Source organism: Rosa rugosa, chromosome 6 (assembly GCF_958449725.1).
Source record: "Rosa rugosa chromosome 6, drRosRugo1.1, whole genome shotgun sequence".
NCBI lineage: Eukaryota > Viridiplantae > Streptophyta > Magnoliopsida > Rosales > Rosaceae > Rosa > Rosa rugosa.
Window position 1 is genome coordinate 1,809,262 of NC_084825.1, and position 142,536 is coordinate 1,951,797.

Consider the following 142,536-nt stretch of genomic DNA (forward strand, 5'->3'; position numbering starts at 1 on the left):
CTCATGCACCATTTCGTCTTTGACTTAGCACAAGGGGGAGTGTTAAAGGAAAAACACATTTTGTGCCTTCGTCAAAGTGACTGACGAAGAGGGAATCAAGAAATTGCAATTACAGCTCAATCAGCATTGAGTATCATTATTGTAATTGATATTTCCGTTGTAATTCTATCCCTATATAAATGGACTATGAAATGAAATGAGTAGACCAATTCCCATTTACTTTTACAACAGAATATATATATATATATATATATATATATATACAGTCCGGCTACGGTGCGGACGGTACGGATTTCCCGTTTTCCCCCACTTTCCGATCACATTTTCACATATTAACCGTTCAGTTTTTAGGTCCTAATGTATAGATCACCTTTGCAAAATTTTAGCTAATTTAGTGATCGTTAAGGCATCCAAAACTGCAAATTACAACAATGTACACGAACGGTTCCGGTTCGACAAATTTGTTTTGTTCGTGTAAATTGCAGTTTTGGATGCCTTAACCATCACCAAATTGGCTGAAATTTTGCAGAGATGATCTATACATTAGGACCTAAAAATTGAACGGTTAAGATCAAAATATGTGATCGGAAAGTGGGTGAAAACCGGAAATCCGTACAAAAATTTTGGTAAGGACGTCCGCACCTGAGAAAAATCATATATATATATACATGTAGTTTTTTTTTAAGCCCAAAAACTTGGAATGGGCTTGAGTCCTCCCCATGGACTACCTAGATCCGCCCCTGATTGAAGGCGATTCATGGTGGAGGGCTAATTGGAGTTCTTGAGATTGGTGACTCAGCCATACTTCATTTGAGTGGTGCTTACGAGGTTGTTTTGGAGCATTGTTGTGAGGTTGGATTGGCGAGTGGTGACTAGTCATCGTCAACATTGCAAGTGATGTCATAGTAGTTATTTGCTGCTAAGGGCATGTAAGGCTTGGGCATAGATTTCGACCTAGGTTTGGATCTCGAGTCACCTTTGGTAAGTTGTTTTGGAGGTTGGGCTTGAGGATGACGGGTTTGGCTCTTTTTATTTCAATAAAAAGGTTCCTCCTACCAAAAAAAATAAAAAATTTCTCTAAACTAATACCCCAGCAATTGCTGTTTTCGGCTATAGGCATTTTGATACTTTTCGTCTATAACGTCGGTGAGACCTTTGTTCGCTCTTCACCTTTCTCTCATTTCTCTTTTCCCTTCCTCTTCACATTCGTTTGGTTTTGGTGGCGGATTTTTTCTTTATTTCAATGGCTAGGAACCTTGGGCCTTGGCCATACTTTCTTCTTCTTCTTCCCATTTGTTTGGTTTTGGTGGAAGAGTTCTCTTTGTCCTAATGGCTGGAACCTTTGGCCATGGCCATACTTTCTCCTTAGTTCCTGATTCTCACATATCTGATCCTTTTTGTCAATGCTTCTAGCTCTTCTTCCTTCCATGACTTGCTTCTTTATATCGAGAATGAATCTAATGGTCCTATTGGTTGCGTTGTTAGAGCAAGTTCACCGGCGCCCTCTTGACCGGCCTCCAGTTGGGCAAGGTGAGGTGGTGACAGGCATGGGAGAAAAAATGGCTTCCACCGGTGGAGAAGTGACCGGCTTCTTCATGAATTTCGGTGACCCAGGCGAAGAAAAAGGCGAGCAAGCTGACATTTTTCTTGACCCAAGCAGGCCGGCTGCCAACTCAGCCCACTTGCTTACGTGGTTGACGTCAGCAACTTCGGTGGGCAAGTGTCCTACTGTTAGCTTCTTTTGCAATTTGAAACCAATGCTGACCATTGGTTTTAATTATGCTTTCAATTCAATGGCATTCAATTAACATGTTTGCAGAGGTAATGTTGGCTTCTTTTGCAATTTGAAACCAATGCTGACCGTTGGTTATAATTATGCTTTCAATCCAGTGACACTCAATTAACATGTTTGCAGAGGTAATAAAACACACGGGCTATAAATAGTAAGAAAAATTAATATAAAAATTTCTAAAATTTGTAATAAATTCTGTATAAATACACACAATTTTTTATTCACCTAAAATAATTAAAAATTTTGTTGGTAGGTTATCCATAATGTCCATCATTATTTACATCAAATATATTTCAATTTTACAATAAATAAATTAATAAAAAATTCAATGAATAGTAACTGACCGGTCAAGAAACAGAACGAGTGGAAACATATGTCCAGTGAACAGTGTTTTGACCCAGTGACCCTGACCTATTAACCCAAGGGGTGAACTTGCTCTTAAGGTTGATACTCTTGAACTGCGGTGTTGTGGGCTGACGACATCAATTTTCAATGGTGATAGGGTCCCGACAGACATCTCTTGTTGTAAGTTGGTTAAGGGTAGCGGTGCACGTCCTCTCTGGCAACAAGAGTTTAATGGTTCTAAGATTGTCGGTGAGCGTGGAGGTGAGGAAGGCGGCGTTGGAAGCGAGGGAGTGAGCCCGGAAGAAGGAAGAAGAAAGAGATAAAAACGAAGGAAAAAAAAATAACAGGAAAAAAAAATTATTAAAAAAAAAGAATTGAGGGCATAATGGACATTTTGGTGTCAAAAATTGACGTCGTGTACTGATAGTGGGTCGAGTTTCAGATTTCGTGTACCGAAATGTTTGGTTTGAAACTTTGTGTATAAGAATTATTAGTGGCCTTTACTTGGTGTACTGTTTGCGAAATTTTCCCTTTTAGGGATGGTGGCTACAATTTCTAGATGATAATGGTGGCTATGGTTCCTTTTTGGGCTCGAGTCAGCTTTAGGTTGTAGAATGGCTTTTGGCCTAGCCTGGTACTTAACACATTCATTAGATAGTTGTATAACTTGGTCACACAAGGGGTCAAAATTGAGTAAATTTTGAATGTTGATAAAGCTATATGGTCGTTTTTATCTTCAAGCATTAGTAATGTATCAAGTACTTTTACGAAATTTGTTATATATTAAATGCATTTATATTACGTAAATGGGTCTACCACCTAAAAATAAATTACAAAAATATATTGTTTAAATGTTGCAACAAAAATTGCAATGTTGGGTAAAAGGTTAAAGGTAATGAGGCAAAAAATATTTTGTGCAATTCGTACATTTAGTGATAGGACTCGTTCCATATTTCACCTTGAAATTTGAAATGGCCTTGTGGGGTGTAACGTTCTAAAAGGGTTGACGTCACAGCTTCGCGAATCCTACGAAGCTTAATTATTGACAAATCAATACTCATCAAACTCCTTTAGATGCGCAGGGCTTTCAAAATTAGGATGAGAAAAGTAACCAAATGAACTCTGGAGATCAAATATAGATAATAGCTGATTCTCATTATCTGAAATTGATGTAAAGTAGAGAGGAAGTCAGCGGTTTGAAAGCTCATAATTCCCTAATTGTTCTGTCATGGCGAAATCAGTGATTCAATAGAGGTTTATAAGACATGCAAAACGAGAAAAGACTTGGAGGTGAGAAAATTGAGAAAGTGCAAAATAAGATTTGATCAATCCATGGCTTCATACCTCCTAACATGATGAAAAGCGAAGCGTAGGGATAAAGTAGCTACTGGTTTTCAACCTAGATGAAAGCAAAGTAAGTAGGCATTTCTGAACGTAATAGAAGAGTTGGAGTGAAAGGAGAAAGAGAACAGAAGCACATAGTTTTTCTTTCTGAGTGTTTGGTTGGGAAAGAGGTCTAAGTAATGAATATAAAGAGATGACATTTTTAAATAAACAAAATAAATATAAAATAAATATAAGCTAAAAAGCTTTGGTTAATAAAAGAAGCTAAAAAAGTAAGAAATAGATTAAGAAGTCGAAAATCATTTCATTTCCAAGTTGGAGTAAAAGAAATATAATGAAGTGGAAAAAACATAACTATGAATACTTATAAAATGGGATAGGTACTCCTTAAAGTTAAGAGAATGTTCACTTTTGACTTAAGAGGCAACTCGCTAAGTTAATCCCTAGAATTTATGGGGCTACCTTAGGAGAAATTTTACCAAAATTGCAGAATTACCCGAATGTGGACCACTAAGAAACATGTCATTTTCCAAAAAAAAAAAAACTAAAACTTTTAAAATACCAACACCATCACAACACCAAGGGTTTTTTACTTCAACAGTGTCTGAACTCTTCGAAGACTTTTGAAATGATACCTGAACTTTCAAAGTTATCAATGTGATACCTGGACTCATTTTTTCGTATCAACGTCATACCTGAACTCTTCTTCCCTCTAATTTGTCCCCTCCGATTGGAAGCCATGGCCGCAAATCAGATCTCACCTTCTCTCTCAACCACCCAACCCTTTCCAAGCACTACCTGACTACAACCACATCGAACTCAGCTAGATCGATATGGCTACCTTGCAAAAATTCAAGCTCCTCGCCACTCAATGCTCCGTCGTCGCCTGAAGCCCCACGCGCAGCAATCCGCCAGCCCTGTCATCCACCTCCGCCGCCGTAAAACCCTCAGATTGTTCCTCACCCGCCCCAACCACCGCCAATTGCCTCGCCGGAGTACCTCGTCCGATGCTCCCACTAAGTACTGATATTACAGCCGCAAATAACAAAAGGCCGGTTCTTTTTTGGACAAATTGATTAGAAGCTGGAATCAGTGAAATGATCATTGCCCCATTGATCGATAAATCATATACAGATAGATATAGTTATACACACACACAGAGACACGCAGTCGTTGAAAAATCAGTTTTGGGTTTTCTCCCATCATCACCATCCTTCGCCTTTTCGTCGCTGTTGCAGAGAGAGAAAGAAAGTTGCAGAGAGAAAGAGAAAGACTCTCAATCTCCTTCACTTTTGCTGCAGATTTTGATTCAATTACAAAGACACGGACTATTTTTGAAATTCATGAACTTATGTTGTGGTGTTAGTTGCGGTGAGGAAGCCGAGTGCCACGACGGCGTGGCCCGCCTTTGTCATATCTCCGGCAAGCTGCACAAGAAGGTCTGGATTGCCACGGGCCATATTCTCTCTCTTTGTCTCTCTCTCTCTCTCTCTGATCCCTCTGTCTGAAATCTCAGGTAAATTCCAAGTCTCAGATCTCGATCTCTGTTCTCTTTTGCGCTTCCAGAATTCTCTGAATTCTCTCGGATCAATTTCCCGGTTCGATCTCAATATTTGTTCGTTTGGTTTAGACTCAACTTTTCTCTGTTCAGTTTAGTACAATTGAAGAATTAACTTCTGCAAATACAAACAAGTTTGGATCTTAAAGAGGACTGCTCCGAGTACGAACAACTCTGAATTTGGGGATGAATTGCTACAGGAATGAATTGGTAATTGTATGAACTTTGATTCTCTTAACTCTTTTCTCAGGAATGAATTGGTAATTGTATGAACATTGATTCTATTAACTCATAATTGTACAAATCAAGTTTTTAATTTTACTTTTTTGTTTTAAGGGCATGAAGGCTTGTGAAAATGTCATTTTTACCCTCATTAAGTGCCTCACGTGCTGGGCACGTGGTCAAAGTTAACGGTTCCATGACAGAAATCGACCGCATGTATGATGTTGATACGAAAAAATGAGTCCAGGTATTACATTGATAACTTTGAATTTTGCCTGTCCTCGAAGAGTTCAGACACTGTTGAAGTAAAAAACCCCAACACCAAATAGTCTAAACTCTAAAGTAGGTTAAAAAGAGAATTGAAGACATCTCACTTACAATTTTCTTTCAAACGAAACCCTAGCCGTCTTCTTCTCTCTGCTAGGATTTTGTAGCACCAAACGCAGAGATGGCCTCCACTGCCTCCATGACTGCGAGACTAGCATCAAACTTATCGTTGAAGGACGGAGATGAATCTGTTGATCTCGGAAACTTAAGAAAGCAAGGCAAGAACTTTGTGGCTAACTATTTTTACTTGATTGGAAGATTGAATGCTTGTATGGTTTTCAACCATCACTCATTCGTGGGAGCCTTTTACCTGATATAGCGTCCGAGTGCAACTCTTAATGTTCAGGAAATAATGATGGGGAAGTTTCTTTTTACTTTTTCTGAGGCCGGCGACGTTGACATGATTAAGAAGGGAGGGCCATCAATTGGATTCATGATCGTGCTCAATGACTACGAAAACTTTTCTCTAATTGAGGTGGCCTCGCCGAATCATATATGGAATTGGGTGCGCATTCATGGATTGCTGGCAGCATATGTGACTCTTCAACTATTTTCCTTATTAGAAAGACGCTAGGGAGGGTGATGGTGGTTGACAAGAGAGGACTTTAAGAAGGTCCGGTTCATGTTCGGGTGGAACTATGTTTGCTTGATCTAGTGCAGCTGGCAAGGAGGTTTTAAGGTTTCTCCTGATGAAATCCTAACCCTAACTTTTCAGTATGAAAATATGGTAGGTAGGTGCAAGGCCTGTGCTTCCTTGAACCAAGTCGAGGCATCATGTTCACAACAACCCCAATAAGACGTTATGGTAGCCCGGAAGTTCAGGCGATGGTGGTGATCGAGGCTTACTCTTGGGTTGCCATTGATGGTGTTTTGGGCCAATGTTTCTAGATCTCTCTTTACCCTGTTCATCCAAGTTATTTGATGCCTGCCTTTGGGCTAAAGGCTAAAGAAATTTATGGTGATCAAGTCAATAAAGGAGCGGTAAACGTTAGCGGTAGAGCGACCGTAGATTGTGGGTGTGCGGTGGAGAAAGGAGGAGGACATAGAGGTCGATCCCAAATGAAGTAGGTTACTTTGAATCTAGTTCCATCGACCTTGACTACTTAGGATCCTTAGTTGACTTGGAATGATGATGGACTGGTAGAGGTGCAGCCACTGATGGTCGGGGAAGATAAGAAAGCTCGTAGCAAGACGCGGGAAAGGCAGAACAAGCTGAAACATGTGGAGTAGTGAGCCACCTACTCCTTCCTCATCTACTTCCACATCTGTCTCATTCTCTTCGGGGAAGGGGAAAAAGAAGGTGTAGGTTTGGTATGGTTAACTTAGGGGTCATCATTTGGCCCGCGGGCCTAAAAGCCCATGGGCGCCCACCCGGCCCAGTGGGCAAAAGCCCGGCCCGGCCCGCAGCAAAGCCTATCTCGGCCCTGCCCATTGGGCACGAGGCAGGGCTAGGGCGGAGGGTTCAAAGCCCAGGCCTGGCCCGCGGCCCGGCCCGTTATATGCCCATTAAAGCCCGCCCGGCCCGGCCTTATAAGCCCACCCGAAAGCCCATTCAATTCTTGTATTAATATCTTTTTATGTAGTTATATTGAACTAATTATTGCATTAGGTCATATGTTTTTTTAATTTTGTATTTTATTTTGGTCAATCATTAACATATCATAATTTTTTCATAGCTTTTTGTATTTTTTTTAACAAAATATTATGACATATAAATATAATGGGCTCGGCCCTGCCCACCCAAAAAAGCCCGGCCCGGCCCGGCCCTAAAAAGCCCTTAAGGCCTTGGGCCCATGGGCGGCCCTGGGCCTTGATTTTTAAGAGAAGCCCGGCCCGGCCCGAAAAATAAAAAAAATATGTTTTGGCCCTGCCCGGCCCGGCCCGAGCCCATTAATTTTGGGCAGGGCCGGCCCTGCCCTACCCATTGACGACCCCTAGGTTAACTACTTTGACTGCTATATTGCGTGATAGATTTTTGGTGGTACAGATGATGCTTAATACTACAATTGTGTACATTGACAGGTACCGTTTTATCTTCCTTGGAGCTGTGTAGTTAGTCAAAACAAAATTTTCATTTTAGGAGTTTTGTTTTATGTTATACTTGACTAAGTGAGTAGTGAGTTCTATAATAATGTTTACTTGCTAGAGTTTTATTTCCCCATTTAGGCTGAATATGCATAGCATTGTATTGCTGTCGGGGCTTAGGCTGTATGTATTTTCCTTGTGGTGGCTTAGTGAAGCCGTGCAAATATAAGAATATTTTTCATCTCCAAAGAAAAGGAAAAAAGTAGGTTAAGAAGAAAATTGGTTGTATTTAAAAAGTGAATTATGTAAGTTGTGTCATATTACTCGTTTAAGGAAAATAGTTAGATCCAAATTGGTTGAACATGTGTGTCCAAATTTTCTCTTATTTGCATATAGTTGGCAATCTAAATCTATGATGAAAAATACTTATATTTAAACCGGTTTGGACCTGTATATCCAAACTCTCCCTTATTTGCATATATTCGGCAATCTAAATCCATGATTTAACCGTTCAAAAGTTAAATTGATCAACCTTTAAAAATCATATATATAAAAGATTAATATAAATAAAAGTCGTTTACTCATTCAATTACATGAAACAAATAAATGGTTGATCATAGGACTGTTAACTTTCATCAAAATTGCTTATTAGTCTATCACGTCGAGTACTATGTGTCTTGATTAAAATCCAAAAAATACTTACATGTAAACTGATTTGGAACTGTGTGTCCAAACTCTCTCTTATTTGCATACGCTCAGCTACCTAAATTCTTGATTTAACCGTTCAAATATTAAAATAATCTCTAATTATCATTTATGCAAAAAATAAATGATAGTTTGCCATGTAATTACAGAACTGTCCTTGATTTGAAATTGAGCGGAGAGGATGCTGCCACGTCTCCCGGTCCCACTTCGGCGTAAGTTACGCCGGCGTAGCCCAAACGCGCGCACCGTGTATACAAATAAGAGATAATTTGAACACGCAAATCCAAACCGATTTGCATTGCAAATATTTTCCGCCTGCCCCGTAGTGCAGCGCAGCCGTATTTGGGAAGGGTTAATGAAATTTCCGGTCAACAAATGTGGGGTCAAAATTACAATTACACCCACCAAAAAAAGAAGCGCACTTTTTTCCCTCTAAAAATTCGAAGAGCCATTCTCTCAAGTCCACCACAGTCCAAAAGAGTGGAAAAGACCCTCTCCGAGTTCGTCGCCGGTCTCCGAGAAAATGATGAAGAAACGCCGCGTTCCGCAGGTCCTCTGGCGCCTCTTCCACCACCGCGCCCGCACTCTGGCCCACACTCTCACCTCCTTACTCCCTCCTCATTCCTCCTCTCCAAACGCCCAATGTCGTTTCTGCAAGGGCCGCCGTTGCCTCAGCTGCTGCACCGGCCCCGACGCCGTTTCGTTTCTCCTCCGACCCGACGATCCCTCCGATTACCGCTCTCTCCTCGACAAGTGCTTCGTCGTCGTCTCCGAAAACGCGCCCGCCATCACTCGCTTCTCCCCTGAATCTCACTGGTCCCAAATTGAGGTACCTCCTAACCCATGCTTGCTTCACTTGAGTTTTCTTGTATATAATTGGATGTTAATTTGGTTCAGATCGTTAGAGCAGTCGTCGAAACGACGATGCTGGAGCAATCTATGTCTTCCAATGTGTTATGCAATGGTTATGATAAGGTAAAGTACCCTTTTTTTTTTTTTTTTTTTGAGAATCTTGGAATTTCAATGTGAATAATATTTGGTGGTTGTATATGACAGCGTGACAAGTCAAGTGCCATTGTGGAACTTCTGACTTCTTCGGCATGGTGTCGTCTCTTAGAAAGGGTATGTAACAGATAGATTGATTTGTTTCATAATGTGCATGAATTACTAGTAGGGATTTTGAATTACTGGATGAAGTTTTTATATGGCAGGTTGGCGATGGCATCATGGTTTATTTACTAAAGAATGCGTCGATATTTTTGCGAATTCCGGATAAGAAACACCAGCAGGTGACAGGTCCTCCCATTAGTGACTTATGTCGTAAGAGGTTCTATTGCACACCGAATTCACAACGGCAACCGTCATCCCTTGCTCCATGTGGTAATGTGCTGAATTTTTAATATAAAAAAAATTATCTTCAGTAGTCATCTAATTCTAATATGTAGCACAAATAAGGAAAACAGGATACATTTTCTTTTCTCTGAGATGTGAATTATAGCTACAACATTAATAATGAGATAATTGTCTGAGTTCACCAATTGATCATAGGATCTTTCATCATATTCCTCAGTCATCATTTCATGATTTATGGAATTCAAAATGCCAGATTCTTTTTTGATCTGCTCTTACTCAATGTGTGTTTATAATCTATATGTTTTTATTCATAATGCTCTCTTGCTATCTTTCTTGTTATTATATCTACTCAAACATCAACAGTGTGTTTTTTAGGAGTCACTTCTTTTCTTTTGATCTCTTTGATTCCTTATAGCCTTTTTGATATTCTGTTTATTTTTGCTTGCTCATACCCCTTAAAGGATGTAAAAAAGCACCAGTGCATGATTGAATTCACTTTGTCTCAGGACCACGGAAAAAGAGGAAAAGAGATGATAATGTTCACCCAATGTTAAAGAAAAAGCAGTTCATGAGTTCAGTCAGCATTGGAGAAAGCTCGAGTTCTGGTACCTGCAATGGCTGCTGTAACCATAGTGAAAATTATAGGCTTACGCATAGTCATATAAGTTTCTCTGAAGCATCTACATCAGCAACCAGCATGCTTACCAATGATTATGAAGGGAATTTAAATCAGGAACTTACAGAGAGTTTGGAAAATCTAAGAAAGCGTTCAAGACCATTTCGTTGGCAGCGCTGCAGGAAACGCAGACAGTTATCTTTGCAAGAAACTGGTGTTAAGGGTCTTTCCAGAACAACTGTCGGTGATAAACAATGGTTACCTGGCAGGCTTTCGTCTTCCTTGAAACCGAGCTTAGGTCGACATTATGAACAGGTGCTTTGGCAAACTTCTCAATTTTTGTATTTAAATTTGGTCTAAAGTGTTGTAGGCTGAAGGTCTTTACTCAAGTTTCTGTTCTGTAATATGTATGTACTTATTCTCAAGTTCTATTTTATGGCAGTGCAATTGTTTGGGGTTCCAAGTTGCCCAAAAGGTTTCCAATGGTGCTCAAATAGACAGGAAATCCTTGTTCTTCAATTTGGAATCTTCTTCATCAGTCTTTCCTAAAAAGCGTATCCTTTTGTCCATGATTTGGTACACACAACTACACACACATGTATATATATAGAGTTTTTTTATATGGCAGCTGCATTTTGTTGTCTATGTTTTAATATGTGCCTTTCCATCTTTGTGAATGTTATCTCTACAAGTAGACATAAATCGTAACGTAATCATTCATGCTTGATTGCCATGACAAATGCTGATTCTGAATGGCATTGTCCTATTCTATTCCAGGAAAGTTTACAGTGAATTAACGCATCCATGAATGTAGATCTGCTCCATGTAGTGGCAGACTAGTTCCATGCAATGGTAGATGAGTTCACCACTACATGGAGTTGGTCTACCATTACATGGAGTTGGTCTACATTAATGTATTGATGCATTTATGCACCGAAGAGTACTCCTTTTTTCCTATGATAACATTTATCCAAGAAAAATAGTTTTTACTTTGTTTCTTTCCATAGACTTATGAGTTACTGCAGCTTCCTCATTTTTGATTTATTGTTTATTTTTTTACGATAATAAATGTATTGTCCTTAATGATTTTAGATGTGCTGAATTCTGTAAAGCCTGATTCTGTTGGTTCAGAGTTTCTTGTTCAGAGTATTTTTGGCATATATGACATAGAAAGTGCACTGTCAAAGACATGTCCCAATGGCAGTGGTCTTTGTCTCATGGGATCTGCATGCCTGTAAGCAGCTTGTGATACTTAAATAACACTTTGGTGTTGCAAAATACTTCTGCATTTTATGGTGTTATTTGTGAACTGTGATTTGTTTTGTAATTTGGTTGCTGCTTTCTGTGCTTTAGCTAGCAAATTCGAATTGTTACCCTTCGCATTATAATCTGTACTTTTAACGAAATTCAAGTATTGAAAATTTTCGTGGTACCTTTCAGTAACTAGCTAGTAATCAGTCTTGGGACTTATTTTTATCCATCTATTAGTTCTCTTGAGCAGAGGGTGCAGTAATCATGGTGTGAGTTAAAGAAAAACAGATATGCCTCAAGTACTGTCCTCTTTTTTTTTTCCTGTTTAATTGAAAAGCCTTGTCCCAAGTAAATGACAGCAGTGGAGCAAAGGAAAGAGTATTTGCTATCTTTCTGTGATGCCCTTTGTTTTGCGTCTGTAAGCTGGATGGGACTTGAGTTTGGATAGAGATGCTGATGACATGTACTTGAGGTTCTTTTAATGATTTCCTATTATGCCGAATTATATACGTGGTAGTAATTATTTTGGTGGTTAATGTCATCATAGGCCTGGAACCTTCTTTTCAACTGTTTTTTCATATATGTTGTCACAATGCTTGAATCTGTTGTGTGTGTGCTTGCCGGAGTCTTTTTATTAGATCATTATGGTCGTCTTAGGTCTGGAATCTTTGTTTTAAGCCATGTTTATTTCTTTTAGAATTTCTTGTCTGTTTGTATCTTCCTGTTCGCTAACTTTAGTTGTTTGTTTATGGTTTCCAGATATCACTCGCTTGTTAAGTTGCTTAAAATTCTTATACGTAGAGCACAGTATGGCCATCATGTGAGATTACTGGAAAAGCATTGTGTTGTTAGAACTGTAAATCCTAATACAATCAAAAGCGGTGGTTGCATCTCTGAGGTCAGTATTATATATGGGAAACTGTGACTTATGATGGTCTAAGAGGCATGCCATTGACTAAGGCATGTCTCTTCAGGACCATGCTTTATATTTTCAGGCAATGTGGTGTTGTATTTAAAATTTAGCTTATACATGTTGCTAACTTTTCTAGTATCCAGATATTCTATAATTCCTGATTTATCCCCTTCCCCATGTTTACTTTCACATTCAGGGAGAAAAGTGGGAGTACAATGTACTCAAGAAATCTCAGTGTTGTACTGCGGACCATTGCAATAAATCTCCAGAAGTTAGTGAATCTTTCTCTGAGGAAATTAAGTCTTACTGCTTGAACAGTCAGGTGGAGTCATTTATATGGGCTGTTTGTAGGAGTATTGTTCCTCCTGAGTTGCTAGGAACTCCTTCTAACTGGAGAATTTTGAGGAGAACTATTTCAAAGTTCATTCGACTTAGAAGATTTGAAAGGTTTTCCTTAAAACAATGTATGCATAAATTGAAAACGTCTAGGTTCCCGTTTCTATCAAATAAACATTATTTCTGCTGCATGAATAATGAGGCACCGAAACATGCGGATGGAAAAGGTGTAGACATTCAAAAGGGATCCAGTACATTGAATGATGCTGTACATATTGTTAAAGTAAAACTCTTAGAAAGTTGGATTTATTGGTTCTTTTCATCTGTAGTTGTGCCATTGTTGCAAGCCAATTTCTATGTCACTGAAAGTGAGCATGGGAAGCAAGATGTATATTACTACCGGAAGTCAGTTTGGGAGAAGGTGAAGAATAAGACCATTGTCACTTGCATGGATCAGAGCTATCAATATTTGGATGATGCGACAACTAGAAGAATTATAAGGAAACGATCATTTGGGTTTTCAAAGCTCCGGATTTGTCCAAAAGAATATGGAGTGAGGTTGCTAGCAAATTTAAAAGCACCATCAAAATTGCCAGGGAAAGAGTCCTGTTTGGCAGATCAGTCTAGTGGAATATTTAGAGGAAAGAAACTGCATAGGAGAAAGGTTAGATTTGAGCATTTCAAGTCAGTGAATCGTGTTCTTCGTGATACACATGTTGTTCTAAAAGCTATGCAGCTGAAAGAGACAGGGAAATTAGGATCATCGGTGTTTGATTACAATGATGTATACAGAAAGTTGTGCCCATTTCTAATTGGCATGAAGAGTGGATTCACTATGATACCTGATGTGTTTATCATTGTCTCTGATGTATCAAAAGCCTTTGATTCTGTTGACCAGGATAAGCTGCTTGGTGTGCTGAAAGATGTTATAAGAGCAGATGAATATTTTCTCCAGCAGTCTCATCATGTCATTTTCAACAAGGGTTCATTAAGGATTCATGAGAACCGTGCATTTCTAGATCAAAATACTGGCTCAAGATTTAAGTCTAAATTACGTAGTGTCCTTGTTAATCAGGTTTGTTTGCTTCTTTAATCTTTTTCTTTTTTTTTTTGGTTGTTTTGGAAAAGTGCCTGACCATATTTTATACACTAATTTGTTTCTGTTGAATATGGTACAATTACTTTGCCAAAAAAAAAAAAGAAGAAGAAAAGAATACCGTACAATTACTGTGCCGTTTTGTGTATATATGTATTAACTAATCCAAGCCATCTGTATAGCTTATCTTGAAGCAAAATAAATTGCTCAGTTTTACTTTTATATCACTTGAAATAATATTAAACACAAGATTGTGTTTCAGGAAACACAAATTTTCTACAGAAACATTTGAAATTTAGTATACATCTCATGGGAAAGGGATGAAATTTGTGTACTTGCTCAAACTTTCTTCAGCATTTAATGGATTTGCAACCCTTGTTCTGTTTTGATCAAGGGAAACTTAGCTTTAGCTTATACTTTTGCTTTCTAATGCTTAGGAGTGCAGCAGGTCTGTGAAGAAGAAGGAGCTATTTTTTAATCTAAATGAGCATGTGAAGCGCAATGTGCTGCAGTTGGATAAAAAGTTTTATCTGCAACGTATCGGTATTCCTCAAGGAAGCGTTTTGTCAACTTTGCTTTGCTCATTATACTATGGACATCTTGATCAGAATGTGATCTTTCCATTTCTTGACAGAACTTGGGAACCTTCTATTCCAGATTTATCAAGAGGACATGATTTTCAAGTTGCTTCTGCTGCAGAGAGTAGCAGCGAGGATAAAATGTCCTCATCTTCTAGATATACTCTACTTAGATTTATTGATGATTTTCTTTTCATTTCAACCTCAAAGGCGCAGGCTGCCAGCTTCTTCTCCAGGTTGCAAAGAGGATTTCGGGATTACAACTGCTACATGAACGAGAAAAAGTTCTGTGTAAATTTTGATATTGGAAACCTGCCATCAAACAGGGTCTACAGTGGTGATGATGGCATTTTATTTATTCGATGGAGTGGCTTGCTTATCAATTCTCGCACACTTGAAGTTCAGGCAGACTATACGAAGTAAAATTCCATCTATGTTGAATTTTATTTTTGATTTTATTGGGCCTAATAATAACTTCCAAAAATGTTGAAAACTATGTGCATAAATCATTCATGTCTAAAATGTTTGTTTTGAATACCTGTTGGTGAGGTGTTAAAATTCTGCTGGATGTTTGTTATACTTGAGTAACTTATGACACATATTATCAAGATATTTAATCCTTCATGATTTGAATTGCTTTTGTTTCTTCAAGTAACTTGTTTCATCTCATTTATCAGGTACTTGAAAAACCATCTAAGTTCGACTGTTACTGTCCACTACCAAGGCAAACCTGGTCGCCATTTTAAGGGAAAGTTGCGTGACTACATGAGACCTAAGTGTCATCCCTTATTCTTTGATTCCCACATTAATTCAGCATCTGTTGTGAGATTAAATATCTACCAAGCATTCTTGCTATGTGCAATGAAGTTCCATTGTTATGTTCGTGACTTATCATATATCTGCAAATTTCACTTTGGATTTTACGCTTACAGTATCCAAAAATCTTTGAGGTATGCTCCAATTCCTGTGTCTTTTATCTCTTGCAAACAGTCTTTCTGCATGTCTGTTATTTGAACTTTTAAGTCTCTCTTTTTGGCCATTGGTTGAACTTTAATCATTGAGAGACCCCTTGAATTTCCTTATAAAGCTGTCTACTTTTCTTTCTCATTGTTGGAAGAGTTATGTTCTTTTTGTTGTATTTTATTTAGGTACATGCACCGGCTCATAAAGAAAAGGATGTGTTCATTGCATACTGTCTCTAACTTCAGCCCAATTCTTCATTTGGAAAAGGGAGAAGTTGAATGGCTTGGTTTATATGCTTATATCCAAGTATTGAAGAGAAAACAATCACGGTATAAGGAGTTGCTCTCCTTATTGAAGTCCAAGTTGTTAAATCATAAGATAACGGGCTGCGTGTCTTCTGAGCTAAGTTATGCAGTTGATAGATCACATTCTTCTGTAATTTGGAAGATCAAGTATTAGAAGATTCTGAGAGGTGCTGAAATAGGCCATCCCTCTGTCTTCTCATCTCCCTTTTATGCATTATCAACGATCCTTATACTCTTAGATATGTTATGTTATACTGCAATGCTATAAAATTTTGCGTTTTTGCACAGATTTACGGACTAAATTGTGGATCATGTTTCATGACAAAGTGTGAGATCCATCACTACAGATACAAGTCAGGTTTCACCTCTGTGACAATGTAATAGAGTTCGTGTGTCTTGTAGACGGAAACATCACATACCTCCATTGTAAATTGTTTTTAGCCTTGGCTTGCCTGGTTGTGGATTGAATACAGAGCTGGAGAATTTACTGCGAATTGAATTAGGTTTGATAGATGTCTTGGTACAAATCTCTACTACTATAATTGGAGGCGTTTTTTTGGTGTCAAAGGCTTCACCAATTTTTTAAAATTCCTAAATTGCCCACTACAGATATAAAGTTCAGAAAAATAAAAGATATGAAGAGGGTTATTACTGTAAAAGACCAGAAAGATGAAAGAAGATATAAATACGGAACTACAGAATTGTGCCGCAGAGAAAAGAAAAAGAAAAAAGAAAAAACGGATCGCTCGCAGGCGCACACGATCTGCAGACGAGAGAGAACTGTCATGGCGCACGATCTCAACACAAACGAAGATTCAGACGACGTGATGATAGTTGATTTGAGTACATATGGCTACATTAGTACTCACCCCTCACTCAATTTACGGTTCATATATACAGAAAGAGGAGCAGAGCAAAATCAAACAGGAGGAGAAAATTATAATCAAGTTCGCTGAGAATCTTGCATATTCACTTGAGGTCAGACATAATAATTGTCATTGGATAATTTTCAGATTTTGATTTTCATATTCACTTTTGGAGTTTTGATGGGTTTGTGTTTAATTTTTGGGGTTTGGGTTTTCTTGGGGTAATGGTTTTCTGGCAGGAAGTGGCTCACTTTTTGAGAACAGAGGTATCCCTAAATCTATTATCCGGGTTTCATTTACCTTAAGATCAATTCTAGGTTTTAACTATTCTTTTCATTTGTATCTATTCAGATGTGTTTGATGCTCAGTTTTTCCTTTTCTTTTGTTTCAAACAACCAGGAGTGATTAACACCGTGTTCATTTTGAATCCTTCGATTTTTTTCCTTACCCATCTGTTCTATAAATGAACCTGTTTAGGAATCACCTGTTCAACTGTATTAACTGCAGTATTATACATCTCTATAATGTTGTATTTCTTTTGTACTTAAGTTTGGCAGTAGACGTCTAATAGGCTTATTGTTATTGATTTCAATTTTGGATTTCTGAATTTGCTTTCTATTGTATCACTCTACAATCAAATAGACGTATAGTATGATTATGAGCACTTCTGAAACATCAATTCTTTAGTTTAGAATTTTAGTTCAAATGGGTTTCAACTTAGCATGATTTGTTTGGTTAACCACAATGCTTGAATTTTCAATATTTTCAGGGATACTGGTGGATTGCAACAAGGCTCTTTCAAACTTCAGTTTGTAGAGTCCACTCTTTTTGTTGAGGTAAATTGACGTACTAGGATTAAGTGATTCCATGAGTTTGTAGTTAATTTAGATTTTTGCCATGCAAGAGCTTGAAATTAAGTTTACTTCTCTTTTTAGACTGAATTTACTCATCTAAATTTAGCCGGATGAGATCATAAGCTTGAGAAAAAGTAAGGAAAAGTAGTGTGGAAGTTTTAAGTAACTATGCTAATTGCAATTTTGCAAATTTTCAATACGTTCAATTTGTTTTGCTTTTTGTTGTTTATTTTCTGATGCCCTATAATACTCTTTTGCATTTAGTTTTGGCTTTTGAGAACAGAAACTAAATGTTCATAATGGCTTCAGTGATAATAAATGTTCTGGGAACAGAAACTAAATGTACAGGAGTGGTTTTCTTATTTTTTGCTCTTTTTTTTTTTATTCTCCATCTATTAGGCGGTTCATGTATTTTATAAGATTGTGATTCAAAGAGCATGTATAGCACTGCACCTAGCTAGCAACCTTGCTTAAGTAAAGCTCTATTTAGAATTCCATATATATGTTATAATCAGGTATCTCTGTGTTCAAGTTTTTTTTTGGTTTGGTTGACCTTATATGGACCTCATTGAATCCTATATCTTATATTCCTATTAATGCAATTTCTACAAAGTAGTTAACAGTCTCCTTTTTTTTTTTTTCCTTTTTCTTTTTGTTAGGTTCAGGTCTGAAATGCAATTTTAGGGGTGCACAGAGGTAAGTCTATTGGTTTTTTGTTTAATTTTCCTTATAGTTTGTACTTTTGGTTCAACAATTTATGGCTATACCGATTTCTACAATTTTAGAGTATCCCTAAACTCTATAGCTTATACTTCTGTCATTTTGGTAATCGGTACAGACTTTGAAAGATCAACATTCAGGGTGAAAGAAATTGTTAATTGGGTGATTATAGTATTTCGTTTATTGATTTTGGGATTTCCTATCTAATTGTTTTGTTTCGTCTATGCTTTTCAGGAATATTGAATATTTGAGGAATTACTGTATAACGTCAAATTTCTTATATTCCAGGTATGGTTTGGCTTTTTTTTAATTTGAAAAAGAGTAGCTAGCCAAAATGAGGTATTGTTCTAATCGTCTTAGTTCTGATCGTCTTACTTCTTATTCCTGCCCTAGCTTAAGCTTAAAAACAAAAAATTTAATTTTGAGATAGAGAGCTGGAAGAGAACAAACTTTTCAATTAGCCAATTAAGAACAAATGAAATAATAAACTTATATGGACCAACACTATTAGCCATAATTTAGTCATAGTTTATAAGTTTATTATTGGTCCACACACTAATAATAAGTTCATACTTAAGTTTATTATTGGTCCATATAAGCTAAATTAAACATATGCTCATAGTTTATTATTTCTTGAATTAAGCTAAGTTCATAAACTAAATGCTAAGCTCATACTTAATCTATTTTGTACATCAGCAAGGGAGATATATGTTCTCTATCAGCATTTGTACTATTTTTATTGCATTCAATTTGTGCATTGTAATCATGTATCTCTGGATTCAAGTTTGTTTTGGTTTGGTTGAACTTATATGGACCTCATTGAAGAAAAACGCTCACAAGATGTTTTTTTTTATTTTTTATTTTTTATAGAAATACACCCCCAACGACTAATGGACAAAATGGAGCAGCCACGTGCCCGAGATCGACAACGGCGACAGCCAATGAGTTCTTCACAACAACAAACATATTTGGCACGGCGACGTGCAATAGCTCAAGGAAAGCGTCCAATGGTGGAAACTAGCTCAAGCAACATAACAAAACAAGCTGCAGGTACTTTATCATCGAATAAATAAGAAGAAAAACTTACATATATTTTGATATATTGCATTTTTTTTTTAAGTTTATTACAATCTTTGATTTTGTGTAATTCTTTTTATTTGTAGGAAAGGTACGAAATAGGTGCCCTCAACAAAAGAAAAAATTCCAAAGAGACGAGGGCTTTAGGAGACGTGTTTCCGTGTTTTCATCTGGTTGGCGGATGGGACAATCAGTAAAAATGAACACCGCTTATCTTAGTGAGCTAATTTTGAAAGAGTGGAAGAAAAAGAAGCATGCACAGTATGTAATCTTAAAAGTTGTATTTTTTTTTCCTTTTAGGTATAATAATTTACTTAATTGTCACCATTTGAAATTCTTACAGTTGGCGATACAAAAACGCACGTAGAGATTTGATGACACAAGATATTTATCAAATTAAACGAACTTGGAGAAAAGTTTTGCGCATTAGGTATTCATTATGATCTATAATTTGATCATTTTATTGCATTCAATAGTCCTAACAAATTATTTGTGTTTTTTTCAAAAAAAAAAAAATTGAATATGGATGAGCAGGAGGCGAAAGCATCGTGAACAGAACAACTTTTTAGCTAAGGTATTTAAATTTCAATTCTGATGCTTAAGAGCAAGTTGCATGATATTGGACCATTATGAGGCCTCCTCACAATAATTATGTGTTCATTCTAACAGTTCTACATCAAGCGTTTTGAGGAGTTCAAGCATAATATAAAGGTGATTATACAATAAGTTGATTCATATGCTATACTTGGACAAATCATAGAATTAAGAACTTAATATTTTTTTTTCACTACAGAACTCTTCCAATAATTGGAGCATGGGTGTTGCAATAAGGAAATTATCTAATTTCATGGTACGTACTTAACTTAATAGATACCTTCAATTGAATCATAGACACTATCTTATGTTTTGTTATTTTTCCTACTCTAAATTTGTAGTTTGAGCAACGACGGTTGACAAATGGATGGCTGAGATGGAGTTGATTGGAGCATGTGGACTTTATTGAACAAATATGTATATAGCCATGTATAGAAGTTTCTTTTTAAATAAGTATGTTTTTATTTTGTGGTAGTTAACCAATTCCAATAATAAGTACACTTAAATGTGCGACGCCCTGGCCTCCCATTACGTTTTGGCTATTAAAATTATACATATTTGTATATATCAATGCATATTTTTGTATACGGTTTTATGTTTTTTACTAATGAATTGCTAAATGCATATACACTATAGTATAATATTTGCATATGAAAGAGTTAGGTAATTAATGTGCAACACGGAAATTAAATTGCACTCTTGAGCTAAATTTGGCACACGCATAGTAAGAGAGCGACAGTGTGCTTATGTTAAATGTATTTTTTAAAAACAAAATTTGCACGCGCGAGCGCGGCCCTCCCGCACGCGCATGGCGCGTGCAGGAAGGCTAGTATAGATAAATGGGGAAGCCATGTAAACAGATCATGCAATATACTAGACTTTATATGAGACAGTTTAACTAGATATACATATGCATTTCATTATGCGCCTCAACAGAAACGGACGGCTATGGTGAAAACTAAAATTGATTGCCGGTTTCCTATTTGTTAGGTTTAACTTCCAACTGCACAATCTGTTGGCTTTGAGTTCTTTGTTTATGAATCCACTTATCTAAATGAGAACTTCACACCGTATATAATAGTCAAATTTTTGTTGCTAAAGATGAAGATGGAAGGATTTAACTTTAATTCATCTAATTTTGTACAGATAACGAGACCAACTCACGAAAGTGTTGGAGTTATGTTTCATAAAGTTATTTATTTATTATTTATTTTTATTAATTTTCAATTTTTAATTATTATCTTTTTAAATGAGGCCTGGAGTCCAATTAAATTGGAAAACTCGACCTCACACCCATGTTATTACCAGGATGCAAAGCATGATATATGACTATATGAGGGACATAGCCAAACCTCTAAGAATTAGTATGAGAAATCATCTTGAATATAATTCATTAGCTTTTTCAACCAAATAACTAAACTCAATCTATGTATAACAAAATGACCAATTTTGTGAGCCATCATGTTACACTCATGTCCAGTATGACTTTTAAATGAGATGAAAGCTCATGCATATCTCGATCAAGATTCAAGACAGTAATATGTTTTAGAGAGAGAGAGAGAGAGATGCCCTATGAAAGTATGTGAGGGATTAATTTGGAGGGACTAATGTGATAGTTTTAGAATATTGAGAAGTTGAATGACCCAAATTTTGGGTGAATGTTGAAAACTTCTTCTTGGTAACACATGGCAGGTTTCTATTGGTTCTCCAGTCTTCCTGCTTTCGTCTGAGTAACACACCGGATCAGCACCTTTCGACTATTACCATTTCTCACTGCTCTCACTTTGTTGTACTATCTTCTTTTCTTAGGGTCACATTTGGAAGCTCCCCACTCCCCAGCTGTTTTAGGGTTTCTCCTGAAAATGGCATTCGCTAATCGAATCCGATCGAGCCTCCCTCTCCTCTCCAAGATTCTCAAATCCGATTCAATCTCCGCCGCCAATGCCTCCGCCGCCCCCCGCGCTCTACTTTGCCCTACTTTCTCCGATTCCGAGGTACAAGGAGCTCCGATCTAGTTTGCTTGCTATCTCCGATTTCGCTTTACTTTACTGTGCTTTAATTTGCATTTCGTTATCTGATTATGAGAGAATCCGTGGATGTTTTGAAGGAGAAAGATTTTCGATTATGAATTTATGAATTATTTTCTTTGGAGTCCTTTAGTTTAAGTATGGTTGAATTGATGAATTGCTGGTTGTGTTTGCAGTTGTCGAGGAACTTTTCCACTGCTCCCGGTAATAAGGATGTGAAGGTCAAGGTAATTGAAATCTCTGGCTTCAACGGCTTATCGGTTTACATGCCCTCACATTTTTAGTTGAAAAGAAAAGAATTTTTATCTTGGATTTTTGTACATAGAAAAGCCACAGCTGCTTGTTATCCTGCATCAATTACCGAATTGCTTTTAACTTGATGTATCGGGTCTTGTTTTAGCTTTAGTGAAACTAGATACGTGATATTTTAATCTTGGAGTTTAATCATATTTGTTGTAATTTACTGCACTGATGAAATTCACTGTTTTGCCTGTATCGTAAGTATTGTTAGGTTTCTATATTCTTTATTAAAAAAAAAAAAAAGCCTGTTATTTATTCAGTACATCCTTGCTAAGGAAAAGGAAAAATGTTTGTCAGAGTTTATACATTAAAGATTTTTTGTTTCATTATCAATGATAGAGATTGATGTTGATTAAATCTACCATGATTTGCTAGGTGCCTTTGGCTTTGTTTGGGGGCTCTGGGAACTATGCCTCTGCTTTGTACATTGCTGCAGTGAAAACTAATTCCTTGGACAAGGTTGAGTCTGAGATTCTTGACTTTGTTGGGGCAATGACGAAAAGTCCTACGTTTTCTCAGTTCGCAAAGGATTTGTCAGTGCGTGCAGATACTAGAAAGAAGGCAATTGAAGATATTTCTGCTCAAGCTAAATTTTCAGAAATTACAAAGAACTTCTTGCGTATGATTACTGCCTTTTTTTCATTGACATTTATATATTCTGTGATTTCAATGCTTTTGTTTTGGGGTGCTTTCATCTTCTTGTTTTTATTTCAGTAATTACCCCAAATTATCTGTTATTTTCTTTGAAATTTTTTTCCTTATTTGAAGGATTTGGGAGAACAATTAGTAATCATCAATTGGGATATCTCAAGGCTTGAACAAATAGATTAATGTACTTTCATTTAGCCTCACTCCGAGGTTCCTTTGTGGGGACTAAATGCCCTGCATAACGCCTTCACTTTTGAAATCCTTTGTTATTATTATCATCTGTAGCTAGACAGAATATGTCTGCATGTATTTGAAATTGGGTGGATATGATCATCTGCAATATATGGAAAGACTTGATTGTGCTTTAGCATGTCTTGGAATCCCCACATGAGTCGGGTCAAATCCATATTCTGGCACCCCAGTGCAACATCAAGTGTCTAACAGGGAGGAATGGCACTTGGGAGACTTGGTCTAAAATAGGTCTCACATGGGAGACTTGGTCTGACATGAGCTAAAATTAGCAGTCCCATGGGAGGAGATGCTGATGAGGCCACATACGAGGGAGACGTTGGCGTCTAGCGCTTCCTCTGGCTAAGATCTCCTTCCAGACCTTTCCACCATCTTCCTCTGCCCTGCTCCGGCGTGATCCGTTTGAGTGTTTGTGTTGTTTTAGATGTTCTTGAGGGGTTATTATGCTCGTGTTCTGATGATGAGAGTGGAGAGGGATACGGAGAGGGATCTGGTGGCAGATCCGAATTCATTCCTGAGACTAATATTGGGGCATTGCCCTGGAAATGGAGCCTCTGATGTTTGCAGATTTAGGGCATTTCAATAAAACAAACTCTATGGTGGAGTGTTGCCCTTACTGTTACAAGAAGTTGTAGCAGGAATCAAGAGTCTGGTTTACTGGGATGGGGAATCCAAGGGCTCTACAATGCAAAGAGTTATGAGACCCTCAATTTGGATGAATAGTGACTTAGGGATCTTGTTTGATATGAGATCCCATTGTTAGACATGCTCTTATGGCTTTAATAACTAACTTCACCAACAAAATTTATCATGTTCGAGTTTATGTTCTTAAAACTATGTTTCTTTACGTTATCTCTGCACTCAGTGTGTAATTCACAAGGTTTCTTTAACCATACGATTATTTATTTATTTATTTTCCAGTTAAAAGTCTATATTTATAGATCAAATTTCTTTTTGTAGTCGTCTTGGCTGAGAATGGAAGGCTAAGGAACATTGATACCATAGCGAAGAGATTTGTGGAATTGACCATGGCACATAAGGGAGTAGTGAAAGTTATTGTGACATCTGTCATTGTAAGTTGTAGTTCTTTAGAAGTAAACTTCATTTTCTAATGGTTATAACTTATACTGCCTACATGCCTAACCCAAAAGAGGATGGAAAAAACATTTTTATTTGGGCAAGTGTTCTGATCTCTTCAGTTGATGTTCTGTCATATTTCTAATGGTAGTCGTCAGTAATGCAATCACTAGATGCAAATGATAAATATTTATAATATCTAGTTGGCATTTACTTTGATAATTTAAAGAGTGCATTATTTGGCTTTTCTTTTATTTGATGCAACTTTTTTTCTTTGGGAATTGTACCCCAGTATAAGTTTATTTTGAGAAGTAGAAATGTTATCTTGCAATTTTGGTCGGATTTGTCTTTGAAATGGTAGGACTTGGCGGCATAGGAGGCAAGCGCTAAAATTATCTATACAGTTTTTTATTTTTATTTTTTTATATTTTTTATTTATATTTTATAGCCTTGTGCTGATGGTGTTATTTTTGTGTGTGTGGCAGTTTTTTTCTTCTTATTTTCCCATACCATCGAGTTTTTGACAATCAAATCTTGGTTCAAATGACACTGTGTCACTTGATACTAGCCTTAAGTTCAGTAAGCTGTTCGCTTCTAACAGTATACCTTTTTCGTGTCTTGTTTTGTCTTTTTTTTTTTTTCTGTTGATTTGAAAATCAGTATTGTGTATATACACAAGTTAGATGTGTCTCTCAATAATAATGTTTTCTCCTCACTTAGTCTGGTATGTTAAGTTTGAAAGGTTATTAGGAGTTTAGGAACAAGATTGACAATCTGGCATCAAAAAGTGTTAAAACTTTTGGGTCAACAAAATATTGATGTAAATAATATGGAAGTACGAATGTCATATATGTAGAATTCTTACCAAGATCAGACTGTGTATTGTGTTGTGTAGAAATGTATGTCGACCCTTATATCATGTACCATGTATATCTGAATTGGTTCAGTAGATTTATGAAATTACTATCTAATTGTTGCTCTTTTGATTAGCCCCTCCCTGCTGAAGAGGAGAAAGAATTGAAGGAGACACTGCAGGACTTAATTGGAAAAGGGAAGACAGTCAAGCTTGAACAGAAGGTATGCATTTCAGTGGTCTTTTTATCTGCTCTTAAATGCACAAGTTTTGTATAATGGATGGAAATTTGATTCTCTGTTTGACATGACAGATCGATACCAGTATCATGGGTGGGCTTGTGGTAGAGTTTCAGCAGAAGGTGTTTGACATGTCCATCAAGACTAGGGCACGCCAGTTTGAGAGGTACTTGCGGGATCCCATTCACTGGGACAACCTCTAAATGGTGTTTGCCAACAAAGAATCCTTTTTCCTGATACATAACTGTCAAAGCTCTATGAAGGAAAGAAATATTGTTTAATTTTGGTGCTTGAATCCAGTTGTTTAAAAAGATGGAAAGCCACATGATTGGTATGACATCAATCTGCAAATAAAAGAACGTTTTTAGGAAATTGTTCTCGGCAGTTTAAGAGACTTGCCAGTTTTTGTTTGTCTTCCTATTTTGGTGCTTTGAAGTTATGACAAGTTCTGATCTCAATAAGATTCATTCAATGAGAGAAGTACATTGTCTTGTTCAAGTGATGTGGTTATTGGTGCATATGGCGGTGATTCCGGCAATGTGTAAACGCCGCCTCCAAGTGCCTTTTTTTTTTTTTTTTTTCGCCATACATGCTAGTGCCTCCTTAATTATGGAGGCTTTTAAAGATATAAAAAATAATTAGTGCAACTAGAAAAACATTTCATTTGTTTCAAAAAGACATGGAGATTTAATAGTTTTTGAGGAAGAGTAGCAAATTGGCTATATTAAAACTTGGGGTCGTAAATTGAATAATATTAAAAGCTTAAAATAGCAAATTAGTTAAAATAAATTTTAAGATAAAAGAATTGACACTAAAATGAAATTTTTGGTAACAAATGGACTTTACTTCGCTAACCAGGGCTGGTTAGCGAGTGCTGACTTCAGCCACAAACTGATCGACACGTGTCCATTCTAGAAAAAAAAAAAAACAGATCGACATAGCCACAAACAGATCAACACAGTTCCAGTTAACGTCAAAAATATCCCAACCCAGAAACTCCTTTTCCTTCCAAATTGGGTTTCCTTCTGCATTCTTCAGTAAAATTCATAGGGATTTGAAGCGATGGGTATTGGTTTCGAATATGAGTACTGGATTTCTTCAGTACCCAAATGAATTCGACGATGGGTACTAGATTTCAATCAGTTTTGTTCGGTTTACGGGGTTTACGGTACGATTCGACTCTAAACCCGACGAAGATGGAACAAGAAGCAGCGGCTCAATGATTCAGGTGGGGCGCTCAGAATGGTCGAATTCGAATAGCTCATACGGGTCAGACCCAACTTACTTGGATGTCGTGACTCGCGTCAAGAAGCTTCTTTGCCGGTGAATGCTGGTTGGGATCAAAGACGGGCCCTTTTTCTTGGGGTCTACATTGACAAAAGGGGTAACATCATTCTTCAAGACTCGATGGAGTATCGGAGCACTCGCTAAGGAATTCGCCTTTTGATGGACCAGCGATGCCGTGGTCTGATTCTGATGATTGGCTCTTGTCGTATTTGTTGCTGGGTTGCTCCATTGAAGAACAAATTAGTCTACTTTCAGTGTAGAATTCTATTTTTGTTTTGTGATTGTTCGAATTTGTCTTTGCAATTTGGGTAACAATGCTGAGTTGAAATTTGACTTCTTGTTTATCTTGGGGTTTTGGTTGTTATACTCAGTAGGAATGTTGCTGTAATCTGCATAGTTTTTCAAGTGTGTGGATGTTCAATTTTACTGAGCAATTGAATTGGCATGCTCTTGTTCGAACTTGTTTAATTGTGATGGTTCAATTTTGTTTTGCAATATCTGTATCACTGCATGAATTACTGGCAGCAAGTTCATGATTTGAGTGATATAAGCAAAATTATATACCACCTATGTTGCTCTGTGGAACATTAATATGGTCATGATGTGATATATGCAATGGTACCGTTTTATATACTACCATTCACCTAGTAGAGTTCTTTCCAACCATGAAAAGAGCTAAGATATAGATACAAGCACCATAAGCTCAGGTTTGCAGATATCAGATGAAAAACATAAGTACCACAGCAGACTTTTACAAGCCAAAAGGTTAAATATAAATGTCTAGATTTATATAGCATTGATCATAAGCTTTGTGGCCTCTTTCTTTGTAAAGTCTGCTGCAGTTCCTCTTTCTTTGCTCCCACCACTTTGTCCACAATCTTCCCTTCTTTCAAAAACATGAAGGTCGGCCATACACCAACGACCATATATATGGGTAGCAAGATTAGGAATAACAATGAAAATCTGTCAAAAAAAAAAAAAAAAAACAGAGCAGGACATTGAGATTAACCAAGTACAACAACAATTTGCAGAGCCTTTGACTAGTACTGGTAGTGCTTACACAATCAGCTAAATTTTACAACTTTAAATTCTTGAGCAACTACTCCAGGCATAAGTTTCAAAATACACATTTCTATGAAAAATAATAAGAATATCATATGAACTGGGTATTAAGCCACAACTTTGAACAAAAAATATGGCCATAAGTTACAAACCTCTATAAGTTCCTGTTATGTTCCACGTAGAAAAGGGTCCCAACTCACTTTCATCTTTTCTTACAAATAGCCATTGCAACGAAAGTAAAATGAGGAGTTTAGTAGGTTTATTCAGATTTCATTCAATTCCAACAATCTTATTTTGGTAGTTAACAGACAAGACATATCTACAAAAACCTCAGAGACATATAACACAAGACACAAGCCTCACTTTGCAATAGCAACATATTCATCATAATGTAAGGGATTAATCCCTAAAAGCACCGGTAACCAATGTCAAAAGAAACAGAGCAGGACATGAGATTAATCAATTGGTTTGTTTCAAAATAGACTACTAAGCTCTTTATCAAAACAAGATATGAGATACTTCCACTAACCTTCATCAAAACATGCCCCTTGTCAACTTGAGGTTCCATCCAAATCCCCCTGGGTCATATCACCCTGAACATGCATGCTTATTATCAGTATAGTAATACTCATAACATCAGCAGATCAAATAAGTTACTTGCATGAACTCCTCAATCAAGATAATCACTTACTTGAGTCAAAACATCAGCAAATTGAACATCATGTTCACTATTCGGTTGTGTTTCTGAACTGGCACCTATGCTTTCAAATTCCTATAAATGTATTGAAAACAGATGTAGTTCATCAAAATTATAAAGTAAACTCACTTATTCAATTTAGAAGGATTAGAACTGTACCTGCATGGGTATTTTTCTTCTTGTGGGAGCTTTTGTGCTTTTCTTTGGTACTTTACTCTTTTTTTGTTCAGCCGGGTCTTTGAATCTGGTACGTGGACGACCAATTGTAGCTTTTTCTTTTAACTCCACGCACAATTGTTGTTTCACAAGCATTAGATTGAACTATTCCCTCAACCTCTTCACTTTCACCAAAAGTAGTTTTATCTTGTGAACTATGACCAGAACTTCTCCCCTCTTTCTCATTGTGATTTTTCTTTATTAGCTTTAAGCCTTTGAGCATCTCAACCAAACATTCATGTGCATATCTTGTTAACTCTTCATCATCTGCTGCAACAGTTAAAATATCACGAGAAGTGCGGCACAAGTAGCCATACCGTTTGCCAATCGATTCCTTAGGATTACCGTGAACCTCATTTCCATGATAACTAGTAATACTCATAATTTTTGCTTCTCTTGTCCATCGCTTTAAAATGTATTGCGGTGGAATCATCTTCACATTCTTCTTGTCAAGCACTTTTAGTGCATGAGCACACAGAATCCCAACAAAAGTAAACTTTTTACAACTACAATGCACATTTTGTGCTGAATCTTCATATCTGACCAAGTGCTCATTATGTTCAGAACTATATGATAATATATACTCTGATGTCGACCCAGACTTACCAACCTTGTAAGTACTATAATTATGAATTCTCACAAATTCTTTTTGAAACAGCAAGAAAACCTTTGGAGTATATACCTCTGCTGCATGTTGCAGCATATGTGCACTTACTGCTAAGATAGGAGTTGTTTGTATCATCTTGTATTCAGCAATCAACTCTTCATATCTTCGATCAGCCAAAACTCTTTCATAATGTTCAAAAAACCGCAAAAGATTATGCTCCGGCCTCAAATATTTCTTAAGCACATTATTCATGCATTCACTACGTTGTGTGCTTTTCATATCCGCGGTGAAAGTATGTCTCCCATACACCAACGCCCATTTTTCTCGCAATTCAAATAAATTATTCAGCCACTTGTTTTCCTGGAGGCTATATTTCTCAAGCATATCATTCCATGCTAATAGCCACTCATGCTCAAACTCATAGTCATACATACAATTGCTAAAATCATCAATAAATTCTGAAGATCCATGAAAGACATGACTTAGATTCTTAGCAGCATTTTGATAAAGATGCCAAACACATAAGCGATGAGTAGCTTGTGGAAAAACATCTTTTATTGCTTTAGCCATGGCAGCAGACTGATCAGTAAGAATGGTTATTGGTTGCTTACCAGACATAGCAGAGAGAAATGTCTCAAATAACCACCTAAAAGACTATGTTGTTTCATCATATAACAAAGCTGCACCAAATAGTGTTGTTTGCTTATGATGATTAACCCCAACAAATGGTGCAAATGGTCGACCATATTCATTTGTTCTGTACGTCGTATCAAAACAAAGCACATCTCCAAAAAGACTATAATCACTTACCGATCGAGCATCAGCCCCAAATATATTGGTGATCATATCATCCTCATCAAGTTGGATTGAATAAAAATATGACGAATTCTCAGATTGCATCTTCTGAAAGTACTGTAATATAGCACCTGCATCTCCCTTTTCCATTTTAGACATTCGCTTTCTATGTATGTAATTCATGTAATCCTTGTGTGAAAATCCAAGATTCTCTGGCCCTCCTACTTCTCTACTCATCAGCTCCACAGTTGCTTTTATGGAGAAACCAGAGCATTCAGCATCATCTGCATGTGCTTTTTGTGCCTCAGATATATTTCTATTGACCTTAAGCAAATGCTTCAGTGGAGTACTAATCAAAGGATGATTATGATTTTTCTGAAATGAGACAACCTTGAAATTTCCATTCTTCTGCAGTTGGATGGTTAGATGAGCTTGACAACCACATCTTGTAACTGGTTGAGAATAAGATGCATTTGTACGACGCTTGTCCTTTATCCTGAAACCTTCTTTTGAACAACAATAAGGTACCCATGTCACAAAATTCTCAATGTTTTTCCTACTGTTTCTTATCCTCACATTGAATCCATGTTTGCCACCATAATTGTTATAAAACTTAGATGCACTCTCAACATCCATAAACTCTTTTCCAAGAATGACCTCTTCAGTTGCTTCTTCATTATTTTCATTCACTACATGCAAATCATCAGTAGGTTCACAATGAGAATGATCACACTGCTCTTTACCTTGTAAGTCTTTGATATTACTTGTTGGCTGATTGCCCAAGCTTGGACAGTTTGCATTATCCATTAACCTGTAACAGAATAACAAATTATAAGCAAGTAACCAGCTTTTGTCATCGAAAGAGTTGCAAGAAGCTCTAGATACTTGACGGTTTATTCAAAGCTTTGAACACATACCAGAAAGAGGACAAACCCATGATTGGGGATTTAGTATGATTGAACAACTAAACAAGAACATAATCGAAATCTAATTACCCAGAATTGATTATTGAACTCTTTGGATTAGACCACCTAAATCAGAGATTAAATAAAAATTAGATCAAATCTCAATACTTACCAACTATCATACTATTCTGATTTCAAATTGAAATTGGATGGAGAAACTATAAATCACGATCACTTTTTGTTGCTCATCCTCATAGCTTGCTGAAGAAATTTTTATTGAATAATGCAGAAGGGTTTACAATCGGAAAGGAAAAGGGATTTCTGGGTTGGGATATTTTTGACGTTAACTGAAATTGTGTTGATTTTTTTTTTTTTTTTTTTTTTTTTCTGGAATGGACACGTGTCGATCATTTTATGGCTGAAGTCAGCACTCGCTAACCAGCCCTGGTTAGCGAAGTAAAGTCCGTAACAAATTAACAATTACACCTTATAGAAACCATGCAATAATAAACCTGAAGTGAATTTAATAATTTAAATATCACATGAGATTCTCTCAACAGGATTACACTCCATTTAGAATGTCACTTCCCTTTCTTGTTTGCTTTCTATATTCACATTTTATGTAGATCTTAATTTTTTTATACTTCTCTTTTGATTGCAACTTATGTACAAAAAATATAACAATCGGACCTTTTCAATTGCGTGCGTAACGTCACAAGAAAGAGGGGCGGACGCACATAGGGACGAGTGGGGGCTACTGCCCCCAGTGGATTCTTTTCATTTGCTCAGCAGCTTCATATATATGTTATGTTCATCGGTTTTTGCCCCCAGTGGAAGAGGAATATGCTGCTACTGCCCCATAACTATTGAGTAATCTGCTGCCTCACAAGTCACAACAATTAAACTGAGGAAACTAGCTTACACGTGTAAATGTATGCAAGCGTTTGGCTTTGTATGCATACATTCCCTTGGTGGGTCTCAAAAGTCGGGATGAAATCTGCTGTCCCCAAAAATGCTGTGCCAAACCAGTCCCCATGCATTCATTGGTCCACAAAGAATAAAATATGGAACAAAAGATTAAGAAATTTTTTTTTTAATCTGTATGGACCAATGAATGCATGGGAACAGGTTTGGCACAGGGGATTAGGGACAGCAGATTTCTTCTCCTCAAAAGTCTGCAGCTGCAGGACTACAATAAAAAACTCATGCATTTGAGTTTTCTTTGTGGGACATTATTGTGGGACTATGAGACATGTGGAGGCACGAGGCTGATGTTCTATCTTCTATTACTGGGAAATATAGCAGATGCCTCTTCTAATAATTCAAGTTGCTTTTAGCTTATTTTGAGCTGTGAATTAGCCTTTACTCGAGTTATTTTTAACATAGTGTTTAGCTCTCTACTTTGTATTTTATTTGTGAGAAAGATTTTGGCCTTGTGCCTCTTTCTCTATTGTTCTTTTTTTTTTTCGTTTATTTTCAATAAAATTTCAAGTTAAGGGGTAGTTTTTCCCTTAACTCGCTTACCAAAAAAAAAAAGGTCTGCAAGTCTTTCTCTTTTTAATTTTATATTTCTAATTTATAAGAGTTTCACAGGTGCATGATTTCATAATTAATCAATTTTGATTTTTTTTTTTTAAGAACTACATGATGATTACTAACATTAAATTGTAATAAGGTTTTGAAACATCTTTTATATTGCTTGGTTTTTATACAAGAAGATTGGATCGCTCTTGCCTGGTGGTTTTTAAAGTCATTTTATCTGTTAGGACTTAGGAAGTTAGAATATGCATTCATTGAAACTATTATCAATATCGAAAGATTGAAAAATTATGTTTCATTCATTGTAGTATTTTATATTTGTTTGTTCAACTTTTTTTTTTTGCCTCCACTGCGTCCGCCACTGCAAGAAACCACGAGGTCATATAATTTTTTTTAATTTGTATTGTACAATAAGATTGATCCATGCATGTATAAATAAATGAAATCAAAACCCTACATCCTCGTGGCTCCAAAAAGTCGATCCAGGACGGCAGATCAACAAACTTGGGGTAGCACAATGGCCACTGCAAGCGGGTGGGTTATAGACCCAATAGCCTTCAATTTCACTAGTGGCCATAGCCTCATTTTCTAGTAGTGAATGTTAGAATAGCAATGGCGCCAAAAACTTCATACGACTCTTCCAAGTGCACCAAATAAGAAAAGAAAAAAGATGAGTACTCTCAAGTTTTCTTAGCAAACAAGAAAAGCAGAACACAAACCACTCACTTAAAAGGGGAGTTAGCGTGGTGGTTACCTTAAGAACCCAACTAAATCAATCTGAACTAAGAAAACAGAAACAAATATCTAAAAGACAATTTTTCTAGATTGAACTACACGTAACCCATACTCAAGTCTCGAACTTCCAAGCAAACCAACCCTGCTCCATAGCCGTACCACACATCAACACGGCTATAATGCCAAATAAAGGCAGAACCCAGATCAGCCACCTGGAGGAGTCGACCACACTAGAGCTTAAGCTGGGGTGGCGGCGGCGGCGGCGGCCAGTAGCACATGGCCGGAATTCATCAGGGGTCATATCAGAAAATTGATTGATTCCTACCGTAAAAGAGTGATTCCCTTGCTTGTTGAAGTTCTTGACCCACTCCAACTTGTTCTTGAAGATTGCGAAACGCCTCTCCTTCTCTTCGTCGTTCGGGTAATGTTTGTCGAAGGCTACCATCCATCGCTCAAATTCTAGGAAAAGAGTAGAATTTGGATTCTCTTTGAATCTGCGGGATGTGGCTTGTGATGTTCTCAAAATCTCCAGCCACATGATGAATAATAATGTGGAGGTGATCGCGAGGCTTTTTGCATAAGCCATTGCTTTGTCAAAAGAAAGAGTGACAGATATATGTAAGAGCTGCGAAACTCTGGGATATTAAGGGTAAATGTTAAGGGTTAAGAATGCATGCATTTATATAAATGAGCCCATGTACAACCCTAGCATAGCGCAGATATATGGTAATAGCTATAGATTCTTATTGAAAAATGAAAGCTGAAACTGATCAAACCTTTATAGTGAATTTAATAATTTCAAGGAGGATATATCATATGGGATTTATTACTCATATTTAATCGGATCATTCCTCATTTACATTTTCACTTCCCTTTTTCGTTTGCTTTTTTCATATTTTTTTGGTTCTTTCTATATTTTTCTTTTAATGAATTTTGTCTAAGAAATAATATAGGTAATGGCCAACATAATTGCAAAATGTAATCAATTTGTTTGTTTAAGACGATAATATATATATATATATATTTTTTTTTTTTGAAAGGTGGATTTCATTAACGCATGCCAAGATGGCCATTACATATCCTTCTGCTGCCTTCAACTAGATTGATCAAGAAGTTGTAGTAAGGGAACTACTTTGATACATAGAGACAGACCATCTATATTCGAACTAATCGCTCACTTATTAAAAGTGAGCCTATAAACTATGGAAAATAGAGAGACATAGTAAATAGGCTCCTACCACAACCAACTATATCTTGTCTTTGCCCTTCAAGCTAGGGCTTGGGGGTATACCCGAGTACAGAACTGTTAGGACCTCATCAGCAGAGACCTTCTTTGTCTTTGGGGTTTTATTTTTGGACCCCAAAGGCCTTCCTCTCTTCTTCTGTGTCCCTGGTAGCGCAAGAACTGGCTTTGGCACCATGCCCTCAGCCGGCACCAACATTCCGCCAGGAGTTTCCACAAGGCCCAGTGACTTGGCATTGAATTTAGAGGAGAATTCAGGCAACTTTATCTTTTTTGCAGAAGCAACCGGACTAGTTTTACCTTCAAGTAAGTCAGACATCAAAAATTTCAATTTTTTTGGGGAAGGAAAAGGTCTATCTCGCTTAGCTTGGCCCCCAGCTTCAACCGGCACAATAGCAAGGGAGTCTTCAGCACTTGTCACCCTTGATTCAGCATTCCTGATGATCACTGGCCTACGAGGCTTGCTAGACTCAGCACCACTAAACAGGGAACGCCCCACCGATGGCAGAATGGGAGTAGTGATGCCTTGAAACCGGAATGCACCCTCCTTGAACTGAGGACCATGGAATCCCAGAAACTGCTGAGTGAGTTCGAGCTTACGAGCTACAGGTTGTCCAACAGGCTTGATACTATTTGGCAAAGTATCCGGATTGCATGGACCATTCTCATGGAAGATACGAGCACATATATCACACTTGCCTACTAGATTTTCAAACAGAAAGTGTACCTCTTGCTCAATCCCTGGACCAAACTTTAGGGTTTTTTAAACTTTAGGAAATTTCCAGAAAAAAAAGGCTTGAAGATTGAGTGGGAGACACGAACCCGAATCTCCCCCAGAGCATCAAACAACTTTCCATCGAGTTCCAAGTACTTTCCGGCAACCGAGGCTACATTGGCAATAGTTTTCAGTTGTTCATATGCCGGTGGCATATTGGTTATGCGAACCCAGAAGAATAGGTCGTGCATTTGTATCGATTGCAGCGGAGCAATACCATCATATGGCTGCATCACGACCAGAGCCCGGTTAAAACTCCACGGCCCTCCCATCATCACTTTCCGGCTATCACGGCGGAGGTCGAACGAGAACAAGAACCGATCTGGGGCTCTTTGCTGCACGGTAAAACCTTGGTTCAGTACCCAAACAAGCCTGAAATGGCGCCTCAAGTCCATGGCTGTAGTCGGTTTCGGAGTGAGCGGCCTTGCAAGGAGATAAGACTGAGAGGTTCGCAGCGCGCCTCCCTCTGACATGGCAGAGATGTCAACCACATCATTGCTCGCAATGGCAAGCGACGTAGCAAAGCTTCTGGTGACAGAGTCAATATTAGACATTGTAGGCAGTGAGGTCGACTGAATTCCAGTAGCCTTGGTTGCAAAGAAGCCGACACAGAGGTCGGAGATAGGTGCTAGGGTTTCTAGGTTGTGCGGCGTGAGAGCCTTTAGGGTTTTTAAGACGATAATATATTAAGACTGAAGAAGTGAAGATTATATATGATATACACCCCTTTTTGGGAGAAGACAATAAAAGACATCACTTAAGTAATTTCAACAATTTTCTAAATTTCAACTACGTACAAAAAGAACATAACTTAGAACCGATAATTAAAAACCACGACTCAGGGCCCAGAGTTTTCCGTGTCAAGAGGAGTCGGGAATTGTGGCCTGGTGGTTAACTTGTTGTTAGTAGAGGTGAACTCAGTGTACTCGGCCAAGATCATTATGTCTCTGGCCATGAAGCTGTATATGAACGATTCCTGACTCATTGGCCTGTACTGAGTTACCTCGGAACTGGAAGAGAGAAGATAAAGAGTTTTTTTTTTTTTTTTAATTTAAAAAGGGTAAAGAATAGAAATTAAGAAAATAAAATTTCAATGAGCTTTTGTGCTAAATTGTTTGTAACTGTCCTCTATAAGCGGCTAGCCTACTTGATACTACAGTGACCATGCAGGTCCAAAGGCTGATCTTTGTCATTGTTTTTCTTGAGACCCTTAATGATGAAGATGGCAATTTGTGCAGTGCTTGGCTTGATGGCAAGTGTAATGATGGGGGATCTGGTAATTATTATCTAGCTACGAGGATGAATCTATTCCCTCGGAATGTGCTAATCTCAAATGAAAAGAAAAGACTCTTGCGCGTATTTTTCCTTGTTTTTTGTTTCTCTTATTTAATTGTTCGAAAAGAACAATTCTTAGGTTCACCCCTTGGGTGAATGAGCATATTCACCCTCTCTTGCGATTAAAACATAATAACTTTATAATTTTCTAATCCGACCATTCATGTTGTATAACGTAATACAAAGATTAGCTCGGTTAAAAAACAATCAAATTGAAGACCTTTTAGTCATTTATTTCTATGAAATAGATGGACGGTTCATCATAATAGTAGTTAGTGTTGTTAGAACCATCCATTTGTTTGATTCAATTAGATAATTAAACGATTTCTGATTCGATTGATTTTTTACAGAGATGATCTTTAAAGGCTTATTTAAGATATGTACCGTTGGATTATAAATTTATTAAAATATGTTAATCGACAATGGGGTGAATATGCTCGTTCACCCTAGGGGTGAATCTAAGAATTGTTCTTTTGAAAATGAACAAAACATTATCGTTCCAAGTTATTTATATTCCCTTGCAATATTTTTGTGGCATATGCAATTGTCGATCAGTTTGGTTAATGATTTTCAAATTTATGTAGCCTTTTCCTTCCCTACTATTGATATCTCAGTGGATGCGCTTTTTGTCCCATTGGTTGCTCGATCATTCCCTTCCTCACTTTTTTTTTTTCCACCTTGAAAAGTTTGACGAAGAAATCCCATCATACATCAGCTGCTACAAGGAATAAAAGGTGAAACCAGTTGTGGGGATCAAAGCGGATTAATTTGTCCACCTTTTCTTTCACAAGTTTTCTGACTAGTGCTTTTTCAGCTCATGATTTGTTGCTCTGCAGGAAAGAATTTGGCAATTCACTGCACTCACCCAGATTTAAAGACAGATTCGATTCCCTCAACAATGATACCATATTTTCAGTTTGTAGTAGTAGTACAAGGTGTAAGACTGAATGGATTCAGGTGAGTTGGTCTTTCTTGTCTTTGTAACCAAGTAGGCATGTTGCTTGGGACAGCCTCAAAAGCATAAGTTTTTCGATTCTATCTTGGACAGCTGTAGAAAAACAGAAAGAGCTTTTACAAACATTTGAGTAGCTTGAGAGTTTTCCACTCGCTACTTTTTCCCTGAAAAAAAAATGTGATAGTGTCATCTTTTGGTAAACAAACATAAGTAACTGATAATTACCTCGAGGGATTGAATATGACTGCCTTGTAATCTGATTTGCCATTTGGATTGGAAAATGACTAGCTAGGCAGTCTTAGATTTTAACATGCAGGGACGGCAGGATTTGGTAAGAGAGAAAATGCTCTAGAAAAGCTAACTGTACTGGCAATACAAGGCTGTGTTTTATATATTATGAAGAATGTGGAACTTGTATGCTTGTTTCCAAAGGCTGTGCAAATGGTGCATAGTTTATGGAATAAAATTCAAATTGTGTTGGCTTAATTAGATCCGATTCTGGTACATATGTCAATTAATTAACAGAATTACGTGATGAGATGTTAAGATATACCAAGGCTTTTGGATAAGAATATATGGATCAGCTTGTCTAGTAAGTAATGCCAACAGAACTCTCATAATTCAGTTAATATAGATTGGCTCTTAAGTTTTGTACCTGTGTTAGGCATTTAACCTCGGGCCAGGCAAGCTTTTGTAGGTAATCTGTTGCTATCCATATTCTTTAGTAAATATTGAACTTCACGTTAGACATTTTTAATTTTGCATAACAACATATAATTTCTGAAGTTGTTTCTTTGCCCTTTTTTACCGATATATTGGTCGGGCTGGATGGTGTTTGAAGTTTGAATCTGCTAGGCGGCAGTTGATCGAGTTTTGTTTCTCAAAAATGAGGAACTGGCGACTCTTTGGATATCGAACTTTGACCAGTGTACGTATAAGTAGGGATGACGGATAGGCTCGGGTCTAGACTTGGAATTGCTCCAAAGCAACTAGGAAGCATTTGGGTTTATCTTGGGCCTAGGAAGCCTTTAGGTTCCCCTTGACAAAGTAAAAAAAAAAACTAGCTTCGACTTGTAGTTCTCTGGTGATTTTGAGGAGGCTTTTAGCGTAATGGTTGGCTTCGGCTGAGGCTTGGATTCAGTGCATGGAGTCGATGACGTACTCGCCATTGTGACATTAATTCCTAATCTCTGAGACTCTGACGCAGATTGACTAATCTCATATCCTCATGGACTTCGGTCCAACTTATATCTTTGACTTTCTTGATGGGTTAAATAATTATAATCATAAATGAGCCAGGAATAGGAGGGTACAAAATCTATTCTTTTGTTATTTTTAATTAATAGGATTAGATAAAATTAGCTTCTTGGAGAGTATATGAAACCTACCCTCAGTTCTGAAGGAGGAGCAGGATTCAATACTCCAAAAAAAACTTGTATAAATAGAAAATTTTAACCCTTTGTTACCTACATTTTAAATGCCTTAATTTAACAATTCTCCCACAAGTTATAAACTATATATCAATTTCATTTATCGTGAGTTGGCAACTAGTTAAGCACTTATTCTATTGCATGCCAGTACTTGGTCGACATGTTTAATTCTGCTAGCTGCGCAATCTTAACTTCTAATTTGAGATTGAGAATGCATTTATTTGACCAAAAGAGGACCAATAATAGGGTACTCTAGATCCGAAAGTGAAAGAAACAAAATTTGCTTGAGAAGCATGTTTGGTAATTCAATAAGTTTCATTCATGCAACGAACTAAACAATCCAAACTAATTATTAGTACAAACAAGTGTCAAAACTGCAAGACTTTGCCTAGTGTAGATCAAGAGTACTTCTGTACTATATCTCCCTCCTTCCCCCTCTCTCTCTCTGGGATTAGGGCCTTAGGCTTATACTTCAAATTCACGTGTATATTGAGAAAGAGAGAGAGGGAGTTGGTGTTCTTGTGTTTGACTCTTTCGTGTCTTTTTTGATGCATTTTTCTTCACTCACAAGGTAATGATCATATTTCATTCATCTATCTGCTCTTTGTGTATAAACATTTTTTGCTTCCACTTCACATAATCAATTCTCTCTTTCTCTCTCTAGGCATCTCATATGGAGGTCCCCCTCCAATCCGTTTTCCACTCCACCCATATTTCGACCAACAAACACAATCTCTCTTTCTCTCTGCATATAATTTTAAGCAAACCCCACAAACCATCAACATCATCATCACCATTACCACCGCATGAAGCCATCGATCTCATCGGTCATCTTATATACTCATTCTTTCAGATCTCCATCACTTAAACAAGACAAAGCCTGAAACTCTATATTTCCCTCCATACCCCATATCTGATCGATATATACCATATTTGAAACCAAACTAGCGAAAAACTCTAATCATGAGAAAGCCAGAGTTGTCCGTGGGAAAAGACGTAAAAGCAAACAGTAACAGCAAGAATAAGATGATGAATAATAAGCTCAGGAAGGGATTGTGGTCGCCGGAGGAAGACGAAAAGTTGATGAGGTACATGTTGAGCAATGGACAAGGGTGTTGGAGTGACATTGCTAGAAACTCTGGTCTCCAAAGGTGTGGAAAGAGTTGTCGTCTTCGTTGGATTAACTACTTGAGACCTGATCTCAAGCGTGGTGCATTTTCGCCTCAGGAAGAACACCTTATCATCCATTTTCATTCCATTCTTGGCAACAAGTACGTGTACTCTAGATCTCTATATATACACTTCGATCTCTTACTCTCTTCACTAATTGTTATATATAATGGATGATGTTGGATATGAATTTAGGATGCCTGTGCACACACACGTATTATAGACGTGATATGTTCTACATACATTCTGATTCAGATGGTATAGGCATTAAAATAGGTTTGTGTTTGATATGGAGCTAGGTTCAGATGACGGCAATGCGGATTTTGTAAATTTTTACCTCACCGTTCAAATGGTCAAAACCACAGAGTGGTTGCCGGTCGGCACGGTGGACATCCCACCCTAGAACACACCCACACGCATACATAGAAATCTTGTCTAATAACATTTCTGTTTTTGGTTTCAAAAATTTCATCAGTTAATTGAGAAGAAGAAAAAAAGGAAGGAAAAGTACATTTACAATATTGATATATAAAACAAAACTACAGATTGTTTCACATTTCATTATTTGAAATTTTTTTGTTTCATACATTCTCCATCATATATAACTCATTTCTCATTCTTTTCTCGGGGGAGGATTCAGTGCACCGACGTGCACTTGCATCGACATAAATGGATGGTTAGATTATATTAAATACACTCTTAGGTTATTAATAAAAATATTAATTATAAATATCAAGGGTTGAGATCATCTTATAAGTGTTGGGTCATTTGCACTGTTAGCGCATAGAATAATTTCCATCTTTTCTCCCTTAGTTTTCCTCTTAATTCTTCCTGTCATCTTTAACTTCAAAAAAAAAAAAAAAAAACTAAATAATTACTGGACTCACTTTAAATTTTGCACCAAAAAACGAAAAAAAATAATTTGGGCTTATTAGAGGGAGGATTCCAACTTGGGACCTCTTCCATTAAAGGGAGGAGAAATACTACTAGTGTACAAGTTAGTTGGTATAACTCTAACGTATACGTCATGTATATGGTTATCACATGTATATGATTTATACTTACCACTTGTTCATGCGTGAAGCTCATCTGCTTGTTTGAGCTCGGCCTGTACGTACTTGCTATAACTCAACTAACTATGCATCCATTTAAAGACGCACATTACGAATTAATTACATTCATTAAGTCTGCATGATAGGTACCTAAGAGATATACATAGCTGATATTATTCATGTATGTATACGTATAATTAATCAGTTATCGGTTTCTTTTTTGTTGGGGTTTTAATGAATTCAGGTGGTCACAGATTGCTGCACGTCTTCCAGGACGAACAGACAATGAAATCAAGAATTTTTGGAACTCTGCTTTGAAAAAAAGGTTGAAAAATAACAACATTTCCACATCGACATCTTCACCGAACGAGAGTGATCATTCGTCGGAGCCGAATGTCAATATTGGGGGAGCAACGCCATTTATCCCCATGCACAATGAACATGACATGTTGCTGAGCATGATGTACATGGACTCATCATCGTCCTCATCCTCAGCATCCATGCAAGTCATCAACAGCAACACATTCGCTCCTAACTTCTCTGTGCTTGACAGTTCCTCTTTACTGAACTACGTGAATCACACAGGCGCCTTGACACAGCTACCAGAAGGGCAGTATGGGGATTACGGAAATTACTTGGAGGCTGGTCATAAAATGGGGATAGAAGGTGATCTTTGTCTTCCTCATCTTGAGACTAGTAGAAGAAGTTTAATAGAGAATAATAATGGTCAAGTAGTTGACAATATAAGCAATAACAATATCAACCACTTCCATAATGATAACAATAATAATTGCTTTACTAACACGGCGAGTAATATGAGCATTAAAGTAGATGACGGGGACATATTTGGGCAAGCTGAAGCTGGAGGAAGCTTAAGAGTTGGAGAAGAATGGGATTTTGAGGGTTTCATGCAAGATATATCCTGCTTTCTTTCTTAGCTTTGCCATTATTTGCAAAGAAAATTTTGGCAACTAAAACCCATTTCTTTGCCTATCCAAACAAAACCCTAGCCGTTTTTGTGCATGCATGCAATCATATCTCGTTGTTGCTTTGAAGAGATTCAAGTGTAAGTATATCAATAATAGTGATACAGAACTGTAGAGATTAATAGACTATATTCGAGGATGTAATAATTTTCGTCAAATAATTTGTGTACAAAAGATCAATAAGAATGTCAGTGGAGTTGTAAGTTGTCAATTAGTGCGAGAGAAGATGAGAAAGATGTAGCACACATTATGTTAATAAAATAATAAGCAGCTTATGAGGCACTATCTCTGATATGTGTGTGTGTGTTTTTTTTCTAAATTTATTTAATGATTATTTAATATTCTCCAAGTAGTTCCCGTAATTTTATTCTTCTCAGGTTAATATTTTAGGTCCTTGCGGTTAGCTCAAGTGGTGAGATGTAATTGGAAATTGAGTTATGACTAGGTTAGATAAGGAGTTTGATTTTCTTCCAATGTAATTTTTCACCACTTGAGCTAAACCCAAACACATATACTATCTCTCATTTTAATTTTATGATGAACTCAATTATCTTTTTTACTTTCTTTAAAGTAACCCTATAAGAAGGCCGATAAAGACCATTTTCAGAACAACTTGGACAAGACATGCAATGCCTAATCACTAAGGGACGTTTGTTATATGGGATTGGACTGGCTTATCTCATATAAACAGACTTATTCCGTGCTTGGCATCACCCAGGATTCCATTAAATGAAACTATGGAGTCCCAAAAACAGACTCAACACCTTCTTCCATAGTGAGCCTAAAAATCATCGGACTATGGAAACTGCGTTCTTCGCTTCAGCCTCACCTTCTCTCCACAATCTTCACCCGTTTTGAAATTAAGCACAAAGACCTCATTCCTAGCCCCAACATTCATAATTGAATCAAAATTAGCCTAAAGAAACCTGAAACCACCACCACAGACGGTGTACCCGACGGTGGCTGAAACACCCAGAAACCAATTCTTCCACAACATTATCAAATTCGAAAATCATGTAAACTAGCATGTAGAACACAAAGAGTAGATCAACTTTCATACCTCATGCACCTCAATATATCGTCGGAGCCGCGGGAATTTGTAGAGGTTTTGCTGGAGACTTTGGCGTTCGATTCTCTCTCCACACCCACCAATCAGACCAACTGAGGCTAGAGGCACGTTGGAGACTACAAGACGGATCAAATCAGACCAGTGCGCCGGCCGAAGGTGGCCTGACGGCGGAGTTCTGATCAGGTCACCGTTTGGAGCTTCGCTGGTTTTGCAGGTTGGTGGTGTTGATGGTTTTAGTTCTATAATTAATCTTGCTGGCACCAAACGTGGGTCAAGGCATTCTATAGCATAAGCCAGGCTTGAGGAGTGCAGGACTCTTAAAGAAATTAAGACGGGGTAACATAATCCCCCCTAACAAACGCGCCCTAAGGGTCTAACCAAAACCTCAGTGGGCCATTCTAGGTCCAACCTTAGTAGATGATCCACATAAGTTGGGTCAATCTTTTGAAAGTTGAAACCCAAACACAACCACACTCCACGACCCAAATAGCTAAGCAGATGAAGTCCACATACGCCAACAACAAACTTTAGCAGCCAATAACCTGTTGCCACCAAAAGCACTATCAAAGCTACCAACTCGATTGGAACAACCTAACCAATATGTAACATCTTATAGACCACTGGTACTGAAAACTGTCACAAGCACTTGAGCCACCAAGCGCCACCATGAAGGTGGAAGAGCAAAAACGCCACAACCCCAGATAAAAGCTTCATTCCTCAGATAGAGGCTAGGGCTAAGAGACCAACAAATTAACCACCACTGGGACAACCGCCAATGCCACAACTAATATTCCGCCCCCAATCAAAGCCCTTGGCCACTCAACAAAACCCCTACACCACCAAGAAACAAAATAGGGGTCAATCCCATATCCTTAACGAAACCAATGATAGCCAACACCACAAAATAGGCTTGAATGGAAGTTATGCTTAACTCAAAACTGCAGCCAGGTGATTTTGGTGCCTATCAATCATTAAGCCCCAAATTTCGTATTTCAAAAAAAAAAAAAAAAAAAAAAAACTCTTAGCTAGCCCACCCCACCATTACTATGCCACTGAAAATCAAATCCATAATGTTAAAATTATAACTAACAGTCACAGCTCACCAGTACGTATTTTCAAAATAAATTGTGAAGCGAGCAACATACATTTAACAACACAGCAAAAATAAAAAGACACAAGCATAAGAGGTTTGTTGACGCAGTGAAACCCTTGAATCTAGGTAAACAACTATCAACCTTAACTTCTAAAAGCCAAGTCAAAGCAATGCATTAAGTGAATACGAACAAGCACATATGGACTTACAACCAACGTGAATAGCTCTGATCTCGGCTATTTTTGACTAGACTTCTTTGTCTAGTTGCACAATTACCACCTTGTTATTCTTCACCTTTTGAATTGCCCCCCTTCGTCTCCTTGAATAAATATTGTTGCCCTCGTCTATTATGTGTGCTTCATATGCCACTAACACCTAACTGACCTCATGGGATACTCGGACATGCACAATGGCATGAATGAGATGAAAGTATATGTGTGACTCGTTAATTTACTTCAACATTGAACAAGTAAATTAACAATTCTCAATTTAAGCTCTAGGTTATCTTTGCAATAAAAAACTTTCTCAAACAAAAGATGTGTTCAAATGTTCTATGGAAGCACAATAATAAAAATGTTTCTTTCCTTCTATATATATGTGTTAATGTCTAAGATTTAGCGGTGGCTAAAGCTTGGTTAACGCTGGTCCGATGGGCGGACTGCTACTTGTGATGTAATCAATACTTCTGCTACCTGTCAAGTAAAATACAAATGGCGTCAAAGGGAGACCGCGCTAGGCGGTCTTCTCTTCTCCGATGCCTAAGTTAGTCAATATATTTATGTTGACAGAATAATAGTAGGTAAGTAGTAAATGCGTAATTAATGAGGAGAGAGGAGAGAACCTTTTATAGGTGAGGAAGAGGCTGACCTCTTCCATGTTTTCGATGTGGGATTGATATGCTTCAGTTCCCAGCTTCTGGAGCTTCTGATGCTATCCTGGCGCGGCGCGTTAGCGGTGATATGGGGGTGAGCCGGGGCTCAGGCGGTAGCCTGCTTGGCAGTGTTTCCATAGGTCACTCCGTTGGTGGGAGTTGGTACCGCTGGCGGTAGCATGAGCGTGGCTCATTATAGCTAATTATGCTTGGCAAATGTCCATGTAAGTACAAGTCCCCCAAGTCCCCAGTCAAGGAGGGCAATCTTGGTTGGGGAGTTGCCTAGAGGTTTGAAGCGTTACTTCCGCTAGACTTGCAAAAGCATAATTAGCGTCAGTGCGTTGTCAACAATGGACTTACTGAGCACAAGCTTTATACCCTTTCGGGCGGGGCCCTGCTAGGCCCCCCAGGGAGTCCCCCACTCCCCGGCTAAGATAGACCTCCGTTTGGTCGGTGTATTTTTTGTTGAGGGGAGCTGCGCTGAGCAGAGGGTGTTAGGTAGCGAGCCCAATCTTTGATACCCAAGTGTCCGGGGTCAACGTGCCTGATCAAGGCTGTTGACGACTTGATATGTCCCCTTACTTAGCCCTAAGGGACGTAGCTTGACTGCTACGCCGTGTAGTGGCCGTGGTCAGAAGAGGCGTTGCCTCAGGAATCTCCGTTGGAGGAAGTTCCTCCGCTAACAAAAAGGGGTACGAAGCGTCCCACGGACCTTCTGGCTTGAAGCTTAGCGAGCGGTGCTAGGCACAGTGGAGACTGCTGCAAGCTGAGGTGAGACATTCCGCTAGCGGTGTTGCGTTTGGCGGATGCTGTCACCTGCAAGATGAAAGGGAGAAGTCCCGCTAGCGGTGTTGCGCTTAGCAGAGACTGTCTCGCTTGCAAGATGAAAAGGAGAAGTCCCGCTAGCGGTGTTGCGCTTAGGGGAGACTCTTGCTTGCAAGATAAAAGGGAGAAGTCCCGCTAGCGGTGTTGCGCTTAGCGGAGACTCTCGCTTGCAAGAGGGAGAAGTCCCGCTAGCGGAGTTGCGCTTAGTGGAGATTGTCTCACTTGACGATTGGTATACCTGCTTTATAGACGGTTACTTCGGATAGATGTTTCGCCTGACGGCGCCCGACACGTGGCCCTCATGCATTGGGTTATCGTGTGGGATAACGTCTCCTCGGCACGCCCGTATCCTCGCCATTAATGCAGGTAATTATGGATTTTCTAACCGCGATGCCTCGGTTAATCCGGAGAGTACGTGCGATCGTGGGGCACGTGTACGGCTGTCGTGTGATGTCATTTTTCAGCGGACGGCTTAGATATGCTTGATGTTGACATAAAAGAGAGCGAAACCGAGTGGTTCAACACTCTGCACTTTGAACTAATATCGTCGCCTTCAAGCTTTGCTCTGACATCTGAGAAGAAGGTTTTGCGATTCGTGTGAGGTTATTGATCTTTGGAGGACGGAGACCCCTTGAAGCGAAGACGAGCAACATCAAGGGGCCCAGAGTTCCCATCTTTCAGGTTGGTAGTTTGAACCTTGTCCCTGTTTCATTGTTTCTGTCAGTTTCTGCTTTTGCTATTTTGAAGTGATTTCTGTCATTCCCCGGTGTGTTCTGAGGGTCTAGAATGATTTTTGGGGATGGGTTTAGGTGTTTTGGCAGAGAGTTGGGGTTTATGTATTGTCTAGATGGTCGAATCTGGGTTTTGGATGCATATGGGCATGTGTTCTTGTTTTGGTTATTTCTGGGTTTTCTAGGTAACTGTTCTTGATGTTCTTGGATGAAAACTGATAGGGATAGCTTAGATCTTGTTGGAACTGACTGGTTTGGGTTTTAGGGTTTGTGATGGCTAGCGTTGTAGAAATCTCGAGCAGTGAGGATTCCGGGTCTGACGTGTCGTTCAGCGTGGCGGATAGGATATTTATTGACTCGTTGCGTGTCAGTCTGCCCCTGCAGGAACCTCACTGTCAGAACCGCTAGACATCGAACCTTTACAAACCATACCCTGGGACGTAGCAATGGCTCGAGGTGGGCGACCAGAGAGTTTTAGGACAAGGGAGGACGCTGCCGCCCGCAATCGGAGCGAGGAGAAGCTAGCGAGCAATAGCGCCGCTAGCGGTTCCGCTAATGGGGGAGAGGCTGGCGGGGAAGAAATAGAGTCAGCCTGGGTCTTTCGTGACGGTACCGCAGTTGACAAGGCGGGCGGTCCGATGACTGCGTCGGTGGTAAATCGTCTGAAGAGGGTATTCCGCCTCCCTGGCGTAGTGAAGATGCGTCCACCGACGGGAGACGAGAGAGCGTCGATTTTGCCACCGGGGCATGCCGCCGTGCACGAGGCCATCTTCCGCCAGGGAGTGACGTTTCCGCTGCTGCCCAACCTTCAAATCCTAGTATGCGAGTTCGATCTTGCCTTTGGGCAAATTTGCCCTAATATGTGGCGGTTACTAATGGCGCTGAACTCGCTCTAGGGTCTGTCTGGCTGTGACGGGCCAACCGTAGTGGAGGTACTTCACCTCTATGAGCTGGTCTATGTGAGGAGCCAAGGATGCAGCGGACAGGTGAATCTTACTAACCGCCAGGGGGCGCCTAAGTTGATTGAAAATCTGAAAGATTCCATGTCCCCCTGGCGGGCCACCTTCTGTGTTGCGACTACTGGATGGGAGTATGACGCGGGAGTAAATGAAGGGGCTCCGACATTTAAGATTAAGTCGGAGTTCCAACCAATCCGAGGTTGTCACTAGCCTCCGCTGACCGAAGTTGCCGAATTTGTTGGTGATTTGTATTTTTTCTAATCATTGCTTCGTTTTTGTGCAGTGGGGTTGCGCTTTAACTTGACGCGCGAGGACCAGTGCCGTGTGGCAAGGATAAAAGGGTGTTGGCAGAATCGCGACCTTCTCGACCTTCGCTTGCTCACCGGTTGGGAGTTGCTGGTCGTTGATCCGCAGACTCTGGCGGTGAGTGAGTCGGAGACTCCGGTGGTGATGCCAATGCCGCATCACTCCCATCTTGGTGCCTCCGGTACGACTGTGGTGCAGGCGGAGACTCGCGCCGAGTGCGGAGCTGCTGGCGGGAGCCAGGCACCGACCGCGCCTGAGAAGGTGAAGGAGAGAGCGCCCGCCAATCGGCGTGGGTCCCAGAGGGTAGTGACGGGGAGGGAAACCGTTACCATTGCGGGGTTGGAGCCGCAGGCGACTTCGAGGCCTGTCGCTGCTGGAGCTAAACGGGTGGTTCTTCAAAGGAAGCGGCGACAGAACGACGCCGATGAGGCAGACTATGCGGAGACCATCGGGGCCCCCCAACAAAAGAAGGCTAAGCATGCCTTGCAGCCGGTGACTGTGGCTGTCGTTGGGGAGGTGCCGCAGGGTGGACTGGACTCGTTCTCTGCCTATGCTGAATTTCTGACCGATCCCGAGTGGGAGTTCTTGTTCCACCTCTGTGAGCGGCTCGGGTTCGGCGGGCTGGATGGGACCGTTCGCTCGACTACCATTCAGCAATCGTCGTTCAGTTCGGCATTCGGGCATCTGTCCGTCGGGCTGCATGAGCTGTTCCTGGCAGAGTCGACCCAGCCTCGGGTTGTGCGGCAGCTGAGGGAGGAGATCAAAGGTCTCCAGAGGGAGTTGGTATAGGCCAAGGACAGGCTGGCGGAGGTCGAGAGGGGGATGACCAAGGCAGAATGCGACGCGCTGGATGCCCGAGGAAAGCTGAACGTCGCCATTGAGCGGGACCTTGAGAGAAACGACCACGTATCGCAAGACATAGCTCTGCTGCAGGAGAAGCTGGCGGCCAAGGTGAAGCGGGCGGATATCCTCCAGCGGGAGTCTGCCTCTCTGTATGTGGAGGTGAAGAGGTTAGAGGGCGAGGTTGCCCGGCTGGAGGCTGAGGGGAGCCGCGCAGAGGCCGCCGCCGTGGAGTTGTTCAAGCAGTCCCCAGAGTACAAGAAAGCTCTGACGGAGGCGGCGAAGGCTGGCGCCGCTGCTAACTTGGACCTGTTGAACAAGAAGGGCGCCATTGACTGGGTCAAGGCGTCTCAGTCTGCCAGTACGTCGAGCCAGCCGCCTGTGCCAGTGGGTGGATCTGCCGCTGATTAGACTTGAGGCTCGCGCTCTGGCAGTGGTGAGAGTGACCATGGTCCGGCGGATGATTCCCAGCGGACTCCCCTGCCTACTTAGTCCAAAGTGTCCGTGCTGAGTTCATGGCGGCCAATACTCGGGAGGATGGCACCACGGTGACGTCGAGCCCCACCGCTTGTGGCTCAGATCAGACAAGTCGCCTGGTTAATCCACAACCGCCGGTGGGCGAAGAAAATGTTGCTACTGCTCCCGTCAACCCATGAAGATTGCCAGCCTCGTTGCTTTTTGTAATGCCGCTGAGGCTTTGTTTTTTTTTTTGTAACTTGACAATGTATTTTTGGGAGGGGAGTCCCGACCCTAGATATATAAAGTACTGTTATTTTCTTATGAAATTTTTGCCAAGTGTGGGATTGTGTTGTTTGAATTTTAATATACCGCTAGAGTTTTGACTTAGGCTTTTGTTAATCACTGAAACATTAAAGGAATTAAAATTGTTCCCAGTGCACGATGTAGCGGACGTGATCCGCCGAATGTTGTTGGCGTTGCCAGTTAACTTTTGTGCTGGACTTGGTGACAATGGTTTGAATAATTCCTCGTTTCATTGATAGCTGACAGATCATCGTTTACAAAAGCGGGGTTGTACCCGTTGGGTAGCTTCCCTTAGCTAAATATTGAACAAAAATTTAGCTAAGTCAAGATGCTCTTGGGTAGCGGCATGACTATTTGTAATAATACTGAAGGTGTTCGGTATTCCAAGGGTGGGTCGTTGTGACGCCGTCCTTGTCCATTAAGTAGAAGGTGCCGGGGCTAACGACTTCCACTATTTTGTATGGTCCTTACCAAGTTGGGCGGAGTGCCGTTGGCGGTGGGATAACTTCCTTCATTACCTAGTCCCCTAGTTGGAGGTTCCGGGCTTTGACTCTGGCGTTGTAGAAACGCGATACCCGTTGCTTGTTTTGCAAGTTGTGCAAATGGGCCTTGTGGCGGTTTCTCTTCGAGGAGATCCTTGTCGAGGTTGACGCCCTCGCCGTTGGTCTTGGAGCAGTAGCCCTCGACCCTAGCGGTAGGTTGGGTGACCTCAATGGGTAGGACGGCCTCAGTTCCGAACATCATACAAAATGGTGTTTCACCGGTGGCGGAAGTTGGGGTAGTCCTGATGGCCCACAGAACTTCCGGGAGCTTCTCCGCCCATAAACCCTTGGCGTCGTCGAGTTTCTTTTTTAGCAGCTTCTTGATTATCTTGTTTGCTGCTTCGACTTGGCCGTTGGTTTGGGGGTGAGCGACAGATGCAAAACTCATCTTGGTGCCCAAGTTAGCGGTGAAAGATATGAGTTCTTTGTTGTTGAACTTTGTGCCGTTGTCTGTGATGATTGTGTGGGGGACGCCGTAGTGGCAATAGATGTTCTTCCAGAGGAAGTGTAACGCCCCAAGCTGCACCTCACCAGCTTAAGCACGTCACAGTGCCGCGAGCCTCTAAAACATAAACCGAATGCTCAATTTACATTCTAGAGAACCGCTAGGCATTTTGTTTGAAAACTTTTCGTATAAACACAGCAGAAGCTACAAATATTTTTGAGGTGAAAAATCCTTGAGTTGCTAAAAGTTATTTCATTAGTCTAGAACTTGAAATGAATTCCCACACACGAGGTACGAACTTCAAGGAAATGAGAACTCAATAAAAATTGACACAAGGCTAACTATCAACAAGTCTCGGAATACGAAGTTCGAGAAATAGAATTTAGAACAAGGTCTAAACGATAAAATTTACCGAACTTGTTCCGCACACCCAGCTCCGTCTGCTATTGTCCTGTCACCAGTGCACAGTACCTGCATCCACACTGTTGTAGGGGTGAGCTTTCGTCCTCGCTGCTCTTACAGGAACTCTACCACGACTAGGGTTGAAACCACTAAATATATATTTGGGATCCCAGTATGAAAACATGCTTAAACCAAATATTTTAAAAGAACGACAAACTTTAATGTTTTTCAACTTGAAAACTGATGCATGATGCTTAAATAAATAACGCGCCAAATCCAAATATTACCTGATGGCCGGTCCCATAGACCCACTACACGACCTTACCTCAAATTAATTTATCACCAGGTAAGCGTAGCGAGAGCATCCGCTACCAAGCTACACACACGGATCGGGTCGTCATTGCGATCGCGCACCGTCCGACTGGTGTAGCTAACCCTCCGGAGGTTTTGGGGATCGAACCCAAGGAAGTTAGAGCCACCCTTCGCTCTCAAGCCATCACACATTTTCTCACGGATTGGTTAGTATGCATTGCATTTTAACTTAACCAAACCGTACCACTTAACATGCATTCATTTTAATAACAATAGATAAGAAAACTACTAACGTAGGAGAGTCCCGAATCCCCTACCTGGATTCCAATGCTTTTCCTCACGTACTCCGAGAGTTGCAAACCTTCCATTCCTCGGGTAACTGGAGTCCTAGATTCCGACATTTCGACCGTTAATAACTTTTGAACAATTATACGAAATCTCTACGATTAATAAATCATCCAAACCAACTTCTCCTGGTTTGACCAATTACGACTACGTCGAAGTAAATCAAGTAACGACTTAAATTCAAACATACCCAACTTTTCCTGGTTTGACCAGGAGTTGACCAATTTGACCACGTTTGACCAATCGATACTGGTTCGATAATTAACCCAAATTACCGAACATTTACTTGAAATGACCAATTATGACTAATCTCATAAAGTCTCAATTACTAGACTTCTTATACCAGTACTTCCACTTCCAACTCTTATAACAATTCAAATTTCCTTAATAATCTCATCACATGATGATTCCGTCGAATTAAGGAATTACTATGGACACCCATTACTTGACTTAAACAACCTTCCACTTCACCATCATTTTTAACACATCCAATTCATTATCAGCATACACAAAACAGATGAGAACCTATCTCTGATTCCACAATCTCACACAGAATTAACTTGCTCATCAACAAAACCAAATTCACATTCAACTCGTGTAAGAGCAATATCCCTTTCAATTCTAAGTCAAACTCTAGGACAGAATTAAATCAAAGAACAATTCCACCCAGAACCTCAAATTTACCTTTGACGCTTGTCAAAACCCAATTGAGTCTACAACATCTTCGACATCAAATTAACTCAATCTGGGCTAACAGAGATCTTGAACAAGCATAACTTGCAGCCACTATGCTCTGTGATCGCCGAGCAGAGAGCATAGCACATCCCAGTCCTCTCCTTCAGTCCAAGATCATCACTTCTTGACTCTAGGACGAGAACCAACATAAAAAACAAGCCTAGACATTCCAGAATCGCCGCCGTGCAAGGCAACTCTGACGAAGCCGACGGTACCCAGAATCGAAAAGCATTAAAAATGGATCAATTCCAACAAATAAGTATACCCAGATGTAGAGCTCGACGAGAGGATTATGTTTCATACCTCAGGTAACCCAAACGATGGCCGGAGTCGCAGGAAAAGTAGGAAATCCCCGGAAAAGCTTCAAGTTTCCGAGCTCGAATCTCTCTCCACGGTCCGTGCATGGACGATCCGTGGCTAGAGGTGCGCCGGCATCGTCTAGACGAAGCGAACGCCGGTGGTCCGCCGCCGTGATATGGCTGGAAGCGAAAGTTCCGGCCGAGTCTTCCATACGGGTCCCCAGTTCTCTCTCTCTCGGGTTGAGAGAGCTCGATGCTTCTGGAACGATCTTGATCGTTGAACTGTGCGGAGGAATATTTATACCCAAAACTCAGTTTAATCCGAGGGCTGAGATTAAGCGGTGGGGATTTGAATGGCCCTGGTCACTCCAAATTAATTTCTTTTCTTTAAGCAATTTCCTTAATCCCAAAACTTCTGAAATGCTTAAAAATTAGCTCGGGTATCCGGAAAATTCTCCGAAAATTCCCACGAACTCTCGTGACGTATACTTTATTATCCAACTTCTAAATCGAGGATTTCACCTTATGAAAATTGTCGAAAATATTCTCAAGCACTTGGATGATTATCGAGATCATTGAATAATTTATCGCACGATCTTCGTTAAGCTCAACACATTTTTTCGGGGCTCACAGGAAGTGAGTTACTTTGGCTGTAGTTATTGTCGTCAGCGGTTCTGCCTCTATCCATTTGCTGTTATAGTCGATGGCGACAATGATGTATTTGAACTGGCCCTTGGCGGTTGGAAATTTACCAAGCAAATCCAATCCCCATGTGGAGTGGATCCATGGGCCAATGATGATTGACAGGGGTTCCGCCGGGGCATGGGGGAGGTCAGCGTATTGTTGACATTTGTGGCAAGACCTTGACACCCTTCTGGCGTCGTCGCCGAGCGTGGGCCAGAAGTAGCCTTGTCGCATTGTGAGATTGGCCAGAGATCTGGGGCCCGAGTGGTTTCCACATTCCCCGGCGTGTATCATTGCAAGAACGACTTTTCCCTCCTCTGGGGTCAGACTCCGGAGGTTGGGGTGGGTGAACCCCTGGCGGTAAAGCTTGCCATTCTGGATGTTATAGCGGGTTGCTCTCCGCTTAAGTTGCCGCGCCTCAACCTTGTCCGCTGGTAACGTTCCATTGCGCTTGTAATCGATTATTTCATCCATCCAACTGGGGTTCACCTCAATGTTGAATATTTCCGCTAGGGTTTTTGTGATGCTTGGCTTTTCCAGGCACTCCACCCTTGTGTCCGCTGGACTTTGGTGTGGTTAGGCGGTTGTTAGTCTTGCCAGTGAATCAGCCTTGGCGTTCTTTTCCCTGGTGATCTGTGTGATGGTGTGAAATTTGAATTTTTTGAGAAGCGTCTTGACGTACCCTGAGTACGCCGCTAACTGCTGGTCTTTGGCCTGGAAGCTGTCGTTGACCTGGTTAACGACTAGCTGAGAGTCGCTGAAAATGTTGACGCTGTCAGCCCCTGAGTCGATGGCGAGGAGTAAGCCTGCAATGAGCGCTTCATACTCCGCCATGTTGTTTGAGGCTGTGAAATTGAACTTTAACGAGTATTCAACGTTTAGTCCCCCTGGTCCCGTCAGGATGACTCCGGCGCCGCAGGCCTTAGCGCAAGCGGAGCCGTCCACATGGAGGTTTCAGTGTGACTGTTGTTGGGGGGCTGGTTCCTCAGCGGTTACCATTTCTACGCTGGCCTCTGTCCTTAGGTCGGGTTCATCCTAACGCTCGGTGAGCTCAGCGATGAAATCTGCCACCGCCTGGCTTTCATGGCAATCCTTGGCTTGTAGTCAATGTCAAACTCGCTGAGCTCGATGACCCATTTGCTGAGGCACCCTGAGTGCTCAGGGTTCTGCATTACCTACCTCAGCGGCTGATTTGTTAAGACATGAATTGTGTGGGCCTGGAAGTATTGGCGGAGGCGTCTAGCGGCGACAATGAGTGCGAGGGCGAGCTGCTCCAGAGGGTTGAGTGGACTTTGCCGGCATTGGCGGTGATGGTGGGGTTTCTCTATATGTGATGAATTCTGCTTGTGCATGGATGACAGCCTCGTTCATGACATGGTCATACGGGGCGTTTGGATGATTGTAATTGAGATGATAGAGAAATGGTCCATTTAGGAGTCCTTTCTTGAAGTCTGCTAATGCCATTGTTTTATCCAGATCTCGGCACTGAGACGCCGCCGCTCGCCATCTGGTGACAAATGCCTTCAATGTTTCCTCTGCGCCCTGCTTGAAGTTGAACAACTGAGTTGTGTTGTGATGTCCGGCGGCCAACAGGATAAACCGAGAAAGGAAAGCGTTTGATAGTGCATGGAATGAGTCGATGGATCCTGGTGGGCATTCAAAGAACCAGCTCATTGCCTCACTATCTAGCGTTTTGCTGAACAAGTGGCAAAGGGTGGCGTCATCAAATCCCTTGTTGTTAGTGACTTTTTTGAAGGTGTCCATATGGACGAAGGGGTCAGTCATGCCGCTGTAATGTGACATCTTTGGTGTCTTTGCATGTGCTGGTCTGACGGCTTGCAGGATCCTGGCAGTGAATGGCCCTGACCTGGACGCAAAGAGCAGATTTGGAATTGGCGCTGGGGCACCCGTCTCTGCCCAGATTAGCCTTTGCTCTAATTGTTGCATCCTTTCCAGGATTAGGGCGGTTGCGTCACCAGCGGGTCCCGCCTGGAGGTTCCGTTTCACCGGCTCCCGCCTGGGGTTAGGCGGATTACCTTCAGTTCTAGCCTTGGTCGCGGAGCGGTTGGTGTGCGGTTGTGACTCCGCTTCCTGCTCCAACATTAGTCGGGGCAGAGGAGGTGGGCCCATTCCCAATAGTTCTGGTGGGTTCAGCGGTACCTGCATATGTATGATTGGTGCGGGTACCAATCCGCCGGTATTGGGTTGACTGCGCCTGGTGCTCCGTGATTGCTCGCTCTGCATTGGGTTAACGTTTGCCTCCAGCGCTTTCTTTAGTTCGTCGAATCTTGACATCAGTGTGGCCACTTGCTTTTGGGCCTCGGCCTTTTCTCTGCGCTCCTATTCGCTCTCCCTGTTTGCCTTGTGGAGGTCCGCCAATGCCAGCTCATACAAAGCGGCGAGGTCTTGGCCTGGTGGGCGACTGCTGCCTGGTCGGGCCTCCGCTGTAGTTTGAGTCAGCGGAACCTGGGGAGTAACCTGAGGTTCCACACTAGGGTTGACAGGTGTGCTGAATAGTGCACGGTTAACGTTAGTTGCGGGGTTGATGGGATGGGGGTTGGTGGATTGGTCCGCCTGCTCCTCGGCGTTTCCCCCGCTACCGTTAGTCATGGTGATTGTTGTGGTGGGATGGCCTTTTGTTCAAGGGTTCCCACAGACGGCGCCAATGTTAACGTCTAAGATTTAGTGGTGGCTAAACCTTGGTTAACGCTGGTCCGATGGGCGGACCGCTACTTGTGATGTAATCAATACTTCCGCTACCTGTCAAGTAAAATACAAAGGGCGTCAAAGGGAGACCGCGCTGGGCGGTCTTCTCTTCTCCGATGCCTAAGTTAGTCAATGTATTTATGTTGACAGAATAACAGTAGGTAAGTAGTAAATACATAATTAATTAGGAGAGAGGAGATAACCTTTTATAGGTGAGGAAGAGGTTGACCTCTTCCATGTTTTCGATGTGGGATTGATATGCTTCAGTTCCCAGCTTCTGGAGCTTCTGATGTTATCCTGGCGCGGCGCGTCAGCGGTGATTTGGGGGTGAGCCGGGGCTCAGGCGGTAGCCTTCTTGGCAGTGTTTCCGTAGGTCACTCCGTTGGTGGGAGTTGGTACTGCTGGCGGTAGCATGAGCGTGGCTCATTATGCTCATTATAGCTAATTATGCTTGGCAAATGTCCATGTAAGTACAATATGCGCACTACAGGCCTTAGAAAATCTTGGATGATAAAATCTAATGGGATTCTATTCGGAAAGTATCATCCCTGAAAGATATTATGGAAGAAAAACTGATTTTTTTTCAAATGAAAAAGATATGCATACTTAATAGACAATTTTTAAGAGGTTGTGAGGGATAAATGCATCTCAACCACATGTATATCAAAAGCTGAAATTATAACAACTTAAAATTGTGCATTTGTTTCCAGCAGTCAGATTCACTTGTTCCTCATAGTCTCTTAAAATCTGTCTCTTAAGTGAGCAAACCTTTACATACTCATTCAATTAAAACAACTAATTAATATGCAACCCTACAAATCAGAGAGTGGTAACATTGACTACCAAGACATCTTTCCTAGAAAATTGAAAATAAATATGCATTGACACCACTAAGATATATTCGAGTTTGAAACAGGGTTATCATTCTCGACAGTGGCGGAGCCAGAAATTGATCTCTATTGGGGCACTCGAAAGTTAAAAAAAAAAAAAAAATTTAACTTATAATATATTAAAATTTTAATAAAAAAAAATTAGAAAGATCAATATATATATATATTTTTAAATTACATATTTTCTTGATCAAACATTCAACTACATTCAAGGATAGTGTTAATATCACTACTAGAAATCTGTTCATAGACATCGCATGTTTTAAATCGGTCAGACTTGCACACGATGTAAAAACGTAATCTAACATCGTTTTACGAAAATACCGATTTAAATGTATATCATTAACATCGGGTCTTAAAATGACCGGTGTTAAAAGTTTTGTTTGAAAATTTGCGGGAACCTATTTTTGCAAAACGCGCTAAGTGTTTTAAGTGAATTGAAGAAGCGGGTACTAAATCTAAAAACTTTTACACTTAGAAAAAAATTTGCGCCCGACCCCAAAACTGAAACAGAAAACCCTAGCGAGACTCCTTCATTCTAAACTCACCCCAAACTGGATCTCCTCCCAAACTCAACCTCCATTCTGGACCCTAAGCTTACTCGAACTCGATCGCCGCCATTCTAGAGCTCCTCATTGCTTCCTTCTTCTACGTCCTCGGCTTCTTCGGCATCGACTCCGTCCAGTCCGTCATCTTACGCGCCTCCCACTACGACGGTGACGACGTCCTCATCAACTCCCGCTGCTGCCCTCCCCCTGCCAAACCCAAATTCGATTTCTTCTGCTTGAGGGATTCGAGTTGATTTTGCTTCCTCCAAAACCCTTTTCAACTCTTCACAGTTCGCCCTCCAAAGCGTTTTGTCCGAGCTCGTTGAAGGACAAGGTTTATAGGATCTTCTGCAGGGAAAAGCGTAAGCTCGCCGGTAGAAAGGGTAAGCTTCGTGATACTTCGCTTTTCTTTTAAGCTCTATCGTGAACTGGATTTTTCGATTTCCGATTTCAGATTTGTTTGGAATCATTCGGTTGTAGAGAAACTGTATTAGAACTATGTCTCCACTGGTCAGTCGCCGCTCTCTCACTCATCAAAACCCTAACTTTTTCTGCTTGAAATTTTCTAAATTCGTCGCCATTGTTGTTTGATTTATAATTCTGCATACTTGTTTGTGCTGTTTATAGGTGTCTATGTTGAGAATCAGTGCTCGGATAAAATCACTCAGCTCACGGATAATGTCTACGTTTGTCGCTCTGGATCGGTACGATTCTCATCTTCGTTACTGCCTAGACCTATCTTAATTTGTTGTCTTTGATCGAATTTTTGAGCATGTGGAGTTTTCGCAATTTGCAGGCTGCAGATTCTCAGGTTGTTTCCGACTATGTGAGGCACTTTCTTCATCAGCACACGTGAGTCTTTTTCAGCCTCTGTGCCTTTTATTTCACTGATTCGTATCGATTTGTATTGCGGTTTCGGGTTAATGGTTTACTGGATTTAATTGTGTATTTGTGTTTGTACAGCGTTCAGCTATGGCAGCCTGCTACTGTCAAAGTTGTTGCTAATCTCATCAAGCTACTGTCATATGGCAACAAGGTTAGGTTTGGTGAATTTCTCGCTTATTGATACTATTGTGTGAGCTTATTTGTAGTTCAATTAGTTGTTTGGGGTTTAAACTGTTGTTTTTTGGGCTTGGCAGAATATGTTGCAAACTGGGTTGATTGTTGGAGGCTGGGACAAGTATGAAGGGGGAAAGATTTATGGAGTTCCGCTTGGCGGCACAGTCATAAAGGTGCCATTTGCCATTGGAGGTATGCACGCTAAAGCTTTTTTATGACCCAGTTCTACAATTTCCTTTTCAATATAGGGAGTAGACATTGTGTGAGTGAATTTGTCTTTGTTTGCTTTGGGTGTGTAAAATCTAGTACTTGTGCAAAACAGTACAGCATATTGTTAATTGGTTGGAATTAGATGCTTAGTGAGTTATGGTCTCAAGTTAGAATACTTGTGAACTTTATGGATTATCATAATCTTGGATTTGGCTAGTATACGTCTGGATTACATGCCAGGAATTCATCTTGTGGTTAATGATATTGGCTTGTATCTACTGCATTGAAGGCTCAGATCAGGATGTCATAGCCTTGTTCTCTTTATATCGTGAGAACTGATTTCAATAGCATGCTTTGGTTCTAACTGGATATGATTTCCACTTTATGAAGGAGGTTCAATTAATGCGATACTTTTGCCTGTGGTTTGACCTGACATATTTTTCTGTGTTATAGGTTCTGGCTCCAGTTACTTGTATGGATTCTTTGATCAAGCATGGAGAGAAGGAATGACCAAGGACGAAGCGGAGGTATGAGTCTCTTGATGTTTGAAGTTTATTTGTTCAGTAATTAGCTCGAAACAAATTGGTCATGAAAAGTACTTGAGTTTCATGGGACTTGACCTGGTTTTATTTTAATCCCCTAAATGACTTGAAAAAATTAAAGGAGATTCTAAACTTTTTCATTTTTATGGATCTGATACACTACATTTAGGTAGTGATGATATCTTTCAAGCTTCTGCTGTGATAGCTAATGTTCAGTAGTTAATTAAGCTAATGGAAAAAAAGGATTGCTTTATGTGCATGATTAAAGACTTGAGCTAATCTCTAGCTTTATACTTCCTTTCCATGGGAAACTTAATTCCTTAATCTCAATGTGGTCCTATCACTGTTTCTCTGGCTGTAGTTCTTCTTTGCACTTGCGTGGGAATTGAGATACAATTGTGTGTGATTTCATTTGTTGGTTAGTTGGTTTGCAGGTTGCTTAGTTAACTGATGATGTATTTACTTTTGGCGTTATCATCAAATTATATTAGTACTCCAAAATGGTATAACATAAATCTGATTTTGAACAGGTTATTTAGCTTACATAATTGTTTGTTATATCAACTTTTTTACTTGAAAACAAGATATTAGTAAGTTTAGGAAAGACCTCCAAAAGTTACAGTTCGCAGTTCTGTTGTAGATTTGACAAGTCTGCAATTCTCTAGTTGCACTTTTCAAGTTACAGTTCGCAGTTCTGTTCTCAAGTTCTTTTGCCTCTTCGAATGAATGATATTCTTACTTCTCTAAACAAGGCATCTGATACCTAATATTTGTTCTGGCAAAAGAGGTTCCATTTTATGCTGCCGCTGATGAGAGGATTATTGAAATGCAGGGAGAAACCTTAAAGGTGCTCAAAGCTCTAGAAGCAGTCGTGTCTCACCTGAGGAAGTTTTTGGTTGATCATAGTGTTCTTCCTCTTTTTGAGAAAACTGTAAGCTTAAATTCTGCTGATGTTTTCTGTGATTTAATTTCTTCGCATTGTTGTTTATTGACTATGGGTGCATCTTCAGTACACTGCTCCAGTTTCTCAAGAACGCCAACCAGATCCCTGGGCTGACAAGTCGTTGCTTCATACTGCAACTCAGCCGTGAGTCGCAATTGGAATCACAACTCCCATCCTCTGGACTTTCCATTTATGGACAAGAGGCTTCTCTTTCTTCAATACGTTCTTCAGGACTTGGCCGTCCTGGTGCTCCTATTGTTACTCAGGTTCGTCTTTCTTACTGTTTCATCCTTTTAGCTTATACTTCTTACGTTGCAGTAACAAAGCTCATTTATGTCTTGACTTGCACTATAACACACAACCACAATCGACTTTATTCTCTTAGCTTTGGCTTTTCTAGTCCTAAACCTGATTTACATGGTATCATTAGTAATATTTGTGTCATGTTTTAAGCTCTAAATCTGAGGTCATGCACTCACTATGAAGTTGTATGTTTTACAAAAGGACTCGGTGTATTTGAGAACAAATGTCTTGATGTCGGTATTTCTTTTTGTTGAGTTTAGTAATACCAAAAATCACTGTCATTACGTTTATGTTGCACTGTGAAACTGACTTTGTCATTCTCTTGCAGGGCCTTGGATTACAAGTTGTGAAATATTTGGCTGCCAAATATGAAGAGCTAGGGTGTGAAGTGAAATGGATGGGCAAGCCTGATAAGGTGATCTAGTCACATTGGTCTGGTTACCGGTGTTAACTTCACTTCATGTGAACCTTTAGCTTAATACATATTTCTCTTGCACTTGACTGCCAAGATCAATTTTGAGCAAGGCTAGTTTTTGCTTTGAAGCAAAGTTTGGTGTTGAAATTTTGTAGATTGTTGCTCATATGTTTCTAGGCTAGCCTTTGTAGGTTTTGGGGTTTTCTTTTGTGACATATGTTCAATCATGAATTTGGAAAGAAAATTAATGGAAAGCCCCAATTTTTGGATGATTATGAAATGCATTTCTTTTCCTAGCAGCAGCTAGATGCAAACTTAGCTCATCACGCTTGTCAAAATGAAGTGAAGTATATATATAAAAGCATAACAAAACAGTAATGCCAAGGAAAACGAAGTCACTTGAGAGTTTAGAAATCAGTATCAAAATGAAAATCGATGTCTTATGATTATCAATGTATCGAGTTGTGTCCGCAGAACCGATGTACTCAAAACCACTGCACATCGATTTTGCAAAACAAAAGCGATGTCTACAATGAAACAACACATCGGTTCTAGAAAAAGCAAGCGATGTACATAAAACCATTGAACATCGTTTTGCTTAAATGAAAACGATGTACTGTGTTAAATGAAACATCAGTCCTTAAAAAAAAACCGATGACGCCTAAAGATACAGACATCATTCCTAAGAAAATAATGTGCCAAACTACATGTAAAAATGCCCACGAACAAACAATACTCATGGCAACTGATGTCTACAAGTGTACTAGACATCGCTTCTGGAATAGAAATCGATGCAAATGTTCACGTAGGTATTGTTCGACATATACTTTATTAAGCATAAAATGTGAAAATATGAAGAATTAGACATACCTAACATACAAAAATATGATGATTATAACGATTATACATCGATTTGTTTTTTAGAATCGATGTTGGTTGTTGTCTGGGACATCGGTTGAAAACGCGCTTATACTGATGTCTATACTTTTCTCTACACCCACTAAGACATCGGTCGAAAATTAGTTTAACATCGGTCCAGAACCGATGTCTATGAACAAAATTCTAGTAGTGTATTTTTGTGTTGAGAAGCTAGAATGGCACTAATGTTATAAAAAGGAAGAAATAAAAAAAAGTTGACATATTGTGGTTGGTACCAACACTCGAACCAGTGACCAGGCTCAAGTTCTTAAATACCTCCACCAGACCACCACTGCATCACAAGAGCTGTTCATGTAACTATGACACCAGAAACATATAAAAAGAAGATCTGACTGGGGCACGGAACCCACCGTGCCCCAACGTGGCTCCGTCTCTGATTCTCGACAACGCACAATCGAGAACTAAAGATGCAATGATATATATATAATGAATGATTTACCTTTTAAGAGCTTCACAAAGATTAGTTGGATGTTGATCTTTCAATAGTTTTAGTTTTCAACTCAAACACTCACATTGTTCTAACCTAGACCTAAGACTTAATATTTTGTATATGTGTGGGGAGCACTACTTGGTGCGTGCCGTATCCATAAGAACCCCGACATTGCTCAAATTGCTGCCACCCATCTATTTGAGCTTGAACCTAATAATATTGGAAACTATGTGATGCTCTATAACGTATATGCATCAGCAGGAAGGTGGAGTGATGTTTCAAGTGTTAGGAAGCTGATAAGAGAAAAGGGTCTGAAAAAGAACCCTGCATATAGCTGGGTTGAAACAAAGAATGGGAGCATCGAAAAGTTTTGTGCAGGTGAAACCAGTCACCCCGAATACAATGAGATTAAGAAGGCGTTGGACGATCTTGAATGCCAACACATAAAATTCTTATACTAAGAAAACAAAGGCAACAAAAGGAGGCGACAGAGGATCGAAAATTGTCGGATCAGAATGTAGGGCTGGGATTTAGAACCGAAAATCCGAAGGAACCGCACCGAACTGCACCGAAAGGGTCGGTTCGGTTCGGTTCTACAAAATATGACACTACATTTTTTTCGGTTCGGTTCCTGGCAATGTATTCTCGGTTCGGTTCCGGTTCTTACTTTCAAAACCCTCTTGAAACCGAAATACAGATGTCAGTGTATAATTGGATAATATGACCGAGCTTATTTCTGTAAAATAGACTCTTTCTCATGTGATCAGGCACCAAGTTAGTCTTCCAATGCGATCATAACCTTCCATTTCTGTCTTTTATTCTAATAAAATACAAACCTCACCCTCCCTTTCCCATTTCTCTCTGTCTCTCGGTCGTCCACCACCTCCCTTTCTCTTTCTTTATTCTCTCCTTTTCTCTTTCTTTATTTCCTTTCTCTTTCTTATTCTCTCCTTTTCTCTTTCTTTATTCTTTCTCTTTCTCTGTTCTTCTTTCTCTCTCTCTCTTTCTCTTTCTCTGTTCTTCTTTCTCTTTCTCTGTTCTGTCTCTTTCTCTTTCTCTATATTCTCGGTTGTACCAGACTACTGGAGGCATATTTCAATATTTCATCAATTTGAATCGATCTTCTCTTCTTCTTCTTCTTCAGAACTACTGGTATGAGATTTCTCCAGATCAGCCATATTCTTCTTCTCCTCCTCTTCTCCTCCTCCTCCAGTTCTGCTGTGTTCTTTAATGGAGAAACTGAGAAAATTGCAGAACATAACGTGGCTGGGAAGCTGAGAAACTGGATAGGTTTGCTGCTGTTTTGCTGTGTGTACAGGAACCGGTTACAAGCCGTAACCGAACCGTTCCAAGTCGGTTCCGGTTCCAAGTCGGTTCTGGCAAAAAAATGTAGCAACACCGAACCGGAAAAACATCATCGGTTCCGGTTCCGGTTCCGGCAAAAAAATTGAAAAACAGAACCGAGTCCAGCCCTATCAGAATGGCATGGCCAACGAGATCGAAGAAAATGAAGTGGATCCTAGAGTTTGCGCCAAGGGTGACTTAACTGATTTATGTTTTAACTGATTTATTTTTATTTGTTATGACTTGTTTATTTGATTAGGTAAACATTTTGGTCCGATGATATATTCAGAAATCATGTCACTAAAACTTTGTTTCACTCACCATTATCAATGGTCATGTCACCATTGTCACCGAAGATATACTAGCTTAACTGAAAGGATACATTATCAGTCTTCTTTTCTTAAAAATGTTTGTATGATATATATTTGTTAGCCCTACACATATGATTAGTTTGAAAATTGTTGTGAACCTGTTGGTTTTAATATTGCACATTTTCAACCGATCTGTATTGATTATCAGCTAATGAGATACCAAAGCAATAATGGTAACCAATGAGTCAATTCATTGAGTTCTTATATGAATAGATGGTTATTTGAAGCAACTGTGCCATTAATATTGCTGTCGCAACTAAAAAAATGATGGTGGAAGAGAAATCAGCATAATGCTGTGCATTTTTAGTTTCCACAAATATTTGAAGGTTTATGTCAAACAATACCGAAATAAAAGCAAACAACAAATATATAAATATCAATTTGTATGAAGAAGTGCAACGAAAAAAATCTTAAATACACCATTTTCATATGATAACAATGAACTCAGTATTAAACAGACTAAGAACACAAAAATTATGCATCAATTTCATTATAACTATGGAAAACATGCATCAGTAATTTAGTTTGTTTCTACTCTTTACTGTTCTCTTTTTTAATTAAAAAGATGTTTTCCTTTTAGTCCGACACTCGTTTTACGTGTTCGAACATGAAATATTGTAATGGTAAATTAAGCATGAATTTATAGTCCACTGTTTTTTCTTTTTTTTTGCAGCATTTAAACCGTCAGATTTGACCTTTAAATATTCAAAGATTACATTAAAAAAAATTTGAAACGACGCCTGAGAGATTCGAACTCTCGCGGGGAAACCCCATGTACTTAGCAGGCACACGCCTTAACCACTCGGCCAAAGCGTCGTTATTGTTTTGTAATCTTGGCTTGCCAACTTTACCAAGTTCTTTGTTTTGTTGTTGATCGAGACAGGAGCCAAGGGTCATATTGAAAAGAAGAGTAATAGCCCTATAAGCGAGACCTATGATGCCTAACAACTATTTTTCCTTGCATTAGATGAATGAGGTGTTATGATGGTGTGGACCTGTGGTCCAACACATTATGACAGACAAATTGATTTTTATGTATAAATTTCTTTTTGGTACACTGGAGGATCCAATCCCTAATCTAACTTAATTCTAATCCAATTGCCAACCTCTCTCACCACTCAGGCTAACCCCAAGGGCTTATATATAAGTTCAATTGTAATAGTCAACAGATAAATGGTGAAGAACATAATATAAATTGTTTAGTTTTTTTTTGTTCTAGGAAAGTAATTGATCATTTAGATTTAGGGGGGTGTAATCAATTAAGATTTTAAAAGATTTTGTTTGAGTTTTTATAATCAATGGATTTATTTAATCCAATTAATCCACGGATTGTTTAAATTCTATATAGACTCTTATTGATTCCAATGGATTGATTTACTAGTATTTGTTTAGATTTTACAAATCCTTATGATGTTTTTGGTAGGTTAATTTTTTTTTTCTTCTTCTTTAATTAAGCTATGGATCCAACTATAATGCTATATCAATGACAAGAAAGTATGGCAATCTACCATTCTTTATGTTGTGTATAATGATATATGAACAATAAGAGAAAATTAACCAGCCAAAATGTTACACAAAAAATAAAGTAGTAAACTAACGACATAATTTATTTTATATCTAATTTACAAAAGAATCATTTTTTTTTTGAATGAAATTCAACATTTATATTCCGCACAAGTCAGAATAGGCCGTTACATACTCTTCCGCTGATAGACAGACAAGAAGCTAGTGGTAGTGCCCACAGGTGGTACATACATATAGTCCTACTCATTATACATTCTAAGACGTAGAAATAGCGGATAACCTCCTTCGGTACTACTCCAGAGACGCTAGAGAGACATAAAGCATAAAAATGCCTAGTTTCCTAATACAAGGAATTATTGTAAATAGATAAACTAAAAACATATAGATGGGCCTAGGGCAAACATCCCAGCCCCAATTTGTAGGCCCAAGAGCATCCAAAATGGTAATCCAACTCCAGAGCCCATTAAGCAGCCTTGGCCCCAGCCCATCATCCCGGACGACATGTCGTACGTCACCCGCCCGGCGACTCCGCCCGACCTACACTGCCATGGCCCTTGCCGCCTCGATTTAGGCCACCACGACCACCCGCCGCGACTTTCCACCGCGACCATCCGCCGTTGTGACCCAAACCGCTGCGCACCACGCCAGCCCAGCGCACGCCGTCGTGAAGGCCCAACTCTGAATCGCGTCGGTCTAGCATCCCCCTGTCTGCACCACCACCGATTCAGAACCAGACACCGGTCTTGCTTAGCACAGTCACGCCGCCGGTCACAGAGCACAAGCTGCAAGCCGCCTGGACCTACCTCGAGCTCAACCACCGATGGAGCCCTCATGAAACAAATCGGGTCGAAGACCTGTCCGGCAGCAGATCCCAACGCCGGCGAGGCCGGAGGCCCACACTGGTCGGGTCGCCGCCGGACGAGCTCGAGTTATCAATCGGAAAGGAACCGGTCTTGGGTGTTAGGGTTTCTCGAGGAAGAGGAGAGAAAACCTAACTATATTTACAAAAGAATCATGTGTGTATGTATCATCTTAATAATACCATTGAAAGTTAGCTTAATTAGCTAGAAGGATAAGGCTTTTAGAGTTATAGTGATAAAAATAAAATAAAAAATTATTAGATGAGGGCATAGGAAGATAGTGGGAAAATAGGTCTAACACAAAATGGATGAGTGTCACCTATTAAGACCTGCTTTTTTTTTTTTTTTTTGGTGAAGAGCTTCTTCATTTTTTGAGTGAGAAAGAATCCATCAAAATCTCTTGGGAAGTGGTTGGATTGTTTTTGAGTTTTGATATGTATAAAAAGTACTATAAAATCCTCCAAAATCTTCATTATACTTCTGAATATTAGCATATTTAAATTGATAATTTTAAATCTTAATTGAATATATCAAGATTTTAAAGGACTGTTTAAAATCTTAGTTGAATACCCATAGACTTCTAACATACAAAAAAATCTTGTAGACTCTTAAATGAATACACCCCCCCTTAATGAAATAAGAAAACAAGTCCAAAAAGAAAATCAAAACGAAAATTTGAGTCATTCTAAGCATAATTCGTGCTACACACCTTTGGATATCTAGGGTTCATGGTCTAAGTGCCACACGATTTTAATAGGTTCCTTACATTCATTCTTGTGGATAGAAATATCTAGGGTTCATGGTCTAAGTGCCACACGAGTTTAATAGGTTCCTTACATTCATTCTTGTGGATAGAAATATAATTGGGCAAACTTGGTCTAAGTATATTATTATCCTATATATTAATCTAACAAGAGTTAAGATGGTTAACCTGTAAGTTAATTTGGCATAAAAAACCCTATGTCGTCGCACCAAAACTCTAAAACAGTAAATCCAAACAACGATCTTCGTCGACCCCACTCACGAGAACCTCACCATGTCATCGATTGATGATGTCACTGCTTCTTTGCCGCTTTCTTAGACCTAGCTGGATCCAATGTCGTCGACTTCTCACGCAAGAATGGCGGGGGACAGCGGCGTGCAACGCAGTCATACCTGGTGGCGTCGCCCCTTGCACCTCAACCTGCAACTCTGAACGATCTTCGACGTTTTTTCAAGCTCGTTTGGGTCTTGGATCGTGGCTTTAAGATTCAGGAATGAGAACACAATGGTTTTATCCTTACTTTTGATCTGTTGCGAGACTGAAACAAGGTCTTATGTGGAGGACCTTGGCGTTTCAACCAAACCCCCATTGTGCTTTAAGAATATGATGGTGTGGCTCCACTGCTATCTCTTGCCCAAAATCCACTCTTCTTCTGGGTCCACATCTCCAACATCCCTCCACTGTTTGACGTACCCAAAAAGTTCCCTGATATTTCTTCTGTTGCTGGAGACTATATTGAGTATGATGAAAAGTTGTTTACAAATCGAGGCTAGGTGAGAGTAAGGGTTTCACATGAAATATTGAAACCCTTTTCCCTTCAGAAAACCCTAAAGTTGGCACCTAGGGTGGAAGCGAAAATCTCCTATTTCTTTGAAAACCTCGTGGGGAAATGTAACCTTTGCCAACTGATTTACCATGAGGAAGGCAGACGTGCTCTGTTTGGGAGTATAACCGAACCAAACCTGATGCACAAATCAGGGGAGAAGCAAATGGAGATTACCAGTCCATCTATCAGCTTCATTGCGAACCAATTTGTTAATGGAACTTTTAAGTTCCAAGGCCTCCAAACCCCTATTCTGCCTTTGGTGGGAAGAAGTCTGTTTGGCAAGGAACATGGCAGTGGACGCAAACCATTGGTGTTGCGCCGGAAAGATAGCAATGACAGCTCAGATGACTTGCTAGCCATTGTCCCCATGGAGTAGGCAAGGTCAGAAATGCAGGTTAATAAGGCCACGGGCTCTAACACTGAACTTGTGTATCTGGATGATGATAACAAGAGAGGCAAACCTACTTCCCTTTATTCCTCTCCCAAAAAGCTAAAAATTCTTCTTCTTGAGCTATTCCAAAAACCTGAGCATGCTGTGGCACCTGCAAAGAAGCTGAAGATGCCAGAGTTCACATCAAAGTTTTCTGCTCGGTTGCTTAGGATGATAGAAGCGCCTAGCAGGATCTTGGTGCCTAAAGAAAACTTGCCATCTGTACAAGCTGCCCCAAAAAAGAAGAGAGGAAGACGGTTGGGTTCCAAGAATAAGAACCTACCAACGTTGAAGAAGGTGATTAATGCCCAGGAACTCTGTTTTGCGTATTTTACAAACCTCCTAGTCCTAGTGTAAAGGGCAAGTAGAAAATTTAATTTAATTTTAGGGAAAAACTCACAAACAGTACCTGAACTTCAAGCCACTAATAACTTTCGTACCTCAAGTTAAAAAAATATCAGATTGGTACCTGAACTTCTGACCCCGACCCAATATCAGTATCTGGGAACAGTAAAATCGTTAACGAAGTTAATTTTTGAAGGGTAAATCTGTCATTTCACTGTTCATCATCTCCAAAACTCTCCCCTCTCTCTATGCAAACCCAGATTTTTCATTATCTTCTTCATACCTCACACACACAAACCCAAATCGACCAAAGGAGAGGTGAGAGGAGTTGGTGGTGGATGGGACGGTGGCCATAGAAGAAGTGAAAGGTTGGTTGATAGTGGTGATGAGGTATGAAGAAGAAGAAGAAGAAATCTGGTGTTGCAGAGAGAGTGGAGAGTTTTGGAGATGATGAACAGTGAAATGACATATTTACCCTTCAAAAATTAACCCCGTTAGCGATTTTACTGTTCTCAGGTACTGATATTGGGTCGGGGTCAGAAGTTCAGGTACCAATCTGATATTTTTTGAACTTGAGGTACGAAAGTTATTAGTGGCCGATAGGTCAGGTACTGTTTGTGAGATTTTCCCTTAATTTTATCTTTTGACTTGGGGCGAGTTTTGCCCCGAGGTGATTAATTTAAAAGCAGTTTTAGTTGTGCTGTGAGTTTGGCACACGCAAACTAGTGTTTTAACACATGAACCGGATGATTATGAAATTTGAATTTAAAAATACGATACTCACAAAAGGGGTGAACGAGTAGATTCGCTTAGGATCGATTGCCCTTATAGGATGGTAAGTAAACTATGTTCTAAAGAGGACTCCTTCAAAAAAAAAAAAAAAAAAAAAAAGAGGACTCCTTCAAAGTTGAAATGCAAGTACCTCCTAATTTTTGCATGATATTTGATTCTCAAAATTACTGTTCATTCTCTATTCCATATGCGCATAGGAATCCTTCAAAACATTAGCCAAGTCTGAAATTACCAACTTTTTTTAGATAAAATATTAACCATTTGACTACCATCATTTTCAATTCAATTTAATCAAATGGGTTGCATTAATATGCACAGTTTACAATGGTGGAATATTTCCAATTGGTTGGGATAAAACTTTTTTGACGAAATATGCTAAATACTTACTCGGGAAAATCTTACAAACCGTACCTGACCTATCGGCCACTAATAACTTTCGTACCTCAAGTTCAAAAAATATCAGATTGGTACCTGAACTTCTGACCCCGACCCAATATCAGTACCTGAGAACAGTAAAATCGTTAACGGGGTTAATTTTTAAAGGGTAAATATGTCATTTCAATTTTCATCATCTCCAAAACTCTCCCCTCTCTCTGCAATACCAGATTTCTTCTTCTTCATACCTCATCACCACTATCAACCAACCTTTCACTTCTTCAATAGCCACTGTCCCATCCACCACCAACTCCTCTCACCTCTCCTTTGGTCAATTTGTGTTTGTTTGTGTGAGGTATGAAGAAGATAATGAAAAATCTGGGTTTGCAGAGAGAGAGGGGAGAGTTTTGGAGATGATGAATAGTGAAATGACAGATTTACCCTTCAAAAATTAACTCCGTTAACGATTTTACTGTTCTCAGATACTGATATTGGGTCGGGGTCAGAAGTTCAGGTACCAATCTGATATTTTTTGAACTTGAGGTACGAAAGTTATTAGTGGCTTGAAGTTCAGGTACTGTTTGTGAAATTTTCCCATACTTACTCAGATACCATTTTCCTCTAGCAAATATTGATTTGGTGCTTCATTGACTGATTTGTACGCAATATTCTCATAAGTTTTTTTTTTTTTTGATCAAAGAAGAACTTCATTAATAATGAACTGCTTACAATGAGTTTTAGGCGACATCTCTGAATCAGAAATGGCCTCTAGACTTCACACTGGAACTCTATACTGACTGACTCTAAACTTGCACTACAACTGTATGACAAAGACAAAAGCGCAGGAGCAGTGAATCCTTGACATCTCACCTCTCGTCCAGCCGGTAAGAACTTCGAAAACTAGACAACTCACTTGTGTCGACACTAAACTCACCAACCAGAGTCCTCCTAACCAGCTTTGGATCGACCAAGCCAACACTCATTGTGACCTAAACTCGACCAAAAAGATTGCCGGACATTCAGACCTGGGACTAAAGAAAACGCCATCACCACCCTATTGTCAACACCATCCATCCACCACTGCTCCAAATTGCCATTGCCTCAGACCCGATCCCAGACAAGAAGGACCCACTAGAAGGCCAAGGATGATTGTCTATGCCATAGCCAGACGTTTTCGCCACCGCTGCTGACCCAACTCCAGAACAGGAACGTCCCACTAGAATGCCGAAGAGAAGATTGTCTCTGCCACAACCTGCAGTGACCTATTTCTAACAAAACCTTAAAATAAAACCAAACCCTAAAGCACTAGTAACAATCAAGCCCTAAAGGTAGAAACTTATTAACCCAACTAACAAAACAACCTAAAAATAAAAATAAAAAACATCCCATCTTGGACCCAGAGTGGAACCCCAGGCCCAGACCAGGCCCACCATGGAACAAGCCCAGAGAGGCTGCAACTCTTACTCCCAGCCCACGACTGCTTCTGCAGGGGCAGCATCGTCATCACCCCTTCATCACCGACGCGCCACAGTTGCTGTCGGACCCCGCCACCATGTCCAACAATGGCACAGCAGAAACCGTCCCCCACCACCTCAATCCCAGATCTGGGGAGTACAAAACCAGAAACCAGATCAACTCCTATCCCTCCGTCGCCCTCCCCAGACCCTCCGTCGCCCACCAGATGGACGATCTCAGCTAGCGCCGCCGTCGAACACTGTGCTCCAAGGTCCGAAACGAGGCCACCACCAACCATCAATGGAAGTGCAACCGAATCCAGTCACACACCCATAAATAGGATCCGGAGAGCATCTCAGCCACAGGCCCAGCCACCACCATCCGCCGCGAACCCCCTACCCGTGTAGATACCGCCGTTAACTGGAAGAAAAGTCGATTGAACCCTCTCAGCCTTCCATCCCGACCACCAGAAACATCAAGCTCCCATCCGGCCACACTCAATGGACGCCGACGAGGCCAGAGGCCTGCGCCAGCGCCGTGGCGCAGCCGGACGAGAAAAAGCCAAACAAACGACAAGGGAGGCTAGGGTTTTTGTTTTGCTTATTCTCATAAGTTTAATACGATCTTCTTGAATTTTTTTTTTTCTCTAAAAAATTCTCCTAGCCTATAGCCCATCCCAACCCAAGGATGGTTTCACCTAGGGGTCATCATCTGGCCTTTAGGCCCTAAGCCCGCCACGCCCAGCCCGACCCTTTCTCAAATAGGCTAGGATATGAGCCATGTAAATGAAGCTCGACCCGACCCTTTAGGCCTGCCTAATCAAGCCCTAATAATTTTCTATTTTTTAAATATGTTTTTTTTTCTATAACATACAACTGATCTCTTTATTTGTAATTGATTTCGTCAGCTATATTTTCTTTAATTGACATTTCGTTTGCTAAACTACAATTAATTTTGGGAGATTTCGAGAGATAGTTAATTGAATATAACTAACTTAACTAATATTTATACCTGTTATTAAGTTACTAAAATTAGAAATTGTTAAAATCTACAAGTAATTATGACAAAAAATAAACGGTCCTTGACCCAAAGCACCAAAATAAGCAAAAATTATCCCACTTACCCCAGCAACAGATTTGTATTCCCACATACACAATTTAATAACAAATGACCATTTTTCCTTTAACCCAATTGAAGAATTACAACCACGCCATCTCCCCTTTCTCATCCCAATCTCTTTCTCTCTGTCTCTCTCTCTCTCTCCTCTACTGACCTCCGGCTCCGGTGCTCGACCCAGGCACTCTGGCGACTTACCTTTATCATCTGGCTCCGGCGCTCGACCCAGGCCCTCCTATATATCTCTCTCTCTCTCTCTCCTCAGCGCCATCGTTGAGGCTCAATCCGATGCCACCGGAATCGCGCCGTCGTCGAGGCTCAAATCCGTCAGGCATCGAGGCTCAATCGATCGTCGTGCAACACGATTTCGACTCAGACAGCGACTCCAACGTGCAGCATGAACTTCGACTTCCACTCCGACATGCAGCCTAAATTCCGATTTCGGATTTCGACATGCAGCACAAATTTGCAGACCCCGAACCCAGTCCAGCTCGCCGACCCGGGGATCGAGGACCCGCCGCTTTGTATAGCCATGATCGAGCAGCAGTACACTATGTCCAGCAACGTAGAGGTTCTACTTGCGATTTTGGAGCCTTGGGTTTTGGCCGTGGAGGAAGATGGCTTGCAACAGTAGGGGTTTGCTCCAATTTGGTGCCCATAGCTTTTCTCTGGGTGCCCAAATCAATCTCTCTTTCGTTTTTTTATAGGGTGATTCTAGTTGGACCTCCAAATTTGATATTTGGACCTCCAACTTTTTTCAATTATGAATTGACTTTGTCAAGTTATATGAAAAGACAAATAAGGACAAAGAAAGAAAAATGAAAAAAAAAAAATTAATAAATAAATAAATACTCTTCTTACCTCCTCCAATCGAATATAACATTTAATTAAATTGTTTTTTTTTTTTTCAAAATTTCCTTATATTGCCTATGTAGTTTTACAATTTACCTAAAATAATTAAGTAAAAATAATAATTTCTATACATGGCCCATCATTTAATATAAAAATAAATTCAAAACAATCTGATTTGGAATTTTTTTAAACTAAATTAATTGAATATTATGATATAGTTATTATTCGATCTTCTAACCCAAAAACCCTTGAAATCTTTCTTTTAGCAAATTCAAAGAGATTCCAACAACATATCAAGATCAAGATCAAGAACCAACCCTCTGATTAATTTTTGTGGAGGAGAGACTTACTCATAAGAGAGCAATATAATGTAATTTTGATTCATTCTTCTTCTCATGGTTGAAGAGAGAAAAAAAAAATAGAGTAACAAATTGTTATATCTCATGTTCAAGGGCGTTTTGGTAAAAATAAGGAGGTCTACTTAGCTTTTCAAGTATTCTAAAAAGTAAATTAGAGGTGTACTAAGTATGTGAGATCCAAATAGCAAATTTGGAGGTCCAACTAGAACCACTCTTTTTTATATTTATTTATTTTTTTTAATGTAAAATAGGGGCAGAAGGCCCAAAAGGAAAGAAAAAATGAAAAAAAAAAAAGGGTTCTATTGGGGCAATAGAAGTCTGTTAAAGGTCTATTGGGAGACAATAGACGTTTTGAATTGATGTAATCTTCTCGTTTTTTTTTCTTTAATCAAAGTTTTATTTGTCTAAATTTAGGAAGATTGGTTCCTATTTTGGCAACTAAAAGTTTTATTGGGGGACAACAGACGTCTATTTGGGGGCAATAGACGTTTTGAATTGATGTAATCTTCTAATTTTTTTCTTTAATCAAAGTTTTATTTGTCTAAATTAAGGGAGATTAGTTCTCATTCCGGCGACTGAAAGTTCTATTGGAGGGCAATAGAGGTTTATTGCCCCACTATTAGGGGGCAATAAAGGTCTATTGGGGGGTAATAAACCTTTCCGGCTACCTATGAGATATCCGACGACCTCTTTGGGGAGATCCAGTGAGGTTTTTAGAGAAGTCTGGTGGTGGCGGCCGGTGACCGGATTCCGGTGGCCGGTAATCGGAATCGGGCGAACGATGACGGGAATCCAGTGGCCGGTGACGGGAATCCTGCGAAGAGTCTTATTGTTTTTCTCTCTTCCATTTTCTCTCTCTCTCTCTAAGTAACAAAGGGGTGAGAATAAAATAGTCTCAAAAAAAAAAAAAACTTAATAGGGTATTAGGGAAGACTTCCTTAGAGTGTTTTGGGTAAGAGGGAATTAGAAAAACTTAATGGGGTAAGTGGGAAAAAAGTCCCTAGAAAAGGGTAAATGGAAAAAATCCCAAAAGTAAATAAAAAAACCTGATTGGCAATGAGGGAATGATGAACCCAAGTTTGTATGGGAAAAACTTGAACTTGTAAGGGAAAAACCCTAGAATGCGTTGCATGCTCATCAACAAGTTTGTACCGATTCCTCAATTTTCCTTCTCGTCTGGCGGCCCTTCGTGGCGGGATTGACCTCTAGCCTCTTCTTTGCAATGACGGTGTGGGTGCGGCTGGATGGGTTGTCTTGGTCCTCAGGGACATGGGTCTCCGGCAACTAAAGTTAGGTTCCTCTGGACCATGTTGAATCAGAGCAACAATAGTTTGTGGTCGACGCTAACGAGTTCAGATCCGAGCGTTTTATTCAAGCCTAGGATTGGAGGAGCATGGAGGTGGGGGATTGGTGGTTAGCTGGTAGTTTGGATCTCCAAGTGGAATCAATATGCTTTACACGTAGATCGAGGTTGGATGGGGGGAAAGGGGTTATGGCTATAGTAGGTACATCATGTTGGAAAATGGAGATGGATGATGCTTCGGATGAATGAGAACTTGTTAGGTTGAGGCGTGTAGTCACTCCCCTTAAGAGTAGATCCGCCCCTCGAAGACTAAGTCTTGGTGTATCAGGTTAAGGCGCCCTACCCTCCAGGATACAACAACCTTGATCCTCATATGTGTACACTCACAATACTTGGATTGGTAGAACAGCTTTGAAACTTTCTTTGGTGGAACAGAGAACAGAGAAAAGAGACTCACAAAGACATGATATTAACATAGCTATGTTGGGTTTTTTCATGTGTAGATGAGCTAGTCATGGAGGGTATAAATAGTAGTGCATGAGAGGAAATTAATCATGGAACAATTAAGCTTTGTAACTGACACTATTCAAACACCCCAACGCATGCAGACACAATATAGGACCAATTCATGCAATTAAGGAGAGTAACAGACCTGTTGAGTTTTGATTAATTATGGATTTGAATTCCACTTGAACGGTCCAATTGAACATGAATGCATGATTGAATTCAAAGACCACTATTGCCATTAACTCATGTAACTGAAAATCTATGGCAATCAATATATGAATAATCATTTGAATTCCGGCATGAAAGAAACGGATGAATTCAATTGGATTGGAATACTAACAACAAGTATTTTGAAATACCATAAAATTCTAACAATCCCCCACATATTTCAAAATACGAAATGAACTAGGAAATGAAGATAGAAGTACCAAAGGAAAATTGAGAAAATAATGCATATGAACTGGTGTCTTTTGGACTATGAACCAGTCATAGGATAGGTTAGCCGTGACTCACAGAAATTTGGTGAAAACTAAATTTTCTATGAACCATAATTTATTTAGTGTGAATCATGCAACTAACCACCCACATTAAGTCCTCGGAATCAAGCTGTTCTCTGCGGGTTGGCGCAAATCGGCCATGCGCACCTGGATTTTCATGAGTGCTCTAGAGAACCTGCCCAAGTCTCATAGGAAGCGGCCCCACTTCCACACTCAAATAGGTGAATCCATCAAGTGTGTACTGGAATCAAACACACCACCCTTAATAAGGGCTATGGTATTCATTAAGAACCATTTTGTTCAACCTTCCACGTTCCAGTTAAGCACTATCTACACCATAGGGAGGGACACTTCAACGAATAATCGATAGTGCACTACAGGTCAACAAGTGACTTGTTATTACCCATATGAACCTACTTCCTGGGATCTCCATTCACATAGGTTGGGTTACCATCACTCTTGACCTTTGACACAGGCATAAGTCCCATCCCCCTCGATGTATCAGCCACTACCTTTCGGTTTAGTGGTTTTGTCAGAGGATCTGCTAGATTCATCTCTGACCTCACAAAGTCTAGGGATATTACCCCATTCTCAAGCAATTGCCTTACAGTTTTATGTCTTAGGCGTATATGCCTACTTTTCCCATTATATGTTTTATTTTGAGCTCGGGCTATTGCAGCCTGGCTATCACAATGCATAGACACAGATGGAGCAAGTCTATTCCACAATTGAATTTCTGCCAAGAGGTTTCTAAGCCACTCAGCTTCTGAACCAGCCTTCTCTAAGGCTACAAACTCGGATTCCATGGTGGAATGAGTTATCAATGTTTGCTTGGAAGATTTCCAAGACACTGCACCACCACCAAGAGTAAACACGTACCCACTAGTGGATTTAGTTTCATCTGAATCAGAGATCCAGTTAGCATCACTATACCCCTCAAGTATAGCAGGTGTTCCAGCATACATCAATCCATAATCAAAGGTACCTTTTAGGTATTTAAGTACTCGTGATATTGCTGTCCAATGATCCTTATTTGGACTTTGAGTGTACCTACTCAATCTATTAGTAGCATATGCAATATCGGATCTTGTGCAATTTGTCAAATACATTAAGCTACCAATAATTTGTGCATATTCAGATTGACATACACCATCACCTTTATTATTCTTCAATTGGGTATTAGCATCATAGGGTGTGGAAACTGGACTAACATCAAAATGCTTAAACTTTCTCAAAAAATTTTCTACATAATGTTCTTGAGAGAGTAGTATTCCTTCATGGGTCCTAGTAATTTTAATTCCAAGAATGACATCGGCCACACCCATATCCTTCATGTCAAATTTAGATGCCAAAAAAGATTTAGTTTCATTTACAACTTCAAGACTAGTACCCATGATAAGCATATCATCAACATAAAGGCAAATAAGCACACAAGAATCTCTAACGACTTTACTATATAAGCATTTATCTCCATCATTAATCATAAAGCCATTAGAAAGCATAACTTTCACTACAAAAAAAAATTCAATTGGCCACGGCGCAAAACCGTCGCCAAAAGCCAAATTGCCTTCGCAAAAGACCAATGGCGACGGCAAAATTGCCGATGTCGTTGGTGGCGTCGCCATTGCTATTTGCGACCGAAATTACGCCGTCGCATGAATTTTGGCGACGGTATTTACGCCGTCGCATGATTTTTGACGACTGCATAATGACGACGCCATCAGCAATTTTGCCGTCGCCAAAGGTCATTGGTGACAGCAACATTGCCGTCGCAAAAGTGCATATTTTTTATTAAAAAAAAAAAAACCTGGCATGCAATTTTGCATACCAGATTTTTTTTTTTTGAGCAAAAGAAGCTATATAAATCATAAATTTCATATGTTTTTTCACATTATTTCTATACATTTCATACAACTTCACCAATCTTGAAAAATACAAAAACAATCAAAAATTGAAATACATAATACTGACGCCCGGTAGGCTAAGTATCATGACCTACATACTCTGAGCTATTGAGGTGATTGAAAAGCTTCTTTGCCTTGATGAGCCATATTCAATTGCTAACTCATAAAACTTGGATGTTGCAGCAGCCGATACTTGATAGGACTCATTGTTTTGACAAATCCCCTTGATTAATGCATCTTGTCCCAGAACATATCCCTTGGCAACCATTGTTTTGACAACTTCCGTAGCAACAGTTACTGCCAGAGCTAGAAATGAACTGACTTGTGTGAATAGCCTGCAATTTTATGTAAATCATGTCAAGCTATAAAACATTGTACCGCTAGGCAATAATCAGAATTCAAGCTAGATGATTGAATGTTCTTTCATGTTAAAGTTATTATAAGACAAACAGAAGAAAGCTTTAACACCTATCAACAGTAACCATGGTTTGTATGTCATCCCCAAGCTCCCTTCAACTCATACGTCCTTCATAGACCATAAAATATTCCTGCACATTCTTGAAGAAACCAAAACAAAGTCAGCCAAGTAAAGCCAAATTACTCTCTTTAAGCTCACTTTACACCAAACATAATATCTAGAAAGAATAATTAAGTAAATAGCATAGCTACACTATTATGAAACTTTTTAACGAATCTGACCCACAAGTCTTAAGAGTAACTATTGCATTATAAAATGAAACAGAATTGAGCAGACAAACCAATCCTTTATGCCACAAATATATAACTAATTACAGAAGCCCTAATAAATAACCTAGTGGTTTATGATGGCCAATGATCATTGAAATCAAGGCATGAAGCAAAATTAAGGTAACACTTTGAAGTTGTAGTAATGTCCTTGTGATTCAGGATTATCATGAATCTCTGTTGTTCAATATAGAAAGTGAATCAATCAGTGTTCATAGCTTTGGAATCGTAGATATTATTTCTATCAATAATAGTTTTATATAGGTTTCATTCAACTCTTTTGACTAGATAGTCCAATTACACAATTCACAGAAAGAAATTCCAATGATAGCTTTTGGATTTGATCACACACATAACACTCTTGGTGGCATAGTTATGAAGCCATATAGCAAACTAATGCTGACATTTAATGCACAAGGCAAGCAAACTTGTAGTAGAAGCTGGACTCCCAGTACTGGTTATTTTGAAGGGTTAGTAGTATAGAGAACTAACATAGTGCATAAAAATGAAAAAAAATCAGCAAATACTCAAATAAAATGCAAAGTGTAGTCATATCTTTTAGTAGCCCGTATAGTACATATCTTTCAGTAGCCCGTACATAGTGCATTACCATTTACATTCAGATTCTATTCAGAGCATACTACAATAAAATGCAAAGTGTAGTCATTAAACTACAACACCTATTTCAATCAGTGGGATGATCTCACAGAGACAGAGACACACACAGAGAGAGAGAGAGAGAGAGTACCTGTAACTCGTTGTAGAAAGTTATGGGTGATGAACTGGAGTATTTCTGCTTGCGTCGCGATCTAAATTGAATTTGTACTTAAGGCATTGGTATTTCTCATAACCAAAAGAATAAGGAACTAGCAAAACACAGATTAACAAAAAAGTAAATACAAAAATCTAATGCAGATGGAGGGAGAGAGATATGAATTGCAAGATCAGAAGAACTTTAGATCTACCTGCCCAAAGAAACAACAGATTGGAATATAAGCAAAATAGCAAAGAATTTGCATTACAATTGAAAATATAATACACTCTCAGAACAAATTGGCACTGAGATAATATGCACTTACCCAGAAGCTGCTAGCCCTAAATCAAATCGAAGCCACAGAAACCAATATATAAAACTATAAAAAAAGTAATAATAACAATAAAAATCAGAAAGCAAATCTGATGTCCAAATGTTGTTCGCATAGGATTCTTCTAGTTAGGTAATTCCAAAAGAATAACATAGTTGCAATACAAGGAATTCATAACATATCCTAGGCTATTTTATGTTTATAGGTGAAGTACAAAAATTACAAATGAATATAATTGGAGAGCTCCTCCCAACCTAGTCCATCCTTCAGATTAATTTTAATCATCTTACGAAAACCATTGCAAAGGATTAAACCAATTAAGGGATAACAAAATTTGAACAGAAACCAAGTTGATTACAACCAGACCCTCTTCCGATTATCTGCACAAATCCTCAATACCCTAAAACAAATTGATTACAATTAATATTTCAACCTATAGAGACTTCGGTGCTTATACCCACTACCATTACCCAATTGAATATCAATCAAGGTTCAATAAGGCATAACCCAAATCCCTCAAACAGGCACCCAATTGATGATTGAACCCTAAAATAATCCTAAAATTCCAATAATCAAGCAAAAAACAAAACTTAAATTACAAGATACTTACAATATGCAATAGAAGATTCAAGCTGCAAAACTCCCAGGAGCCATTGCTGCAAAATTAAGCTACCAAGTTAGCCAAAGCTGTAGAACTTTGACTAACATGGATCTGGGATTTAATTTGGAAACTAAAATGCACAACATTAATGGCAAAGTTGTAAAGTTAAACAACAAAGGCATGGAATCTAAATAAGAAATTACTGATAAAGAATTTATCTGGGCAAATTGAGATGTTGATTGAAAACTTTACCTTCGTTGCAGGAAGTTCATAATCTTGGATACCAATGCTCTGCAATGAGAATAGAAAAGTGCCCTTATTTGCATTTGACCAAAAGTAGGGTTGTATTTAGGACACGGCAATTTCTGCCAGAGAAGAGAAGGCATAGATTCGACAGGAACTAAACTAGCAGAGAACTTGGCATCTAGGAATGGGATTTTAGGGTTTCATGAAGAGAGATCGAAGGGCTCAAGCTTGGGTTTTTAATTGCCAAAACCCGAGCAACATCTAACCTCAGCTAACGATAGATCGGGGCCTCGAGATTAAGCGACTACGGATCAGATCCAGAATGAAAAAGAACAAAGCTGAAGGCTTCAAAGAGAGAGAGAGTATCTGTTTTTTTAAATTGGAGTGGATAAGTTTCACAACCGTGTAGTAACGCGACGGCACCTCCAGCAGTTGCAATTGACAAAAGACTTTGCGACAGCAAAGTTTTGCCGAAGCATAAATCATTTTTTCGCGACTGCTACTACCACGACATATTAACGCGGTGGCGAACTTTCAGTATCTTTGCGACGGCCCAATTTTGCCGACGGCCCAAATAAGGAGCTATTGGCGACGACAACTGCTTGCTACGCAAAGTAGTGAAGCCAATTGAATTCTTTTTTGTAGTGTTTGTCAAATTTATCATGCCATTGCTTAGGAGCTTGTTTCAAACCATATAAAGATTTTACAAGCTTACATACCTTATGCTCCTGCCCTTCAACGGTATATCCTTCGGGTTGGTCCATGTAAATCTCCTCTTCCAATTCGCCATTCAGAAATGCAGTTTTAACATCCATTTGATGAATGACAAGATTATGAATGGATGCCAATGCAATAAGAACTCTAATTGAGGAAATTCTACTTACAGGAGCAAAAGTATCAAAATAATCTATATCCTTCTTTTGTTTATAATCCTTAGCTACCAGACGCGCCTTAAACTTATCAATAGAACCATCTGGTTTCAATTTCTTTTTAAAAATCCACTTGCAACCTAAGGTTTTAGCTCCTGGAGGTAAATCTACTAACTCCCACACATGATTAGAGAGAATTGACTCTAATTCACTATTGATAGCTTCTCTCCAGAAAGGTGCGTCAATGGAACTTATGGCTTCTCTATAACTTTGTGGGTCATTGTCAACTAAGAAGGTATAGAAGTCATCTCCGAAATTGGTTTCTTTTCTTACTCTCTTACTTCTCCTTGGTTCAATTTCGGGGCTTTTGTTTCTTTCATGTTCAGAATTTGAACGTGAAGTGGCTGCTTTATCTCCACAAATTTTCATTGGAAAGATGTGCTCAAAAAATTCAGCATTCTTAGTTTCCACTATTGTGTTCACCTCCATCAAGTTTTGATCACTTTTGACAACTAAGAACCTGTACGCAGCACTATTCTGAGAATATCCAATAAGCATTGCATCAAAGGTTTTAGGACCTAATTTCCTCTTCTGAGGCTCAGGTAAAAGTACCTTTGCCAAACACCCCCACACTTTGAGGTATGTTAAATTAGGTGCATGACCTCTCCATAATTCATATGGAGATTTCCCAGTCTTCTTGTAAGGTATTCTGTTTTGAATATGACAAGCAGATAAAATTGCTTCCCCCCACAAGTTTAAAGGTGCTCCTGAACTTACTAACATGGCATTCATCATTTCCTTTAATGTTCTATTTTTTCTTTCTGCTATTCCATTGGACTCGGGTGAATACGGGGGTGTCACTTCATGAATTATTCCATGTTCTTCACAAAAAGAACTAAACGGGTTTGACTCATACTCTCCACCTCTATCGGTCCTCAAACATTTTATCTTTTTGCTCAATTGATTTTCTACTTCAGCTTTATATTTTAGGAACATCTCTCCAGCTTCATCTTTATTCCTAAGTAAGTAGACCTTGGTGTATCTAGAGTAGTCGTCTATAAAAGTAATGTAGTACTTTTTCCCTCAAGTCATTGTTTGTTTTAAGTCCCCAAGGTCACTATGAATCAACCCAAGAAGCTCAGATTCTCTTTCTACAGATTTACAAGACTTTTTGGTTGACTTAGACTCTACACATACTTCACACTTTCCTTTGTTTTGGCAAGTAGAATATGTAAGCATACCAATTTCTTTCATTTTCTTAATATAAGGAAAACTCACATGACCAAGTCTACCATGCCATATATCAACAGAGTCAATCAAATAAGCAAAAGAAGTAGATGCATTCTCATTAATAATCTCATAAACATTCAAAACAAACAAACCCTGGTTACGATAACCTTTCCCCACAAATGTGCCATTCTTGGTCCTATGTTGGGTTTTTTCATGTGTAGATGAGCTCGTCATGGAGGGTATAAATAGTAGTGCATGAGAGGAAATTAATCATGGAACAATTAAGCTTTGTAACTGACACTATTCAAACACCCCAACGCATGCAGACACAATATAGGACCAATTCATGCAATTAAGGAGAGTAACAGACCTGTTGAGTTTTGATTAATTATGGATTTGAATTCCACTTGAACGGTCCAATTGAACATGCATGAATGCATGATTGAATTCAAAGACCACTATTGCCATTAACTCATGTAACTGAAAATCTATGGCAATCAATATATGAATAATCATTTGAATTCCGGCATGAAAGAAACGGATGAATTCAATTGAATTGGAATACTAACAAGTATTTTGAAATACCATAAAATTCTAACACATCAGGGTTGTCTCCGACTATCCTAAACCTGGTTTGAAACTCTCTAGGATGTTGTAGACGAGGAAACGTGACATAATGAATGTTGGTGAGGATGCGACGATGATGTCGACGTAGGTACCGACGAGTAAGTGGTGCATGTGTCTGTTTTGTATAGTGCCATGAGTGCACTTTGTGAAGTAACATCTTTAACCAGGTCATGGTTCCAAAGTTTAGAGCTAGAAGTCAAACCTTCTCCGAATTTGAGGATGAGTGGGCGGAGGCTCTTGCTTGGAGTAATGACTGGGTTATTAGAGGACTGATCGGTTAGGCTCTATATGGTAGAGGGGTGGCGCTGGCGTGGCTTCGATTTCATGCTTCACTAGTCTCCTTGATTGGATGCAGACTCATGTTTAATGGACCTGATTTTCCTCGGTATTGGACCATGGCTCTTTGCCTCAATTACATTGTGGTTCAGTTTATAGGTCTGTTTCGTTTGTTTTTAGTAGTTGTTAGGTTTTGGATCTATTTACGTATCTCAAATAAGTCTATGCTCTTACAAGATAGAGTAGTTGTCTTAGATTCCCGCGAGTCTCTAGATCTGGGGTAGCTAGTCTGTTACCATAGGACTCATCCCTTGCCGACTTTAGGTCGTACAGTTTAGTTTCATCATGTTCTTATGTGATTGGGAGATTTTGGGATGACCCTCCCAACAATTCATTGTTGTGGCCCTTTACCGCTGTAATTTTTGGTCAATTTAAATGGGGCTAGTTGTCCGATCCAATTCTCGTAGTTGAATCCATTAACTTGTCAATCTCTTATTAAGTGATGAAGAGTAGTTTTCAGTTATTAATGCTTTGTCATTGAAGAAGTAATCCGTTAATGGGTGCTGTAATTGTAGTTAATTTGTAGTTGTAGTTTATTAGAATGAATTTTCATTTCATCAAAAAGAAAAGAAAAGAAAAGAAGTGATGATGAATATTGTAGGATTGAGGGAGTGCATTTCATAATTCATTGATGCAAAAGCAAAAGTTACTCCATTGTTTCAATATGTTATCTCACTTTTATACATATTCTACAATCATGACCATAGATGGGCAAATCTTGTATTTCAATCCATGTTTCTCCCTTTAAAAGAAAGCAATATTCAATCTAGCTAGCTTAAATTTGTTGTGCTCGATGCTCATCAGTTTAGTTTAATTGCCAAAGCGTGCTTACTTTGTTATAATTCCTCAAACGCAAAAAGAGAGACAATTCGGTGTAAAAGCAAACAATACTAGGATTACTTCCATTCATTATAATAGGAAGAGGCTCTTCCGCAATTCTCGGATTACATTTAAGACTGTTTTTGGCTCCCACTTAGCTTCGGCTCTCAAGGCTAATAATAATGCGGCTCTCAAAGCTAATAATAATGTGTTATTATCTCATATATGCTTTATGTGCTTTTCAAAATAAAAGAACAATCATAATGTGTTATTATCTCATATATGCTTTCTGTGCTTTTCAAAATAAAAGAACAATCACATTCTTTTATCTCTCCTAATCACATTCTCAGTGAGCTGTGACTTGTTGGTAAGTTATAATTCCAATGATTCTTATTGACATATGTAAGGGTGAGGTGGGTTAAGGATTTTTTTTATGCCTTGAAGAGAATTAAAATATGGAAGACAAAGGTTAAATAGCGTGTTTATATACAAAAGATAAGCCTAGATGCTATCAGTTGTTAACCATTTGCATTTAAATTCCCACTTGTTCGGTTCTACCAAGAATATAACACTTGTCGTGGTCCGCTGCCTATTATTTTACCGAGATTTTCCTAACTTAACCATCCGTTAGTGTTGGATTTTAACTCAAAAGGTCTCGGTACAATTGGGTGTACAGCCATCCACTTATAAATTATATTTTGATTTATCACTTTTCTAATGTGAGATATTTCTTCTCAAACAGTCATTTTTTTTTCCCTATCTCTTCTTTCTATTCTTCAACACCCAACCATTCATGTTGGCTCTTCCTGCTAGCGTCCATGACCATCTCTCTTCTCATCCGTTTCTAACTAAATATATTAACTCCAACTTCTCATTACTGATATTTTTCTTGGGGTTTTTTTTTTCCAATGACGACTTTAAAATGAGAACTTTAGTGAGAATTTTTTTTCAAAGGTTAGATGACTTTTTTTTTTTTTGAGTGGAAGACGTCAATAGAACCAACACACACACCCATGCAGTGTATCCCAGCATAGCCAGACTAATCACTGCACCGCAGACGCACGAACCATTGGGTGTTTTAACTAACCCAGGTCCCTCAAATCTGCTGGCCACGGGATGGAGCTGGGATTCGAACTCTAGACCTGGGGGTTCCAGACTAGGCAGCTCGACCAACACACCACACCACGTGGTTTCAAGGGTTAGATGACTTATATGTTAAGAAATAATATTTCAATCATAATTGTAACAACTATATATCGACTTGAAAATCCTTGTAGTCTTTATTAGAAACTCTCCTTATTTTTGAGAGAGAACAAGAAATAAAAAAAGGTTAATTATATTGTGATCAATCTATGTAAGTTGGTTGTAAAAGTAAGATGATTATTTCATGTGTAGTGCTCAATGCCATTGCTATCTTGAGTATCTTCCCTACTAAGCGAAGCATTGTTTGGCTCATAGCCAAAGCCAACTGGCTATCTAGCCAAGCCACGTACAGCTGCTCTCTGTCCAGTTTAAAAACCCTTCATAAGCCCCATTCTCATGTCACAGCTCAGAAACAAAATGGAGCATGATCATGAAGCAGCTCTATTCCATTCATACCCTGCCTGTGCATACTACGTCCAGAGCCCATCCACCATCTCCCATGCTAACAGCGCCCATATCCGAAACAGCACCATCCCCGAATCCGAATTCCAATTCAACTCCCCCGCCCGACCCGACCCAACAAACCCTACCCTTCAGGAGCAGGAAGCAGCCTCTCGAGCCTTTACTCTCTCGCACTACTCCTCCTCTCGAGGCTCCAGCCACTCCTTCTTGCATCACCAGAAAAAGATCTCTTACGACGCAGGTAGCCACGAAAATGGCGAGAACCGTTTGATTATTGTGGATGCCGGCGGCGATGATATTCATAACGGTGATGGTCGTGACGATGATGATGAATATGATTATTACGGGATGAAGAAAAGATCAGGGTGGTGGAAGAGGTACTGTTCGTACCGGAATTCGGACTCATGTGTGTGGATTTTCATGCAAATTAGTTGGAGGGCTATCTTGAGCTTCTGGATTGCATTGCTTGTGTTTTACATCGCCACAAAGCCACCTCCACCCAAAGTATCTATTAAGGTACGTACTGTTCGTATGTTCAATGTCTCACAGTCTCATCGGTCGGTCTGAGTTTTCAGACTATATTGCAATAACAATCTACGGATTATAGATAAATAATTAAACTGAGTGTCAAGAGAGGATGATAATACAAATATCTGGGCTGACTGATGAGAAAAAAACTCATTAAACGACTTGAAGAAGATAACTCTAATGCAAAAATCATAGCTAGGTTACGTGCACATTTCTTGTTTTGCCTTAAATTAGTCAAGTGCTAATTAATTATATTGAGGGTTGGGAGACGTAATAACGTATCCAGTAAATTAGAGGTAGAGGAAAAAAAAAATCAAACAAATTAAAAACAGTACAGTCAATGAATCAATAGTCCTTCACCGATTATCTTTGTGATCTCCCCCAAGAAATAGGAGAGTATGAAAAGGGCCTGAGGGCTAATTTTCTGGTTTTCTTTTTGTTTTTGGCCCTTTTGGCCTCCTTTGTGACGAAGAAAAATATGAGTCAATAGTCGTGCACTTCTAGTACAAAGAATTTAGCAGACCCAAAAAGTATATTTAAATCCAAATGCAAATGTTTTTATTTTTTATTTTTATTTTTTTTATGACTGAATCCAAATGGATAATTGTTACCCAGTAATCATATTTCACATATTACATCCTATTTTCAACCTTGGGTCAATGATGACTCATGACTCGGCTGGTATAGTGGTATTACAGGAAGACATGACTGGCAAAATAGAATACAAATGAAGGGGGGATGTTAGATTGTATAATGAAAGCCTACAGAAGTCTTCCAACACTAATATTTTTATGTAGAAAGAGGTTTATGGGCCATTGGGCCTTGTCTTGATATACTGTTGGGTGCAAATGCCATCATGTGGATATTGCAATTATTATTATTATTATTATTTCCAAATAATGATTTGGATATTGCAAATGCCATGAAGACTGAAGAGAAATAGAGAATAGCTTTGAGCCTTTGATATAAATTAAACTTGTTGCCTAATAATGAGACTCAGACCATCATAGCCATCATGATAGTGTAACTTTTCAAAAATTATTATCATAAAATAACTAATAAACTTTGTCAAAAAATAATAATAATAATATCCGATTACAATTATTTCTACAATATATTAACATATGAGATATACACAATTATCATTTTTTTGAGTTTAATTACTCAAGAACATATTTTACTCTATTGAGGACCTTATTTACTTTAACGAAGATTTTTGTAATTACCACATGAGCAGTCGAAGTGGTAACATAAATCATCAAAATAGTAAATATATAATATGAGAGAGTGGCCTAAAACATTACCCAATAAGACGAATAAAAAACATATCCAGCCAGCCTTAGTGTGGAGTTCACCCTCCAAAAGTCCAAAGCCACCCTATCATTTGAGTAATAGAGATAGGAGGAGTCTCGAAACTGATAAGGATTATGTGAGCGATTGTGACCTTGAATCTTATACGCTTCATCCTTCATCAATTTAAGAGAATATTTATGAGTAATATTGTCTAGTCTTACGTTTTGGTGTCGGACTCTTCAAGTTCAGAGTTCAGACCATCTTACTGCATGCTTTAAATAATAACCATCTATAGATATTTTTGGACATAGTCAAGAAGAATAATAGAAGTTATATATAGTTTTTTTTTTATTCATACTCTATCAATTTTACGATGCCAGTGAGATTTCAATCCGTAATTTCTAAAGCGTTAATTATTCTATATAACCGAATAGTTTGCAGTTGACCCCTATAGCTTCTATTTCACTTCCTAGCTAGCTACTTGCTTTAATGTTATATGTTTGACAGTGCAGATGGCAGGAATAGGGCAATTTGGGTTAGGGGAAGGAGTTGATGGTTCAGGTGTTTCAACTAAGTTCCTAACCTGCAATTGTTCCATAGACCTAATAATAGAGAACAAGTCTAAGCTCTTTGGACTTCAAATTCGTCCTCCAGTGATGGACGTCTCCTTCGGCCGCCTGTCTTTTGCATCATCAAATGTAAGCATGCCAATTGAATTTGCTAAATAGAAAATTAATCTCGTACATGATCTTTAGGCCAGTTAATTAAATACTGTAAATAGCAATTTATTCATCTGGTAAAGACTTGAATCTCAAATATTAATACGGGCAGGGACCAAAGCTATATGCAGAACATGGGTCAACAAAGTTCAAGTTATATGTGGGAACAAGAAACAGGCCTATGTATGGTGCTGGAAGAAGCATGGAGGACATGTTAGAGTCAGGCAAGGGTTTGCCTTTGGTGGTTCGAGTCAGATTGCGCTCAAGTTTTCAAGTCGTTTGGAATCTGATAAAGCCTAAGTTCCATCACCAAGCTCAGTGCTCATTAGTCCTTGATCGGGCTTACGACAAAAGACATCGAACTCAGGCCTACAACAGCACCTGCATAATCACTTAAAGGAAGAATTAGTCGTGGTAGAGATCATTGAAATGGGACTATATATCTATGTACATGCACAATATAAAATGAAATGATGGAAGCCTATTATTATTGCTTGTACTCCCACGCACTGGCGGACGCACGGAGAGGCGAGTGGGGGCTGTGGCCCCCAGTGGGCTTTTCTTTTTGCTGAATTGAGTCTCTTATTTTAATATGTTTTCATTGTTTTGCCCCCAGGCAGTCGTATTTCACATCTCATTCAGTCTTGACTTTTCAAGTTTGTAAATTTATGTTAATTGTATAATAAATAGAGAAAATTTCAGCCTACGTCCCCAAACTATGCTGCCAAGGCTAATTTGATATCCTAACTCTCAAAAGTATCAATATGATACCCAAAGATCTATATTGGCATCAACGTGATACTTCCATCAAAAATATTTAACGGCGTCGTCTGTTTGCTGACGTGGCAAACATGTGGGCCCTTAAAAAAAGTAAAATGACCAATTTACCCTTTTTTTTGTTAATTCATTTTTTTTCCATTTTTTTTCTTCTTTTTTTCTTCTTGTTCTAATTGTTCTTCTGGGATTTTGTTCTAGCCAAACCGCCGCAAGCTCCGCTCCTTCTCCTCCGCCCAAGAAATCAAAGAAAAATGGCTTATGCTTCTTCTTCAACCTCAGTCTTCTTCTTCTTCTTCTTCTCTCTCTCCTCTCCTTCTCCTCCGCCCAAACCATCACCAATGCTGCCATCATCCTCTCCAATTTGGCATCATCCTCTCACCGACTTCGACGGGTATTGGTCAGCTAAATCAAAATCTAAAACACACACACATTCGCATTCTCATTTCTTTAACAATCAAAGCTTAAATACCAGATAGTTTCCCAGACGTATACCTTACAAACTTAGAGAGGTCTGGGTCTTCTGCCGCAAAGCCCACGAACAAGGGAACGTAAGCAATCTAGTCCGGCGTCGTCGTCACCAGCAATGAAATTATTAACAACAATCAGAACCCAATTTCTCTTAAAACCAAAATCCAAAATAGATGGGTTCTTGGGTTTTCACCTCACAATGACAAGAGAAGGAGGGCGACAGTTTTGCCTGTCGATTTCTAAGACTCAACTCGATGTCGACGGTGGGTGTGACACATTCGCCCCGAGCTCCGTCACCGTTGCAGCCTCGAGTTGAAGGTTAGCATCGAAGTTATCCTCCCTCTCCTCTCCTTCTCCTCCGCCCAAACCATCACCAACGCTGCCATCATCCTCTCCAATTCCTGCTACAAATCCATGTCCCTCGCACTCAACTCTCGGCGGACGGAGCTTCTGGAGCGATTTGAGGTTCCCGGGTTCGAGCAAGTAGCGCTTTGAGGTTGTCGGGTTCTAGGTCGCGGTCGACGGCGTCGTTTCGGGGAGCGAAGATGGTGATGTTGTGGCGGCCGACGGCCTCTTCGAGAGTCTGTAAGAGCAGGGCCTTCTCGACGAGCTCGGCCAGATCGGCTTAATGCGAGTGGAGAAGGGCCACCAGGACGGAGTTGGAGTTGATCTAAGCGGTGGACGCCGAGGCGGATGAGGAGGAGGGCTTCTGAGGATATTCCGGCAATGCGAAGCAGGTTCCGGCAAAGAAGAAGAGGAGGAGGAGAGAGGCGAGAGCCAATGCGCCACGGATGCGTAAACCCGTGGCGGCCGTACAATGCGGTGGATTCAGAGAGAGAAAGGGAAGAAGAAGGAGAAGGAGGAGGAAGAGAGAGAGAGAGAGAGAGATATATATATATATATATATATATATATATATATAATTATTTTTTTAAATTAATTAGTAGAGGAAGACAATTTTACCCTTGATAAAAATATTACATGGGACCCACGTGTTTGCCACGTCAGCAAACAGATGGCGCCGTCAGAGATTTTTGACAGAAGTATCACGTTGATGTCAAAATACGTCTTTGGGTATCACATTGATACTTTTGAGAGTTTGGATATCAAATTGGCCTTGACAGCATAGTTTAGGGACGGTAGCTGAATTTTTCTCTAATAAATATGCATATAAAATCCGTTCAGAAAAATCATGACAAAGAGCCCAGTTTTCAAGAGCTCATCAACATCGATGTTTGTTTTTGAGATATTTTAAACTCAAAGTCTGAGATTATTACTGTGTTCTTTGTTGAACTCAAACTCATTGAAAAACTAGTTCAGAATTGGAAAAGTATGTGCCAAGATATGTTGGAGGTTGGAGGCAACTGTTATTTCTGGCAAACAAAGTTTCAGGCTTAAGAATTGTATAATTGGCTGTATAAAGCCACCTAATATCAGATTGTGGCTTGTAACAACATACATTCTCATATTTTATTGTTCTAAAAGATTTAGTTATTATTTAGTTTGCATGAAATTCAGAGACAACTAATGTTAATTTTGATTTATTGTTGCTTGACGTATGCTTGTTTGCTAAAGAAATGTTAGCAATGTTTATTTTTATTTTTTTTATATCAAGAGAATTGAATGTAAATATTTTGTATTTTATAGAAATGTACTAATTGAAAATCGATCTGTATATTTGCTAGAAAATGTACCAATTAAAGTTTTCTTTCATTCATTGAGGTTTTATTTTGTGTTTGTTAATTTTTTTTGCCCCCACGTCCAAAAGTTTCTGCATTCGCCACTGCTCCCACGTACAGCCACTAAAGTTTATCACATTATCCCCATGCCAGCTAGTTTGTTAAAGAATGAAATGAAAGGGCCTGCGCCTTTTCAATTTTCCATTTCTTAGCGATTGAAATGGGACTGAATGAAAATTTTCATACATAATTATAAGTGGGGCTGGGAAGTGAAAATATAGTCACGCGGTGCGTGCTTACGTCCAATGATAAAGTTCTTGGTGCTAAATCATAGTTAAGTGACTTTAGTCATCACCGTTGCACGTACAGATATGTAGATGTGTTCAATAAAATACACGACACTTCTGATAATGTGGTGAAGCTCGATGACATTAGATTTGTAGAAATGAAAATGATCTATGATGATGGACTCAAAAACAATTAATGAGAGAGTTCTCTAGGAATTTTATTGATTCTTCCAAAACTTACTGAATCAGACATCGGTTAGCTATTTATATAGCTCACTGATACACAAGCATGACAAGAAGGAAGTTGTTGCTACTATTCCCATGGCAAAGAAGAAGCGCAGGGGGTTTTTGTCTATAATGTTTACTAGCTGGTATTTTTGGTTATGGGGATGAAGCGGCTTCAGTATCTCTCTAAGAGATTACTATGGTGAATAGAATCAATAGGAGGTCCATAACTCGGAGGAGCATAACCAGAATCCTCATTGCCTTTCTACGGAATTTATTGTTATTATTATTAGAAATTTCGTGGTTTAAAATCAAAATTTATTTTATTATTTATAGGCTAAATAGTAATTACTATCATCTGATTTGGATCCAAAATTAATTCAGTACATGAACTTTCAATTTCATCAAAAATACCCCTACACTATAATTTGTCATATAATAGGTCATTCTATTATACGTTCGTGAAATGGAGCCGTAAAACCGCTGATGTGGCATGCCAACTTAGCCCCGGTGGGGCCCACATGGAGGGAAAACACCCAAAATTAACCCTAACTTTCTTCTAACCAAGATTTCAATTTGATTCTCTATCACGCGACATCTCCCACTAAACAAATTTGCATACAGAAATCGGGCTGATCCCTCACGCCTTTTTCCTCAATTGATTATTGAAATAATCAGCATATATTGAATCCAATTCATATATAGAAGCTATTCACCAAAACCCTTGTACATACAGGTACATTTGCAAGCATAATTAGCTATAATGGGCCACGCTCATTGTACCGATAAAGATGTTAATTCCAACCAAGGGAATGACATACGGATACTCCGCCAGGCGGGCTACAACCTCGGCGTCGGATCACCCCCAGATCACCGCCGACGCGCCGCGCCAAAGCAGCATCAGAAGCTCCCAGAGCTGGGTACTGAAGCACATCAGTCCCACATCGAAAACAAAGAGAAGACCAACCTCTTCCCAAAGGTTCTCTCCTCTCTCCTCATTCATTACGCATTCAATACTTACCTACTGTTACTCTGTCTATAAATACATTGACTAACTTAGGCATCAGAGAGTTGAAGACCGCCCAGCGCGGTCTCCCTCTGACGCCCCCTTTGTATTTTACTTGACAGGTAGCGGAGGCTGAGAGCATCACGACTAGCGGTCCGCCCACCGGACCCACGTTAAACGAAGGATTGGCTACCGCCAGACTTCATGGCTACCGCCAGACTTTGAACGTTAACATTGGCGCCGTCTGTGGGAATCCTTGAACAGAAGGTCATCCCACCACAATCACCATGACTAACGGTAGCGGAGGAAACGCTGGGGAGCAGGTGGACCATTCCACCATCCCCCAACCCTCCGGCCCAGCGGTAGGCGTTAACAGCGCACTATTCACAACCCCGGCCAACCCCGGCGGTGAGGCAAATCCTAGCGGTAGCCGCCCGCCGGGCCAAGATCTCATCACTATGTACGAGCTGGCGCTGGCGGATCTTCATAAGGCAAACAGAGAGCGTGAGGAGGAGCGCACGCAGAAGGTTGAGGCCCAAAGACAGTTGGCTACGCTGATGACACGTTTCAACAAACTTAAAAGGACGCTGGAAGCCACCGCCAATCCAGCACAGAGTGAGCAATCACGCAGCAGCAGGCGCAGTCGACCCGGCACCGGCACGTTGGTACCAGCGCCAGTCACGCAGGTGCAGGTAACGCCGGACCCACCTGAACTATTGGGAATGGGACCACCGCCCATCCCCCAGCTAATGTTGGGGCAGGTGGCGGAATCACTACCGAACGCCAACCGCTCGAAAGCCAGAGCAGGGACTAAGGACAATCCGCCTACTCCAAGGCGCGGGCAGGTACAGCGGAGTACCCAAGCAGGCTCCGCCGGCGGTACAACCGCCCAGATACTGGAAAGTATGCAGCAACGGGAGCAAAGATTAATCCGGGCGGAGTCGGGTGCCCCGTCGCTAACTCAAAACCCACTTTTCGCTTCCAGACCTGGACCCTTCACCGCTGCGATCCTACAGGCTATCAGACTAGCGGACGCAAAAACCCCAAAGATGTCACATTACGACGGCATGTCTGACCCTTTCGTCCACATGGACACCTTCAAGATAGTTACCAACAACAAGGGATTTGATGACGCCGCTCTGTGCCACTTGTTCGGTGAAACACTAGATGGTGAGGCTATGAACTGGTTCTTCAAGTGTCCGCCAGGATCTATTGATTCATTTCATGCACTATCACACGCCTTCCTCTCTCGGTTCCTCTTGTTGTCCGCCAGACATCACAACACAGGTCAGCTTTTCAGCGTCAAGCAAGGGGCGGACGAATCACTGAAGGCATTCATCACACGATGGCGGACGGCAGCATCTCAGTGCCGTGATCTAAACAAAGCAGTGGCATCGGCGGCCTTCAAGCGGGGACTCCTCAAGGGGCCATTCCTCTATCACCTCAATTACAATCATCCTAACGCGGCATATGACCACGTCATGAGTGAGGCGGTCATCCATGCCCAGGCGGAATTCATCACATATGGAGAAACCCCACCGCCACCAGCAACACCAACAAAGTCAACCCAGCCATCCTCCAGTCATCAGGAAACCGCTAATGAGACCCCTTCGGCACCGCCAACTGACAATAAGAGGGAACGTCAGCAGGACCACTGACGGCAACAACTACCGCCAAGGTAATTCACTATCCACTGCCGCTATGGCGTCCCGCATACAATCAATCGGCGGCACGAAGTTCAACGGGGAACTCATGTCTTTCACCGCCAACCTTGGCACCAAGATTTGGGTCAATCGCCCATCCCCAAACCAACGACCCACATTTGGGATACCGAACACTTTCGGTACTACTACTACTACGTATGGTCATGCCGCTACCCAGGAGCATCTTGACTTAGCTAAACTTTTGTTCAATATTTAGCTAAGGGAAGCTACCCAACGGGTACTACCCCACTTTTGTATCCGCTGACCAGTCAGCTATCAATGAAACGAGGAATTATTCAAACCATTGTTCCCAAGTCTAGCACCGAGGGCAACTGGCAACGCCAGTAATCGTTAGCGGACCACGTCCGCTACGTGGTGCACTTGGACCAATCTTAATTCCTTTAATGTTTCATCGATTGGCAAAAGAACACTACAAGTCAAGACTCTAGCGGTACAGACATCATCACAAGCACAACTTCGAAAACTTCATTCCATTGAAAATATTTGTTACAAATTGTTATGCCTTAGCGGCTACAAAAAAAAAGGGAGAGAATACAATGAAGGTTTCAGCATCAGGGGTTGCCCTCGGCATCTTCTGCTTCGGCATGCGGCGGCAGGATCGCGCGACTCGTCTGATCAGACCCTCGGGCTGTGGGGCTTGGCGTCTGTATTGTGCCGTCTGCTCGGGTGTGCGCCGCCAGGAAGCCAGCACGCGGCACCTCCGACTGGGTTGGAAGAGGAGTCTGCTGGGACCCTTCCGCTGGGCGTGCCCCACTTTCTCCGCTACCTGAGCGGGCACCTTCCGCGGGGGCGGATACGACGCCTTTCTCCGTTGGGGCACTCTTCGCCGGCGGCACGTCGGGCTGAGACGCTTTGACGAAGTCGATGGCGCCCTTCCGCCTCAGCAACTCTACATTTGCCATGGCACCGGCCTCCGCCGACTCCGTCAGCGCCTTCTTGTACTCCGCCGACTGTTTGAATGCTTCAACAGCGGCAGCAGCGGCAGTATTCCCTTCGGCCTTCAGGAGGGCGACCTCACCCTCAAGCCGCTTTACCTCCGTTATTCTGGCGGCGGACTCCCGCTGCACAATAATAAGTTTCTTGTCCTTAGCGGCTATCCGCTCTTGCAGCAGGGCGATCTCCTCCTCCAACTTAATGACGCGGTCATTCCTCTCCAAGTCCCGCTCGATGGCCACGTCGAGCTTACCGCGGACGTCGGCGAAGTCACATTCCACCTTGACCCGCCGCCTTTCTGTCTCCGCCAGCTCCCTCTGGAGGCTTTGAATCTCCTCCCTCAGCTCCCCTTCAACCAGAGGCTGCTTCTTTGCCGCCTCAAACATGTCGTGGAGGCCAGCTGAAATCTGACCAAACGCCGAGCTGTAGGGCGATTGGTCAATCGCGGTTGGGCGTGAGATCCCCGCTAGGCCGCCAAACCCTAGCCTCTCGCACAGGTGGAAGAGGAACTCCTTCTCGCCATCTGTCATAAACTCCGCGTAGGCGGCGAAGGAGTCCAGGTCACTGGCGGCGGGCGCCTCCCCTTCCACCACAGCACCTTTGAGCGGAGCTTGACGGGCTTTCTTCTGCTGGCGGAACCCGACGATCTCCACGTCATCCCCTTCCTCATCGGGGGAGTCGGGCTGGCGGCGTCTTCGCTGGGACATCTGTGTGTTCTCAGCAGCAGCATGCCTCTCGCTTCCGTCGGTGGCGGCCTTGCAATGGTAACGGTCCCCGCCGGCGGCACCGTTCTCTCCTTCTGTGGGCCGCGCCTGTTGGCGAGCACCCTTTCTTTTTGGGGCGCGGCGGTTGCAGATCCTTTCTTCCAGCCAACCACTTGGGCCCCCGCCTGAACGACGGGCAGGCCATCGTCACCTAGGTGAGAGTGGAGCGGCATTGACAGCACCACAGGAACCTCGGACTGGCTTACCGCCAGGGTCTCCGGGTTCACCACGGTCTTCTGGGCCGCCAGACCCTCGGCATACATCGTCTCCAGGAAGTTGTCAACCTCCGCACGATCCATCGCCTTCTCGAAGGCGTCGCGGCTCGACTTATTCCCTGGCGGAGTTTCTAAAAACAAAAAAAACAAAAATATATCAGTCTGGGACACTTGGGATCTAAGGAGCAGTGTGGCGGACATTTCTTACCAATGGCGCGAGTTAGCTGCTAGCCAACCAGTAACTCCCAACCGGTCAGAAGTCGAAAGTCCAGCAGGTTACGATTCCGCCAGCAACCTCTGATCCGTGCTACGCGACACTCCTCCTCGCGCGTTAGGTTGTACCGCAGTCCCGCTGCACAAACACATCGATTAGTAAAGATACATCTGCAAATACAAGAACCCGCCAGCCACATTCAGCGGAAGCTGGTTACCAACCTCGGATAGGTTGGAACTCTGACTTAATCCTAAACGTCGGCCCTTCCTCGTTCGCTCGAACCTGATACTCCCACCCCTCTGTGGCGACGCAGAAGGTCCCCCGCCAGTAGGACATTGAATCCCTCAGATTCTCGATCAACTTGGGCGCTCCCTGGCGGCGGCTCAGGTTCACTTGCCCGTTGCAACCCCGGCGCTTCACGTAGACCAGCTCGTAGAAGTGGAGCACTTCCGCCACAGTAGGCCCCTCACACCCGAACAACCGCCACAGAGAGTTCATCGCCAGCATCAACCGCCACATGTTGGGGCAAATCTGGCCGAAGGCAAGGCCAAACTCGCACACCAAGATTTGAAGATTGGGCACCAGCGGGAGTGTCACTCCTTGGCGGAATATCGCCTCATGCACCGCCGCAAACCCCGCTGGGAGAATCGACGCCTTTTCATCTACCGTCGGCGGCCGTAGTTTCACCGACCCCGGCAACCGGAACGTCTTCTTCATTCGAGTGACGGCGGCAACATTCATCCGCCCTCCTGCCTCGTCAACGGCGGTGCCATCCTCGAGGAACCACGCCGACTCAGCATCCTCCCCCGCTGTTTCTTCTTCCCCAGCGGAGCCGCTGGCAGCGCTATTGCTCGCCAGACGCTCGTCGCGCCTAGCTTTGGCAGCGGCGGCCTCACCCGCCCTAGAGCTCTCTGGACGTGGACCACGACCCATAGCTACTTCCCAGGGTATGGTCTGTAGCGGCTCTACCTCTAGCGGTTCCGGCAGTGAGGTTCCTGCATGGGCAGACGGACGCAACGAGTCAATAAATATCCTATCCGCCGCGCTGAACGACACATCAGACCCGGAATCCTCACTGCTCGAAATCTCTATGACGTTAGCCATCCCAAACCCTAAAACCCACACCAGTTAGCACAAACACAGATCTAGCCTATTCTTACATTAGCCATAGCCAAGAACATCAAACACAATTTACCCAGAAAATGCCAAAATAAGAGCAAACACTCGGCCCAGATTCGACCATCTAGCAAATCCCTAAACACAAACTCTCTGCCAACCACCATAACCCACCTTCCCCCCCCCCCCCCAAATCTCACTTCACATCTCAGAACACGCCAAAGAACAGATATCACCCCAAAAAACCAAAAAACAACAAAACCCAGAAAACGGCAGATTCAATGAAACAGGGAAAAGGGGAGTCCAGATACCAACCTCGATGGTGAAGCCTACGATAGGATGGTGCGCAATAATCTCTGGGGGGTGAGATCGTCCGTTCTCCGGAAACGATATCTCCACGCTCCGGCAACCACTTCCTTCAGTCTCGGACGAACAGAGCGAGAAGACGACGACTGTGAGTTTGAAGCTTCTACCAAAGTGTCAAATCTCGCTGAGTTTCCCCCCCTTTTATGTCAACATCAGCGCGTTCTCAGCCGTCCGCTAAAAAATGACATCACACACCAGCCGTACACGTGTCGCGGGTCTCCACTTACTCTCCGGATTAACCGAGGCGTCGCCTCGGTTACGGAATCCATAATTACTATCATTAATGACGAGACGACGGCCAGGCTTAGGAGACAAGCCTCCGCACGCTAACCCTTTGCGGGTTAGACACGTGTCAACCACCATCAGACGAAGCGTCTGGTGGAGGTAGCCACTTCGGATGAATTCACCAACCGTCAGAAGTCTCCGCTGAGCGAAACCCCGCCAGCAGAACTTCTCCCTTGTCACCTTCCAAGCGACGAAGTCTCCGCTGAGCGAAACCCCGCCAGCGGAACTTCTCCCTTGTCACCTTCCAAGAGACGAAGTCTCCGCTGAGCGAAACCCCGCCAGCAGAACTTCTCCCTTGTCATCTTTCAAGTGACGAAGTCTCCGCTGAGCGAATCCCCGCCAGCGGAACTTCTCCCTTGTCATCTTCCAAGTGACTGAGTCTCCGCTGAGCGAATCCCCGCCATCGGAACTTCTCCCTTGTCATCTTCCAAGAGACGGAGTCTCCGCTGAGCGAAACCCCGCCAGCGGAACTTCTCCCTTGTCATCTTCAAGAGACGAAGTCTCCGCTGAGCGAAACCCCGCCAGCGGAACTTCTCCCTTGTCATCTTCAAGAGAGGAAGTCTCCGCTGAACGAAACCCCGCCAGCGGAACTTCTCCCTTGTCATCTTCCAAGAGACGAAGTCTCCGCTGAGCGAAACCCCGCCAGCGGAACTTCTCCCTTGTCACCTTCCAAGAGACGAAGTCTCTGCTGAGCGAAACTCCGCCAGCAGAACTTCTCCCTTGGCGTACTGCAAGCGGGGCAACTTCCGCTGCACACCACTAGCGGAACCCCTTATCATCTTGCAAGCTGCGTACTTTGTTCAGCGCAGTATCGCTCAATAAAATACCGCCAGGCACGTCTACTGGACGCTGCTTCCTGCTGCAATCAGTGGGGGGATTTCCGCCAGCGGCGGATCTCGAGGCCACGCCTCACTCTGACAACGACGGCCACGCGGCGTTACGGTCAGACGGTCCCTACGGGACACGGGGACTTGTATCAACAGTCTACGACGGCCCTGATCAGGCACGTTGACCCCCGTCACTTGGGTGCTAAAGATTGGGCTCGCTACCCAACACCCTCTGCTCCGCGCAGCTCCCCCTCAACAAACAATTTACAGACCATCCGGAGGTCTATCTTAGCCGGGGAGTGGGGGACTCCCTGAGGGGCCTAGCAGGGGCCCACCCGAAAGGGTATAAAGCGTTTGCTCAGTAAAATCCATGGTTGACAACGCACTGACGCTAATTATGCTTTTGCAAGTCTAGCGGAAGAAAACGCTTCAAACCGCCGAACAACTCCCCAACCAAGATTGCCCTCCTTGACTGGGGACTTGGGGGACTTGTACATACATGTACATTTGCAAGCATAATTAGCTATAATGGGCCACGCTCATTGTACCGATAAAGATGTTAATTCCAACCAAGGGAATGACATACGGATACTCCGCCAGGCGGGCTACAACCTCGGCGTCGGATCACCCCCAGATCACCGCCGACGCGCCGCCACGCGCCGCGCCAAAGTAGCATCAGAAGCTCCCAGAGCTGGGTACTGAAGCACATCAGTCCCACATCGAAAACAAAGAGAAGACCAACCTCTTCCTCACCTATAAAAGGTTCTCTCCTCTCTCCTCATTCATTACGCATTCAATACTTACCTACTGTTACTCTGTCTATAAATACATTGACTAACTTAGGCATCGGAGAGTTGAAGACCGCCCAGCGCGGTCTCCCTCTGACGCCCCCTTTGTATTTTACTTGACAGGTAGCGGAGGCTGAGAGCATCACGACTAGCGGTCCGCCCACCGGACCCACGTTAAACGAAGGATTGGCTACCGCCAGACTTCATGGCTACCGCCAGACTTTGAACGTTAACCACCCTAAAGCTCTTATCCTCCAATTACCCAAACTTATCAGGCCCAGATTTGTTTCTGGAGAAAATGGGCAGCTGAGATTTCATTTTATTTGACCTAGCCAGGCAGACCCGGTACCAGAAAGGGCTCCAAATCAAGAAAGAGATTGAGAATGAGAGAGAGTTAAAAATGGCGACTATGCAATTCCTCATTACAGATTTCTCGAAAACCAATGATTCTCCTTAAACCACTCTCTTTGTCTCCACACCTCGATGTCATTGCCTAACCTATCTCCCTTGCTTCATCCCCAGAGCTTCTTCTTCTTCGCTCAGTCGCTGGCACTTCATCTCAGAGACAGCGGCGCTGTCTCTTGACCTAACAGTGTCGTTGCTTGGATCCGCACAATTGGCCAAGTCTGAAAAGCCCGCCCTCTCTGAGTGAGAGAAAGTCTCCCTTCCTATCGACCCCGCCACCCCGACGTCGTCCTTCTCGACATCGCTTTTGTCCCAGATGATCCTAAACACAGTAACTAAACTTCACCATCTGTTTTCTTTCTTGTTACTTGCTCAATTTAAACCATATGAGTTTTGTGCACTACACTGTTTGGATTGTGGTTTCTGGATTAATATGAGGAGTTTGAGTGTTTTTTGGGGTTAGGGTTTTTATTGGGGACAAGACAAACACTTCTGGAGATGAAGGATATTGGACCAATCTGGGTTAGAGCAGACTTAAGAGAGTCAGAATTAATTTCTATATTTTCCCTTCCATGTGGGCCCTACGGGGCTGAGTTGGCATGCCACGTTAGTGGTTTAACGACTCAATTTCACGAATGCATGACGGAATGACTTATTATGATAAATCATAGTGTAGGTCTGTTTTTGATGTAATTGGAAGTCCATGGAGTGAATTGATTTTGGACCCAAACCATAGGGTAGTAACCAATATTTAGCCCATTATCTATTGTAGGGGGGGGTCACACTACTAGAATTTTGTTCATAGACATCGGTTCTGGACCGATGTTAAACTAATTTTCGACCGATGTCTTAGTGGGTGTAGAGAAAAGTATAGACATCAGTATAAGCGCGTTTTCAACCGATGTCCCAGACAACAACCAACATCGATTCTAAAAAACAAATCGATGTATAATCGTTATAATCATCATATTTTTGTATGTTAGGTATGTCTAATTCTTCATATTTTCACATTTTATGCTTAATAAAGTATATGTCGAACAATACCTACGTGAACATTTGCATCGATTTCTATTCCAGAAGCGATGTCTAGTACACTTGTAGACATCAGTTGCCATGAGTATTGTTTGTTCGTGGGCATTTTTACATGTAGCTTGGCACATTATTTTCTTAGGAACGATGTCTGTATCTTTAGGCGTCATCGGTTTTTTTTTAAGGACTGATGTTTCATTTAACACAGTACATCGTTTTCATTTAAGCAAAACGATGTTCAATGGTTTTATGTACATCGCTTGCTTTTTCTAGAACCGATGTGTTGTTTCATTGTAGACATCGCTTTTGTTTTGTAAAATCGATGTGCAGTGGTTTTGAGTACATCGGTTCTGCAGACACAACTCGATACATTGATAATCATAAGACATCGATTTTCATTTTGATACTGATTTCTAAACTCTCAAGTGACTTCGTTTTCCTTGGCATTACTGTTTTGTTATGCTTTTATATACTTCACTTCATTTTGACAAGCGTGATGAGCTAAGTTTGCATCTAGCTGCTGCTAGGAAAAGAAATGCATTTCATAATCATCCAAAAATTGGGGCTTTCCATTAATTTTCTTTCCAAATTCATGATTGAACATATGTCACAAAAGAAAACCCCAAAACCTACAAAGGCTAGCCTAGAAACATATGAGCAACAATCTACAAAATTTCAACACCAAACTTTGCTTCAAAGCAAAAACTAGCCTTGCTCAAAATTCATCTTGGCAGTCAAGTGCAAGAGAAATATGTATTAAGCTAAAGGTTCACATGAAGTGAAGTTAACACCGGTAACCAGACCAATGTGACTAGATCACCTTATCAGGCTTGCCCATCCATTTCACTTCACACCCTAGCTCTTCATATTTGGCAGCCAAATATTTCACAACTTGTAATCCAAGGCCCTGCAAGAGAATGACAAAGTCAGTTTCACAGTGCAACATAAACGTAATGACAGTGATTTTTGGTATTACTAAACTCAACAAAAAGAAATACCGACATCAAGACATTTGTTCTCAAATACACCGAGTCCTTTTGTAAAACATACAACTTCATAGTGAGTGCATGACCTCAGATTTAGAGCTTAAAACATGACACAAATATTACTAATGATACCATGTAAATCAGGTTTAGGACTAGAAAAGCCAAAGCTAAGAGAATAAAGTCGACTGTGGTTGTGTGTTATAGTGCAAGTCAAGACATAAATGAGCTTTGTTACTGCAACGTAAGAAGTATAAGCTAAAAGGATGAAACAGTAAGAAAGACGAACCTGAGTAACAATAGGAGCACCAGGACGGCCAAGTCCTGAAGAACGTATTGAAGAAAGAGAAGCCTCTTGTCCATAAATGGAAAGTCCAGAGGATGGGAGTTGTGATTCCAATTGCGACTCACGGCTGAGTTGCAGTATGAAGCAACGACTTGTCAGCCCAGGGATCTGGTTGGCGTTCTTGAGAAACTGGAGCAGTGTACTGAAGATGCACCCATAGTCAATAAACAACAATGCGAAGAAATTAAATCACAGAAAACATCAGCAGAATTTAAGCTTACAGTTTTCTCAAAAAGAGGAAGAACACTATGATCAACCAAAAACTTCCTCAGGTAAGACACTACTGCTTCTAGAGCTTTGAGCACCTTTAAGGTTTCTCCCTGCATTTCAATAATCCTCTCATTAGCGGCAGCATAAAATGGAACCTCTTTTGCCAGAACAAATATTAGGTATCAGATGCCTTGTTTAGAGAAGTAAGAATATCATTCATTCGATGAGGCAAAAGAACTTGAGAACAGAACTGCGAACTGTAACTTGAAAAGTGCAACTAGAGAATTGCAGACTTGTCAAATCTACAACAGAACTGCGAACTGTAACTTTTGGAGGTCTTTCCTAAACTTACTAATATCTTGTTTTCAAGTAAAAAAGTTGATATAACAAACAATTATGTAAGCTAAATAACCTGTTCAAAATCAGATTTATGTTATACCATTTTGGAGTACTAATATAATTTGATGATAACGCCAAAAGTAAATACATCATCAGTTAACTAAGCAACCTGCAAACCAACTAACCAACAAATGAAATCACACACAATTGTATCTCAATTCCCACGCAAGTGCAAAGAAGAACTACAGCCAGAGAAACAGTGATAGGACCACATTGAGATTAAGGAATTAAGTTTCCCATGGGAAAGGAAGTATAAAGCTAGAGATTAGCTCAAGTCTTTAATCATGCACAGAAAGCAATCCTTTTTTTCCATTAGCTTAATTAACTACTGAACATTAGCTATCACAGCAGAAGCTTGAAAGATATCATCACTACCTAAATGTAGTGTATCAGATCCATAAAAATGAAAAAGTTTAGAATCTCCTTTAATTTTTTCAAGTCATTTAGGGGATTAAAATAAAACCAGGTCAAGTCCCATGAAACTCAAGTACTTTTCATGACCAATTTGTTTCGAGCTAATTACTGAACAAATAAACTTCAAACATCAAGAGACTCATACCTCCGCTTCGTCCTTGGTCATTCCTTCTCTCCATGCTTGATCAAAGAATCCATACAAGTAACTGTAGCCAGAACCTATAACACAGAAAAATATGTCAGGTCAAACCACAGGCAAAAGTATCGCATTAATTGAACCTCCTTCATAAAGTGGAAATCATATCCAGTTAGAACCAAAGCATGCTATTGAAATCAGTTCTCACGATATAAAGAGAACAAGGCTATGACATCCTGATCTGAGCCTTCAATGCAGTAGATACAAGCCAATATCATTAACCACAAGATGAATTCCTGGCATGTAATCCAGACGTATACTAGCCAAATCCAAGATTATGATAATCCATAAAGTTCACAAGTATTCTAACTTGAGACCATAACTCACTAAGCATCTAATTCCAACCAATTAACAATATGCTGTACTGTTTTGCACAAGTACTAGATTTTACACACCCAAAGCAAACAAAGACAAATTCACTCACACAATGTCTACTCCCTATATTGAAAAGGAAATTGTAGAACTGGGTCATAAAAAAGCTTTAGCGTGCATACCTCCAATGGCAAATGGCACCTTTATGACTGTGCCGCCAAGCGGAACTCCATAAATCTTTCCCCCTTCATACTTGTCCCAGCCTCCAACAATCAACCCAGTTTGCAACATATTCTGCCAAGCCCAAAAAACAACAGTTTAAACCCCAAACAACTAATTGAACTACAAATAAGCTCACACAATAGTATCAATAAGCGAGAAATTCACCAAACCTAACCTTGTTGCCATATGACAGTAGCTTGATGAGATTAGCAACAACTTTGACAGTAGCAGGCTGCCATAGCTGAAAGCTGTACAAACACAAATACACAATTAAATCCAGTAAACCATTAACCCGAAACCGCAATACAAATCGATACGAATCAGTGAAATAAAAGGCACAGAGGCTGAAAAAGACTCACGTGTGCTGATGAAGAAAGTGCCTCACATAGTCGGAAACAACCTGAGAATCTGCAGCCTGCAAATTGCGAAAACTCCACATGCTCAAAAATTCGATCAAAGACAACAAATTAAGATAGGTCTAGGCAGTAACGAAGATGAGAATCGTACCGATCCAGAGCGACAAACGTAGACATTATCCGTGAGCTGAGTGATTTTATCCGAGCATTGATTCTCAACATAGACACCTATAAACAGCACAAACAAGTATGCAGAATTATAAATCAAACAACAATGGCGACGAATTTAGAAAATTTCAAGCAGAAAAAGTTAGGGTTTTGATGAGAGAGAGAGTGGCGACTGACCAGTGGAGACATAGTTCTAATACAGTTTCTCTACAACCGAATGATTCCAAACAAATCTGAAATCGGAAATCGAAAAATCCAGTTCACGATAGAGCTTAAAAGAAAAGCGAAGTATCACGAAGCTTACCCTTTCTACAGGCGAGCTTACGCTTTTCCCTGCAGAAGATCCTATAAACCTTGTCCTTCAACGAGCTCGGACAAAACGCTTTGGAGGGCGAACTGTGAAGAGTTGAAAAGGGTTTTGGAGGAAGCAAAATCAACTCGAATCCTTCAAGCAGAAGAAATCGAATTTGGGTTTGGCAGGGGGAGGGCAGCAGCGGGAGTTGATGAGGACGTCGTCACCGTCGTAGTGGGAGGCGCGTAAGATGATAGACTGGATGGAGTCGATGCCGAAGAAGCCGAGGACGTAGAAGAAGGAAGCAATGAGGAGCTCTAGAATGGCGGCGATCGAGTTCGAGTAAGCTTAGGGTCCAGAATGGAGGTTGAGTTTGGGAGGAGATCCAGTTTGGGGTGAGTTTAGAATGAAGGAGTCTCGCTAGGGTTTTCTGTTTCAGTTTTGGGGTCGGGCGCAAATTTTTTTCTAAGTGTGAAAGTTTTTAGATTTAGTACCCGCTTCTTCAATTCACTTAAAACACTTAGCGCGTTTTGCAAAAATAGGTTCCCGCAAATTTTCAAACAAAACTTTTAACACCGGTCATTTTAAGACCCGATGTTAATGATATACATTTAAATCGGTATTTTCGTAAAACGATGTTAGATTACATTTTTACATCGTGTGCAAGTCTGACCGATTTAAAACATGCGATGTCTATGAACAGATTTCTAGTAGTGTCATTTTCAAATTTAATTTAATATTTAATTTATGATGTTAACTGTTTTATGGTTTTATTATCTGACCACTATATGGTTTATGAGGCTAATTATGGTTATTGATCAGTATGGCCTATATAACAATGCATGGCTAGAGTTAGAAGACATATGTGGTTGAATATATGGTCAGATATGAAATACGAGATGGTCGAATATATATGCGGGATATCATGAGGAGAAAATACAATCCACCATAGTGCAACAACTATAGCACAACGTGTTATCTACCTAAAGTCCCTCTTATATATTATACGATATATCTATTTTAAGTATAAAGTATGCCAACGTTTTGAGTGCATAAGTGATTAGATTTAATGGGGCTTGTTAGTTGCACGATGAAGATCGAAGAGTTGTTATATCTCGAAAAAATTTCGTCATTCAAGTTTTCCTATATAAAAACTTATATATTATATTATTCCTATGTTCTTTATTTCTTTTATTTTATTATCTCTATTGTTACTCTTATTTCCCAAGATATTAGAGCAACTCCAACAGCTACTCCATATTCTGATTTTTCTCTTTTTTAGGGAAAAATGACCATATTTTGCTCCAACAGATTTCCTATAACTATCCCCATTTTAGGGATAGTGAGGAAAAAGAAAAAAAAATTCTCTAAATTTACAGCAATCTCTAAAATTTGAAAGAAGAATTATGGAGATTTTAGAGATTGCTGTAAAATAGGGAATCTGTTAGAGTTTGAGAAGAAAAATTTCTTAAAGCTTTGACTTTTGCTTCCCTCTAATACAAAAATGATAGAGAAGTTGTTGGAGTTGCTCTTACGATACTATTTTATATTCTAATTTTACAAAACTTCCCTAATATAATTTTACAACAACTATTAGATCTCATTAGTTCGGTATCCACTAATTCTCTAAGCAAGACTTCTTCTACCATCAAGAAGAACCTTCCTGCTCGATAGGAGATGCACAACATCTTGACAAAGCACCTTATCGAAGAATTAGGGGCATTTCAAAGACACACTTGTATCACTTAAGGGTGTGCAATACACCCTAGTACTTGGCCGGCCCATTGGGTCGTACCTTTTTTTTTATGCACATCTCAATTATTCAAAGTTGGTAGTCCCCAAGGGATACCACTGGGAGTCTCTCGTACCTATTATTTGAGATTGATCACTTTAGGATGCACTGTATAGCCCAGTACTTGATCGGCCTACTGTGTCCTACTCTTTTTTTTTATGCACATCTCAATTATCCAAAGTCAATATAGTTGAGAATATCGATGCCACATGGACAAATGATGATCTTGCTTATGTGTTTACAAAGATTTAAGTTAACACCACCTATTGCCAATTGGTTTTGGTTGGAAGTCCAGATCATTTTATCATAGTACCAAAGCGGGTTATCCCATGTGTGTATGCCTCACCACTACACAAGCTTCACGTCACCCAATATAAGTTGTCCACATGTATGGCTTGAAAATTCGTCACATGTGCAGGGGCGTGTTGGGAATATAGATTCTACATAGGAAAATTATGACATTACCTATAGGTTTATAAGGATTTAGGTCCACTATATCCATTTCAAATTGGTTTTGGTTGTACCCCCATATTACTTTATCAGTTACTACCTATGCGATACCGTGGGGAGTCTCTCATACCTATCCTTTGGAATCAGCGAAAAATCTGAGCACTCCTATTCTAAATGTTCCTTCAGATCTTCCTGAGGGCGTGTTGCACATGTCAATTGGTCTTGAGGTTGAGACCCCTCTGAGGGATAAGTCACAGACAGTTGTGGGTGAGCTGTTTAGCACGTCCCTCACCTACACTCATCGACGTTAGGGCAAGAATGGGACAACTACCTCAAGTCAACCACTATGATTAAGGATCACACTCCCTCATATTTGGTAAGAAGACTATTCTCTTCTTGTTAGTTTACCCAAATGATCGAGTCTTCATTACTGACATACTTGAGCGTCGTAAGGTTCTTTGCCAACTGCCCACTCTCTCTCTCTCTCTCTCTCTCTCTCTCTCTCTCTCTCTCTCTCTCTCTCTCTCTCTCTCTCTCTCTCTCTCTATTTAGGTACCACATCCTAAGAGCAAGTCTTCCTTTAGTAGTATCAGCCTCCTCTCGAGGAGCAACACTTGCTCCCTACCGGTCTTAGGCCTCCAAGATCGGTCAACTCGTGTTGCCTACCAACCACCTTTGTAGAAAAACAATTTATAAAGACATATACTCATATATGTTATGTGATAATATTTTCAAATTCAAAGAAAGAATAAAATATTTCCTATGTTGTTATTATTAGGTATATTGCGGGGAAACTGTTGGAACTAAAACTTAGTACAACATTATTGAGTCCGCAAAATATGATTTAAAAAAAAAAAAAAAAAACTGTTGGAGATGCTTCTCAGCCTAGATAACTGACTCGCGAATTAATGAATTTTTGAAAAAATTCTCGGTTTCCAAATTATTTTTAAAAGTTTGAAAAAATCTGAGATTTTTTTAAATCAGTTGAGTTATTCCTGAATTTTTCAATTGAAAAAGGCCAATTATTAAAAAAAATTAATTAAAAACTCAAATTTTGTTTAAGGACACCTAGTTTGTGTGTCTGGCCCAAACTCTAATTACTTGTCTGAGTTGTATTGGGGTTAGTCTTACCAATATCTACGGAGATATTTCAATAATTGTATGATTTAGTTACCTTGTAAGACGCAGATTCTTTGCTTGTAATCTTCTATATAAAGAGGCCCATATTATCAATGAAAGTACAACAGCTTATTCTCTCCCAATTCAGTTTTCCTAAAACACGTTATCAGCATGAAGCCCTAACCTTGAAACCCTAAAATCGTAACCTTCAAACCCTAGTTTCCACTGCCGCACACCTTGAAGCCCTTGATCCAAGGAGCCCAGAACCGACCGGAAAACCCCCGAACAGGCCTCCTGAAATATCGAACTGGCCGGGTTAGCCTCGCTAGCGCATAGCCTCACCTGCCTCCTCGCGCGCCCCTGCGCCCCTCTGCGCCAGCGTTAGCCTCGCTGGCCCCTGCCAGCTCCCTAGCGCATTAGCCTCGCTGATAGCCTCGCCAAGCTTCGTCAAGCCTCTATTAGCCTCTCTTTGTCTTGACAGGTTAGCCTCACCAGCGCTGGAGGTTAGCCTCGCCAGCGCGCAAGACAGCGCACGCCAGCACGCGCACCCCACAGCAGATTAGCCTCGCCTGCAGCGACTTGTTAGCCTCGCTACTCACGCATGACAGCCCTTGCTACTCTCGCCCACACAAGCCCAGCGCCCCTACGCAGTAGGTCCGCACATCCCTTGCACAAGCACGCACACATCAACGCATAGCAACCCCTGCCTGCTGGTTAGCCTCGCTACCACCAAGTTTCAGCTAGCGCCGGCCACTGGAAAATTCCAGCCCTTTTCTTGGGAGTGATTAAGCTCAGAAATTTCTATTGTTCCTTGGGAGCGATTATGCTAAGAAATTTTTATTGTTTTCGTGGTAGCCTTTTTGCTCCGAAACTAACCCTTTTTTTTCTTCTCCTTCAAGATGAGTAACCTGAACAAACTGGACTTCGCTCCATTGGGAACAATTGTCTCTGGATATCACAAGTGGGTTCGTGATGTGTCTGCCAGTATCTCAAGGCCCAAGGAATTCTAGATACGATTCTTGAGCCTAGTCAGGACGTGCTAACTGTTGAGCAAGCTCAAGCTTTAGAAGCAAATAGAGCAGTCTTGGAGGCAAATAAGGCGAAAGCCATCATCCTAATGACTTGTCATATGGATGATTCGCTCCAATGTGAGTATATGAATGAAGAAGACCCAGAATGTTGTGGGTCTCACTCGAATAACGCTTTGGAAAAGTCTGCGACTTCCTTCTTCCTGACCTAGAAGTGAGATGGCATAATCTCTGCTTCTGTGATTTCAAGACTGTTCTTAACTACAACTCGGAAGCACTTCGCATTAAGTCCTTGATGGAATTCTGTGGAAAAGATATCACAGATGCGATGTTGATTGAGAGGACTCTCTCTAACTTCCCCGTCTTTGCTTTGATGGTTGCTAAGAACTATCGAATCGATATTACTGCTGGACGGATCACAAGGTTTCATGAGCTGATTGGAGCCATGAATGTCGCTGAAAAGCATGACAACATCCTTGTGATGAACTATAATTCGAGACCCGTGGGAACAGAGCATATTCCGGAGTCCAATTATAGTTCCACCCTTAAGGGAGGGTGCCAAGAGCGAAACCCTAAATCTCGGGACAATTCTGGACGGTCTGGTCCATATTCTAGCTCTATTGAGGAAGGTAACCGCCAAAATAGCTGGACACGGAACCGAAGAGGTCAATGTGGAAAGAGAGAAGGAGGCAACGCCTCTGGCCATGTTGGTGGCGCCACCAACACTAAGAGCCATCCTAATGACGCTTTCAAAGCGCCTCAATCAAAGGAGTCTGAGCACAGAGATGTATGTTCTCGATGTGGAGCATCCGGTGATTGGGCACACATTTGTAGAGCTTGTGAAAATATTGTCACCTCCTACAAAGAATATTGTGAAGCAAGAGAAACTCACTACATGGAACAAGAAGATCAAGAAGGTGATCTCAAACAAAGGGTTGAAGACTTCAAATCCAACCAAGATCAAGAGACTAGTACTGATTTTGAATAAGTCTGTATTTTCCACGAGATGTAATAGGCAATTGCCATATGTTTTTGTAGTAAATGCCATTAGTTTAGTTTTTCTTCAACTAGGCTCATCCAAAGTAAGTGTGATGTCTAGGAAAGTTTTGAGATAAGCGAGCTTTGCTCCACCGACATCTCTCTACTTACCTGATCCATTGTTTTGCATCAGCTAGTACTTGGATTAGATTTTCTTTTGGTCAAAGAAACAATGATGTACACCGTTGGCTTATGAATAAAATTTCGAGTTCTGTTCATTATGACTCTATTTTAATTCTGAGCATATCACTTTGTGACTACGATGGCCGGGCCATCAAGATTAGTTCAAGGACATGGAATGGCCCAAATTTCAGTTGCCAAATGGCACCTTGATTACAGTCACAAAAACTCTCTACGCTCCTAGGGCAAATCGAACCCTATTGAGCTATTCGAGCAAACGGATTCCACGCGGAAATGCATATAGAGAACGGAAAAGAGTTCCTTTTCACTACCTCTAATGATTGCAAAGGGCATCTTAGAGAAACTTATGTGTCTCTCTAGTGGATTTTATGTCAACACTATTTGAGCTATTAAATCCAATAAAGTTATGAGAGAATCTCTTAGATTTAGACACATATTGGCTTTGTCACGACATGATAGGTCATCCTAGTCATGATATGATGATCCGTCTACTAAAGACTTCACACGGACATCCATTCTTTCGAGTGACACGAAACACGAATCAAAGGTTGATTTCTGGACTAAGTGTAACCGCCGCTGCTGTCTCTAGCGCCGCCGCCGTCCACCTCCAGCCTAGGGCTAGCATAGTCCATACCTATGACGCCATGGATGGCGTCCATCATGGTAATGATGCCTCAGGTGAAGATGCAATCACCAATTTTGCTTCTGATAGCGTTTCAGACACTCTGGCCCAACCAAAATCCTCATTGGTTGTTTCTAAGGCCTCTCGTTCGTTCTACAAAGCTTGTTCTGTAGGGAAATTAGGACCAAGACCGTCCTACGCAAAGGATACGAAAATACTCATTATGTTCTTACATAGAATCAGAGGGGATTATGTGGACTGATTCAACCAACTTGTGGACATTTAAATATTTCATGACGTTGGTTGACGCACAAACACTTTGGTCACGTGTTGTGCCATTGTCCACTTGTAATGCTGCTTACACTACACTCCTAGCACACATTATATGGTGACAGGCTCACTCCCCGGATCATCCCATTCCGTCAATTGGACTTGACAATGCTAGAGAGTTTACATCGAAGACTTTCAATAATTATTGCATTGGGATTGATGTTGGACATCATATTCCCATGTACTCACCCAAATGGTCTCGCGGAAACGACTACGATGGTAGCCCAGACATTGGTAATGCGCACCAATCTTCCTATATCCGCTTAGGGTTATACAATATCGCATGTAGTTAGCTAATTCGTCTATGACCCACTGCCACTCAATCTATCTCTGCTTTACAGCTAGTGACTGGGTACAAGTATCTCGTCCTTATGCATATTTAAGTGTGCCATTTATATGCCTATTGCGCCGCCACAGTGCACTACGATGGATCCTCACAGACAAATAAGCAAATACGTTGGATATGAGACTCCAACAATCATCCGCCACTTAATACCCTTGCTAGGCGATCTCTTTACCACATGTCTTGCGGATTGTCACTTTGATGAGACAGTCTCCCCATCATTAGGGGGAGATAAGAACACGGATGTTAAGCAAGAACAACAAGAATTGTCGTGGTCTGTCCCCACTATGTCTCATCTCAATCCCCGCTAAAGTGACGAGATTCACATATCTGCTGCAAACATGCCTGCAAAGATGGACATCCATACGAGAGGACGTAGTGCCACCCTACACAGAGGTAGGCATGGCACTAACACCATAGAAAGTGGCACTCTGGCGTTACAGGCCATGGCCCCAGCTAGGATGCGTGGGAGGCCCATGGGTTCGAAGGATACTTTGGCACAACCCAATCCTTTGATCATCGACACTCAAAATCTGTCTCATGAAAACGTTTCAGATTATGGATATTGTTGGGGGATGCCTCAACGTCAGAACCTATTCCTAAGAACATACAGCTCTGTGATAATTACACTAGTGTACATGAAATGTGGGATAAAAACTCCATCATCAATCGCATTTCATTGCGCATAAGTTTGTTGAGTCCGATGATATCGAACCACGCTCCGTTGATGAATGAATGCCAACATAGAGAAAATTGGCCTAAATGGAAAGATACGATCCAGGTTAAGTTGGATTCTCTAACGAAGAGGAAGGTTTTTTGAGCCAGTGATGCCAACACTTCCTAACATAAAATCTATTGACTAATGGGTCTTCGTTAGAAAGTGTGATGAGAAAAGGAGATGGTAATCTCCCCTTATGGTGCAAGGCTTCTCACAAAACGCCCTAGAATCGACTAGGATACACATTCTCTTGTAATGGATGTCATTGCACTCCACTACCTTGTCAGTTTAGTAGTTTCCGAATAACTGAATATGCAACTTACGAATGTGGTCACTACGTATCTTTATGGGGATCTAGATACGGAATATACGTGAAGGTTCCTGGTGAACTTCATTTACCCAAGGCAAGTGGCTCTAGACCACGGAGCGCGTTTGCAAAGAGGTTGAAACACATAATAAAGTGGCTACTTGATTGGGAAGGAATATGCCAGCGTGTTTTCATGAAAAATTCTAGATTCTATAGCGGTTCATGTTGGTGACATGATCTTCATTGGAAGCCCTTAAAAAGTTAAGTGAAACCGCTGAACACTTGAAATCCGAGTTTGAGATGAAGGATCTTGGAAGAACACGATTATGTCTTGGTTTGGAACTTAAGCATTGTGTTAATGGATGCTTAGGCGTTTTGACAAGGTCAAGCCTTCAAGCACGCCTATGATCGTCCGTAGTCTTGATCCTAAAACGGATCCTCTTTGTCCGAAGGATAATGACGAAGATGTGCGAGAGGCAAAAATGCCATACTTGAGTACAATAGGCGCATTATTGTACTTAGCTCCATCCACAAGACCGGACATCTCATTTGCAGTGAACTTGTTAGCTAGATATTGCTCTACGCCAACGCGACGCCATTGAACTGGTGATATGAGCTTGTTCTATCCTTACAGAGGGATGATGAATTCGAACTCATCACACACCAGGAACGCCGCCAACACTGGCCTGCGTTTTCTATCCCCATCCCAAAACGACATTAGTGTTTTGGAAGGTTTTGCGGATGCTGGGTACTTCTCTGACCTACACAAAGGTCATTCCCAAACTGGTTATGTGTTCACCATGGGTAAGACCGCGATATCTTGGAGGTGTACAGAACAGACCCTTGTCGCTATATCTTCGAACCATGCAGAGATTATTGCTCTTCAAGAAGCGGTTCATGAATGTATATGGATTGGATTGATAATTACGCATGTTCGAAGCTATTGTGGTTTGAAGTCTACCACAGATGAGACTACGAGCACTTATGAGGATAATGTTGCTTGCTTTGAGAAAATGAAGCAAGGCTACATCAAAGGAGACAACAGCAAGCGTAATCAGCAATAACAGATTCTCCTCAAGATCAAAGTGAACTAGGTTCGATCTGAGGACAAAGTGGCAGACTTGCTCACTAAGTCATTGCCTAAATCCACTTTCGAGAAACTTCTTGGTAGCATCGTTTGCGGAAGTTATCCGAACTCCCATGACTGTAGTCATCATGGGGAGATGTCTACATGTTTGGTCATTCGACCGAGGTTATTTTTGTCTCACTAGGTTTTGTTAGTCGGCAAGGTTTTTGACTAGGCAACGAGAGGAGCACCACGTTTGGGCGACACAAGGGGGAGTGTTTAAGGACACCTAGTTTGTGTGTCTAGCCCAAACTCTGATTACTTGTCTGAGTTGTAATAGGGTTAGTCTTACCGATATCTATGGAGATATTTCAATCATTGTATGATTCAGTTACCTTGTAAGACGCAGATTCTTTGCTTGTAATTCTCTATATAAAGAGGCCCCTATTATCAATGAAAGTACAACAGCTTATTCTCTCCCAATTCATTTTTTCTAAAATAAATTTAAGATTAATTTTGAATTTTAAACTTTTATAATTAAAATGTTATACTATGCCTGTTTAGTCCCTGTACTATGCCTCTCTCATCGTTTCAGTCCCTGACATTCCAATTTAATCTGAAAATTCCCTGAGGTCTAAATTTCCGTCTAATAAGTCATTTCCGCAGGAAATTAGGAATTGGCCTTGGGTGAAATGTCCAATATACCCCTCAGTTATTTCTTTTTTCTTTTTTTTCCTTTTTTTCTTTTTTCTTTTTCCTTTTTAATTTCATTTTTCCTTTTTTTTATTTTTATTTTTTTCCTTTTTCCATTTTAATTTTTTTTTTCTTTTTCCTTTTTAATTTCTTTTTGTTCTTGTTTCTTTTTTCTTTTTCCTTTTTAATTTCTTTTTTTCTTTTTCCTTTTATTTTTATTTTTTTCCTTTTTCCATTTTAATTTCTTTTTTCTTTTTTCTTTTTAATTTCTATTTTCCTTTTTTTATTTTTCTTTTTTCCTTTTTAATTTCTTTTTTCATTTTTATTTTTCTTTTTTCCTTTTTAATTTCTTTTTTCCTTTTTTTTTTTTCTTTTTTCTTTTTCCTTTTTAATGACCATCGTATTCTGCTGCATCAGTAGCGCCACGTCGGCGAACCAATCCAGATCGACCCGAAACCCCAATTCTTGTTCTCCACGCCAGCGGCCATTTTTCTTTTCCATGACTATTCTTCTTCTTCACTTCTAGTTTTTGTCAACTGGGCCATCAAAAACCACCATTTCAACCAAACCCAAAATCCAAATCACCATTTTGAGCAAGACCCAAAAACCTCAGAGTTTGAAAAAATGGTAGTTTTCAGTGAAAAGTTAAAAAATGATAATTTTCAATGAAAAGTTTCCAAATTGAGGCTTGATGTGGAGAGAGAAAGTGAGATTTGAGTGGGAGAGAGAGAAGTAGGCTGTGAAAACAAGAGGGGAGTGGTTTAGCGGCGAATTTTCAAGCTGATTGGGAAACAGATGGGTTGTGGAGTTTGATCGGAATGAGATTGGTGGGTTGAGGAAGTAGAAAGTAGGTAAAACGAAAAAGAAAAAAGAACTTAAAAAGGAAAAAAAATTAAAAAGGAACAAGAAAAAAAGAAGAAATAGCAAAAAAGAAATTAAAAAGGAAAAATAAAAAAGAAATTAAAAAGGAAAAAAAAAAAGAAAAAAAGAAAGAAAAAAAAATTAAAAAGGAAAAATGAAAAAAAAGAAATTAAAAAGGAAAAAGAAAAAAATGAAAAAAAGAAATTAAAAAGGAAAAAGAAAAAAAGAAGAGATTAAAATGGAAAAAGGAAAAAAATAAAAATAAAAAAAGGAAAAAAGAATTTAAAAAGGAAAAAGAAAACAGAAATTAAAAAGGAAAAAGAAAAAAAGGATTGATAAAAAAAAAAAAAAAAAAAAGGAAAAAAATAAATTAAAAAGGGAAAAAAAGAAAAAAGAAATAACTGAGGGGTATATTGGACATTTCACCCAAAACAAATTCCTAATTTCCCGCGGAAAGGACCTATTAGACGAAAATTGAGACCTCAGGGACTTTTCTGATTAAATTGGAATGTCAGGGATTGAAACGATGAGAGAGGCATAGTACAGGGACTAAACAGACTTTAGCCCTTTAAAAAATTATTATTTACATTTTTTATTTATAAAATAACTTTTGTTTTTTAATCGAAGGAGGTTATCTAATTTTATAATTCAGCAAGTAGTACTAAAAACGACACACCCTTGAGGGGACACCCACCTTCTAATTTTATAATTCAGCAAGAGTCGTCATTTAGGACATACAAATGACCTATTCTAAAAAAATAGAACATCGCACTCCCGGGTACACCCACATTTTAAGGAAGTTTACACACTTTTATTCTAGCAAAACCTAGAGACTCAGAAGCAAGTTAAATAAATGTATCAACCGAGCAAACTAGATTTTGCGACCCAAATGAAATTAAAAAATTGCTAGTTGAGGATGATGCACCTGCATCCCCTACAACTCCATCATCTTTAGGCAACTCCATTTGTTCAGTCTCAGTATCCCCACAATTCTCCTTCTCATCAGGAGCGTGGACATCCCTATCACTATCATGAAGTCTCCACTTCTTAGACTTCTTCCCCTGTAGCTTTTGCTTAAGAGCTCTAGCACATTTAGGCATGTTCTTGCTTCCCTTAGGTCTCCCCAATTTCTTCTTCCTTGGCGAAACCACCAATTTTCCATTCTTGTATTGCAAAACAAGCTGCATACCATCATCAACTTGAAGCAAAGGTTCAGATCGATGTAGACACATACCTCTTGCCAATACGCCCCAAAACCTCCACAGACTTCCTCTTAACTCCCAATATTGATTTTGGGACAATGGGAACTTCCACCATCATTGTGTCTGCACTACCCTCCAAACTTGAAGGCTTAATAACAGCCACAGGTACCGTGCTTTATAAAATAATTTAGATGGGTTCAAGTTTTACATATCCAAATGGTAATATTTGAGAAAAATTATGGTTGACCTTGATTTTTTCTTCAAAATTTATGTTTTAGAAGTCATATTAACTACATGTAAGTATTAGAAATGACATATATTGATATTTGTGTGTCCGTATTTTTTATTACATTTAGTTTCAAACACATGTGTATTGAATTTTATAATTTGCTGTTTCTGTATTTTATGGCTGAATTTTTCAAAATATCTTTCACTAAAAGTTACCAAATTATTCGCGTACTTAATTGTGATGTTTAATTCCCGTCTCAAAGCTAAATTACAGCTGGAAGGTTATATGACACACTGACATGTCATTGAGGTCTAGAAGCCTAGAGTTAGAGCTCCAAAAGAATGGATTAATATATACATAGGGATTTGCCAACACTACAAGGCTTAACCTACGAACCATGTTTAGTAAAGCAGAATGGCCAAAATTTGATTTGTTATAGTGGTTATAACTTGAGCGTGATAAATCCATTGTCCACTTTCAAAGTCTCAACCATTAAAAAAAATCGACATATTGGATTATAACGACATCTTCATGCATTCATGGAGGGATTTTGTAATATTTAGGGTATAACTGTGGACATTTTCATCCAATTAGTGATTTAGAAAGTGGACTAACCAAAGTGTACACTGTTGTGCGTACCTGGGGAGGGCATATATACTAGTCTTATTGGGCACCTTTCTATATCGTCGAGGAAGTATACAAGAACTTACATAACCTAATTGAGTAGAAAAATGGTAGCATCCACCACATTATCAGGTAGTTAATATATTAGTGCGAACTATTAAATAACCATGTTAGTTCTAATTATTATTGATAGGTGCATGACAGAAGTGATGTTAATTGAAATTTTATAGCAAAAGGCAAGCAAACAATTAATCTCAGATTGTTAATTAAATGATTTATTAATTTTTGGCCAATAGAAGAGCTTATTAATTAAAGAAGAATAAATTAATATGCGATAAGCAGTGCTTGTTATATGGGAAAAAAATATAAACAGTACTCCAACTATGGTCCATTCTAAATTTTCATACCCAACTTTCCGAAACTATCACATTGGTACCCCAAATAGCCAGCCCGACCCAACATAAGTACCCGCAGTCCATGACGGCATTAACTTGCTAATTTAGAGGGGTATTTAGGTCATTTCCTTATCTGTCTCCTCCACCAAAGCAGAGTTGCAGATCACATCTCCCTCCTCTTGTCGACTCTGGTCTCCGATTCTCTCTCTTCGATTCGTTGTATACCATGGGTGATAGATAGAGAAACTTATATGAGTGTGTTTCTCTTTAAGAGAGGAAGAAAAAGGTGTAAAAATTTCGACTGGAGGAGGCCACAGATGGCGGCGGGGTGATCGGAAAAGAAGAAGGCAGTCGGGTGTTTTTGTCTTCTGGGCTCAGTATCGGGTTTTGGCCATGAGAGGACCGCATCACAACCCACCTTCTACCATTCTACCAGATTTCTTTGACCAACAAAAAAATGAACCAGATTTCATGAATTCAAACTCATCACCCAAATCCCAGAATCCAAACCTGAATTTTACAAATATGCACAAAAACCTCATAATCTGTTTCCGGTCTAAACGATGAGCTTAAATCTGAACTCGTAGATCTTCTGAGATAGGTTTAGGGACAGGAATGTAAAGCAAACAGACCCCGACCCAGAACCCAGATTAAAATACATGGGCTTTCCAAAAACCCAGAAATCTGAAATCTGATATTTCAATCAAACCAACACGGTTGATTACTGAATCTAATTGTAATCTAGATGATCTGAAAGCTCGATTTTGGGTTTTGAATTCTCGCCGACGATGCCAAACATGGTGAGGGAGATCATCGGAAGTCCATACCAGATGACAGAGACTTTATCAGGGATTCAAGGAATAAGAAGAGGTATAAAAGAAGCTGATTTTCCTACCCAGTTGCTCGGTTTTGTTGTACCTTTGTTGTACTATGTTTTGAATTAATGCAAGTTCTTGATTTTGCTTGATAGCATGTTTCTGGGTTTGTTGGATTTGAATAGGGACGAGAGAGAGAAGACTCAGAAGAGAGAGAGAGAGAGAGAGAGAGAGAGAGAGAGAGAGAGAGAGAGAAAGGGTTTTCTAGGTTTCAATGAGGACGAAAGAGAGAGACAACATACTTTTTTTTTTAAATTTATCTCTCTTCATTAATTATTAATATTATTAATTTATTAATACTAATTTTAAAAACTTAACCACTTGGGCGGATTTACCCCTAACAATACGCCATCTGGCATGCGGCTTAATGCCGTCATGGACGGTAGGTACGTATGTTGGGTCGGGCGGGGTATTTGGGGTACCAATGTAATAGTTTCGGAAAGTTGGGTATGAAAATTTAGAATGGGCCATAGTTGGAGTACTGTTTGTATTTTTTCCCTTGTTATATATAGTGTTCTAAAAATCCTCCTTGGTAGTCGCTCAAGCCCCGCCTAGACGTTAGGATTATGTAGTGCCGTAGTGGCTAACTACGTCAATTAGTATGGGCGATGCCTAAGTTGACTAGATTTAAAAAAATGTGCAGAATATTTTATTTTATTTTCTATAAAAAACTTAAAAATAATTTTTTTATCTTTAGGTACTCATCATTATACGCTTAACTTTTTTTTTCCTATTTTTTCAGTTAATTATACTACTAACTATAGTTTTTATTTGGCCAAACTATTGTTTAGTCCCTGAAGTATGCCTTCGTCCTCGTTTCAGTCCCTGCTTTTCTTATTTAATCCCAAAAGTCCCTGAACTGACAATTTTCAGTCCAACCGGTCCATTCCATTCGTTTCCTCCGGTTGCTCAATGATGTGTCGGTTATGTACTTGCCAGGTTAGCGCCACGTAAGACACCGATTGTGTAAGGTGACGAGAATGCCCCTGCTTCAGTTTCTTCCAAAATTTCCTCCAAAATGGTTAAAAGTTTGATTACAAACCCTCAAAGAAAATCAAACCTGAAAGAAAGGTCTGCACGCTGCTAGAGATGAGGCTTCTCAGAGCGTCTCTAAGCAAAGCAAGGACTACAACAACCCGGAAAAGAAAACGGGTCTTAGTTTTCTGAGGGACTCAGGCTCTGATGGGTTTCAATCAAAGCCGACTAATTTTGGGTCTTAGGAGCTGGGTTTTCTGGAGAAAGAGTTTTCCAGTAAGAATATGTTGACTTCTTTGGAGAAAGGTAAAGAAATCTTAGCAATCTCCTCCGGCAAGCTCTTCAGCATCCTAATCTCCTCCGGTAAGCACGACTTTAACCCACTATTCATCAGGATAATCTCATTCAGGTTCGACATGTTGCTCAGGCTCGAAGGAACACAGCCATGAAACTTGTTGTTAGCCAAAACGATGACGAAGACCTGCGAGTTCCCGAAATTATCTGTGCTGGACATTGACACTACTCATTCTCTTTCCTCATGCTGAGAGAGACTGAAACTGAGCTCCATAAGTGGTCATTCTCACTCTCACTTTAGATCAGTTTGGAGCTGGAACTCATTCCTTTAAGTCATACACTGTCATCTCCAAACTGAGCTGCACAAAATGGAGCCTTCTAGCTACTTTTCTTCAATGTTCTCACTTGTTCTGCTAATTTCATGTACCAACAAGCAAAACCCAATTTTTTACACTCCCATTTTGTTTCAAAGCTCTAATCTTTAATCCCATTTTGTATCAAAGCTCTAATCTTTAATCCCATTTTGTATCAAAGTTCTAATTTTCCGCTCTTGGTTTCTGTTCGAAGGGTTTATGTATGCTGGAGTGGTGAATTCAATCAGAATTAACTACGGCCAAATCACGAACAACTTACCTTCGCCTGAAGCGGTATAGGTGTCGGCGGCAGTCTTGAGGGTGTAGGAGGTATTGTTCAGATAGGTGATACCTAATGCTGGGTGGTTATGAAGGCCGGTGAAGGAGATAGAGGTCGTGGGTGCCCAAAGAAAATGTCTGGGTGTTCATCGCGACGGCACGTGGGTTACTTTCTGGCATAGCCAGACGATGGAGAGGCTACCGGTGGATCGTCGGAGGCAACTAAGCAAGATGGTGGTGGAGGTTATGCATGATGGGGCCTAGATATCCACTGGTGGAGGGGAGAGAGAAACCCAGATCTATTTTCTTTCTCCTCAAGTTCTCTCACGCTAGTTCTGAAACTACTGTAATAGAGGCCATGGGCATTCTCGTCACTTTACACAATCGGTGTCTTACGTGGCGCTGACCTGACAAGTACATAACCGACACGTCATTGAGCAACCGGAGGAAATGGACGGAATGGACCGGTTGGACTGAAAATTGTGAGTTCAGAGACTTTTGGGATTAAATTAGAAAGGCAGGGACTGAAACGAGGACGAAGGCATACTTCAGGGACTAAATAATAGTTTGCCCTTTTTATTTTATATGTTTTATGATAAGATTAAAATAAAGTAAACATCTGCCTAGGGCCTTACCCAATCAGTTAGGCGCTAGACCCTTCCCCACTGTCTACCTACCGCTTAGTGATTATATATATATATATATACGGAGGCGTTCCAAAGAGGACGTCCGCACTTTCGTTAAAGTGCGGACGGCGCTGCTGCAGCTCGGCTCGGGGCGCGATGGAGCGGCGGGGGTTGCCGGAAGGACGCCAGGGGTCGGGTGGAGAGGTCTGCAGTTGGTGGAGTCGTCGGCGACGTCGTTGCAGCGCTGCCCAGAAAACCTGCAGTTGCAGGTCGGGTTGCTGCCCAGAACCTGCAACTCGGACCTCCTCCGACCTCGAACGCTGCCCAGACCCGTCCGCCAAGCCCCGAGCCACCGTCGCCGCCTGTAAAGTCTCCGCTGCGTCGCCGTCCTCACTTTAGCAAAGTGCGGACGTCCGCTTCAGAACGGGCCTGTATATATATATATATATATATATAGCTTCATTTTGCTTCCTTAACTTTTACATTTAAGATCATTTGTGCCTTCAAACTTTCAATTTGAAACAAAGAAATTCTTAGACAAAGAACCAAATGAAAATAAAGAACTTAATCGTTAGACAAATGTTAGGTTGTCTGTCAATTTAATCTTCTAATTATTAATATTTGAAGCCTAACTAGAATAAATGTGTTAAAAGAGGTATACAGCCTTATTCAAAAAAAAAAAAAAAAGAGGTATACTGCCTCTCTTCTAGAAAAGAAAAATAAATATATTTTGCATATATACTAAATTCAGTTTGCCTCCTTTAACTTTAGGGCAAAAATAACCACGTGGTGTGGTGTGTTGGTCGAACGGTCTATTCTGGAACCCCCAGGTCTAGCGTTCGAATCCCAGCTCCATCCCGTGGCCAGCAGATTTGAGGGACCCTTTGGGTTCGTGCGTCTGCGGTGCAGTGGATTAGTCTGGCTTTGCCTGACTTTCGCCGCAATGTCGGTGCAGGTGTCCTGGCGCTGGGATCCCACTGCATGGGTGTGTGAGTTACTAACAGCTAACTACCTGATCAAAAAAAAAAAAACTTTGGGGCAAAAATCATGTCAGTCTTTGATTTTTTTTTTTTAATCAAGATTATCCATGCATTTCTAATATTATTCCTCTTCCGTGTCCAATCCTCAGAATTACATCCAATCATGACGTCAAATGGTGATGTGGCACCGATAGCATGACCACTTTTCAACTTTTCAACTCACAAGAAGGGCAAAATGGACATCTCCCATTCCTGATGAAAATCAAGCCATTTTTGCTTCTGGGTTTCTCTGTGAGAAAGAGTTTGACCTTCTTCCTCCAACGAGTTAGCCCAAACCACCTCTCCTTCTCCAATCCCTCGAGCTGCTCCATATCACTCTTCAAAACCCTAAATATATCTCCAATTCCAAACCCAACCTCACAATCCAATTCAACCAAAATTTCCAAAACCAAAAACACAATCAATCAAAATTTCAATACATCGAGCCGTTGCAGCTAGGCCTGACATTTAAACCCGATACCCGCACGCTAAAAACCCGCACAAACCCTCCCGTTTATTAATCCGGGTTAAATAAAGCCCGCACGCAAAAACCCGCAAATTAACGGGCTTTGCGTGCTAAACCCGTTGGAACCCGTTAACTCAAAACCCTTCCCAAAAACCCATTTCTAGCCAACTTTTAGGATTTTTTAATTTTTTTAAATCACAAAATCACAAATGATCGTTCAATGCAATTCGGTCAAGCACCTAATCACATACGGTCTCAACTTAGCATACAATTCACAAATCACAATTATACGACTATCCAACGGTCAGATCCTCACGGATCACCTAGAGGATCATCTTTACAGATTTATACGATGATCCAACGGTCGGATCCTCACGGATCACCTAGAGGATCATATTTACATATTTATACGATGATCCAACGGTTGGATCCTCACGGATCGCCCTTAGGATCATCCTCTCAAAATTATACGAAGATCCAACGGTTGGATCGTCCCAGATCGCCTTTAGAAGCATCCTCTCGAAATTATATGACGATCCAACGGTCGGATCCTCACGGATCTCCTTTTGAATCATCTTTTTACAATTATACGAAGATCCAACGGTCGGATCATCACGGATCGCCCTTAGGTTCATCTTCTCAAAATTATACGAAGATCCAACGGTTGGATTGTCCCGGATCGCCTTTAGAATCATCCTCACAAAATTATACAAGTCGATCGGACGGCCTGATCCTCACAGATCAAACCCATTTACACCAATATATCGAAACTACATTTCGTAACAATTGAGACTTTGTTAAATTTACGCCAAACAAGAATTAATACCAAAAACCTCGGTCATACCAAAAAAAAAAAATGGGGAACCCGCATGGGTAATGGAAAACCCCGCCCCCACCCCTGCACCCCCGCGGGGGAAATAAAGTCCCCACGCCCTCGCACTTGTGATGGGGAACCCCGCCCCCGTTTGCTCATTCCTACTTTTAACTGGTTCTAGTTGCTTTGATAAAAAGTAAAAAAAAATGTTTACGGGTTCCAACGGATAACCCGCAAACCCGCCGGGTTTAGCCCGCAAAACCCATTAAGCTAACTGGTTCTTATCGGGTCGGTCCGTTAAGAACCCGCACGGTACCCGCACTATACCCGCACGTTGCCAGGCCTAGTTGCAGCCCAACCCCTTTTCCAATCAGAACCACAACTTTCTCTCTCCTCCTATCATGGGCAGACTTAGCCTCAGAAGAAGAAGAAGACGACGAAACCGACCCCAAGGAACCCGATGATGACAAATTTGAAGAAGACGAAGACTATTAGGAGCCGCTGTTGCAGCGAAAGCCGTTCTCAAATGAGTCATAGCTGCGTTCGGCAAGGGCCAAGCTTGAGGGATTTATCTATTATGGGTTTTTTCTGTAACTTGGGAATTTTGTTTTTCTTTTGAAATATGAATTTAAAAGTCTTGGCCTTTGTTGACTATATGAATTTTTAGCTGTTGGTAGGCCAGGAAAGATTTTTCTTTGCATGTTTTAGAACCTTCTTGTGGTTTTTGGGGGTGAGATTTGATCTGGGTATTTTGTGAGTGATTGAATTTTTGTGTATGTATTTGAGGATGAGACCCAGCAGACCATGAGGAAGATAGTGCTGCAGAAGTTGTACGCTTTGTTTGAGAGCCCAGATGAGTATAATGATAATTTTTTTTTTATGTGAATCAAGCCCCAAAGGTTATTTTTGGAAATCTTGCCATTTATGTGGGTCCTTATGCTAAAAAGATGTTAGGCTGTCGGTCCACGTCACCATTTGATCGCACATTTAGACGGAGCTTTAAGCATTGGACACAGAAGAGGAATAATGGAAGTGCAGAGGATGATCTTGATTAAAAAAAAACAATTAGGAACTAACATGATTTTTGCTTCAAAGTTAGAGGAGGTAAATTGAATTTAGTCATTCGAATATTTAATCCCAATTTTTAAATGGCAAAATAGTCAAATTATCCCCTGACTTTTTCCATGGTTACCGATTTACTCCTAACATTTCAATTTTAATTATCTACACCCTCACTTTTCTAATTGTTGCCGATTTACACCACCCTCACTTTTCTAATTGTTGCTGATTTACACCCTATAGTTATTTTTTAGACTTTCCATCCAATTTTCCTTTAATTTGGTTAGCACGTGAGGGGCTTTTTCGTCTTTTCAAATATCACCCAAAAAAAAAATTAAACAAACCAACATAAAGTCAAAGAAATAAAAAAAAAATACAAAACTGTTCTTCGTTAAAAAAGGAAAAAAAAATTTGCCCTTTGTCGTTTCTTCCTTGTCCATCTCTTCTTCTTCTTCACTCCCCTTATTTCAAGATTGGTCGTTAGCTTGCAATTGATCACTTAATTAATATTTGCTAGTCACATCAAATGATTGGATGATCATATCACTGAAGGAGAAACGGTCTTTGATCATTTAGGTTTCTGGTTTTCTTTTTCCTTGAAGGCCGGACTGGACATTAATATTTCAAACATTCATATGAGAATTTGATCTTCCATGTTTCCTGTTGGAGGGGTTTGTATTGTGTATAAGATTGAGAAGCCATCGAACAAACTAAAATATTTATATGTATGGAATATGAAAATTAAAATTACTGCAAGCATGTGAAGGTCATCTTGATTGAATCAAGTTGGGATTGTGTTATATTGATCTCAATAAAAGGAACATAGAGGAATAGGTCATGCTGAGAAGAAGATAATTGTGAGATAGATAGAGAAGATGAGAGGCTGAGGGAAAAAAAAAAACAATTGTGGGAGAGGAATAACAGTATTTTATTTTTTATTTTTTAACAAAGTAATTTTGTATTCTTTTCTTGTTTTTTTTTTTTTGTGACAATTGAAGAGACGAAAAGGCCCCTCACATGCTAACCAAATTAACAGAGAAATTGGATGGAAAGTCTAAAATTTAACTATAGGGTGTAAATTGGCAATATTTAGAAAAGTGAGGGTGTAAATAATCAAAATTGAAATATCAGGAGGTAAATCTGCAGTCATGAAAAAAGTTAAGGATAATTTAGCTATTTTGCCTTTTTTAATAACTGAAAGGCTAATGTATACAGCTTTTCTTGTCGGGAAAATTTCGCAAACAGTACACCAAGTAAAATTCTTATACATAAAGTTCCAAACCAAACATTTCGGTACACGAAATCTGAAACTCGACCCACTATCAGTACACGACGTCAATTTTTGACACCAAAATGTCCATTATGCCCTCAGTTCTTTTTTTTTTTAATAAATTTTTTTTTTCTGTTATTTTTTTCTATTATTTTTTTTTCCTTCATTTTTTCTGTTATTTTTTTTTCCTTCATTTTTTCTGTTATTTTTTTCTATTATTTTTTTTCCTTCTTTTTTTCTATTATTTTTTTTCCTTCATTTTTTCTGTTATTTTTTTCTATTATTTTTTTTCCTTAATTTTTTCTGTTATTTTTTTTTTCTTCCTTCGTTTTTTTTCCCTTCGTTTTTATCTCTTTCTTTCTTTTCACATAACTAAATATTTGCTGAGTTACAAATATAAGTTGTAGGACCATAAATCTCACCAATTGGAGGGCAAGGGCGGCATTGGAAGCGAGGGAGTGAGCGTGGAGGTGAGGAAGGCGGCGTTGGAAGCGAGGGAGTTAGCCCGGAAGAAGGAAGAAGAAAGAGATAAAAATGAAGGAAAAAAAAAAACAGAAAAAACGAAGGAAAAAAAATAATAGAAAAAAATAACAGAAAAAAAAAGAAGGAAAAAAAAAATAACAGAAAAAAAAAGAAGGAAAAAAAATAATAGAAAAAAATAACAGAAAAAACGAAGGAAAAAAAATAACAGAAAAAAAGAAGGAAAAAAAATAATAGAAAAAAATAACAGAAAAAAAAAATTATTAAAAAAAAAAACTGAGGGCATAATGGACATTTTGGTGTCAAAAATTGACGTCGTGTACTAATAGTGGGTCGAGTTTCAGATTTCGTGTACCAAAATGTTTGGTTTGGAACTTTATGTATAAGAATTATTAGTGGTCTTTACTTGGTGTACTGTTTGCGAAATTTTCCCTTTCTTGTCACCCTTATCGCTTTAAAAAAGTTATAAGACATACTGCAAATCGTAGGAATGTTAGATACAATTTCAGTGGGTTTCATCTTTTCAATGTGCTGGAAATGGCAACATTGTAGTATGTCTTCCACGCGAAAGTTGAATCTATTCTTCTAGTTTAATCACGCCTAGCGTGCTAAGTGTGGTGATATCGTGGCTTCCACACGAAAGTGGACTGCTTTTTCTATTTAATTGAGATACTGTGAATAAAATTTATCATGCTTGCTTTTAGTATAAGTCCTTTCGTCTAAATATCTAATAGAATATCGCAGCTAAATAACACTAAGATTCTCCTTAATATTGCAGGTTTTCAATGAAACGAGTATACATCTGATAATTAATAGCAATACCTATAAGGTTGTGGTAGTTGGACAGTGTCTCCGATTGTCTACGGTAAAAGTGATGGAAGGGCTATTAGTTTCATCAACTTGTTCTTTATTTCTTGTTAGTTATAATTATTTCCATACTTTATTGACTTAGGGGTTGTCGATTATTTGTCATTCATGTGGTCTTCTAATTGGTGCTGGGGTCTTAGTCTGACCCTTGGTCTTCGTTCTAATGTTACGCAATGGCTCTGGCGTTGTTCTTGTGGACTAGTACTTTTTTATAGGTGATTTTCATTGTTAACATGTTTGTGAGCCGCCCTTGCACATGATCTAGAACATTTGTAACATGGTGTGAATTTTTTTGCAGTTTTACTTGTTACCTTCTTGTTATTGGCTATGAGGATCTTTTGTGATTTTGAGGACTATTAATTTTAGTAGTTTAAGAATAAATGACACTCATTAATGTACAATATTATTATGCCATGTACCTGAAACTACTGGTTTACTTGTCATTTGAACGGTAAACGATTAAATTAGTAACTTTTACTTTTATTTGGAAATTTAAGGGGCTCTAAAGTTGGCTTTTTATTCGGCGTATATTTTGAAGAAAATTTATTCACAAAAGTTGTAGAGCACGCTAAACCGAGTTAGTGGACATGTGATACGTACGCAAAAATCTGAGTTTGCATGAGTAAAATACGATCTATGGAAGTTGAATGATTTCATTGGAGTTGTTCGGACACTTTTATAGGAGCAAAAGTGACTTTTTTTCATTGTAAGTATAAATATATTGAACCCTAGGAGAGAGGAGGGATACCTTACTCTCTCAAGCCGTACCACAAAAAGAGAGAGAGCGCGACACGTTTTTCGCCGATCAGACCCTGAACCTGAACCCGGCAGGTTCTCCTCCGTCAGGTCAGCCCTGACCACCGCACTAGTCTGAAAATGACCGCTGCACCACGATGCCTCGACCCCTGCCGTTCGTTTACCTTGATTTGCGTCATTGGAGGAGAATCAAAGGGTTTTTGGGTGCGACATACCTATTTCCTCGACCCAGTTGCAACTCTGTTCCGCGACCATTTCCCGCCGCTTCACTGCTTGGGCTTTGGAGCCCTCTCACACTAGTGCGTGCCACCTGAATTGGCCGAAGATTGAAGAATCGAAAGCTTGAAGATTTCGGGTTCCCTAAGAGTTTGAGGTATTTTCTGGCTTGCTTGATTGGAATTTGACTTCGTGATAGTTAGGAAAGTTGTTGTGGTTGTTGAAAGAACTTTTGATGTAGGTTTCATTACCCGATTCGAGGGTTGAGGTGGTGGCGCTTAGAGCCCATGTGCCGCCACTTCCGGCTGCTCGTGCTTTCGCTTCTGCCACTCTGCCTTGGCTCATCAGGTAGAGCTTGGAAATGGGAACATTTCGATATATTATTTGTTGAAATTGGTGAACGTTTGGTAATCGATCGGAAATTCAGTTTTTCAGATTTTTAGGTTACGATTCGATAAAATCTGACCGTTCGATCGTCGTGATTTTCCATTAAATTGTTAGAGTTATCGAGTTGGTGAATTCTTAGAGATTTGAGCCAATTTCAACATCAATTCAAATTTTCAGAATTTTTGACGAATTACTAAATAAGGTTTCGGAGTTTCGATTCGAACTCGATTTAGTTAAACATTATTCTATTTTCATCTGGAGTGTCGAATTTGATTATTAATCGATGAGTTGAGATTTATTAATAACATTTGGATCGTTGAATTTTTTTATTGCATGATTTATGATCTCGTCATATGTTTGATTAATTTGTGAAATATTTAGTTACTCACCAGTATTTTTGTGATATCCGATAAGAGCTTCAATTTTTAATTAGGATTTGAATATTAATTATGTTTTTTATTCATGATTTATGTTGAATATTTCAGATTGTATGTTATTCGCAAATTATGTTTCTCGGGTTGAGTTTTTATTATGATTTATGAATGTTATGGCAATTAGCTAAGTTTATCTTAATAAATGTGACTTTATTAAATGCCTCGATTTGATGTGTCATGTGATTGGAGACACTAAGAGAGAGGGGATGGACTAGTAGTCTCAACTTGTGACACCAGAAGAGAAGGGATGTACTGATAGTCACAATTGGAGATGACACACCAAAAGAGGGTAGATGAACTGATGGCCGTATAATTGTCCATTTGACACACACACACACACACCTACCCACCCACCCGTTCTAAAGAAGACCTCCTTACTTTAAGAATTTGAGGATTTTATTTTGTATGAACTCTAAGAATCTTAGCCCCTTACTGGTTTTCTCTCTCTCGTGCTAGGGTTTTCGAAAACATTGACCAGCCTCCGTCCGACAGCATATCCATGGACGCCGTCGTCAGACGAGATTTCTTGTTAAGTGAATGGGGTTCCCAAGATCGGGGTGGTTTTGCTCTCGATCGAGGAGATTGATGTAAGGAAGTTGGAGGGATCGCGGTCGCCGGATGGCTGTGTTTCAGTTCTGGCAGGTTGAGGTGGCAGGTTGGATGGGTTGAGGAGGTGAGATTCGTGGGGGCGATGCACAGTCGGTTTGGAAGGGGATGGTGGTCAAAGGCTTATCTGCTCTGGAATAACGATATGAGTTTTTCCAATTCCAATTTGGGGAGAGTGGCAGGTAGAGTATCATCTCAGGACAATCATATTCGGGGCACGCTGGCGGCTGCAACTTGAGGCAGATGGTGGTTTGGTGCAAGCCAGGCTGATCCAATGCAAGGGATAGCGATATGTTGCAAAGGGTGGTCTGTTGCTGGCAAGGGTTCACTACAGGTGGTGGTCCGACTAGGTGGGAGTTTGATGCAGGCGGCGGTGATCTGTTCCCGATGGTGGCGGCTTGACGTAGGTGGCGGCAGTCCATTGCCGGTGTAATGTCAGAATTGGGCTGGGCCTTATCCAGCGGCTGTGATATCCTTGCTACCTATGCTTGGGTTTGGGCTGACTTCGTGGGCCATGCCTAGGCTGTTGTTTTTTATAAAAATGTTTTTACTGTTTTAGCGTTGTTTAGTTGTTTTGCGTTTTTTGCGAGCAATAAGCCACTATACTTGTTATGTAGGGCTAGTCGAGTTATGTGGTTGTGGGTGCACTCAAAGTGCCTTGTCTGCTCTAGGTAGGCAGCGAGTTCCTTGCTTGGTCAAATGGTCGCTTCCACCTAGTGGCAGGGTGAAGTCAAGTGTCGTCAGATTTATCCTCTGACAGCAACATAGTAGGAAAGCTGTGGATTTGGTGATTATGCTAAGTTGTAATCAAGTTACATATCGAGTTATCTTTCCGTTATGTCACCACTATGTCAAAGCAAATAGAGTAGTAAATATTGCACTTTTTGCTAGTCGGTGCCTGGTTCAATACATTTATTTGGTAGAGACTCCTGATATTATTTCAAGACGTTTTCTATATGCTTATTGTAATAAGGGGTTTAGGCTCAATGTCCACCCCATGTATTCGACATTTTCATTAATCAATGCTTGAGGGCAGCTACACCAACCCTATACTCAAAAAAAAAAAAATTTGAGGTTTTTTATTATTTCACAATAGTATATGACCTAATTCAATAATTTCAACCATTGATCCTTTAGATTCCTATATAGCAAGTGTGTCTACAAAAAATCAACTAAATCCATAATCTTTTGGTCATTCAAAATTGTGTAAAGAAATGTAGTCCGTTAGATAAAATTAAAATGAACATTGTGCTAATCAATTGGTTAAACGTTTTCTGATTTGGCTAGCTTTTTGTAGGATTCATATGTGTGTATGTAACTAGAGAATAAATGGTTTAGATTATTAAACTACATGTTAATAATAAAAACATCATCACCTTTCAAGTTTAAGGAGGTCCTCTGCGTGTGTGTATGTGTGTATCTATATAGACACACACATTATGATTTGAGATATGTCTATTATAATTGTGTTATGATGTGTATGTTTATGATTGAGATTTGAGGGGCTGTGACCCAATGTAAATTAGCTGGAGATTGATAGTCATTATGGGGAGCAAGTAGGCTCCAAAATATTTGAGGTTGGATTTGATTATTAGAAGTGTTGATAATTATTTACAGGTTTTGGGTAGTTAATTTTTAAAGTTAATTCTGCCGAATTTTTTGTTGAATTTGTCCGAAGGTGGGCCTTACAGGATCACTTCAGATTTCAAAGTGAAATCTGAAACGGATCCTGTCAAATATAGTCTTTTTTGACACGTGATGTCTATAGTTGACGACACTCTTAAAATTTTGGTTCTTCGTCTCCCAAATATATGACTTCTAGTAAGTAAAATATGTAAGTCTTGAATTACTATATGTCTTACGTGTGTATGTATTTCATCTTAATTGGTTGGTTCGAAGAAAATAAGAAAAGGAAAGTTAATTGGTTGCGTGGGCCTAGATAAAGTATTGTGGCACTTCGTAAATTAGCTAAAGTAAGTTGTTAAGATAAATTTAACAAATACATCGTGTCGTGCATGTTTCTCCATTAATAATCAGAGCACTATTGCTGTCCCTCTGTCTTTCAAAATCTGCATGAGCAAATTCGTGTTGTGGTTAATCCTAAATCATGAATGACATCATTGATATTTTTATCTGTCAAGAGTGTAGCACAATTGGAATGTCGAGTTTGTTTCTCATTTCTGAGTTAATTGCATTATTCTAATGATATTAATAAGAACAAGATAATCGCTTATATGTTGGACCTAGTGTTGAGCCGCAGGTACATATTAGTGTACTTTGCCATGAGTAATGCATGTAACTTAATCTGAACGTCTTGCAATATGGACTGAATTGTCTGAAAATGAACTTTGGGTGCCCAGCATAAACACAATCTAGCTAGGGATTGAAATTATTCATAATTTAGGTCTTTTTTGTTTATGCCAAACTAGTTAATCAGAAAATCGTTTTTAACATTTGATTATCAATTATTTTGTCTTTACTAATTAATTTGACGTTTCAATTCTTGCCAAGACAAGAAAACCTGAAAAGCTTCAATTATTGAACCATATATTAAAAATGTGACATTTTCAACTAGATATGTTTACATTTTCAAGTTTTGCAGGTGCATGTGCAGTACTATAGCTACTCGTGAATTTGGTACGATCTAAGTAGATGGACGATGACCACAGCTTTACATATAGTATTTGTCATAGGCACATAGTTTTCTCAAGACAAGAAGATATATGATGTGAAGCTAGGTAGCTAGGTTCATTAGTGATTGGCCATATATATATGTTTAACCAGTACACCCAACATAATTATAAATGATCGAATTGACCAATCATACATTGGCTGATAATGTAAGCTAGCCGGTGAAAATTAGGCCAGGCAAAGAGGTTATTGGAAATCCTACGTAGACCTCATTAGCATGCAAAAAGCTATGTAGTTTGATTGCTAGCTAGCTACCAGATCCAAGCACTTCTATTTTCTTTCATCACCATCTATGTAGGACAAAAGATTAAATCATTTATATTCTACAGAGTCTATAGCTACCTTAGCTTACGTTGATTGTGGACTATCCACCTTTTCCGCAATCTAAACAACTCATCTGTAGTCCCGGCAAATTTGGCCACATTATTAATTGCAATGCTCGCATTCGAGGATTGGCATCTTGTACTTGTAAATTAATTTTCTGGGTCTAAATGAGTCTCTTTCTTAACCCTTAAAAATCATTGTTCTCTCTCTCTCTCTCTCTCTCTCTCTCTCTCTACTGCTGCTGCCTAGCTTTATTTATTTTTAAATTTCTGGGAGGGATAGGACTTGGAGATCAGAGTGGAGAAGAGCACCTTTGTTTATTGGCCAGGTGGAGGGAAGAGTACCTATAAAAGGGCAGGTATCTGGGGCTTTGAACAGGTGTGTTTGTGCAAGCAAAAGGCGAAGCCAGGAAGTTGGTGAAACCATCGAGCTTTGCAATTTTGCATTCTCTGAACAGAGCACCTTATATAAGGGAAAATATTTAAGGTATGCAGCTGGTTACTTGTAAAATGATAAAAGCACTGCTAGTCTCAGTTGGATCGTGCCTTTTTAGATATCGGTTCCTGGCTCCATGTTCTTTTCTTAATTCTCAAGTGAGCTTATTCCTTGTACGTGTCGCATATTTGCAATTTTGCATGCTATATATATATATATAGTTTAACGGTCCAAATTAACATTGAACGCAGGCATGTCAACTGAAAAATCCAGTAAATGTTTATCATGATAGTGTTTTTAGCCGGTAAATATGATCGAGGCTTCAAGCTAGCTAGGGACATCATGTTTTTTTTTCTTAGAAAACATCAGTTCATTTCAAGTGAATTGGAAACATTAATAGTATTACAGTAATCATCTAGATGCATAAAAATTTCTCGCAGAACTTTTTGAGTTGGACTAATACAGAGCTATTTGCAACTTTGCTTTGCCAACTTTGAGAAAGGTTTTGTATACGAATATTTAGAACTTAAATTGTTTGATATGTAAAGCATTTTTGCTCTCTTTACAACACCAGCAGAGTTGCACAATATTACTGTACCAGTACCACTACTCGGGAATCCAAAAAATTACGTAACCGTAGGTGCATATACTGTTGGTGCATGTTACTGTTAGGTTTTTTCTATTATTATTATTTATTTTTTTTGGTCGGTAGGTTTCTTCTATTATGACTATGGTCCTTTGAAGCGGGTTCGGATCCTATTCCAACCGGGCGCCCGGAATCCCGTACCGGATGGTCAAGTACGGAAGAGTCCAAGGGATGACTCATTTGTTCGGGCGGTCCCTATCTTAGTCTTTTCTGAGTCATCGTCATTTTTGCAATTAGTTTGGACTTAACTTGTCCCCAGTTAAACCTCGCATTCCAAAATCTCTCTTTGAAATTTCTTGTCTCCGATCCTTTTCCATCAACAATGCTGCTTATGTAGCTTCCACTACTCACAATGTGTTGACCAAATCCATGACCATATATATGTTATTGGTTTAGTTAAACTAACAGCCCCTATAAGGTTTAGTAATTACGTCTTTTTTTTAACTTTACATGTACACATACATTGGTTTTAGATGATAAAGACCAACTCTATTAATTCTTGAAACAAATCTGAATATTAGGTATCTTTTTTTAATGGTTATTTATATAAATACGGTAAACATGTTTTAGAGTTCATATTAAGTCATTATTTAAAGGAAGTATATAGCAAGACATAACGACATGTTCATATAAAAGAATAAATCTAGCTATAATTGCAATTGAGAACAACCTATACAACTAAGTTTAAATAAACATAAATGACTAAAAATTAACAAGACCATTTTCCCTGCTCTATGTTCCTTAAAATCAGAGTTCGGATCCCTTTTAATTGCTCTGCCTTTTTTTTTTTTTTTTTTTTTTTGGGGACAAGAATTTGTGTCCTTTGATATACCTTGTAACCAAAGACTTAAAATAACATTTCAAACTCTTACAAGATGACAAATTCTAACTATATATACATCGATCTCCATATTGTACTTTATTCTTCCCCTTATTCTGATATTCTTCTATTAAGTTCTTTATAAGATTTGACTTCATTCAGTGTTTTGAAAGGGCAATCTTATTTGCAAGTGATGACCATGTGCATAAATCAACTTTCCTAACCTTTTGTTCTTCTCTTCACTTGCAACTTTTAATCCATAGGTTGTGCGTTCCGTTAGTTTGTATCTCGAGTTCAGATTGAAACATTAGTTAAAAGTTGCGCTGGCTTATACGTATTTTCCTCTGATTAATATTGTTTTGAATGTAAATCATAACTCCTAAGTATTAAACTCTAAACTGGATCTAAAGTGAGCTGGTTGTGGTCATAAGGATACTATTAACGCAAGTTAGTTTTATTTTTACTATTCTTTCTCAATGATAATTTATAATATCTGGAGTCTTTCACACGGTATCAGTTTATTGACCACATTTAATAGTATAAATAAATTTAATATATAGTACCTAAATTTTTGAAATTGACAAAAGTTGTACCAACCATATATTTAGTCCACATCCCTCGATTATATTAACCCAGTTCCACAAAGGGACAGGTCGAATCTTGTTTTAGTAGGAAGGTTCACACTGACATGGACATAAGAAGGATCAGTACTCACCGTATCTCTCTTGATAATTGAAATAGAAGACGCCTGCCCGTAAGGCTCCTGGTGATATCAGGGGCTTTGTAGAACCAAGGGAGGTTCATGCAGATTCCAAGTTTTGCAACACCAATACTAATTGTCCTTTCCCTTTCTGCTTTCTGTTTAGCCCATTCTAGCTTAACTACTTGTAATATATTTAGCATCTGTCCTTTACTGAGCTCAAGTTTCCAAATGGCAAATAAAGTTTTGTTACAAATTCATAACTTTGAATAGTTTTAATATATATATATAGATGGGACGTTTACCAATCAACGTTTGTTTGCTTTTTTTCTTTTTTGTTCTTTTATGAAAGAAACATATGGACTTGAAGGCCCTGTTTTGAATCACATTGAGAATATAAATTCACATTTTAAGTCATTTTTTTTTCTTGGAAAGGGGTATGTTAAGTCATTTCATATATAGGTAAATTATTTTTCTATAAAATATCTAAAATATTACGTTGTTTGATCAAGTGCAATATGAAGTATGTCTAGATGAGACGTTTACCAATCAACGTTTGTTTGCTTTTTTTTCTTTTCTTTTTTGTTCTTTTATGAAAGGAACACATAGATGTATGTTATTTTGAAGGCCCTGTTTTGAATCACATTGAGAATATATATTCACATTTTAAGTCTTTTTTTTTTCTTGGAAAGGGGTATGGTAAGTCATTTCATATATAGGTAAATTATTTTTCTATAAAATATCTAACATATCTAACAAATCAGTTTTTTTTTTTTTTTTGAAAAAATCGGAATGCATATCATTTAGACAAGAAATTGTGTGTTTGAATGAGACACATGATCCTTTCCGTTCTAACAACCTATGTCGCCCATAAATTTTTGAAAACTTTAACGGGTCTTTCTGAGAGTAAAGTATCTCGTATTATGCATTTTAGTCGCACGTAACTCCATGCATTGCCCATTAGTTATGGTTTGGATTTTCAACTTTAATATGATATCAAAATAGACAATTCATCGAAACATGTCCGGTTGCATTCTAAGAACTTTAGCAGCGTTCTGACCTTGAATTTCTTGCAAGGTTCGTCTTTTCAGAAAAATAATGAGAAAAAAAATCATGTATTGAGTCTTGTATTGACTGATGTTGCACGTAGAAAACAACACAACTGAGGAAGGTTTTATTCTATCACCGACTATATATGCACCTATACCACTTTGAACATGTAGTAGTGTTTTGTACCTTCTGTGTCACCTTCTTGGCGTTAAGTTTATTCTGAAGCACTGCTGAGATATAATCCATTGTTTAAAATTGAAATTGACCTTATTTGACCTTCCTTGTCAAGTAAGGGGACATTTCATTTTTCATAGCGCGCAGTTTATATTTTTGGAATTTCGATCACTTTTGCTCGGTATGAGATCTAGTTGTTTCACACATTTGCAGTTATATATAGCTTAGATTGTGAGAACAGTATTTTTGACAACATCAGAAACATTTTGAACTGTGCAGTAACTATTATTCAAACATAAGCATGGGAGAGGAGCAAGATTTGCAAAGACCAGTGAGCTTTTGGAAGATGCCTGTTGGTGTTTTCTTCAGGGATGCAAGGTATATTTTTTGAGTCACTTTTCAAAGAAAATTATTACCTTTTAATTGCTTTTACCATTGATAATGGAGACGAAAAAAGAAAAAAATTCAATGTATGTTACTGCATATGAACTGATTGATCGATATATGACAAATGCAATCGCAGGAGTGTTTTCAAATGGGATGTGCTTGGTAAGGAGATACTTCAGATTGCAGTCCCTGCTGCTCTGGCTGTAGCTGCTGATCCTGTCGCTTCCTTAATCGACACAGCATTCATCGGTCATATAGGTATGTACGCTTTCGTTTTCTTCATTTGTTTCAAGCATGCACTAAGTTTTAGTCATTCATTCCTAGGATAAATTCTGTTTTTGACTAATGTATGATATGTCCACATCACTAAGCTGTACTTGTAATAAGCCCTGAGTAACTAGTCAGTGCTTCATCGAAAGATTCAGTCATGAATTTTGATTTTCTGTTTTCAGGTCCAGTGGAACTTGCAGCAGCAGGAGTATCTATTGCCTTGTTCAATCAAGCTTCAAGGATTACTATATTCCCACTTGTCAGTATCACCACCTCCTTTGTCGCGGAGGAAGATACTGTAGCAAAAATGAAAATAAAATCGGGAAAAAGCCAGAAATTGGAAAATGGTTCAGGCATGCTTGATGACATGGAAAAAGGGGTTGCTAAAACTAAACCTGAGACGAAAGAGCCTTCCCTAGATGACGAAAATGGTGAAGCGGCAGAAATGGGTAAGCATCTGGGAAATGATGAAGACAAGGAAAATGGTGAGAACTCAGACAAGGGATTAGATGAAGGCAGTGAAGTAAAGAATTCCATACCGGAAAATGCTGAGGTGGAAAATGGAGAAAAAAGTGTTCCTAAAAACAGTGATCCAGAAGAAAATGGTACTCTTTCACTTCCTCACTCAAAGATTAATGAACATCGTGAAAAAAACTATTATGATTAATTGTAACATTTAGTATTGGTTATTTTATTGACCAGGCTCCAAGACAGAGACAGGTATTGTAAACGGTCCATCTGTTGTTATGAGCAAAAATAAGAAGGCAAAGATGAAGAACAAAAAGCGTACTATTGCTTCTGCATCGACAGCACTCATCTTCGGTGCAATACTAGGCCTGCTGCAAGCTATATTTCTCATGTTAGGATCCAAAGTTCTTCTTGGTGTGATGGGTGTGAAACATGTAAGTGGATACGACTCATTGTCTTCTATCACGCATTCTTTGTGTAGTTGCAAATTCTTTGAGAGATCCATTATCAAAAATCAGTTAATCAATCAATCGTTATTGAATGTGGGAAATAATAACAAAGCTTCTTATATATGGAGCAGGACTCCCCTATGCTAAAACCAGCATTGAAGTACTTGACAGTAAGGTCGATCGGTGCTCCTGCTGTTCTTCTTACGTTGGCCATGCAAGGAATCTTCCGAGGGTTTAAGGATACTAAAACTCCTTTATATGTCATTGGTAGGCCTAAGAATCTCTTCTGATATCTTCGTCCTCCTTCTTGCCCTTCAATATCCTTAAACACAAGAAACAAGGGATAGCCGTATATAAGTTAAGTCCTTATGTCTAGTAATGGACAACTCTTCTTGGTTCTTTAGTAGAAGATAATCTCTAAGTGATATATTGACGTCATTATAGGACAAACATCAGACAATGCTGGTTGAGAAAACCATAAACATGAAACTGAAAGTAATCTGATCTAGGCATACGTACAATTTCAAAAATAATTTACCTTTTTGTAGTATTTGGTACTAATCGAAAAAGAGAGTATGTCAGTGTACTGGTTTCATGTGATGAAAACTTACAATAAAGTTGTCAACGAATCAATAGAAAACATTCACAGTTCCATTTAAATACCGGAAAAATGAAGAAGCGTATGCTATTATTGTGAGGCATATTAACTAGTTGTTGAACAGTTTATGTTTCTTTGTCAAACTGATGTTTGCATAAATTTTTTCCCACTCTAGTTTATTTGTTTCATTCTGTAGTTGCGGGATATGCAATTAACATTGCCTTGGATCCACTTCTCATCTTCGTATGCGGTTTCGGCATCAGAGGTGCAGCTATTGCACACGTTCTTTCTCAGTAAGTAGTGTGCCTTTGTCTTGGTATTCCTTTCAGAGCTTCCATTGAGTGTATATCATCTTTGTTAACACGAACAATATTTGGTATCCTTTAAGGTACTTGATGGCAGTGGTCCTCTTCTTAATCTTAATGAGAAAAGTTAATCTCATGCCACCAAGTATTAAAGACTTGCAGTTCGGAAAGTTTCTTAAGAATGGTAATTGGCTTTTTCATTCACTTTAGTTGCTCTCTTTGAAAAGTTCTCATCATCTGAGGTAGATTCATTTGAAGTAGTTATTCTTGGAAACAGGTTCTCTATTGTTGGCTAGGGTGGTTGCTGTGACATTCTGTGTCACCTTAGCTGCATCTTTGGCAGCACGGCTGGGTCCAACTCCCATGGCTGCATTCCAGACATGCTTACAAGTCTGGTTCACATCATCCCTTCTTGCTGATGGGCTAGCTGTTGCAGGACAGGTAATATCAACTTTAGTTTACTCATTTTATAGTTATAAAATCAGAAAATTTAGTGTTAATTGTTTTCGGTATATGAGCTTCTTAATCTTACATCCTATATGTTATTGTCGCCTGCTCTATAGGCTATTCTAGCATGTGCATTTGCAGAGAAAGACTACAAAAAGGCCACAGCTACCGCAACTCGGGTATTACAGGTACTCGAGTTTAACCATTCATGGATACATAGATTTTCAATTTCCTTTGAGAATTTTCACAGGTTGGAATTTCCTTCGAGTTCATATTCCTTTTTTGTCCAGATGGGATTTATCCTTGGTGTGGGACTCGCTCTTGTTGTTGGAGTTGGTTTGTACTTTGGAGCTGGAATCTTCTCAAGAGATGTCAATGTTTTGCACCTTATAAAAATTGGCCTCCCTGTATGCCTGCTTAGTTCATCGAAAAGCTCATAACCTATTATCATTGTTTTTATAATGAACAAAAATTCAACTAATTTGTTTTCACCACATCTCCCAGTTTGTTGCAGCAACACAACCAATCAATTCCCTCTCTTTTGTGTTTGATGGTGTCAACTTTGGAGCATCTGACTTTGCATACTCCGCATATTCCTTGGTAATAAAGTCTTGCACTTATTTGTTTCTAGATCCTGTTTTCTTCTTTGTGATAAACTGTTATTTATTGTCTAAAATAATTAATTGGTTATTACTTTCAGGTTCTGGTGGCCATAGCAAGCATTGTTTCACTGTTCCTTCTCTCTAAATCCGATGGTTTTGTTGGAATTTGGATTGCTTTGACCATCTATATGGGGTTGCGTGCATTCGCTGGCGTATGGAGGTAATTATGCAACTAAAAATGGTGAAGGCTTCAGATTGTATAACCAGTTAACCATATATCTTGGTAGTTGATCGATATATTATCAATTGGGATATTTCATAACAGTCACTTGAAAGTAATTCAAAAATGTCGTCCATCAGGCATTACTTTTTTACATTTATATTCTAATGAATCAGTTGAACTGAGGTTGCCAATAAATTTGCAGGATGGGGACTGGAACCGGACCTTGGCGCTTTCTCAAGGGTCGTTCATCACCACAGCCTTCATAAGTCTAGTAAAATAGGAATACTTAAAGACTCTGTATGGCCATGATTGTTTTCTTTGCTTTATCATCTTCCGGTTAGCGTTATGTATCATAATTTATTCCATCTGCAATATTCCCCATTTTGTATCACGGTGACATCTGAAAGACTCTTTGGTTTAAATGTTTTGTTGTTATACTATAATTTCACACCACCATTGTATTTGATAACTGTTTGAGCCCAAAAGTAATTTTGGCAAGATCCTTTAGTGGATTTAGCACAGCGGGCCGATACCTGCGGCCCAAAAATAAGCCTACTCGGGTTTGGGTTACAGCTTCACCCATTCCGTGATCCATAAGGAAAACGAAACCTTATTGGAGTCGGGTAGCGGGGATTGAATAGGAAACTTCAATCAATATTCTTTCTATGACAAGGAGCAGTCGAAACCCTAGGTATATATACCAGGTTTCAAGGACGAATAAATGATCTCTCTCAAATCAATCAATCCCAGCGATTACAAAGCCTCCCCGGAGCAAACCTTCAACCTCGTTGAAACCCGGTGACCGCGCGCCAGTCCTAGTCTCTCCAAGAGCCGACTGTCAGCATCACCAGATCAACCCGGCGACCGTACTTTCAGTCCTAGTCTCCCCAGGAGCCGACTGCTAGCGCAACTGCCACCGTTACTACCAGCGAAGCAAGGGTAACGCCCTCGCAACCCAGCGAAGCTAAAGTCACGCTTTAGCAAAACCCGTGCTTCTCCCAACTTCCCAGTGATTTCTCTGCTTAGTCTACAACACTAAGTATCGATTCGGTGAACGCAAGAGACCACAACCAAAGTTCTTATCCGTAAGGCAAGAAGTCTTTTTCCGGAAGGCATAGAAAAGAACCTTGTGGCGAGGTTGGTGCTCTCCTCGTCCACAACGCTTGAAGAAGAAGTCAGGTCAAGGGACTCCCCCGACGACTGCACCCCACGGTGCTGACACACCCGCGCAATCACAGCAGCAAAAGAGACAGTTTCAGGTCAACTGGTTTCCGCGTCAAACATTTTGGCACGCCCAGTGGGACAAACTAGTGTCTCTTCGTCAGCATTAGCCATTGGGAAGTCGAGCGAAAATCCTTACCAGAAGGTTTACGCTAACTGCTCAAAGCATAAGATCTCCAGTTACAAACCGCATTCTCGCGCGGATTGTCGTGGTCTTTCTGAAGAACAAGTGACTCAAAGATTCTCTCTTCATTCCCAATCCTCCGATATGTCAACTGAACAGGGAGAGAATCACCCGACCGCTATTGAGGGTCAAACTGTCACTACTAACCAGGCCAGTGAGCCTGTTAACACTACCGCTGTTCCTAACTCGACGGGAAGTGGAGAAAGAGAGGCTTTCGTTGCGAAGCCTATTCCAGAAGGAGCGACCTCCG

At 40.0% G+C, this 142,536-nt stretch overlaps 9 protein-coding genes, 3 long non-coding RNA genes and 1 other non-coding gene across 28 annotated transcripts; 7 read left to right on the forward strand and 6 right to left on the reverse strand.

Annotated features, from left to right (window-relative positions):
- Positions 1-8,635: 8,635 nt before the first annotated feature.
- On the forward strand, positions 8,636-16,251 carry LOC133714150 (telomerase reverse transcriptase). The gene is made up of 12 exons (XM_062140219.1): positions 8,636-9,147; positions 9,216-9,293; positions 9,375-9,440; positions 9,530-9,698; positions 10,178-10,602; positions 10,730-10,841; positions 11,380-11,521; positions 12,298-12,436; positions 12,648-13,862; positions 14,321-14,880; positions 15,139-15,411; positions 15,610-16,251. Exons 1-12 carry the CDS (start codon positions 8,842-8,844, stop codon positions 15,881-15,883), a joined length of 3,759 nt encoding a protein of 1,252 aa, XP_061996203.1. The 5' UTR covers positions 8,636-8,841; the 3' UTR covers positions 15,884-16,251.
- Positions 16,252-16,271: 20 nt separating this feature from the next.
- Positions 16,272-20,350, forward strand: LOC133714152 (uncharacterized). Of its 9 annotated transcripts, none has more exons than XM_062140226.1 (12): positions 16,272-16,707; positions 16,835-16,861; positions 17,365-17,431; positions 18,109-18,145; positions 18,404-18,457; positions 19,040-19,219; positions 19,333-19,507; positions 19,590-19,676; positions 19,781-19,820; positions 19,916-19,957; positions 20,040-20,096; positions 20,182-20,350. In XM_062140226.1, the coding sequence occupies exons 6-12, from the start codon at positions 19,060-19,062 to the stop codon at positions 20,224-20,226; spliced, it is 606 nt and encodes a 201-aa protein (XP_061996210.1). In that variant the 5' UTR covers positions 16,272-16,707; positions 16,835-16,861; positions 17,365-17,431; positions 18,109-18,145; positions 18,404-18,457; positions 19,040-19,059; the 3' UTR covers positions 20,227-20,350. The 9 variants fall into 9 exon arrangements, with proteins under 9 accessions (XP_061996210.1, XP_061996212.1, XP_061996211.1 ...); XM_062140228.1 differs by having other exon boundaries at positions 19,078-19,219; XM_062140227.1 differs by having other exon boundaries at positions 18,115-18,145.
- Positions 20,351-21,633: 1,283 nt separating this feature from the next.
- On the forward strand, positions 21,634-25,731 carry LOC133714151 (ATP synthase subunit O, mitochondrial). Its single transcript, XM_062140220.1, has 6 exons — positions 21,634-21,834; positions 22,044-22,094; positions 22,543-22,786; positions 24,025-24,137; positions 25,132-25,218; positions 25,308-25,731. The coding sequence occupies exons 1-6, from the start codon at positions 21,703-21,705 to the stop codon at positions 25,434-25,436; spliced, it is 756 nt and encodes a 251-aa protein (XP_061996204.1). The 5' UTR covers positions 21,634-21,702; the 3' UTR covers positions 25,437-25,731.
- A 1,600-nt stretch (positions 25,732-27,331) lies between these two features.
- On the reverse strand, positions 27,332-28,371 carry LOC133715110 (uncharacterized). Its single transcript, XR_009848944.1, has 3 exons — positions 28,274-28,371; positions 28,112-28,175; positions 27,332-27,483 (listed from the first exon to the last, which is right to left on the reverse strand). It is a non-coding gene; the product is annotated as an uncharacterized LOC133715110 (long non-coding RNA).
- A 134-nt stretch (positions 28,372-28,505) lies between these two features.
- LOC133714532 (protein FAR1-RELATED SEQUENCE 5-like) lies at positions 28,506-29,720 on the reverse strand. Its single transcript, XM_062140657.1, has one exon. It carries the CDS (start codon positions 29,718-29,720, stop codon positions 28,506-28,508), a length of 1,215 nt encoding a protein of 404 aa, XP_061996641.1.
- A 9,980-nt stretch (positions 29,721-39,700) lies between these two features.
- LOC133717997 (transcription factor MYB46-like) lies at positions 39,701-42,295 on the forward strand. The gene is made up of 2 exons (XM_062144766.1): positions 39,701-40,085; positions 41,281-42,295. The coding sequence occupies exons 1-2, from the start codon at positions 39,778-39,780 to the stop codon at positions 41,972-41,974; spliced, it is 1,002 nt and encodes a 333-aa protein (XP_062000750.1). The 5' UTR covers positions 39,701-39,777; the 3' UTR covers positions 41,975-42,295.
- Positions 42,296-57,558: 15,263 nt separating this feature from the next.
- On the forward strand, positions 57,559-61,125 carry LOC133714534 (proteasome subunit beta type-6-like; the record flags this gene model as incomplete). The annotated part of the gene is made up of 9 exons (XM_062140660.1): positions 57,559-57,769; positions 58,014-58,090; positions 58,183-58,238; positions 58,350-58,422; positions 58,526-58,637; positions 59,109-59,182; positions 60,030-60,128; positions 60,208-60,406; positions 60,772-61,125. Coding segments are annotated over 8 exons (783 nt in total), but the record flags the coding sequence as incomplete, so codon positions are not given.
- A 3,551-nt stretch (positions 61,126-64,676) lies between these two features.
- TRNAS-GCU (transfer RNA serine (anticodon GCU)) lies at positions 64,677-64,758 on the reverse strand. The gene has a single exon. It is a non-coding gene; the product is annotated as a tRNA-Ser (tRNA).
- A 13,049-nt stretch (positions 64,759-77,807) lies between these two features.
- LOC133717311 (uncharacterized) lies at positions 77,808-81,486 on the reverse strand. 6 transcript variants are annotated; one of them, XR_009849527.1, is made up of 5 exons: positions 80,533-81,486; positions 80,290-80,380; positions 79,343-79,559; positions 78,319-78,398; positions 77,808-78,185 (listed from the first exon to the last, which is right to left on the reverse strand). It is a non-coding gene; the product is annotated as an uncharacterized LOC133717311 (long non-coding RNA). The 6 variants fall into 6 exon arrangements; XR_009849528.1 differs by having other exon boundaries at positions 79,343-79,460; positions 80,290-80,410; positions 80,533-81,483; XR_009849525.1 differs by having other exon boundaries at positions 79,343-79,460; positions 80,533-81,479.
- Positions 81,487-85,919: 4,433 nt separating this feature from the next.
- On the forward strand, positions 85,920-89,045 carry LOC133717241 (uncharacterized). The gene is made up of 3 exons (XM_062143921.1): positions 85,920-86,528; positions 88,346-88,531; positions 88,665-89,045. The coding sequence occupies exons 1-3, from the start codon at positions 85,947-85,949 to the stop codon at positions 88,947-88,949; spliced, it is 1,053 nt and encodes a 350-aa protein (XP_061999905.1). The 5' UTR covers positions 85,920-85,946; the 3' UTR covers positions 88,950-89,045.
- Positions 89,046-101,154: 12,109 nt separating this feature from the next.
- LOC133714538 (proteasome subunit beta type-6-like) lies at positions 101,155-117,383 on the reverse strand. Its single transcript, XM_062140674.1, has 8 exons — positions 117,301-117,383; positions 116,992-117,203; positions 105,250-105,326; positions 105,102-105,157; positions 104,918-104,990; positions 104,703-104,814; positions 104,158-104,231; positions 101,155-101,187 (listed from the first exon to the last, which is right to left on the reverse strand). The coding sequence occupies exons 1-8, from the start codon at positions 117,381-117,383 to the stop codon at positions 101,155-101,157; spliced, it is 720 nt and encodes a 239-aa protein (XP_061996658.1).
- LOC133713748 (uncharacterized) lies at positions 102,056-103,331 on the reverse strand. Its single transcript, XR_009848231.1, has 3 exons — positions 103,211-103,331; positions 102,933-103,131; positions 102,056-102,567 (listed from the first exon to the last, which is right to left on the reverse strand). It is a non-coding gene; the product is annotated as an uncharacterized LOC133713748 (long non-coding RNA).
- A 16,029-nt stretch (positions 117,384-133,412) lies between the features above and the next one.
- LOC133713462 (protein DETOXIFICATION 43-like) lies at positions 133,413-141,329 on the forward strand. Of its 3 annotated transcripts, none has more exons than XM_062139501.1 (14): positions 133,413-133,793; positions 137,412-137,510; positions 137,656-137,777; positions 137,972-138,394; positions 138,492-138,691; positions 138,838-138,973; positions 139,480-139,597; positions 139,693-139,793; positions 139,887-140,050; positions 140,173-140,244; positions 140,347-140,463; positions 140,561-140,656; positions 140,757-140,878; positions 141,084-141,329. In XM_062139501.1, the coding sequence occupies exons 2-14, from the start codon at positions 137,434-137,436 to the stop codon at positions 141,145-141,147; spliced, it is 1,812 nt and encodes a 603-aa protein (XP_061995485.1). In that variant the 5' UTR covers positions 133,413-133,793; positions 137,412-137,433; the 3' UTR covers positions 141,148-141,329. The 3 variants fall into 3 exon arrangements, with proteins under 3 accessions (XP_061995485.1, XP_061995487.1, XP_061995486.1); XM_062139503.1 differs by having other exon boundaries at positions 133,416-133,793; positions 139,501-139,597; XM_062139502.1 differs by lacking the exon at positions 133,413-133,793 and adding an exon at positions 137,205-137,313.
- The last annotated feature ends 1,207 nt before the right edge of the window (positions 141,330-142,536 follow it).

Excerpts from the sequence above, each read along its gene's own strand:
- LOC133714150 (XM_062140219.1), top strand. The coding sequence starts at position 8,842 with ATGATGAAGAAACGCCGCGTTCCGCAGGTCCTCTGGCGCCTCTTCCAC. Across the intron at positions 13,863-14,320 it reads GTAGTGTCCTTGTTAATCAG|GAGTGCAGCAGGTCTGTGAA; the intron begins GTTTGTTTGCTT and ends TCTAATGCTTAG. Across the intron at positions 14,881-15,138 it reads GTTCAGGCAGACTATACGAA|GTACTTGAAAAACCATCTAA; the intron begins GTAAAATTCCAT and ends CTCATTTATCAG.
- LOC133714152 (XM_062140221.1), top strand. The coding sequence starts at position 18,979 with ATGGACCTCATTGAAGAAAAACGCTCACAAGATGTTTTTTTTTATTTT. Across the intron at positions 19,677-19,780 it reads AGAAAAGTTTTGCGCATTAG|GAGGCGAAAGCATCGTGAAC; the intron begins GTATTCATTATG and ends ATGGATGAGCAG. Across the intron at positions 19,821-19,915 it reads AGAACAACTTTTTAGCTAAG|TTCTACATCAAGCGTTTTGA; the intron begins GTATTTAAATTT and ends TCATTCTAACAG.
- LOC133714151 (XM_062140220.1), top strand. The coding sequence starts at position 21,703 with ATGGCATTCGCTAATCGAATCCGATCGAGCCTCCCTCTCCTCTCCAAG. Across the intron at positions 22,787-24,024 it reads AATTACAAAGAACTTCTTGC|TCGTCTTGGCTGAGAATGGA; the intron begins GTATGATTACTG and ends TTCTTTTTGTAG. Across the intron at positions 25,219-25,307 it reads CAGTCAAGCTTGAACAGAAG|ATCGATACCAGTATCATGGG; the intron begins GTATGCATTTCA and ends TTGACATGACAG.
- LOC133714532 (XM_062140657.1), bottom strand. The coding sequence starts at position 29,720 with ATGTCTGGTAAGCAACCAATAACCATTCTTACTGATCAGTCTGCTGCC.
- LOC133717997 (XM_062144766.1), top strand. The coding sequence starts at position 39,778 with ATGAGAAAGCCAGAGTTGTCCGTGGGAAAAGACGTAAAAGCAAACAGT. Across the intron at positions 40,086-41,280 it reads CATTCCATTCTTGGCAACAA|GTGGTCACAGATTGCTGCAC; the intron begins GTACGTGTACTC and ends TAATGAATTCAG.
- LOC133717241 (XM_062143921.1), top strand. The coding sequence starts at position 85,947 with ATGTCACAGCTCAGAAACAAAATGGAGCATGATCATGAAGCAGCTCTA. Across the intron at positions 86,529-88,345 it reads CACCCAAAGTATCTATTAAG|ATGGCAGGAATAGGGCAATT; the intron begins GTACGTACTGTT and ends TTGACAGTGCAG. Across the intron at positions 88,532-88,664 it reads TGTCTTTTGCATCATCAAAT|GGACCAAAGCTATATGCAGA; the intron begins GTAAGCATGCCA and ends TAATACGGGCAG.
- LOC133714538 (XM_062140674.1), bottom strand. The coding sequence starts at position 117,383 with ATGGTGGAAGTTCCCATTGTCCCAAAATCAATATTGGGAGTTAAGAGG. Across the intron at positions 104,991-105,101 it reads CACTTTCTTCATCAGCACAC|CTTTCAGCTATGGCAGCCTG; the intron begins GTGAGTCTTTTT and ends GTGTTTGTACAG. Across the intron at positions 104,232-104,702 it reads GGTGCCATTTGCCATTGGAG|GTTCTGGCTACAGTTACTTG; the intron begins GTATGCACGCTA and ends TCTGTGTTATAG.
- LOC133713462 (XM_062139501.1), top strand. The coding sequence starts at position 137,434 with ATGGGAGAGGAGCAAGATTTGCAAAGACCAGTGAGCTTTTGGAAGATG. Across the intron at positions 137,778-137,971 it reads AGCATTCATCGGTCATATAG|GTCCAGTGGAACTTGCAGCA; the intron begins GTATGTACGCTT and ends TTCTGTTTTCAG. Across the intron at positions 140,657-140,756 it reads CATACTCCGCATATTCCTTG|GTTCTGGTGGCCATAGCAAG; the intron begins GTAATAAAGTCT and ends TATTACTTTCAG.